This window comes from Alosa sapidissima, chromosome 20 (genome assembly GCF_018492685.1).
Source record: "Alosa sapidissima isolate fAloSap1 chromosome 20, fAloSap1.pri, whole genome shotgun sequence".
Classification (NCBI taxonomy): Eukaryota; Metazoa; Chordata; class Actinopteri; order Clupeiformes; family Clupeidae; genus Alosa; species Alosa sapidissima.
The window spans coordinates 1,530,837-1,649,008 of NC_055976.1; the positions used below are offsets into that span (position 1 = coordinate 1,530,837).

The 118,172-nt window shown below is 40.2% G+C and overlaps 3 protein-coding genes and 2 long non-coding RNA genes across 7 annotated transcripts; 3 read left to right on the forward strand and 2 right to left on the reverse strand.

Moving 5' to 3' along the window:
* Positions 1 to 4,577: 4,577 nt before the first annotated feature.
* On the forward strand, positions 4,578 to 59,527 carry nme5 (NME/NM23 family member 5). Its single transcript, XM_042073564.1, has 6 exons — positions 4,578 to 4,717; positions 28,806 to 28,969; positions 37,216 to 37,421; positions 41,090 to 41,190; positions 59,177 to 59,295; positions 59,370 to 59,527. The coding sequence occupies exons 1-6, from the start codon at positions 4,702 to 4,704 to the stop codon at positions 59,442 to 59,444; spliced, it is 681 nt and encodes a 226-aa protein (XP_041929498.1). The 5' UTR covers positions 4,578 to 4,701; the 3' UTR covers positions 59,445 to 59,527.
* LOC121693866 lies at positions 50,833 to 53,501 on the reverse strand. Its single transcript, XR_006025604.1, has 4 exons — positions 53,481 to 53,501; positions 53,314 to 53,397; positions 53,147 to 53,230; positions 50,833 to 51,140 (listed from the first exon to the last, which is right to left on the reverse strand). It is a non-coding gene; the product is annotated as an uncharacterized LOC121693866 (long non-coding RNA).
* A 7,508-nt stretch (positions 59,528 to 67,035) lies between the features above and the next one.
* Positions 67,036 to 75,619, reverse strand: rack1 (receptor for activated C kinase 1). The gene is made up of 8 exons (XM_042073553.1): positions 75,405 to 75,619; positions 73,278 to 73,449; positions 72,941 to 73,088; positions 72,545 to 72,640; positions 70,288 to 70,398; positions 69,965 to 70,105; positions 67,843 to 67,953; positions 67,036 to 67,144 (listed from the first exon to the last, which is right to left on the reverse strand). The coding sequence occupies exons 1-8, from the start codon at positions 75,511 to 75,513 to the stop codon at positions 67,079 to 67,081; spliced, it is 954 nt and encodes a 317-aa protein (XP_041929487.1). The 5' UTR covers positions 75,514 to 75,619; the 3' UTR covers positions 67,036 to 67,078.
* On the forward strand, positions 67,719 to 87,109 carry LOC121693868. The gene is made up of 3 exons (XR_006025606.1): positions 67,719 to 67,802; positions 72,838 to 72,842; positions 87,098 to 87,109. It is a non-coding gene; the product is annotated as an uncharacterized LOC121693868 (long non-coding RNA).
* A 10,452-nt stretch (positions 87,110 to 97,561) lies between these two features.
* hnrnpaba (heterogeneous nuclear ribonucleoprotein A/Ba) lies at positions 97,562 to 109,197 on the forward strand. 3 transcript variants are annotated; one of them, XM_042073548.1, is made up of 9 exons: positions 97,562 to 97,738; positions 98,209 to 98,461; positions 98,948 to 99,116; positions 99,258 to 99,416; positions 100,195 to 100,350; positions 100,447 to 100,534; positions 103,596 to 103,757; positions 103,865 to 103,944; positions 108,867 to 109,197. In XM_042073548.1, exons 2-8 carry the CDS (start codon positions 98,232 to 98,234, stop codon positions 103,933 to 103,935), a joined length of 1,035 nt encoding a protein of 344 aa, XP_041929482.1. In that variant the 5' UTR covers positions 97,562 to 97,738; positions 98,209 to 98,231; the 3' UTR covers positions 103,936 to 103,944; positions 108,867 to 109,197. The 3 variants fall into 3 exon arrangements, with proteins under 3 accessions (XP_041929482.1, XP_041929483.1, XP_041929485.1); XM_042073549.1 differs by having other exon boundaries at positions 103,865 to 103,943; positions 108,863 to 109,197; XM_042073551.1 differs by lacking the exon at positions 97,562 to 97,738 and adding an exon at positions 97,850 to 97,987.
* Positions 109,198 to 118,172: the final 8,975 nt, after the last annotated feature.

Genomic DNA, 118,172 nt, shown 5'->3' on the forward strand with positions numbered 1-118,172 from the left:
AGACATAATTTCACTGCATTTCTTACTTCCAGTAACTATATGCATGTGGCAATAAACTTCCTTGTATCTTGTACCTTGTGTGATAGTGTCACCTTGTGGTCATTTTCACGACTTTCATCCCGGGCAGAGATTTTGGCACACATCCTTCTTCAATGGGGTCATATTAGTCTATAACAGTTGACAATTCTTCATATTCTGAAATGAGGTGCATACAAATCTTATCCAGGAGGACCTCTACTGCACGGATCTGGTTCACAATCAGAAAACGTCTCTGAGCTAGAAACGGAGGCAGGCTCTGGTTCAGAGGTTTCCCTCCTCCGGCCTGTACTACGAAGAGGGGTTACTGGCTTATCTGGGTAACTTCGAGAGTAACTTGATCACGTGTGGCATAACTTCCCGATTAACCCGTACTACGAAAGGTGGATATGTTTTAACCTAGGTATGCTGCCATGGCAATTTACGCTGCATCTCAAACCTGCTCCGAGCAGGTTATGTTCTTGGTTAACCCGAGGTTTCCGTTAACCACACCCTTTATAAGTACCACCCCGCCACTAACAATTCGAGACAATGTCGGCGTACCTGGATGATCCATACGACATCGGAGCGCAAATCGTGAAGTGCTCTCTTCGAGGGGTTTTAGATACCGTCATATATATATATATATATATATATATATATATATATATATATATATGAAGATCATGGGTGTGTTCGAAACGGGTAAAGTTGCTACCTTTTAAGATATCTAACTGGGGAGCAAGGCAGCAAGTGCGGTTCGAAACCGAAAAAACAAATTCTGCTGCCTTTTAAGATATCTTAGAATTCCCAAATAACGGTCATTTTTGAAGGCAGCATCGATGCACACTTCATGCTGCCTCCTACCCATAATCCCTTGCGGCAACGTCTGAAACAGCTGTGAAAGGTAAACAAACATGGCGGATGACATCGGTAATGGCTGCTGAATCTGTTTAAAATGTCATTTGTGTGATCTTATTTTGCTTAGATTTGCAGATTACAGATTAGAAATAAACAATTTACTATCTGATTATGCCATTGTTGTAACCATTAATAGCGTCTGGTCTGATATATCTGCCGGCCGTAAAACTAATTTATACCGTTAGCCTGCTAGCTTACGTAAGCTAATTTAGTTTAACGTCAGGCCTTTGCTAACGTCATACCGTAGTCAGAGAGGGTTCAAGCGGAGCGAGAGGCGCAAACGTTCGACAATTTCCGCGTTCGATTATTGTAAGGGGGAGGGGGGGAAATCCCCCTTTATGCAGACCAGAGTAAGCCCTTGCTGCACTAATGTCAATGGAGACTTGTGGAATTTTACCAATAAATTGGTCATTTTGTCTTTCTGGATTTGTTGAGGGTTTTTTGTAAAATTGTGTCATAATCTGTAAGTGTTTGGGATCATTTCAAGCCTAATAGTGTAATTTTTTAGTGTTCGGATTTGTAATAAAATAACTTAATATTAGACCATGCTGCTGCCAGTTACTGTCCGGTTGTTAGCATGCTAGCTAGCCTCTTAGCTAAAGGTAACATTTTAAACGGAGAAGTGTAATTTCTTTGAAATGACAACTAGCTGAATAACACTACTGACATTAGTTAAAGTGGATAGTCTATACTCAAGCGAATTTGCAACAGTATATTAAGTTTAAGCGAAGTCCATCAACTACTAGTCACTTGTTAGCGCATAGCTGTATTGCCATAGCTACTACCATCCACTTGTATAGCATTTTAAGCTAGCGTTAGCTAGCTAGCTAGCTCGGTTCACATGACTAATTAAATTATTCATATCATTTCCTTAAGAATGATTCATTGGTATCATACATGATTATGGACAATAATACTGTGAACACAATTATGTTTATCTGTTGTTATTGCTTAATAAGAGAGAAAGTTTATTTAGTGACGTAGGGTGACACTCCCACTTATGCAGACCGGAACTGTCCGTTTTGCTCCCATAGTAACGAATTACGTTGCTCTATCTTGCTAGTAATCAAAGATCTTTGCCGTAGTGTTAACCAAAGATTCTAGAGTGCTACGCTCATTTTTAAAAGATGCATTTAATTCATGTCTAGTGAGACAGCTCTCTATGTAGGGAGGGAGGCAGTAGGCAGTTGTCTCCCGTTTGGAACACACCCCATAGATTGTCAGCCGAGGGAATTCGTTATCTTTGTCAGATGATCTAGGCAGAAGTCTCTAATGTCACCCGTCATAGCAATGCCCTACGTGGACATTCATGTATTCCATCTAATCGGTGATGCTGAACATCTGAGCAAGAATACTGTAGCCTATGTCCGTGCTTTACAGTAGTGTTCAAAGACACCTTTTTCTTGTTAGCTGTAAAACAGAGGCCAAGTGAAGGCGATAAGCATACTAGGCCTACATGTTTTCATAATTAAGAAATATTAATGCAAGTTATGACTATATAAACCACTATTCTGAATACTGTGTTTGTGTTTCATTTTCACCTGCTGCCATGTGCGTTTGGCAATGGTTAGGCATGTAGCCTACTAAATCAGTAAATGGGGGCTACTTAAACATTCAATTAGGCCTATCCTATTACTGTAATCTATATGCCCACTTCTGAATTGTGTTGCATCTGTAGGCCTTTCTATGAACTCAAAATAGGCAATTTAATTATTTCAACTCATTTCATACATTCCGCAAGCCATTAATCCTAACACATATTTGAAGAACATGTGGAAATAAAACTTTACTTTTAGGCATTTAGGCTACCCGATCTGCAATACGTTGCCAACATCCTTGCCTTGCTTTGTTCACTGCCGACGTATTTGATTTTTGTCGTAGAGTGGTTTTTAATTCCTCATAACTCAGCCTCATAACTTGTCATAATAATTGTGCATTCCTCATCCGTAAAATAAGGTGATCGCGTCATCACTGAAAGTGGTGACTTGCCCTGCAACCCGCCCCTTTTATGTGAACGCGCACAAACTCCAATTAGGTTAACCCTGGCTCAACAAATCAACTTCATAATCAGCGTCGTAGTACCGATTAACACCACTTAAGATAACCAGGTTTTGTCAACCCCGGTTTAACAAAGTAACCCTGGGTTACATCTGGGTAGGTTAAAGGCCGTGTTGCAGGGTTCATTTTCCAACGAATTTGCACAATTTGCTTGTTGATAATAAACATTTAAACTGTTATCCATTGTATTTGATGTTGTTGGGTATCACAAAACGGAATATAATACGAAAAAGCAGGTAACATTTCACAGCATTTGAAGTGATTCTCCTTTCCCCCACAATGCATTGCATTACGTCACCTTGGGGAGACTACAGACCAAAGCCCACCTTGAGACCCTTGAGAATAACGAGAGAGGAGTAAAGAGAGACGAGTAAGGTATTGTTCAGCAGTAGATAGCGCAGATTATAGATAAATATATAGGCTATAGATAGCCTAGATATGTATATAGACAGATAGATAGCTAGATAGATCATGTCATTATGCTGGTCACAGGGGAGCTCCTCGACCAGCGGCCAAAATGCACTCGCTTCCCTAGTTACTGCAGCTCTCCACCACAGTTTCCATCGGGACGGCACAGCCCACACAAGCACCTGCAAAACTGCGACTTGCCCATATTATCTCCCTCTTTGGTAAGCCGTACCCTGACGATGTCAATGGCAATCAATCACGAGCAGTAGTTATCGAAAATATTCATGCTGAAGACACGACCAGCCTAATTGGCGGCGGCTAGAAGCTAAGTAACTGGGGTGGCTCACAGGTGGGACTAAAAAGTTAGCCCAGCTAGCTATCATGATGCTTCATATTCTGATCTTCTGACTAAGTTTGCCCAGTAGCCTACTTATCTGAACTAACGACATGATCACTATCACTAGATATAAAGAAAATGTTGACTTTCACTCGGTGCTGTTCACTGACAGTAAAAAAAAAAGTGTCGTAATGTTATAAGCATAATACATTGAACTGAATAGGTGCATTATAGCCTCATAACGAGGCCTCTCAAATTCAGAAAATTGCATTAAACTAAAATCGGAAGACATTGTTATCTTTGTTAGACCATAGGGTCGTTGTCATATAAATGCTGTAACGAAATTCGAAGTGTAAATATACAAACTTTATGTTGAAAGTGTAACCGCGACCGTTTCCCATAGGAATGAATGTAAAACATATACCCTCCAAAACGAGACCTCCCGAAATTCTGAAAAAATACTAAATTGATATCAGGCACCGTTATTACCATTGGTAGATCATAGGGTAGCTGTGATATAAATGCTGTGACGAAATTCGAAGTGTAAATATACAAACTTTATGTTGAAAGTGTAACCGCGATGTCCATTGAAATGCATTGAAATGAATGAAGCACAGATCAAGTAGTCCCCAAAGTGACGTCATCACCGAATTGCGTACAAAAAACCCGCTAATGCTAAAAACAACAAAAACTGGCATTTAACACCATTTGGAGACATTTTTAAAATGATATACATATATTGAGTGCTTTATGTACCCATTAATCAACAGTGGTGTTTAACCTGCAACACAGGCTTTAAGCTCCCTTCGTAGTACAGGCAAAGATTCTAGGTCCCAGGATGGTGTTGCTGAGATACTGTAAACAAACATTCTGTTTATAGTATCTAAGCAACGCCAACCGAGGACAGGCCAGAAGATAAATATCCTACGAGACAGTTGAACTGTTCTACGATCTTTGGCCACATGAAGGACGACGCAGGTTAGTGGGCTAACTGCCAGTTAACGTTACTGCCAGCCATAGCTTTGGTGAACATAAACTAGCTAACAAGCTCATTAGACTTTATTTAACAACTAGGCTAACTTCTAGACGGCCAAGGCTAGATCCTCACCTATTTTCGCCAATAACCTTATGCATGTGCCACTTACAATTCATTTATCTACGTTACTAGGATAGCGGATTCCGATAAAAAACAAAAACATTAAATTATCGTCGTATCGAAAATGACAATGTACAGTGAGTCGAGGTGCTGTAAACCGTGTTGTAATAGCCTACTGCATGGAGCACGGAACAAAGGCTCAAAACGCATGGATCAATTTGATATTTTGGTCATAACGTTATCGACTTAATAAAACCAGATATAGTTGATCAAACAGTGATATTTGAAGTTGCTGTGTTAACTTTAATTGGGTGTGATCGTGGCACAAACATTATAGACCTAATCCATAACTCGCCATCAGAAGTCGCATGCGCGACACAATCAGTTCATTTTGCTGACGGGTGTTAGGCCTACAACTAATGGCCTCCTTATACCAAACAACTTTGACAAGATTTGGGAAAGATTCTTGAAAGATTGTAGCTTTACTCAAAAGACTACAATCATTCATGAGTGTTTCCCAAATCTTGTCAAAGTTGTTTGGTGTAAGGAGGCCATAACCTGCACAGGTCATGTTTTTATTTTCATTTAATTGCATTTGCTGTGACTATATCAAATGGCACTCATGTTAACTTGAACTTGGTTTAGTGGGTTTATAGCTGGGTCAAAGACAAAACTGGGTTTTCAAGCCTCCAAAAAATAAAAGTATTCAAGAACTCAGAACCTTTTGTTCTTTCTGGACATTATAGTGTATATTATGTAATTCAAATATTTTCGGAACAAAAAATAGTAGAAAACATACATTTTTACTCTGATTTCTAGGAAACAACCCCTAAAACGTCATTCAGTGTAATACATTTTAAAATACAAAAAAACCTTGGCAGGCATAAGAAGATTTAGAGAAGGTGTTTGATTTATTAAAGCACTATATGTAAGGACTGCATTGCCATTCCAAAATACTAATTAGTTGTAATTTGAAACCTTTACATTCTGCAAATATTATTTCCACCACCAGGTTTTACCCATTTGTCAGGAATAAGTTTTTGCACCAAAGTGAATTCTGTTTAAAAACCAATATTATTTAGTTTAATTGCATATTTTGAATATATGTGGTAATAAACAAAAGTTATTATTTGCGTTTTATTTATTTTTTAGATAAATATATGCATTACACTGAATGACCAAGTTATTACTCTGAATGACGTCTTATCAAAAAGGTATAATGCAATGCCACTATAAGCACAACTATTGTTGTATTGTTGTAATATCATTAGACAAAACTAGACACAATCCTAAGTAAATGATGCAGCAGAAGATATTGTCAAAGAATAATCATTTTTTATTGAACATTTAAAACTTAACAAATAAAGGAACATTTAAAATGAGATGAACATCAAATAAACATTCTTTAATTATTCCAAAAACTTCTCCCAGTCTCCATGGCTAAGCTTGGACTGCCTCATTGTAAGGGGCTCTGGCTCAGACACAACAGCCTTGATGTCCTCTTTGAAATAGAACACTTTGTCTGCTATGTCTGCTATGTCTGACCAGACAAATGCGTTTTTACCAGCAGCACTCTGGTGCATGCAGTTGACTTCTACCTCCTCTGCAACTACCTGCTAGCCTGAAGGACCAGGCCCAATCTGAAAGATTAAGGGTCTGGCCACGAATAACGTAATGGCCCAAGCACGCATTTGAAAATCTCACTGCACACAATTGGATAACACTATACGATCAATGTTAACTGACTCATTCCGGACTTCGACCGCAATTGGATAGCACTATGTCCGTCAGCGGTTTAGCTCGCCTCTGGCCCGCCTATATCAGATACACAGATATGATTGGTCCCCCGCGATGCAAGGGGCAAAAGTTACGTGCATCATTACTCGTTGCCAGAGTCTCTCGCTGAGCAAATGTAGAGGTCCTCTGGCTTCTGTATGTCGCCTCCCTTCTTCACATGCTTGGAAGGCATCTAGAAAAATCAATAAAAAGTGATTTTAAAGTTTAAAAACATTTAATTATTAATCATTATTAAAATGAAAATTACAGATACTATTAGGGTAATATGTTACATTAACTTAATCATAAAATGTGCATTATAATAATAATAGCAATAATAATGATAATCATATATTTTATTACAAATATGATTATTAATGCATTACTACTGTATTAATACATTATTATTACTGTCTCACTACATTATTATTACTCATTATATTAATGCCACTTCTTTACACTGAATGACATATCCATTACACTGAATGATATAGCCATTACACTGAATGACATTTTAATGATTAATCATATTTTACAGGCAAACAGTTAGCCACCTATATCAAACAATGGCCTTGATCTACAAAGTTTATAACAGTTATTTACTAAATACACTTGTTTAGATGAATATCTAACAATAAAAGTGTTTCCTGGCATTACACTGAATGACATGTGGATTTGTATATCAAGTTACCACAACATAAAAAGGTGAAAATATAAAATATATAAGTCAAGTCAAGTCAAGTCAGTTTTATTTGTATAGCGCATTTAACGTGCACAGAGTGCCACCCAAAGCGCTCCACATTAAGACATTGTCATTGACACATACAAAATCATAGACTAACAAAGACAATAGCGGACGGAGCGGCGTAGTCGCCAGCGTACCCGTGACACCAAGACATAGAACTACATTTAAGAAATAACAAACGCAAAAGATGCCGGACAGAGCGGCGTAGTCGCCAGCGTACCCGTGACACCAAGACATACAAGACAAACAACAAACAAATTAATAAATAAAATAAATACAAATTAAAAATAAAATTAGTCCAATTTCCAACCGGCTGAAAATGTCCAAGGGCAATGATGACTCGCGTGAAACTGCGCACAATTGTGTCTCCACAACCGATGCATGCAACGCCAACAAAGTTCTTTACACTGGCAGTCTGGAAGCATAACAGTCCGAAGTCATGGGCGATCTTGTATATCAGCAACTCGGTGGACGTTTAACAGCGACCGTTTGTTGGTCCGTAATGCAGAGTTCTTCAACGTTAACGTTAACGTAGTCTGCTCAATCCAGACTCCAGGCAGTTGGCATGGCAGCTCACTGGTCAGAAACAGCTCACCGGCCTCAGCAGATATTTCTCAGAGTAGCTCCAGCTGTTGTCCCGAGAAATCCCCTCGACCAGACAGTGAAGTGCAGCACCGGCTCACGGATGGGAAGGATGTAAGAGGCCCAGGGCAAAAGCTAGCCATAGCAAGCTCCCAATGGACAGACGTTAACAACATCAGCCGACTTGAAAGCAGTAAAAAGGACTAAGAGAATAACACGAAAACTATCAAAAATAACGTAAATAAAGAGAGCTAAACTCACCTTACTGTGTCACCTCAGGGGTCTCCAGGGGTCCTTTGATGATGTCACAGATTGTCACATGACAATCAGTTTCTGATATGATTTTAATATGGCTTTTTGATGTCATTACACTGAATGACCACTAATGAACTGACTATTTGGGACAAAAGTCCCCTATTGATTTCAATATCAAAACATAACAATAACTCACTGTCCTTTTAGTATCTCAATTCCAACACTCATAAAAATGTGCCAAGGTAATTTAGTTGTTGTTGTATTGTATAGTAATTCCAGAAAGGAGGTTTAACAAACACTGAGATAAAACTTAACCTCTGGGTTGTCTGAACCTGTGGCGAATAAACCCGAGCTGTCGGTTCCAAAACACCGGTTACCAGTTAGTTCAATCAACCCTGTGTTAGATAACCTAGAGTTGTGCGCGTTCACGGCGAACTTATAAAGGCATCATCTATTGAGAGTTGAAACAATGAGTGAAACCGGCGAAACGAAGAGCACCGTATTTTTCAGAGGCGGAGTCGAGGCTTACGAGGAGAGAACTGTAACAAAAAAAAGAGCAATACTTAAGCGCCTGCGTCCGAGACCTTGCTTGGCAGAGAATAGCCTAACTGACCGTGTAAATGCGTACGTTTAGGATAGCCTATTTAATGTCAAAAGCACAATTAAATAATTCACTGGACATCACGTATTGTATTGACTGCTTTGAATGATGCTTTCTTAAACTAGCCTACCTTGTCACAGATTGAGTGGGCCATAGAATTCTTTGAGAATCCCAAATGTAATTTTGTATTTTAACACGGGTTCTGCAGCTGTGGGCCAAGTTAAACTTTTGCGCTCCATCATCGGAAGGGTGAATGTCGGAAGGCATGGGTAGCCTATTGGACATTTCAGTGCACATTTGGAAAATTTAATAAGTGATGCTGACCTGCCAGTTGGTGAAACTACACATTAATGATCCTCGTGGGTTTGTGTCCAGGAAAACGAATGAAGTTGCGCAGGGACTGCTTTAGCGCAAGGCAAACTTTACGCACCGACAGCTTGCCGATATGCTCTGCGTCTCCAACACTACAAAAACTCCCAGTCGGAGAGCGTGTGTAGTAGCCTATTAAAAAAATATTTTGTCCCAAATGCCATCAGCATTCTTAACCAAACTTAGTGACAACATACATACCCGGCTGAGCTGTACAGCTATATTTAAACTTATTTATCAATTTTCTATAGGCTATGTTTCCCCTTTTTTGTACTGTACTTGTTTTAATTATATCTTTAATGTGTCTGAGATGTTGTTTGTCCATCTGTCTGGTGAGCCAAACACAAATGTCCACTATGGTGTAGGCTAGGCTAGCTAGCCTACATTAAAGATTTATTATGACCGCCGCTAGCGAAGCTAGCGAAGCGGTCATATAGGCATTGTCAAAGTTTTTTTTTTTTTTTTCGTCATCTACTTCCTGAATTTTTGGTCAACGATACCCAGGACACCGAACCACCGGGGCACATGAAATTTGGTGGGTATGTAGCCCCACTAGACTTTTACGGAAAAATGTCGTTTTGTCCCCGGAGGCCACTCCCCCCCCCCCCCCCCCCGTGCTGGGCCCCCCCGAACCGCAAAAAAAGCAGTTTTTCCTAAATAACTACCTGAACCGTGGCACTGAGGATGAAGAATCTTTTATGGTATGTTGGTCTCAAGGGCCCACATCAATCTGGCCCATAATCACTCATTTGTGATTTGCACCCCCCCTCCGGTAAAAAATGAAAATGCAATATTATTCTGCTTTAATCGCCCCTATCTTCAGTTAAGATGTTCAGAACCGCACCAAATTTTATGTGTATGATTGACCTGGCATTCTCTGGGGGTATCCTACTATCGGTATTAGAACGGCCGATACATAATTACAAATTCAGTAGGATTAAAAGAAAGCCAAAATAAATATTCATCATAATCATCATGGCTGCATTTCCAGTATTGGTGATAAGTAGTCGTTTGTCCACTAGATGGCGCATCGTTGCAGTGAGACATAATTTTGTTGGAAGTTAAAAGTGGGTTGGAAAAACAATGGACGCTTTCTACAAGGACTGTGGTTTACCGCAGAAAACGTCTAATAAGGATAGGATGATGTTCACATGAAATGTAATTCCCATTTCTTCTTGAAGCCAAAATAAATCTGAGGATGTTTATCGGACATGCTTGGTTTTTACTGCAGGTACGTTAATCTTATAATATCAATAAGGACCTAGGTAATGTTACCGTTAGCGTTGGTTGAGTGATGGAGGCCAATTTGATTGATTGCATTTGTAGAAAACTATAAATGCGGTTATACCAAGCAAATTGATAGCAGCACTGTAATTGTATCTTTCGACTGTCATTTGTTGCACGTGCTACAAAAATCATTCTGTGCAATGGAAGATTTACCAACGTTACACCGGTCTGATACAGTTTTGCCTATAAATGCGTGAGACTGAGACGCCTGTTTATTTTGTTTTAAGTGCGTGCAGGGTGTGAGAGGGGAATCGATGTGCTTTGATTCCAGCTTGGTAGTTGTAGTCTGTGAAATTAAAAAGCATGTGTGTGTGAAGTATCCAAACAATGACACCTTCATTTCATTCTGGCTGCTTTAGCAACACACCTTAAGCTACTGTGTAGTGGGTCCCATTTAGAAGTGGCTACTTCATTCGCGCTTTCCTTGACTCATGCAGCTGCGTGAATTTTATTACAACTTTTCGCCACGATACGGCAGTTTAAGTCCGCTTGATACTGTAAGGCGTAAGCCATTGGTTTACAAAGGAGATTTTATTTGTGTCACCAGCATAGCCTATTGACAATTTATGTTGTAAATAGGCCTACCTTATAAGCCTACCTGTAGCTTAGGGAAGCTAACAGCTTTCTATTAGGATCTAGTTTGTTAGTTACAGTTTTGTCATAACTCCCTGATGCATTTTTGCATTTAGAATAGCGTGGAAAATTAAACAATATCGGGTGCCTATGGACTAGGCTGGGTGAACCCAGCCTGATCTGCCCGCTATTTATTTTTTGATTTCTTAAAAAATTGAGCTTGGTCTGGTGAAAGCCAGACTAGCCATGGACCTCAGTTACACAATGCAAGGGAACAATCAGCCTATATTTGCACGAACAATAACGGACAACAGCTGTTCAACTTTGGCCCGTTAAAATGTGTATGAACAGTCTAGGGACGCATTTCATCAAGGCCCATTTGGACATGTCAGTTATTTGCACCACTGGTTAGATGTAAAACAGCATTTCGTTTCAGACTACTGTTACTTAATTTGTGCATTGACAATAAAGTATTACATTTGAACTAACACAACATTCACAAAAAATCCATCCATCCAAAAATGACCTTTGTTTTTGATAGCTGTTGAAAACGGCATGGAACTGACAGAGATGTTTTTGTTTATAAATAAATAAATAAATAAATAAATAACATTATGCTGATACCTTTTGCTTTTCCCAAATACAATGTAGCCTACAGGTGTAAGTGACCTTTCATCAATCCAGTCGCAATGGATGAACTGTGATGAACTGCCCTACTTGTGATTGTTTAGAGATTTTAAAGGTTTTATAACAATGCTACATCTTCTTTGGCTATTCTACAATCTATTCACCTTTTCAGCACCAGTAGGCTATTTTCTGTGCAGCCGCAAACAATGCCAAACAAGCATACACAAAAGTTGTTGCTTCTTTTTTCAATCTGACCTTCGTCAAAATGAAACGCCATTGTGTGACAAGTGTAAAAATAGTGGCCTGATTGAACATGCACTGAAATAACCGAACGTAATTGAACATAACCTGAACAAAACCTACCCCCTACCAGGTTAAGTTCAGAGCCTATGTTACCATAGTTACTTACATAGCCTGATCATTTTTGAGCTTTCTGGAACTGAAATCCCAGGTTTACCGTTTACTCTGGGTTTACATACCCAGTTCAGTTCAGAGCCTATGTTACCATAGTTACTTACATAGCCTGATCATATTTGAGCGTTCTGGAACTGAAATCCCAGGTTTACCGCTAACTCTGTGTTAACATACCCAGTTAAGCCAGTAAACCTGCTTTCTGGAATACCCCTCTGTTCATGGGATGAGGGTTTGATTGAGTGAGTGAGTGAGTGAGTAATTGAATAAGGGACACCTGGACAGTCGTTTTAAGAGTTGAGTGCTGCTTTGTCAAGGAGGCTGGACAGACGGGGTGTTTTTGTGGAGTGGTGGATATTGTTGACGCTTGTAGGCTATGGTAAATGAAAGTTGGGGCTTTTTGTGATAAAGTCTTGGGTATGCTATTCACCTAGATTCTGATTCTGAAGGAGAATATCTGCCTTTTGGAGATTATGATCGATCATCTATTGACAGTGATAGTCACGGTGCATCTGTGAATGGGGTGCGTCTTTGCGTGTATACGACGGTGTCCACTAAGCATAGGCCCTACCATGCTTATTTCGACCCTTTGCCCAACATAGCTGGAGGTGGCAGTGGTAATCGTGATGATGGTGTCCATAATGGACGTGGTACAGACAGCAGGGGTAGTAAAAATAGGGCTCTGAAGAACAAAGTCACCCACCAGATGACCAGGCTACTATAATAACGGTTTGTGGTTATAGGCTTGTAATAGTTTACTATTGTTGGTTTACATCTTAGGCCTACTGTTTTCCTGTTAATTTGTTAAACCTGCTCAAATATGTTCAACATCCAGTATTTACTGAAAGGTGCATAATTAGAGGTGCTTGCCATCCAGTGGCAAATTAGATACATTTACCCCCTTACAAAGACCACTTTCAAGCCTTTTGAAATTTTGATATCAAAATCCAATGGTGTTGTTTTCTTAACCCTGGTGCCTAAAGTTTGCCATGCAGGTTTAAATAAGTTATGAGAAGAACATATTTTTATTTGTAGTGAAACACACACATACCTGTTTTTATGATTTTTGTTTTTTAGAATTTGTATTTATTTTATCATTTAATTATAAGCTAAGGTTGTTAGCTACGTATAGCGTAGCGATAGAGTATTAGGGCCACACATGAAGAAAAACATATTTTTACCATGACGAGATTAAACTCGACATGTCGACTTTAACTCATTGAATGCCAAGCTGTTTTCGGAAGCTTTGTCCTAGAGTGCCAGCAATCTAGACCATTGTTGATGATTTTTGTACAGCCACAGCATATTCTGTGTTATAGCTATGAACACATACAATGGCTCGTTTGAAAGGTGAGACTTTAAGCTCTCAGTGGGTGCAAACCGTGTATTTCTACACGCCTCTGTTCCTGAGAAATCCCAAGCTAAACATTGGCTAGTTTTCATCAAAATCCCTGTTTTTTTCTAGAAATGGAGATATAACGTCTTTCATGAAATATGAAGTGTTGCCTGTAAAGTTTCCGGGAAGTGACCTAGCGAGACCTGGCGAGACTGCCACCTAGTGATAGACCCACGAAAATGGCCTGGTTTTGAGCTGACGTGCATGCGTCACTGATTCGGCCCAAAACGGCAACCATCAAAAGCCGAGTTATGATAAAACGTCCAGATAAAATGTCCAGATTGTGCGTTTTCATGAGTTTTCGATCATCATATATTTCATTTCCATTCATCACAGAGTTCCCAAAATCACATATAAGGTGTGTTAGAGTGTCTAGTTTCGTAATAAAAAAATAAATAAAAAAAAAGCTAAAAACGTAATATTACGTTTTTGCCACTCAACGCATGGGAAGGAAAAACGTAATATTACGTTTTTGGCACTCAATGAGTTAAAGTCGCCATGTCGACATTAAACTCGACATTTCAAAAATAAAGTTGAAATATCATGTCGACTTTAATCTCGACGTGTCAACATTAAACGCAACATTTTGAGAATAAAGTTTGGAGAGAGAACGACCTGGGACAATTGAAAAGTGATTAGACCTACATCATGTGGACAAAACATAGAATTTAACCTCCGTTGCTCAGCCAAATACTTTCCTGTTAGGTCCTTTTATCACGGAGTTACAGGCGATAAATGCAATGGTCAAAAGTAAACGTCATTAGCGGTTTATTTATTTATTTATTGTAGGCCTATTATTAAAGAGTGTTTTTCCTCTAAAGCTTCAACTTCATGCAATGGTTAACAGAGAACAATATCAACATTTTAGAGTGGCCAGCCAGAGTCCAGACCTCAATCAGTCAAAAAAGTGAGCACAAGGCCAAAGTGATGCAAATAATCGTTCCTGCCTCAAAACCCAGATTGCTGCTAAAAAGGTGTGGTCTTTATTGTGGAGACACGGAGAGGCTTGGTAGGTGTTATAAGAACTATTTTGAAAGCTTTGATGGCAAATAAAGATGTTTCTATTGATTATTTAAAAAGGGCATGAATAATTTTGGATATGCCATTGTTTATAAAAATGTTAAAAAAGATAAAAATGATTTATTTTTTTGATTCCATGTTTCTACCACATTGTCTTACAACCTTTTGGCATACGTGTGGCAGTGTAATTTTCAGTCAGAACAAACATATTGCCCAGATAGCAAACATACACTGGGACGGAACTGAGCCACACCTACCACAACGTCCGGCACGGATCTGCATAATGGACCTGATCCGGCGTACAAACGCACATCGGTCCAAAATTGGTCTGGATCCGTTTGACGGATCTGGTACCAATAAGGGCTAAGACTGGCCCAGTTCCGTATGGTAGTCTGTGTTACTGACGTGTTCCAGATCTGTTTATCATATGCAATACGGGTCCGCTTATTGTGTGTGGTACAGACCCGTTTATCAGACATCAGCCGGCTTTATTTGACATGTGAAATGTGATTGGTAATTAGGGCTAATTATCCTGAAAAATCTGTTTGCTACACATTTGCTAACAGGTTCGTTATAGGTTCACCCAGGCTAAAGTTCGTAACGTTTTCCCAACAGCTCAACTGATAAACATAAGCTAGGCTACAAACACAAGGGGGGTAAAAAAACTTTACACATAAGTGTCTTATTATTTTTTTTATTCAACAACCTGTCTGTAGAAGTGCCATCCCAGACAAAGTTTAAGTCGTGTTAATTCCACTGTTCCCATCGATATTCAGGCTGTCTTCCTCAGTCATCTCCATGGTCAATCTGAAACAACACAAAATAAACATTAGCCATTTATTCCTTTTTGCAAATAGCCTAAGTCACAATTACACTCGTTTTTTATCATCAGTGATCCTGTTAGCGTTATCACTGTTTTTTCCAAAATAGTTATTGTGATGGCTGTTTTGTTTAAGTTAAGCTAGTTGTTGTTGCTGGAAAATAATAGTAAAGTTATCAACTCGGTTGCTTGTTGTTGTCTCTGAATAAACCAACAGAGATAAAAAGCAGATACTACCTTGAAAAGTTGGGCTGTCCTAGTCAACCCCAGGCCAAAGATTGTTAAGGCGGAGCAAGATACTTCGTCGTAGTTCATGTCTATGGGCGCGAAATGGGGATCGAATCCTGTCTGCATAAAGAGGCGTGTCGATGACGTATTGACGAGCGTACGTTGCAACCGGCCAACAGCAGCCAAAGATTGTTAAGGCGGAGCAAGATGTTTCATCAGGAGCCACTTCCGCGAACCCGGATCGCACGAGGGGGGGTCAAAATCCCCCTTTATGCAGAGCAGAGGCAGCGACTGACAGCTGCTGCTGTTGGCCGGTTGCAATGTACGCTCGTCAATACGTCATCGACACGCCTCTTTATGCAGACAGGATTCGATCCCCATTTCGCGCCCATAGACATGAACTACGACGAAGTATCTTGCTCCGCCTTAACAATCTTTGCAGCAGCTGCATAAATAACCGGCGCACACCTGATATAAGGTTGATTTTCTCCAGACTGGAATGCTCAAAAATGCTAAAAATGTACCTGAAATGTTCAGAAGGGTTTGAGGATCATGAAAACGTGCCCGAAATTCACATTCTCTATACTCTATAGAACCAAGACCTTAGCATATGTGGTGAAATTCTGAGCTATGCCCATAGACTTCAATGGAGCAGTCGCTGCCTCTGCTCTGCATAAAGGGGGATTTTGACCCCCCCTCGTGCGATCCGGGTTCCCGGAAGTGGCTCCTGATGAAACATCTTGCTCCGCCTTAACAATCTTTGCCCAGGCTGGCAAATCATGTCAAAAGATTGATAGTGAGCAAACCAAAGATCCTTGATTAACATTACTGCTTGGACTTCTGCATGCGTGGCAAGAATATGGGGTTGTTTCATAGCACTGTTAGATCTGACACAAACAACAATTGACTACTTTTACCACTGCTAGGTAATAATAAAAATAATGAAACGAACATATGATCAATATTGAGCCAACTATATCTTCTTTTCCAGCCTTACTGTAGAAATGAAGTGGCCATGGGAACATAGTGCACCCCCATGGTTTCTAAATTTGTGCCATTCCAAAATACCTTTCTTTAGCAGCCAGTTGACAATGAAGTAGGGAAAGGACAGTCAATTTAGCAGAATCAGCACCTTAATTAATATCATTACCACCTGGGTCTGCTGTGAAAAAACGGTCCTTCGGCTCATATCCGTATCACAGGTTTGGGCCAAATCAGTGTTTTGTATTTTAAACGCATCTCCTGACTTCCAGTTGAGTTGCGGAAATTGGACCTGGGACAAATCTGTAAACCGGTGATAAAACAGCATTGCTAGCAGAGCTGAAACCTGTATCAGGAGTAGACCTGGCCCACAGTCAGATACCGTATGTCCGCTTACAGGCGGATCTAAAGGCTTTTATGTGGATCCGGCCCAAAGGAAATTGCTATCTGGGTTGTTCTTAAATGTGTATAAGTTACGTAAGGGATAATGGACGACACGGTGGTCTGTTCACAGAAGTTAATGCACGGTCGAGGTTGTAAACCGGCCCCGACGCGAAGCGTGTGTTCATTTCCTGTTACAATTTAAACATTTTAATCGACAAAACTGTCTTGTTTGTAGAACTACTTTCTTCCGACACATATCGACTAATTTCTCAACTTGCAGGACAAACTGCCGTTACTAGTTCTAAATGAATGGTTGCTACGGCCAAAGGCCAGTCGTTAGTTCTAAATTGATGGTTGCTACGGCCAAAGGCCAGTCGTTAGTTCTATCTCTCCCGTTGTCAAGCAGGCATATGCCAAGATTCTAAAAGGAAAAGGCTACACTGTCAATGTCAAAATAGCTCATTTAACTCTGTTGCAATGGGACAGTTGTTTATGATACACCACCTTGCCCACCAAAATACTAAAAACAGACATGCACTATAGGCTACAATACTATTCGTTTTTATTGTTTAAGATTGAACTGCACGTTCCCGTTGATGGTGAAATTGGACATCGAGAAAGGCAACTCAATGGACTGTGCTGGCTTAGAAGTCACGTCCACACTCCTTTGGCTTCGGTCGTCATTGGTTGGTCCTGCTGCGGGGCAGCTCCCAGACAGAATCGTGCTCCAGCGTTTTCTGTCAGCTGTGTATGGTGCCCAGTAACTCTTTAGGCTGGTCTCACACCTATGTCCAGTGACTGACATTATCTGTCTGCTCTCCAGGCCAGCCTCAGACAGCATCTGGACTGCGGTGCTCCGCACTGAATGGTTTGTGTAGCGCCCTGACAGCCCTAATGCCTCACTCATGCGTGGAAGTAGGAGGCCGAGGTAATTTGCTCCCATTGGCTCACGGGAGTACCAGACCTCTCTTCTGTTTAAAATGTCCTGCGCACAACGCAGGGGGTGCAGGTAGAATGCCTTGGAGTCAGGTGGGCATTTAGACAGATATTTTTTGAAGCTGGCAACTGGACAAAGTGGGTTACCTGGCTGCGCAAACATGAAGCCCCTGAACATCTGCTTTTGTGGGTCCGGCGCTGTCTGTGGTTTTTAGTCTCAGCATTGTGAGACAGGCACACATATTCGACCCCGTCCTCATCTTTTTTTATATGAAATGAATCAGGATGAAGGTCTCGATTACCCTCCCTTCCTCTCCTCGCCAAGTTCAACTGGATGTCGAACCAGACTTTTCGGACTAGTCCGGCTGCTGTGTAATAGTGGGCAATAGGTAGTCTGAAGTGCGGATGACATGCAAATCGGCCTCAGTGATGGGGGGGTGATGCTCACTTGCATCTTTGCCAGCCTTGCGATAGTTTTTCACGACTGATTTAAAAACGTCATTGGCAGATTTAAATTCTTTATCGGTGACAATGTTCATGTTGATCAAATGTCGCTTAAGACCATTCCAAACGGGCCAAAAAGCTCGAAATCGAGTATTATTTTCCCGCAGCTGTTCTTACGGTTGCATAAAATGCCCTTAGGTGTTCGTTAACAGCACCTGCCTCCAGTCTTTCGAAATCACTCCGCGTTAGGCCTATGTTTCTTTCGTTAAGCCAATCGCCCAAAACACTTACTGCCCAAGCAGTGCTCCTCTTCGTGTTTTCTTCATGTTTCTTGCTTTCAGTTTCGTCCAACTCATCAGTAGTGATAGTGATAGTCTAGTGCCTCTTGTTCGCAATAACAGCTGGTGATGTAGGCCAACTTTTCCTTTTCAATGGTTTTTCTATGTGCCATCCCAATTCTGCCTTGGCCCAGTTGTCGAAACTGCCATAGTCTCCGTAAACATTAAAAGTTATTGAAGACAAATCGCACATTGTAGCAGTTCGTCGGTGCTTGTTGGTTTAGGCTGATACAATGTTTCAAATTAACGGTAACTTTCACTGCATTCGATCGAACTCTGCGAATTAATACAAGTGTGATACGGCCAAAAAATGGATCTACTTCATAGGTGTGCAGATAACATATAGTTAATGGTCGTTCTAAATTACGTAGGACAATGGGAAATTCAACCAAGCAGTGGAATAATTATACTTACTTATACTGGATCTCAATGATCAGAATCAGTTTGAGTTTTCAACGATTGCACAGATTGTCCCATCAAACATTTCAAAGTCTTTTCCGTAATGTCTGATTGTACTTGGGTCTGAAGACAATGGAAATCGCCAGGTTACTTAAGAAACAAGCAGACGGTGAACGTAGTTCAAGGTATCCAGGTGTATAAGCCACGGAATAATACACAAGTTTCCCAGCTTGTCCGACGTTTCGTGAACAATTTTTCAACTTAATGTACAGTAGCCTAGTTGCAGCTTTTCGGTGGCCGCTTCTGAGAACGGATAACTCCGGACAACGCGCGTCTTAGAATATAGAGTAGTTTATTTATTCACATTTTACTCAAAATGCAAACAAAAGCCTCTATCGCATTCACACGGTTGAAAAATTGTTTGCGACTTTCGCTCTACCTGGCCAAAGGTGTCCTAGCCCTATAGACCTGTCTGGAATAAGTCCCGCCTCCGAAACATCCGTGTCCACCCAACTTCCGGTCGTCAAATGTCTATGGGAAATAACATGGCGTTTCAAAATATCGTACACTGTCAAACTCTGTAGGTGGCAAAGTAGAAAAAGCTGGTGGGCCGATTGGCCTACATACTTCTGCCATCTAGTTTCCACTAGATTTTTTGATTGTCGGTGCCATTAAAGTAGCCTAGTAAACGATTATTAATGCTAACCGGGAGCTAGTTTCGATGTACGCGGGCGGAGGAGAGCGTTAGATCTCGCTCACAACCAGTCACAACCTAACGTGATGGTCATTTCCATGCGTGATTTCAGTGGTCTATAAAAGTAAATCGTTTGCAAGGTTCAGCCTCTTTTCAACACGACTTAACTTTGGTTTGACTGTGCTGAGAGTTTGTTGGCTGTTATTGAGATATTGTTGAGATATTCGATTGCTTGTAGCTCATAGACACTAAAGACATGACGAAACAAGATTTTTATTTAATGATAAGCAGACTAGGAATCAGAGGCAGAGTCGTATTGAGTCGATAGCTTTATTTTGCATGACCTTGATCAGAACAGTAACATTTTCAGAATGTATTAACGACCTATCAAACATGACGATTTCACACAGGGTTAGTGCCACCTCCCTAGACAGGCTCTGGTGCCACAAACTCCATTTCGGTGAAGACAAACTATGAAATATTGCCGCTGCTATGCAACCTTGACCCGGGGAATCGCGGCGTCCGAAGCGTGCGTTAGCTTAGTGCTTCTTACTGATATATTTCTACTTTACGGCACCGACAATAAAAAAATCCAGTGGAAACTAGATGGCAGAAATAGAAAACCTTTTTTTTCTATTTCGCCACCTACAGATGTTTGACAGGTATTATATTTTTTGAAACGCCATGTTATTTCTTATAGACCATAGACTGTATAGAACTGGACAGTGTGCCGTCTGTTAAGAGTGATGCGAGCGTTAGTCCAGAGCCCCCTGGTGGCTGGCTGCAGTAACTCCGCCCATCCCCTTGTATTTCAATGGCCAAGTAGCCAACTTTCCATGTCACTTTTCTCATCTAAAACTATTTTTTATCAACAACTTTTTATTCGAAAAAATAGTTTTCAAGATGCTTCAATACACACAATTTTTCTTTTCTCGCTGAAATTATTTTTTTTAATGTTATATTAACAAATCTAAAAAGGGCGTGTTTACACCTATGATTGACAGCTGGCTGGCTGCAGACACGACGCTTTGTCCATTATGTTTTACCGTCTAGGCTGCAGACACTACCACGTCATCGCTCACTTATTTTAACGACACCTGATTTCGACACATAATCTAACCTAAATAAGTGTTGCTGTTATTATCATTAGGCTATATCTTATCACAGTATGACTAAATACATATTGATAGTCATACATTGTGTAGTTGTTTGTAAGAGACATCGTTGTTAGTTGTGACAGATTCTTTGTGAAAAAAGATATGTGCTGTTCTTTCGTAGATGCTAAGTATATTAGCTCATAGCATGCTAAATCATGCTAGCATTAGCCAGTTGATAGGTAAAGTAAAAGGGCTCTGCTATATTGATCCGAAGTGACATTAGCCATAGTCACCATCATTTACAGTCCTACTTGTTTCAAATGGTTTAACGTAACCAGTGATTGCCGTCATCATCGTTGCAACTTCATTTGAATACACTTAAGTCACTGGAGAAGGCGATGTTAAGTTTCATTAACGTTAACTCTTGCTTAGTTTTGCGAATGGCAATAAACGCCACCTAGCCTGCTAGGTCGACAACCTCGGTATGCCCATTTATGAATCAGCCCGACAAATAACGTTACTTGTGTTTTAGTGAACACATTATTGGACCATAGCTTAACGTGAGGAGGGATTCAAAGTTACAAATGGCCAATTTGCTTAGTATGCTCAGAACAGCGGTATCTGAAAATGCACTAAGATATCGTTGTTACCTGCGATTGCACTGCTGGAGAAGCATTTTGCATTGGTATGGTTTGATCAGGTCTTGCCAGTGATGTGTAAATCCTCCCGTAGATTTATTTCAAAATAATACGTCTAAATTAAAAACTGTGACAACTCATTGATAGGCTCTCTCAATATGTCTGTAATCGTATGCCTCTACCACAGGCTTGCTAGTCTTTCACCAGAGAGGGTGCTCCATTATAAATCAAAAATGTAATATTGCAGCCTTCATGTCAGCTGTAAAAATATGAGAACATGGACCTACTACATCAGGATACTTTGTAAACATTTTACACATAATCAGGAAGCTACTTTGCTGTTTAGTGTGTGATGTGTTTAAAGGGGTACTACGTTTAAAGAAACATTTTTATTCTTTGTTTAAAGTGCATAAGAAAATACCACATTATGATGATGATGATTATGGTTACCCTTAACAAATACAAAACAATATAATACTTAAAACAGGGATCAATCAATAGCCTAATGAAATAAACAATGAAAATGAGGGGGGAAAGCAATAATTAATAATAATGCCCATTCAACCAATAATATAATAACAATAACATGGTAAGACTACATTAAGGAGAATATCAATAATAAACAATGTCAAATTAATCAACAGCCTATAATGAAAATAAAACAGTACTACTGCATACAAACCATAATGTATAAGAAGTGCTTAAAAGACCAAAAACTAACACAAGAACGAAGAGCACTGGGCAACTCATTCCACCATCATGGAACCACTGAGTCTTGAATTTGACCTACAGTAGTGTTTAAGACTCGTCGACACAACAGACGCTCATCAGAAGACCGCAGTGGGCGGTTGGGGATGTATATCTTGATCATTGAATTTAAATAACAAGGAGCAGATCCAGTCAGTGTCCTATAGGCCAAAGTGAGACATTTAAATTTAATTATGTCTACTGTAGGGAGCCAATGGAGAGTAACTAGGAGAGGAGTTACGATGTGTCCTTTTTGGCTGATTGAAGACCAGTCATGTTGCAGCATTCTGAATGATATATCACACAAAAAAAAAAAAAAAACATTCAATATTGATTTAGTATCAACCAATAATTATTCTTGTAACGTCTACATATTTGTGTAGGCTACAGCTAAATACTAAGCAATAGCCTCTGACTTAAATACCAAGGCAGTTAAATGACCGTGATATGGTATAGTCTACGTGATACACAGGACTACACAGTAAACCCATTTAAAAAGCATCATCATCTCAGTATACCCATTTAAAATAGGCAAGGATACGTATTTAATAACATTTGGGGTTGCTCACAGTATACCCACCACTACAACTAACTAACTAGACTACACCACTGGTTAAATGGCGCATTGCAATTTACAATTTGTGTGAGTTCAGGGGCATACAGAAAGTTGAAGTTTGGGTGACATCAATAAAGAAAATAGAAACAAAGGGATGTGTACAGCCTCAAGTATGAATGAGGTCACATTAACAGAAGGTTCAGAGCAGCGGCAGACCTTTCTTGGTGCCACGCAAGTTATTAAAAGTCATGTGTTTTCAGAACGTAGTGGTGCTGTGCCATGTCCCATGTATAAGGGGCTTCAGGTTGATCCAGTGACGGTGGCTGATGATGTCAGGGAGATGGATGTCAGGGGACTTGGAGAAAGGGGGAGGACATGCCACCTCAGACCACCCCAGCCAAACCACTTCACGTAGGCATTCCCTTGCTTGCAGACTAATGTAGACCATGGAGACCACCTTGCCGCCACCTCCAGTACATTCAGCCATCACCCATATCTTACCTGCAAAAAGGAAAGTTACAATAAAGTTAGTCAGACAATTTTACAACATTACAAAGCATCTAATCAGGCACTCAACACCACTAGTAATACCAATTAATTAAATATATTATATGTGTGTACCCCAAATGTGTGTATATATATATGTGTGCAATAAACTTCACAGCCTACCTAATGTTAACTACACATTCAAATATGCGGTGTGAATGTTATTAACTTGCGTCAGCTTGAAAAATAACGTTATCAGTATGACTGATCATGGACGTTAGGTCTTTCTCAAATGTTCACTGATATCCCTGGGAAGTGACGTAGTGGTTCTTGGCGTAGTGTTTAATGCAGGCGTTTCATTTATCGATCATTCACTTATGCGGTCTACAACTACCGACCTACCGATCTATTTTTTACAGTCTATGCTACCGACCTACCATCACAGAAGTAGCTCTAAAAGAGGTGTCTGTCGTTAACGTTAGAAAAAATGCAACACTGGCAAACTGGCTAGTAGTTACATTAACATGACTGGACCTGGCATGGACCTGGTTGATTAGGTCCATGCTTCGCATTACGTTAACGTTAACTTGCGTTGCTTTATCACATCATACCGTTGCTTTATCACATCATATACTGTACTGTCTAGTGTTATTAATCCCCATGTACAGTCAATGGTTACTCCATGTTGAGATGGCATACATTGAGATATTTGAAAACAGCAACAACTAATAAAACCAAGTATATCATGCATCGACTGTTACGGGAGCTGTGTGCTAATCTTCACTTCAACGACTAACTTATAGCCTCCCGTTAACGGTAACGTTAATGTAGCTGCTAACGTTAGCATGTAATTCGCTGTCCGTATTTCTGTTGTTAGCTCATTAGTATTCACCATACTAAATTGTCACAGTCTATAAATCAACATAATAAGCTCTCTTAGACGTATTTAAGAACACCAATAGACAAAAACAACTTTTCAGTTGATACGCAACACTTACCAGACAAGAACAAACCGATTGTTGTTTGTACTGTTTAGCTAACTCACAGCCGCAAAATTCATCCAGCCAGCTAGCCTTCGGCGCCAAGTCGACCTGTGTTGTGGAAAGGAGAAGGGGGCGGGTTTCACTTGACAAGGGGCGTGTTTAACTCGCTGAGTGGGCGTGCCTGACCGCGACTCCTCTTCACTGCGCATGCTTCAACTTTTGCTGTGCAGCCGCACTTCAAATTGGCTCCAAATTTTCCAAGATGGCGTCGCCTCGGCGGCTTCAATTCAAGAGGGCAGGCGAACGTTCGGAGAGCGTAGACACTATGGCGGATCTGAGGCTAAATAGTGGACCAGTTCACCTAGCCATCCCCATTGAAGCCCATTTAATTTTGGCGCCACTTTGACATCAAATAACGTTACAGCTGAAGCGTTTTAAGCCTTTATATGAACTTTTTCTATTTCCGGAGTAATACAACATTGTGTGATTAACATCATAACCTCATAACTTACTTACAGACTGAGTAATAAACTTTTTTCCGAAATCAATGCTAAAGTGACATAATAAGCATACAGCTAGAGCGGGTGAAAGCGTCGCACAGGAGCAAAATAACCGTATTCTCTGGATAAGAACGAATGCATCGGAGCACAACATTTCAGCGAAGTTTTGATGGATTGACAGTAGCCTAGGCTATGAATGTGCCGAGTGCTGTTTATATTAAATCACATTTATCTACGAACAACTAGGACATTTAGAACAGTAATGTAGACATGGTGGTAACGAAGTAAGTGGCTACATATCTAATCTCTTGGTGCAGCTATCACAAGAGTTACACAAGTCAGACTACGTGCCTATGTTACATTTACGTCCCCTGAGCCTGCGCAGAAAGCCTCGTCGACCGACAGGAAACGGTTGAAATTTGCTTCACCCGCCTCGATTGACGTCTACGTGATGACTCTGTCCATATCTTTTACTGTCTATGCTTCAATTCCATAGAACACTGCAGAATGCAGCCACACCAAAGATCCTTGATTACTAGCAAGATAGAGCAACGTAATTCGTTACTATGGGAGCAAAACGGGACAGTTCTCTGGTCTGCATAAGTGGGAGTGTCACCTTACGTCACTAAATAAACTTTCTCTCTTAATAAGCAATAAGAACAGATAAACATAATTGTGTTCACAGTATTATTGTCTATAATCATGTATGTAGCTATGGCAATACAGCTATGCACTAACAAGTGACTAGTAGTTGAAGGACTTCGCTTAAACTTAATATACTGTTGCAAATTCACTTGAGTATAAACTATCCACTTTAACTAATGTCAGTAATGTTATTCAGCTAGTTGTCATTTCAAAAGAAATTACACTTCTCCGTTTAAAATGTTACCTTAGCTAAGAGGCTAGCTAGCATGCTAACAACCGGACAGTAACTGGCAGCAGCATGGTCTGATATTAAGTTATTTTATTACAAATCCGAACGCTAAGAAATTACACTTTTAGGCTTGAAATGATCCCAAACACTTACAGATTATGTCAAAATTTTCCAAAAAACCCTCAACAAATCCAGAAAGACATAATGACCAATTTATTGATAAAATTCCACAAGTCTCCATTGACATTAGTGCAGCGAGGGTTTACTCTGGTCTGCATAAAGGGGGATTTTCCCCCCGCCCGCTTGCAATAATCGAACGCGGAAATTGTCGAACGTTTGCGCCTCTCGCTCCGCTTTAACCCTCTCTGGCCACACTGTCCGGTTTTATACAGTCTATGTTATAGAGCTGGTAAGTCCCGCCCTTTCCGCTGGACCTCTAGATTGAAAAATCGTCAATGCAAGTGAATGTGAGAAAATAATTATTTTCTGGTCCCGTTTGATTTGTGCCATGAATGTGAACATATGTTGTCTGTGAATTTTTAATATAAAATTTCGTGTAAAGAATGCTACAATTGAGCGGGTAGAAGTTTGATGCGGTTAAACTTTGTGTGAGAGCACTTTGTGGACTACAACTTTCCGCTAGACGACAGATCACTAGTTTCCCATAACAACCATCAGTTGGTCGAGATGTAGAGGGTTATTAAGATCGACTTTGAACACAGTGAACCATACAACTTTACAATCACACTGTATCGTAGTGTTAATGTGTTGAGTGAAGCTAGACATGTTTCAAATATTTTTGTTACCATGTGTGTTTATTCCTGCCGTTACAAAAACTAGCATCTCAGTTAATGTTAGCGATTAGAGCTAGCTCACGTCACAGGCAACATGTAGTCTTTCTCGTTATGTCTTTTCCACAACTGATAGCCGAAGAATCATATAATATACTGTCAAACTCTTAACATGAAAAATTATATTAAAAATTCACAGACGACATATGTTCACATTCATGGCACAAATCAAACGGGACCAGAAAATAATTATTTTCTCACATTCACTTGCATTGACGATTTTTCAATCTAGAGGTCCAGCGGAAAGGGCGGGACTTACCAGCTCTATAGACATTCAACGCCCGGAAGTTGGGTGGACACGGCAGTTTCGGAGGCGGGACTTATTCCGGACAGGTCTATAGCTATCCGTCAATCAGACGGCCAAATGTCACTTTCAGTTTTAACACTTACGTACATTTAAACCATATTCATCATAATTATAAACCATATTTCATGAACATAAATATTATCCGGTAACACTTTACTTGACGGGTGAGTTCATAACACATTCATAGCAGCTGTCATAAACTGTATACAGCATTCATGATTGTTTCATGAGACATGACTCAACATTCATACCAAACCTTTCATGAATGTGGAAGACAGAACAACGACAACTTGTCAAAATAAAAGTCCAACAATTGCAATGCAGCACTGCCGTTTTTGTTCCAAACCTCTTGATCCTGATCACGTCACATCTGAGTCAATAGGCTACTCCAGTGCCAAAAAGACAGAACATGGTCAAGCAAATAATTTTTGTTTCATAAAAATGTATTTGTTTTATGATATAACCTTTGCAGATGATTTCTCATCTTTTACTACTGGGAGTGTCCAACCATTCCAGGTTACACCAATACGGGTCAGCTGAATGTGCTGTAGGCTAGTTTACCTCCCAGTGTTAAACTCAGTGATTACGAATACTTCACAACTTGTATAGTAAAGTGACATTCGATGTAGACTTCATAAGATATTCATGAAATATTTACAAAGGCTGGAGAGGTTAAATTAATGGTATCCAGGTTACACAAATACGGGTCAGCTGAATGTGGGCTAGTTTACAAAAACGGCAATGCTGCTTTGCGATTGTTGGACTTTTATTTTGAGAAGTTGTTGTCGTTCTGTCTTCCACATTCATGAAAGGTTTGGTATGAATGTTGAGTCATGTCTCATGAAACAGTCATGAATGCTTTATGTGCAGTTTATGACAGCTGCTATGAATGTGTTATGAACTCACCTGTCAAGTAAAGTGTTACCTATTATTCTAATCTCATTGGCATTGTATCAGTATTAATAATTCAAATGATTTTTCCAACACCATCCGTTACATTGGTAAACATGAGCAGGCTATGAGAGCAGACTTGATGGCTGAGCAACTCCTATGTAATATCATTGGCTTCTGGAAGGAGGTGAGAGCTCTGAACAGGGCCAATACTTTACATCCAAGCAGGCTGGGCAGGATTTATACAATGATGGACAGATGGGCAACGGTGCCTATTCATTCGCGTGACCTGAATGCGCTTCGGTTGATTTTGTTTACAGCAAAAAGCTTGTCACTAGACGTTTATGTCGCTATCGTGGCTGTTGTACAAGATAGCCTAGTCGACTGACAGCCCAATAACTTTAAAAAACGAACAGAAAACAGCATTTGTCAAGAAGAAGGATACTGGCAATTAGGATTCACGGTAGGCTATTTTGTTGGTCTGATCCAGTTGTGTGAATTGTGTGCAGAGCCATTTTTCCCCTGTATCGGTTATATCAGGGTACGGTAGAACAAAAGGGGACAAAGATCTTATATCTATCAGGACAAGTTATGAGTGTCTTAAAACAAAATATCTGAATCACTACCTTACAGATCAGTTATCTGATGATGATACAGGCAGCGTCACATATTAGGTCAAGCTAACATGCTGGTACGAAAATTCTACATGAGGACGGATGACGTCAAAATCAGCCTATTTAAAGCATATTGCACTCCTTTGCATGCTGCTCTCTTATGGATTAAGTGCAAGCATGCAGAAGCTTAAGGTTGTATAATGACTGTATGAGGATACTGCTCAAGAAACCCAGGTGCTCTAGTAGTGACTTGTAATGCAGGGGTCAGCACATTCAAGGCATTATAGAGGAGTCTGACCTACAAATTCATTTGTCACCTGAACGTCTCCCAAAACAACATTGTCATGCTGCTGGCAAATCCTAGGATAAGTGCCATATGATACCAGTCATCACTGTGGAAACACTGGTATAATTGTCTTTTATAGAAATGCAGTGTTTTTGTTACTTTTTTCTTTTCACCACAGCTATATTTCAGATCTCTTCAGAAACACTATTATTGTTGCATAGTTTGAAGTTGGCCAGTCATTCTAAATAACCATTTTTACCTTTCTTTAAAACAGTTCAAATACAACAGGAACAAATAATGGACAGTGGACTATTGCCACCAATGCCAAATAGCTGTGTTTATGTTGAGAGGACTTTTGCAATGATAAAACCAGATGCTGTTCACAAATTTCCTGAAATAGAGGACATCATTCTTCAAGCTGGATTCTGTATATTGCAAGTAGGTCAGCTTTAAAAACTTTGTTTGATTGTGAATGTTTGAGTTTGTTTGTTTCTGCTGTCTTTTTGTGTCTGCTGTCCAGTGTGATGTGGTGTATGTCTTGTATCTTTGGGTAACTAAATATCATTATTTGTAAAATAATGAAATATATTACTACACAACATAATGCAACCTGCCTAACTGGCGGGGAGCTATTGTGCTTTTTCCCCATATGAATGACATTCACTTGATTGTGTTTTAAGCCCCCAACTTCGTCTTCCAGGCAGCGCTGCCATCGTTGACTTAAAGGCACTTAACCCTAACCTTAACCCATGCCTAGCCCTAATGCCTTCCAGGGAGCGCTGCCTTGAAGACAACATTGGGGGCTTAAAACACCAAGAAAAGGCTCGGTCCTGGTATATCAGGTTATACTTGCTTGTGTGTGTATCTTAAAGGAACAGGCCTTTTGCTGTAGAGATAATGACTCCCTATCCATCCAGGTGATATTTCTTGTAGTGTTTCATGGTGTGGTACCTCTCATTGCAAGGCACAACACGAAGACCCAACCCACACTGCCTACACATGTATTTAGTTTGACGGTGGCCTTTAGGGCGGGTCCGATCAGAACAAACTACACTATCTGGGTAACCATCAGCCTGCCAGATAAAGTGGCGCTCAGTGAGTGTCTGTGGCAAGTTTCCCAGTGAGGACGACTTTCGGCCTTTGTTGCTCTCTTTCCTGGAGAAGCCTTCCAGTAAAGCAGTGATTACATCCTGCATGAAGACTTTCAGGGGCTTGTGAGGAGCAGCAGTGCAGCGGCAGTAAATGATGTGGGCATTCACCATGCTTACACTGAGAATGGCATTGAAAATCCTGTTGTACCATTTCCTTGACCTATGGGGAAAGAGGTAGGTCTTCATTCTCTGGTCTGCTGTGTCGACACCCCCCATGAAAGAATTGTAGTCATCAACACAAACAGGCCTATTTATCTCCCTATAGCCACTATCAGTGTGTTTGGTCCTGATGCGCTTTCTGACACGTGTTGCAATGCAGTGTAGAGAGCATTGTGAGGCGCTTTGTATCATGCCATGCACAAGCTAGCATTTTCCCATTCCTCATGAAGACTGGGTCATCTCCCTTGCTCAACGGTAACTGTTCACGGGTGAGGCCCTTTGGCATCCCATTCCTCTTACTGCTGACAGTCCCACATAAACCCAAATCATTGCTTGCCAGCTCATCTGCTATGGCTGGCGAGGTGTAATAGCTGTCCATGTACACCTCATGCCCTTTCCCTGTGTATGGGGCCATCAGCTCACGGACAACAAGGTGTGTGGCACCAAAATCAGTGTTTGCATTAGGCCTACTTTGTCCAGTGTACATGGACCACTGTAGCACATAGCCTGACTTGGCTTCACTCAGAACAAATACTTTGTAGCTATATTTGTCTGATTTGTTGGGGTTATACATTTTTAGGGTTGATTTCCCTTTGAATACAATGGTCATTTCATCCGGTGACGGCTGCTTAGATGGACCATACACTGCTGAAAACCGGGGATGACCAAATTGATGATTGGGCGGATTTTGAATAGCCTGACTGACTGACTCAACACTCATTATTGGCGAAATGAAGGAAAGACAAAATCATCTCGAATCTATCCCTGGACATCACCTTGCCAAATCCAGGTGTTGCTGTTGGCCAATATTCGGCCCAATAATCCTCCAACTCTGACTTCTCTACCAGACCCATACTCAAATGCAGAGAAAAGAAGGCTTTCATTTCACTGACAGTTACGTCAGACCATTGATGAAATCTGGAGTGTGGCTGGAGTTGATGGGAGACTAAAAACTGATGGGCGTAGCGATTTGTCGCTACGGGATAGAAAATCTAGAGGCGAATTGGCATTGGAGAGTTCTCTTTCCCCCAGATATCCAGTTGGCTGATCAAAGGGCATGATCCAACTTTGGTACTCCCCCTCATTGGCAGTCAAAGCTGGCATTCCCATCATTTTGCGATAGACTATGCATAGCATAATGGCTCCTCTGCCCCATGTCACACCGCCTCTGCTCCTGCTGCGAACAGCACGGCCAGATCTGCCTCGCGCGTGGAGAGAATTTGCACAGCCCGGACTACTGTCATTCTCATTGCAACTCGAAAACTCGACCGTTGCGCCCAGAGGGTTAATTATATCTTACTACAAGGCCAGCTCGATCCAAACACTCATCCATGGCTGAATGACGGCTTTCTACAATGACAAAATCAACAGCGCTACAGACACTCTCAACCTTCAAATCTTCAAATCCTCAACCACCTCCTCCCCCATCCAGCCTGACTGCGGATACCCTTGCCTCATTTTTTACAAACAAAGTGGCGGCAATCAGCAGTCAATTCTCTACATGCCCACAAGACGCGACAGACTCAGATACTGCACTCCTACAACCTCTGGCGGCTGCTGGAACATCTTTTTCAGCATTCGCGCCTCTCTCCAAGAGTGAGGTATCTAGACTCCTGACATGTAGCCGTCCTACCACATGCTTGTTGGACCCTATACCTATGAGCCTACTTCTTTTATCTACAATCATAATCAAACAAAATTATTTTGTATTTTCATTTATTTATTTTTATTTTTTGTCATTTATGTCATTATTTATGTTTTTATTACTGTTTATTTTATTTCTGAGCACCTTGGGTCAATAACATTGCGTTTAAGTGTGCTATATAAATAAATATGACTTGACTTGACTTGACTTCAGTCCATCAGCCCAACCATCACACCAGCTATCACACATGTGATCAATGTGCTCCGGCACATTTCCAACAGCGTTCAAAACGACCCGGTTAACACCGTTACTTAAGAAAACTTCTCTCAACCCTGCTCAAGTCAAGAACTACCGCCCTGTCTCACTCCTACCTTTCCTATGCAAAGGTATCAAACAAGCAGTCTCCAAATAGGTCTCTGAATTCCTTTCACAGAACAACCTTCTGGATCCAAATCAGTCTGGGTTCATTCTGCTTGACTTATCGGCTGCCTTTGACACGGTTAATCACCACATCCTTCTCTCTATACTCTCCAACATGAGAATCTCCGGCTCTGCTCTCTCCTGGTTTGAATCCTACCTGGGCCAGGGCCAATACTTTACATCCAAGCAGGCCGGGCAGGATGACTGCACTACTTACCAGTGTTCTTAACAAACACACCTGTGCTGCATGCTGAAAGCTGCAGAGGTAATTTTTTGCATTCTTCAGCATTTTCTTTTGCTACAAGCCATGGTAAGAGTACATGTGTTGGCATTGGTGGCACTCTTAAGTGTCTAGCTGCCAGGGCTAGCCTCCAGAATCCAGAGGATGGCCAGAAACTCTCAGATAGTCATCTCTTCAACTGGTGTGAACTGTTGCGTTTTGTGTCCACTCTGGTGTCTACGGGGCTCCCGTAACACAGTAGAGATCGCTACTCCTGTAGGTGTGGGTGTGTTCGTCTTCGGACTGTGAGGATTTCACAGGGTAAAAGAGGAAGTACTGTATCTTTCAGTGTGTGTGTCTGATGCGAGGGCCCCTTTTCGATGGGTTTAGGCTGTACAAGAGGATTGACTTGATGGAGAGGCTCTCCCTATCTGAATCAAAATCCCTAATTTGGGGTTTAGGGGCTAAGGAAAATAGACCACTTCAGAGTCTCTCTCTATCTCTTAGTCGCTATTCCCTGTTCCCTTCGACTCGTACTTCAAAATGTGCTTAACTTCACTAAAAGAGGAAGAAATTCAGAGCTGTATTTGCCATAGTTGTTTGTCATCAAAATCTGAGAGAGGGTAAAAACTCACTACAGACATTCGTCTGTCTGTCTAGATCGGAGGGAAGATCAACTACCCTATTCTTTTGGGAGCTTTGTCAAATTGAAATTAAGGCTCTTTTTAAATGACAGTTCTTGTAACATATAAGAACTTCAATTGACCACAACGGATCTATAACAATTTAGATTCTATCTATAAATACACTTGTATTTATCAGACAGATTTCCGTATCCTCGCTTGAGTGTGTGATGTGCATTTAGACCACGACGGGTCCTAGACTTTAGCTTCACAAACAATTTGTCGCGCCAAATAAATTTGCTAACAAAGCCTTTTTGTTTTTTTGTCTGCCCTGGAGCATAGGACTTTCCTTCCCGAATGCCTGGCTGAGTTCGCTACTCCTGTGTATGTCAGTGCAGTATGTTTTTTGCCCATATACAGTGTCTTAGAAAGTAGCCCTCAAACGGACGCCCTACTTACCCGGAGAAAAGTCAAGTCTTTGGAGCAGGAGGCCCTGTTGCAAGGCATCCGGGTTCTCAGCAACACAGGAGAGGCAGAAAAATACAAAAAAAAACGCTAGACGGTCTTTTTACAAACTCCTAATCAAAGGTTAGGATTTTAACTTTTATTAAATACCAACAAAAAATACAAGGAATGAAAACTGTCTAAGTCTAAAGGCTAAATGCTCGGTCCAAAGAAAAATGAAAAGGAAAAAAGAAGAACAAAGAGCCAAAGAACCTGAACAAGGGGCCGTTCTCTTTTTACATTACATTACATTTAGCAGACACTTCTTGACCAAAGTGACTTACATATGTCAGCTATATTACAAGGGATCACATTGTCCCCGGAGCAACTTGGGGTTAAGTGCCTTGCTCAAGGGCACAACGGTGGAAGCCGGGAATTGAACCGACATCTTTCAGGCTACTGCACGCTAGCCCAGCTCCTTAACCACTACACTACCACCGCCCCGTTTAAATGGTTTTTATACCCCTCTCGGTCAGGCAGAACAAGTTTGTATTATGTCTTGCCATGAAATATTGGTTCTGCTTTTTTTTTTTTTTTTTTTGCTTAGTCAGCTTCTTGTTTTGCTGACAAACAGTTTCTTACAGCTGGTACATTATGTTCTTAGATTCTGTCTTTACATTTTGTTCAAAGCACATCTCATTTGGCATAACACACTTTAATTCTAACACAACCTTTTTATATCTAAGCAAACACATTTTATGTTTCAAGTAAATATTCCTTAAGTCTGAGCAAAATACTTTAAGTTTCATAAGCAAACTTTCTTTTATGTTTAAGAAAAACAAACTCTAAATTTAAGCAATATTATAACAGGTTATTCTAGCAAAAACAATTTATGCTTTTAATTAAGAAAACACACCTCAATTCTAAGTTTTTAAACATTATAAGTTTATCTTAATTCACACTGGTTGTCTATCATTACCTTGCAGCATTTGCACATTTTTATTTGTTTTAGAGCAAGCTGGATTTAAGCAGTTATATGACTAAAAATCTTTTAATCTTAAATCTTTTAATAGTAAATTATTATTCTGATTATTAATTATCACATCTTCATACAGAAGTCACGCTACAGAACATATAGTGTAAAGAATATGTTAAGTTCTTCTTCATCCCAAAGGAGTTAATGCCTTATGAAAGGAGCAAATTGCTATGCTGTGTTTCACCTGAGGGGGCGCTAAAATCTATTGTTTATTGTAAATGTTTATTTTGGTGTTCCCAAAACACCTGTAACTACATGCATTTATTCTGTGAATGGGACTTGGTATAATATTGGTACATTAAATATCCATATATTTAGCTATTTCCACATAGATTTGTATAGTCCTACTAGCTACCCCACATACCATTTCAGTTGCTTGGAAATGACACAAAAATACAAACACGCCTTGTTTTATCCTTATTATTATCATGGTCATTTGATGTGGAGACTTCAAATTGTGGGAAATTAATAAACCAATGTATTTGAAGAGGAAATATTGACTGATACCAAAATGAAAAAAACAAAACTGTTTTTTAATACCCTCAATATCACACTTAATGCATATTTTTCCGAAATCTAGGTCCCTTTCGAAACTCAGGAGACATTTAGTACAGACGTTAAATTGTTTACACATGCTTTTTATGAGTTGGTCTTCCACCCTAAAAAATTTGAGGAGGCTAGGGGAAATATTTGTCAAGATATTAATGCCCAAACATGCCCATGTTTTTGATGCTGTAATGAGAGAATGAAAGAATTTCAAGGTCTGAAAAAGATATGAAGAAATAAGATTTGCACAGAAATATTTCACAGGCCTTGGTTTTAGGACCCATTGATGATATAGACAAGGTTTGAACAAAATTTGAGACAGTGCAGCAACAACCTTATCTGATTTGACATGGAATGACCCAGTTGGAATGGCTGAACAGTTTAGTTGAGTAGTTTAAATGGTTAAATTATTTAATAGTGAATTATTGTAGTGACTTTTATTTTGAAACAGTTGTGGCCAGAGGAAGCAGTGGAACAGGATCTGAAGTCTTTAGAGAATGAGATAGTATGCTTAAGGGCCTGTGGCCGGTTGCACAAAGCACCTTAAGTTTTTTCCCTTAAGTATGACCCTTAAGACTTAATTTCTCCTCAGGTAAGGGATTTACTTAAGGGTGTTGCACAGAATACCTTAAAATGTTTCCTTAGTTAAGGAGAAACGTCAAGGGATTTACTGCACTGAAAGGGATTTTCCGGCATGAAAATTCTATAGTTTCCACGGAGATTGTTCAACAGCTGTAGCCTAGCTAACTACCTTTGCCGCGATGCCGTTAGTTAACCCACCGAACACAGTGCTTATATCTTATCATTCATCTTACATCAAAACATGTTATATACATGAACTGAACAATACTAGTTGGCAAGTTAGAAATGATCCTGACTGTCATCAGTGCACCAACGTTTTGCCTAGCGAACCGAACCGAAGCTCATAGGCTAACAAGACATCCACATGAATTGTTAACGTTAGCCTACGTAAACCAAACAATAACAATACGGCATGTTTCTGATAGGCCTATCTATTTGACAGAGGAAGCATATTTTTATATTGTTTTGAATGGTCAAAAGTAGTTAATAAACTTCATTTATCAGCATCAATTCAGTTAATAATATGGTTAAGGTAGAGTCAGATGTCCCCTAGGATTTTCCCCTTAGTTAGACTACTAAGGTCTTTTGTGCAACAGTTTAAGGGATTTCTTACAAGATAAGGACAAACCCTTAAATACTAAAGGAAAATGTTAAGGAACCTTAAGGAGAAAACTTAAGGGTGTTTGTGCAACCGTTTTTATTTTAAGGGGCCCTTAAATCAGATTTTAAGGGAAAAAATTAACATAAGGTGCTTTGTGCAACTGGCCACTGTGTCCACCAATCACGTTTTTTTTGCAGCCTCAACCTCATTTTCAGAGCGCTTCGGTCAAGTGTTTATTGTTGCTATTTTACCAAAACCGTCTTTTTAGAATGTTGCCTAATGGTAACTAACTAGCCTACTAGCTAACTGAAATGGCAGTAATTGTTCAGGACTCAGCTCATTAACCCTTAAAGGTGTAGGTTTTTGAACGTTCTAAGTTCCGCAACAATTGAAGGTTCTAAAATTCTATGTTGAATTCAATGAACCCAGATATTCTTTAGAACGTTCATTTCTCAACATTCCTCCTTTAAGGGTCCTTTAAGGGTTAAATATGACCTTGACCGATAAAAGGAGTTAATTTTGCATTACAATAGAATGTCATCCCTCTAGACTTTGTAATTTGCGTTCGGTTTGCAGCAGTGGTTTAATATTTAGTCACATTGGACTTGGCTGATTGAGTGTTCCTCTGCCATTGTTGACAGTGTAGGTCCCGCCCCTTCCTAGATTTGAATTGGCTAGCAAGAGAGAAGTGACATTGAAGAGCCCAGTGCAGATTTCAACTTTCAGCACTCTGTGGAAAAACGGTCAGCGCCGAGGGCGTTTAGCGCTGTGAACGCTGAACTTCATAGGATTTGTATTGAAAATAGCTGCCGTCGGCGTAAAAAACGTGATTGGTGGACACAGCCCCTAAAGCCTGAGAAACTGACAGTTGGCCCAGGATTCTAATTGCTTAATGGCCCTATTGTGACGTCATCAGCCCAATGTTAAGTCTATAGGTAAATGTTGAATAGTTTTTAATTAATAGTTTAAAAAGTATGAAAGTTACAAAGATGAAAAATACAAAGCCCGCATGTCCTAAGTAAGACCTACGCAACGCAGTTTGAATGAAGTTTTCTACATTAAGTGGTTGAAGCTGCATTAACTGCATTAGAAGAAGAAGAATAACAAGACATTGGAAGAACAGTACAGTGCACTTTCATGCACTGTAATTAGTATCATTTACTAAGTGTACCATCATGTACTATGCCCTGTTGTGTGTCTTCTGCTATACCTGTCTTCATACAATGTGTCTATTATATCTCTCTTTATGTGTGACAGAAACGGCAGCTACAACTGAGTCCAGAACAATGCAGTGACTTTTATGCTGAACAATATGGAAAGCTGTTTTTCCCAAGTCTGACAGCATTCATGAGTTCTGGACCAATCATTGCCCTTGTACTGGCCAGAGACCAGGCCATTGCAGTCTGGAAGGTGCTGATGGGCCCAGTGAACAGCATAAAAGCAAGAGAGACACACCCTGATTGGTAAGTGTCACTACATATTCATTTTGTGTTTTAATGTAATTTACTGTAAGGGATTGGGTTGGCCAAGAAGATGATTGTAAGATCAATCCAATCCAATTCCAAAAACTCTTGATGAGATTGCAATTCATTCATATTTGCAATTGTGCACTTGTTTAAATATCACCTTTAGAGATGCACTTTTGCAAAGCAATGTGTGATTGTTGCAGCAGAAGATATTTTTGTTTACTAAGGGGGCTCAAATTCTCCCATTCACAAGTCCATTTTTACTCGCTTCCAGTGTGGATTCCATATTTGGAAAAGATTTTTGAAAGACTAAAGTCTCAGACCCTCTCACATCTAAAGACAAGTCATAGAGTTTTTAAGTCACAGACTAGTCACAATGAATTTGCAACAACTAGGGATCTTGCAGGGTCACTATTTACAAGACTGCAACTGGATTCTTTTAAATTATTTCCCATCGTGCACTAGATATCAACAGGAACTCAAACCAGAGGTGTCATGCCCATTGAAGTGCCCCCTTGAATTTTCCCTCCCTGATCATTTTTGTAATTACAACTTTGTTCCTATTATGCTCCATAATAAGCCAGAGCCTATAATGACTCAAATGTATTCTTCTGGATAGGTAATAAATCGTACCAAAATAGCTGAAGACCAGTCAGCATCAGCCCTCTTCCTAAAATTGGTGTCTGTGTATGTTCCCATAGCAACTCACATGCACATTGAGCTCGCAATGTTTTGCTTTGTTGAACTGTTACAGGTAACATTAGGCTACAATTTGAACAGTTGAACTGTTACAGTTACTGTTTGAGCAGTTAGTCAATGGTGTTGTAGTGGTAAGTAGGCTAAGCAATAAATCAGTATTGAATTAGTTATCGGATGATATTAAAAAGTAGTGGAATTATTTGTGGTTAACCTGGAAATTTTGACTTGGTGATCAGAAAGTTATAGATTTGATGTTGGCTGCGAATTCAGAGCATTAAGTTCTGCTGTGTCAGTGTAACGTTAGCTAGCCTAGTCTAACTCTAAACAAATATTTGGCTATAACTACTGCCATACAATTTTGCAGCAGCCTAACTACAAAATCCAACCTAATAACGTTACCAAGGCATCATATAGATTTTTCTCCATTTCTTGTTCTCTTCATGTATCAGGCAGCTAATCCAAATGTAGTGGGGAAAAAAAGCTACAGCTACAGTAAAATAGTTTTATATACATAGGGTCGCATAGAGGGATGCCTCTATATAATAATAATAATAATAATAATAATAATAATAATAACCAAATTTGACTGTAATATTAATTTGTAACATTCTATGTGTAACCTACATGTGGTTAGACTAGGCCTACTGTCAACATCAAACGCAATATGCTGTTTCTCCTTGTAGTGGCCCTCAACTTTAATATAGCACTCAGAAGTACTAGCTAAAAAAGCGTGTTATCAGTGGCAGATTGCACGTAAGAGTTGTTTACATAAGAAACAAAAAGAATTTGCCCCAAAAAACGTAACTTGATGGCGCGTAAATGACAGACCTAAGATAAGAGCAGAATGTGCATAGGGTGAAAGGTCCTTAGTTGTGCATTTTTTAATTTATTTATCCAAAACGGACAATTTTTCCTGAAGTGATTACAGCTATGGAATCTAAATGAACTTGGCCACAGAATGCATGCGTATTGCACACTGTTAATGGAACTAGAGCTTATTATTGCACTGTTGCACTGTTGGACTAATGTTGGACTACTTTTTGCACCTTCACCGTGACACTCACTCTCTTGAGCACCTTACCATGCACACATAACTAAAGGACTACTGTTGGACTACTTTTTGCACCTTCACCATGACACTCACTCTCTTGAGCACCTCACCATGCACAAAGAACTACAGGCCCGGTCACTGCAAGCGTCTCATGCTTGATCACCCTCAAGCACACTGGACTTTTTACATTTAATTTATATAGTATATTTAGTATTTAGTTTTGTTAGTTTTTCTTATCTCCTACTGTCTCTATTGTACAGTGGAGTTTGGTTATATGTTTATACTTATATTTACCATTTCTGCTGTAAGTGCATGTTGTGTGTGATGTCTGTATGCTATGAGACCCCCTGAATTTCCCCTTGGGGATCAATAAAGTATCTATCTATCTATCTATCTATCTATCTATCTATCTATCTATCTATCTATCTCTATCTATCTATCTAATTCAGCAACTAGAGGTGAATGTGTTTTCATATGTAAATATTCCAAACTGTTCCATTAACAATCCAGTTCTGCATCTATGTTGTTAAGATGGACGAACAAGTTTTCTAAAAATGTAAAGAAATTGCAGTATATGTAATCACTGTAGACTACAACTCTAACATTACATTACAAGAAGAAGGTCAATCAAGGCTGATGCTAATTAAGGGTATGTTCAGACTAAGCGTCTCATTCTGACAAAAGAAGTTGTGCAGACCGCTTTTTCAGTTTGAAAAAGAAATCTGCCATCGCTTTTGTTCCCAAAAGCAGCTGGACGCGTCTTCTTGCGATAGACAAAGTGACTAACGTTACGTGTGGATACAAAATGTGATTGGTCAACTGTAAAAAAACAGCGTGACGTACAGTATGGCGTTTCTCCACTAAGAAGTTGAATATTTCTCAACTTCTGAGCTGCAGAAAGAGACGGCTGCGGTTGCGTTTTAAAAGAAGCCGAGGACTTTTTTGAAAACATGGTCTACTCCATAGGATTATAATGTAAGACGGAAGCTGGCAGCTGCGAAAAAGACGCTTAGTCTGAACGTACCCTAAGTCCCTTTTCTGTTGTAATGTTATATGTTAATGTTATAGCCAACAAAGATCTTGAGTTGAGGGTTAGTGAAGATGACATCAGCATTAAGCCTACAAACCCCACAAGCCATTAAAGCAAAGCCCCAAGGTTCGGATATCAGTCTGCTAATTGGCTGGTACTATACAATAATGTATCCTTAAGCCCCAGATACACCAACCCGATTATTGGCCGTCGGACGTGGTCAGACAGTCGGGCGAGGTCGGTGACTCGAATCGGTTGACTAAACATTTTCTCAGATTAGTAGGCCTATGACCATTAGCCCTACATTCAGCGATGTAAGTTATGAACCCATTTTGATAAACTATCCTAACATATTTTAGCTTTTAAATAAATAAATTTATTTAAAATGAAATTATTTATTCTGTGTCCGAAAGAGTGTTGGCATCACACACAAGCAATGACAATAAAATAGTACACAATTTATATTTATATGTTCTTATTGCTTAACCAGAGAAGTCCGAAACTAGTGCCATTTCGTTCCATTGGCGAATCCTTACCAAGATTAATCTTGGTACTAGACAATCTTTCCGGCTCTGAATCTTTTAGCGCCGCCTGCTGTTACGGAAATGTATTACGTGTCACGCACGCGCAGAACATACACTCGGCGTCACTTCGGTGTGTTCCGAGGTACTTTTTTGACCGACTCGCGGAGACTGGAGCTGACTGATAAGTCCGACTGCTTTTCTGCCGATGGTCAGTCGTCGGGTTGGTGTGTCCTGGCCTTTAAATGAAGGATTATTTCATTGGAAGAACTGTGTTGGAGGGACAAAAAAAAGAAATCCTAAAGACAATATATTTATTTGTTAACTTAATATTTACTAATTAGTTTATAACTCCTCATTACAGCTTGAGAGTCAGATATGGGACCTCTGACCTTCGGAATGCTGTGCATGGCAGTGACAGTTTTTCTGCTGCAGAACGAGAGATAAAATTCATGTTCCCAGATTGTGAGTATGTTAACAAATGCATTCTTATTTTTTATTTGGTGTTTGCCGATACAGGTTAGTATACAGGTCATCTTTCAGTAAAAACAACACATTTTTTCTCGAGTTTTTCCTCGGCCCTTTTTCCTCAAGGTTTGCTCTTCAGATTCCTTGCTAGAATGTGTGTTGGAACATATTAATATATTAACACATGCTGAAAATTTGCCAATGAGCCTTTCGGTCCAACTTCATAGTTTCTTTGATGTCATTTTAAAAATCTTTGGTATGTGTGTGTGTGTGAGGGACCGCACAGTAGAAGCAGGGGTACAGGTGTACTGTATGGGTCTAAAAAGAGATGGGTTTATTTCCCTAAATGATTTCCTATATTAATACTTTTAAAAAGTTCTTGGCCCAAAATAAGGTTAACCCAACATAACTGTGAAACTTTCAAAGTCAAATCTCCAACACCAACTCCTCAACTGAGACAAAGAGAAAACTTGAAGGCATCCAAAGCAAGTTTTTACCTTAATATAACAGATTTGAAGTAATTTTGGTGGTAAACCAACTCATAATAGTTAGGAATAGCACGCCTTCTCAGCTGTGCCCTACCCGTACCATGTAGATGGTACCAGTCTTGCAACTTCGTTCTCACCTAACCTGGAGAATCAGATTGCTTTGCGGTAATGGTGCAATGATTGACCATGATGGAAATAAGTGCTTGCACTTTGTCATGTTTTTTTTTCTATCCCTTGAATATGTCTTTATTCCAAATAAATCAAATCAAATCTACAATAGTCACTATTTGTATGAAATATTACCTTGTCAGTCTTGTCCATGGAGAAGGATGCAAGCCATGAGTGGTATTGACGAAAATTGTGTGAAATACAAATACTGTACTATAGAGGGAGCCTAGTAGCAATAAATAAATAAATATAACCGCAAGCCGTAATTATTGGCGTCCAAGCAAAATTAGAAGTGCCCCTTAGCAGGTTTAAGGTCACCGAGGAAATGGGACAAAGTATGAGGACACATTTTTATATGTGAATTGGGCCATGGAGACGTTGACGTGGCAGTTTTAGCACCCGTATGTGCGGAGCTGTTAGTCACGGGTAAATGGAGCTCAGCTAAGATGCCCCCCTCCCCCCCTTAATTAAAAATAAAAGAATTATGGATTTTGTCGGAAGAAATTGACAGATTGAGTGTTACAAATATGAAATAAGCTGTGAGCTTTACCCCATCTGCTGGACTGAGGTGTAATGGCAAGTGTACCCTGTAGCCTCGTTCTGGCACAATACAGATTTTTTTTTATAATTAATTGAAAATTAAAGCTTAATCATAGGCCATATCTCACCTGTGAACTAAACTATTAGACTTATCTTTCATGTCATTAAATTGTAATTGACAGACATGATGTAAGCTAACTACATCATAGAGGAGCTATCCCCAGATATAAATGGTTGCGTAGCCCAGGTGCGGCACGGGGGACGTGGGGGATATGTCCCCCGCAGTGCTGAAGAGACGGCCGTCGTCTCCCTCACTTTTGATAAGGAAAAAAAGCCTTAGGTACGCTAATAACATAGGTTTATGCCAGCTATGTAAAACTCCCCATTAACAGCATCACATCACTAACCACAGCCATCTAAGTCTCTTCACTATCTCTATTCACTCTGTTGGATATCTGAAGCCAGTTTGTCTACTACTGTAACAACTATCATAAAATAATCCAGGCTACTTGCATAGCGTAAATCCTCAAATTATGGCTAGGGCAGGGCTGTACAGTGCGACATATATATATATATTATATATATATATATATATATATATATATATATATATATATATATATATATATATGCACCACTGGTTAGATGTAAAACGGTATTTCACTCGTGCAATGACAATAAGGTTGAATGTAGGCCTACTCTAATCTAAAAACGTAGAAATATGAACTAAACGTGAATTAAATCTTAGTGAAATAAAATCTTCAGCATATCTTCTATTTATTCAAAAATAAATGAACTGACTTCTAATGCACATGAAAAATTAACAAAAAATCCATGGCATGACCTGTCTTCCTGATACCCGTTTAAAAGTCGAACTGCATGAAACTGTCAGGGATTGTTTTTTTGTTTTTACAAAAACACAACAACCAAATAACATATGCTGATAGCTTTTGTTAATCTCAAACACAATGTAGCCAGGTGAGATGTTTGCAACTATATGACCTTTTATCAATCCAGTTGCAGTAGGCCTAGATCCCAACCACATTTGATGAACTGTGATGAACTGCCCTAATTCTGGTTCCGGCGCCGACGAGAGTGGCAGCACGTCAAGTAGCTCTGTGTCTTTGTGTTTTTTTCTAAGTTTTTGCTTACTTTTTACTTCAACTTTTTGGATTTTTACACACATTTTTTTGGAGTGTTTTTATTCTATCCTATGGATAGGGACATATTACAACGCTCCAGCGGCAGCAAACATGTGTACACAAGGAATCAGCTGATCGCACTACGACGGAATGCTGGCTGTGTTCGCGACAACATCCCAGAGGAACTGTGATGCTTTCGGGGTTGCAGAGGGGGAGTAAAAGTGAAAATGAGGCGTCGGGAGAAGAAATGGAGATACAAGCCCTCAGTTCCATCGATTGTGATGGGAAACGTGAACTCGCTGGCTAACAAGACTGGCTGCCCTGGTAAGAAACCAGAGATTATACAGAGAATGTAGTTTGCTATGCTTTACGGAGACGTGGCTAACAAGCCATATCCCCACTTCTAACGTTGAGCTGCCCGGCTTCAGTGTAGCTCGTTTGGACAGAGACTGTAAACTTTCTGGCAAAAAGAAGGGTGGTGGACTGGTGCTGTACATAAACAATAGGTGGTGCAACCCCGGACATGTTACAGTCAAGGAAACTGTATGCTGCAAGAATGTGGAGTTATTAGCGGTTAGTTTCCGTCCGTACTACATGCTGAGGGAGTTCTCGCACGCAATTGCTGTCTGTGTTTACGTTCCACCTCGAGCTCTCCCGGATACAGCATGTGACGTCATCCACTCCATAATCGCAAGGCTTCAAACCCAACACAGTGATGCCTTTTTTGTGATCTCTGGCGACTTCAATCACATAACACTGGATTCCACACTCAGTGTGTTACAGAATGGAGAGGACTTAGAGGAGGTCACACAGTGCACAACTGACTACCTGAATTTCTGTATGGACATTGTTGTTCCCACCAGAACTGTACACTGCTTTCCCAATAACAAGCCTTGGATAACCAGCAATGTCAAGACCCTTCTTAATAGGAAAAAGATGGCGTACAGAGAGGGGGACATGGCAGAGCTGAGGCGCGTGCAAGGGGAACTCAAAGTCAAGCTGCAGGAGGCTAAGGAGGACTACAGAAGGAAGGTGGAACAGAAGTTGCAGGAAAACAACATGAAGGAGGCATGGAAATTATAACTGGCCTGAAGAAGGGCAGCAGCTCTGTGGAGGGGGACCTGGACAGAGCAAACCAGTTGAACCACTTCTACAACAGGTTTGACTGCCCTGTTCCAGCTTCAATGGGAGTGGTCTGTCCACCACCCCCTGCAGACTCAGGCACTGCTCTTGTTTGCGTGCCTGCCCTATCCCCACCTCCCAGCCTCCCAGTCTCTCCAGCTCTGCACCCTGGTGACACCCAACGACCTAAACCATCACCACCTCACGCCCTGCCCCCGCCTGACGCCTCCTTGCCTGTGTCTGCTGAGGCGTCCACGACTCTGACAGCATTGACAGGGACATCAAGGAGGTGGTCATCCCCAAGCCCCCACCCCCACACCCCCTCAATACCAGTGCAACACTCAAATCAACACTCACCAAATCAACAAACAGCTCCTGCTGCAGGCTACATCCACCCCCCCCCCCCCCCCCCCCCGCTTAAAAGGTCAACAAGGGTGACATGCAGGGAGAATTTTGCTATGGTCTGAAATGGCCAGAAATGCCAGATTAGCAACAGCCCCCACTGGCCCTGATGACTGGACTACTGGGCGAGGAAGATTGTGTGGATTGGAGTGTATGCCTGCCGTCTTCCAGGAAGACCGTCTGAAAGTTGGAGACAACGACTGAGGTGAAAGGGACTCTGGTTGTTCAGTTCGTGGAGCTTCGTTCCCTTGACCCACCCACTGACCAAAGTCACCCTCATCACTGCTAGGTCCTGGTTCTGCTGGTGGAACTTTGTCCCGCTGCACCACCCACTGGCCAACATCCTCCTTGTCACTGCTACAGTACTGGTTTGGTGGCTCACTTCCCTCTAAGGGACCTTCCTGCGGAGGACCAGCTGGGCTGTAATGCAGGCTGTTGATTGCATGCTCAGGGACCACCCGCAACTCGGCTCTATGGATGTTTTTTGTTAGCCCTTGGTCTTCCACGGGACAGATGGTGTATACCCTGCCGGTATCGTCCAGACACTTCACGACCCTGTATCTGGTGTCGTCCCAGACATCCTGGATTTTGTTTCGTACATTTGGCTTGCATCTATCTCTAAAACAAATGGTTTGGTAAAGTCAGCATAAGCTAGTACTGGTGTAGTCACCAATTTGTCCTTTAATGAGCAGAATGCTTGTTCACAGGCCTCATCCCACTTTTCTCCCAACATGGTGGTACCTGGTCTCTTCTTTCTGCCTTGGAGTAGAGCTACCAACTTGTGAAATGGGGCCGCATGCTTTGCAAACTGATCAACAAATCTCCGATAGTAGAAGGCAAAGCCGAGGAAAGATCTAAGTTCTTTCACCGTTACCGGGCGCTTCCACTCAGAAACGGCACGGATTTTCTCAGGGTCCGTTGCCACCCCCAGGGGCGAAATAACATGGCCGAGGTAGCGGACCTCAGTCTGGAAGAAGTGACATTTGTCCAACCTAAGCTTCAAGTTATGCTGTTGAAGTCTTCCCAAAACCATCTCCAACCGTTGCAGGTGTGAAGAGAAAGAAGGAGAGAAAATCACTATGTTGTCCAAGTACAACAAGAGGGACTGGTAACGCTCATCTCCAAAGATGCGCTCCATCAACCGCTGGAATGAACTTGGTGCGTTACAAAGACCGATAGGCATACGGTTGAACTCAAATAAACCGACTGGAGTGCAGAATGCTGTCTTTTGTTTATCTTTTTCTGCCATTGGAACTTGGTTATATCCACTGGTTAGATCAAGAGTAGAAAAGAGCTTAGCACCAGCTAATGCATCCAAGGATTCTTCTATCCCCGGTAATGGATAGGCGTCTTTCCTGGTCTTTGCGTTTAGTTGACGGTAGTCTACACATAGCCGAATAGTCCCATCCTTCTTCTGCACTACTACAATTGGGGCAGAGTAGGGACTGCAGCTCACCCGCACAATCTCTCTATCCAGCAAATCCTGAATATGGGCTTTGACCTGTTCATACTGGGATGGCGGAAGGCGACGGTAAGGTTGACGGACTGGCGTGTCATCGATCAGTGGAATCTCCTGTTCTATTAAATCTGTGCGCCCAACATCCACCTCCCCCTGGCTAAAAACTGTGCTGTAGCACTGCAGAAGTGCTTTACCATGTGTTTACTGATCAGGGGCCAATGTCGGCCAGGACAAGCTAGACAGGTCCAAGGTGTTATGTTCTAGACTCAGTGACTGTACTACTGCCACACGTTCACTATCTGCCCTTGATCAGGAGAAAGAAAAGCTCTTGAGAGTAAAATGCCAGGAGGGAGTTCATTGTCCAAGGGATCAAATAAAACTGACTGAGCTTTTAGTGTTAATTTTGTCACCTATTTTTAATTTAGTCTTAGTCTTGTGATGAAATGTCCTTTTTAGTCTTTGTTATATTTAGTCATTCAAATATCATTTTTGTTAGTCAAGTTTTAGTCGACTAAAAGTCTTGTCATTTTAGTCTAGTTTTAGTCAAAAGAAAACTAAAGGTATCTTAGTCAGTTTTAGTCAACACATTTTAGTCTTTTTTTTTATAACAAATTATTTCTGATTTCTGAAAGGGAAACACTGGTGGTCCGCAAGCTATCCCAAGTGGTCCACGAGCAGACGTGGTAAAATATAATATAGATGAGTTGTTTGCAATATTGAACCAACTTGTATGTAAAAAATATGCCAGATTAAATCATACATTATGAATCCACACAATAAGCAAAGACAATAAGCAAGGTGGTTCAGTGAGTAGGCCTATAGTGTAGACTAATTATAGGCTACTGTTGAAGTAGGTCTAATCTTTTTTTTTTTTTATCTAGGGTTAGTTAAGTGATCCTGAAACTGAAAAAGTTTGAGAAACACTGTCGTAGACCAAAGTATTAATGTTTTACTCCGCCTCGCTAGATGGCGATATGCGCCCAAACACAACACATTCCCCAAACAGACTCTCCATCTTAGCCATGGCTAACTTGCTAGCGAACTTTCCATAGGCCTTTTCACACAGAGATCCCGCTAAATTTGCGGGAAGAGGGGACGTCTTTTTGCCGTCTTTTTGTGTCTGAAAGCGAGGTGAAAATGCTTTGCCAGGAGGAGAAAATTGAGGAGCCAGGAGGCAGGATCAGCTATAGTAAATTAAATTGTGACGTGCAACAGGGGGCGTGTAGAGTGATAGTCGTAGCAGGCCTTATGTGCGTGGGCCTTTAGATACAGCAGGTGTGTGATTTCAAAAACCATGGCGGGAGAACCGACTGCACACAATAGAATGTTAAATTCTTGCAATAGATGTCTTCAGACAATAAAACGTAATTTGGAAGGGAAATTGAAGATAAGAGTTGCCCCTTGCGTTGGCCGTACAATGTAGCCTACTGTGCGTACAATTTATTCATGAAATAATTCAATGTTACAACAATTAAAATAGCTTGTGTACTGTCTTAATTGAAACATGCTTCGCCTAGGCAAAGAGAATGGACATCTCAACATAAGGATACATTAGAGGATGATGATTAGTGTAAACTTTGTCACATGACGAAATAAGCAGTTCTTTAAAAACGCAACGTTCCATTCAGTCATAAATCATTCAAGCGTAGGCCAGGCCTAGTGCTCGTCATGAAAAGAAAACAGCAGCTTAATATTTTCCAGGTGTTTAACAGTAGGCCTAAGTGCACTGTTAGCAGTTATGCCGAAGGCAGTGAGATTATTAGGCATTGCATCCTGTCACTCAACATCGCAGTTCGGGTTGATAAGATTCAGTTAATGCGAGTATGGATCGTCTCAAAGTTTGGGACAACCAAACAGCAGTGTAGGCAAAGCAAATCCTAATTGTTAGGTTACCATAGCTGTCTTTTCTCTAGGCCTGGGCCTATCGGAAATCGCGACATAAGCACATTGGTTTCTGTTTTATTTTCTTTCTTGTTCGCGTGTTGGGTAGTGAAGCGATAATGCATTTAAAGCAGTAGGCTACATCATGTGAGCCAGAGCCGATATGGCCAGAACTGCTGCTCTGTAAAGGTATTTCTGTCCCACCCAAATTTGCTGAACTACTTGCGAAGTAGCCTATTCATCACAGACATCACATGTAGCCTATCACACGAAAGAGCTTTTTCTCAGCCTTTAAACAATGTTAGTGGTTAGTTGTTGTGGTAAACGGTTCGCGAGAAAAGTAACTTTAATTTAATCATATTTTTTGCGCCCGTCTCCCTACCCATTCATCTTGGTGGAATACTTCGCGAACTTTCCCTCAACACATGACAAACCATATATCAGAATAAACAGCAGACCTTACCGAACATAAAGGTGTAGCCTAAAGCATTCCCCTGCACAGTTAGCCATTCCAGAGTAATCCGGTTTTAAATTTGCAGCAATGTCTTTATGCATATCTCCAACTTTGCGGTTCCTAATGTGTTTAAATTGTTCAATAAGTCTACATGATTTTATAACAGGCCAAATACAAAATAAATGTTACAAATATCGCCTAGATATCTGTAAGCATTACAATCAGAGGATATACATATAGGGCAGACAGATGCTCATGAGTTCATGCAATTGTTTTATCGCTGGATTTTAGGATGGCCTATTATGGATTGCATTCCAAGCTACAGTCAACTCTAGCAGGCATTGAATGACTGGAGACTTTGTGAATTTATAGATTGACATAATGTGCTGTCTCTGCTATTGCTGCTTTTGATCAGTTAGATTTATTTGCAATATCCTGTGGTGGGCTGGACATAGCATTGAAATGCCCGCCCAGATTCCCCTTTCCGCCTTGACCCATTCACACTGGTGGCGGAACGAAAAAACTCGGCAAAATGTCTAGGGGGCTTGGTAGTAAATTTGGCGAGACACTTTGTCCCGCCATTCCGCCTCGGTCTATGTGAAAGGGACAGTCGTTCCGCGATTCTGGTACATAAAATCGCGGCAATTTTGCCAGTGTGAAAGGGCCTCATATTAGCTTACTTGCTAGCAAACTTTGCATTATCAGTCTAACTAGTTAAATAGTTGACATTACATGATGAACATTACACGACATTCTGGGGGATGTTAATTTGTATGAGAGAAGCTTCAACTTCTGGGTATGTAGCATTGTGGCATAAAGCTTAGGTTGCTAACTCTGGCAGAAATCTCCAGTGTTCTTGTTCCATGTAGTTTCGTGTTGCAGTCACAGGGTTGCAGCAACAGCACGTAGACTAGCCTACAGGAAAGCTGTTGTGTATGAACTCATTCGGAATATTTTGAAAACGTAACAGCTAGATATTCTGTCTTCTCATTTTGTAGACGAAAATGAAGAGATTTTATCTTAGTTTTTATTTCATGCAAAACATTTTAGTCTCGTCTTTTTTCGTCAACAATAATGCATCTTAAGATAGTCTTAGTCAGTGTTTCAGGACATTACTGCCGTCTCGTCATCGTCTCGTCTTAGTCATGAAAAAAAGGTTGTTGACGAACATATTTCCTCTCGTCTCGTCTGACGAAATTAACACTACTGAGGGTGCTGAATGTTGATTGCTAGTGGTTTTCACCAACTTAACCTGAGCCTGCTGGGATACACACAGATTTACGTCCCGCTACTCTCACCCTCCCCAGACAACCGGTAGGCGGCAAACAATCAAGCTGATGACATTCTGTGAATGCTTGCTTCCAGGCCTCCCTTGCCAATTTGACAAGAGGGGCTTGAAACAAAGAAGATCCATGTTGCTGAAATAACTCATTGTAACAATGACTAATGACATTCATGCCTAACAACCCCGGTACTTTGGACTTTTGTGCCCTAGTGTGAAGGTCACTAGAGTCTCGAACCACTAAGACCCCCATTTTTGGGAGCTTTCTACCTAAGACATGAATATTGACCTCAAAATAACCTAAGTACGGAACTTCTAAGCCATTTGCTGCTCTGTGTTGAAGCCAGCGACAATGTTGGAGCTGATCTGATAGAGAATGAAAATTTCTGTAGAAAAAGTCTTCTGTTACTGTAGTCACCATTGACCCTGTGTCTAATAAACATGGAACAGAAACTCCTTGCATTACAACATCCACTACCGGACACTTTCCCATGAGTTTAGACATACATTCAGATGTTGCTATTGAGCCCACATTACCCGCACCTGATGTTTGGCTCTCTACATCAGAGGGCATTAGTTTACCTGTGGCACAGCAATATCAGCGACCAAGCCCACCTCTGGTGTATGATGTTCTGTTCTCCTAGACGCACCGTCTACCCCTCTCCCCGCCCGACAGAACCTTGCTATATGACCAGCTTGATTACAACGGTTACAAATAGGTTTCCCAGCAGCATCATAACGGTACGTTCTAGCTGGTCTACTCATGGCTGGTGTAGTAGTTGGTGATTGGGTGGTAGTCAAAGCAAAATGTTTCAATAAAAGATCTAATTGAGCTTGTTGTTTCCGAAAACTTTCTTTCAATTCTAACAAATCATCAGTAGGCTTGGTTACAACAGTTTGGCTGTCTACATTACACTCACCCACCACTTCAATCTGGGTATCACAGGAATAAGCACGGGTCCTTGGATTACCAATATGATCACCTTCTTCCACCCATCGGATGGCTTCACTGCGAACAGTTAGAAAAGACACATCAGGATTCTGCCGTAAAGATCGTTTCAACTCTCTGCGGAGCATACCATCCCGAACGTGTTCAATAAATTGATCACGCACTAGATTGTCAGCGTTAGGAATTGCAGTAGGACTTCTTCATTTAATAACTTCCATTAGCGACAGTAAAGAATGTGAATCCTCAGGCAAAGACTCTCCTTCCAACTGTCTGTGTTGAAAAAACTGTTTTTGTACGCCAATATATGATTGAGAACATCCATAGATTTCACTTAAGATGGTTAGAATTCTGTCAGGGTTGTTCTTATCAGCTGCCGGCCGGAATTTTATTTCTGTTTTAGCTTCACCGTCTAAATGGTCATATATAAACAAAGCTTGCTCAGCAGGGGACATGTGACGGCTCTCTAGGGACCTGTGCATCTCTTCCACCCAGTCTTCCACCGTTAACCCATCAGAGGATTTGCCAGAAAATCTTGAGCATTTTCTCTCTCTTGGTACATACACAAATCGCTCTGAGACAGTAGGAGTGTCAGTACTATTACGACTAGATTGTGGTGTGGAATTAGTGCTAGCCCTTAACCGTTCATTGTCAGTCTGTAGCTGTTGTACCCGTTCTGTCAAGGCCCTAAGCTGTTCTTCCATATCACCAGGTGAACGGGACATAGCACTATGCTGTACCAACACAAAAAGAAACAAAATCACAAACAAAAATAAGCCTTAATTGTAAGTCTAATCAAGATCCTGCTTGTTAAAATCTTCGTCTTGATTCCAGTCAATCTTCAGACAATAGCTACTGTTTTGATTCTAAAAAAAATCACTGAGTGCCACAACAACCTGAAGCCAATAATGAGTGCCCCTTTCCTTGTATTCAGTACTCAAGAGAAAAAGATTGCCGACTACGCCATATGTGACCTACAGCTAAGAATTACCAAAGCATGCAGGAAACGAGTTGAGACTGATACAAAAATTATTTATTTTCCAAATGTTCAAGTTTGTCACAAGCAGTCTCTAGAACGAGACTAATAAAAACATTCAAAATGTATTAGTTCAATATCCTAAAAGTTCTGTATACATATCTCAAGTCTTTAAAAAGAAATGATGACAGTTTGGTAGGGCACTCAACATAGGCTTCAAGTTTACAAAGAGCCTTCACAAAATCAACCAGGACGGGGTCTCCTCACAATAAATAGTGCCACACAGGACACAAAAGAAAACAAAAGAAAGGGAAATGTATGATTTACAGCACAGCAGAAAATGGCCTGAGCCAAGGTAAGGTGCACTACAAGCTGAGCAAACAAAGGTGACCACAGCAAACACTTAGGAGTGAGGAGCCCTGTTTAAGATTATTACCTTCTGGGGATTAATGTAGTACTTAAAGCTTAGGTCTGAGGGCATCACAGATACTTTAAGAGTCTGCTAAATGCTCACAGTATAAGTGTACTAAGTACAGAGTTATAGCAAATCTAATTCAACCTATACAACCCGAGTCATAGACCCCTATGGCTCAGGAGTACCAGTTTCCAGTATGGATGCGCTAAGTCAATGGGTAAACCCGTTAGTAAATCTATGAACTAATACAGCCAGAAGCATAGACACTATGCCCCTGAGTAACAGTCTCCCGTATGGAAATACTGTGTGTATGTACTAAGTCAGGAAATAGCCGTCAGTAACTCTATGAACTAATACAGCCGGGAAGCATAGACCCCTATGTCTCCAGAGTAACAGTCTCCCGTATGGAAATACTTATGGTAGTATGGTAGGCTACTTATCTATGATTTCAATGTTTAATTTCAATGTACAGCGCAATCCTTTGCAACGGGCCAAACATAGGCCTTCAAACACCAGTATGGACAAAATCAGTGTGGCACAGAACGAAAATAAACCAAGACAAAACAGTGGCTATTATCAGTACCAACACAGTCGTTCCTAAAACAGACACAACCATAGTTAGTAAACTACAAACCATGCACTATGAATGCAGTAGGTGTAAACTTCAAATGTTTGTACCTGCTCCGTCATGGCAACACTGTTGACATAAACTCCCGAACACCTGCGTAAAGCAGTCCAACCTCCGTGTGGATGCAGCTCGCACTGTAACAGTTGTTAAAAAGTAGCAGTTGTTACGACTGAACTGATGTTAGTTAGTGCACTTAGAACAAAACGGGAGGTCATACCTAATAATGGACACAGCAAGGGTACGGAACCTCCAGTGTTCGTTTGGCATATCCCTTGTCCATCAAAGTTACTATGCACCCAGTCTAAAAGCATTCGTTAGGTTAAAGACATTTGACTACCACAGCTACAATACATTTCTAGGTCTGCTCAAACATAAATAGCATACCTGTGTGAAAGCTCTAAACCAGTGTTTCTCAAAGTGTGGTCCGGGGACCACTGGTGGTCCGCAAGCTATCCCAAGTGGTCCGCGAGCAGACGTTGTAAAAAATAATATAGATGAGTTGTTTGCAATATTGAACCAACTTGTATTTAAATCCAAACAGTTCTGCAACACTGCCTATGTAAGCTATGCCAATTTAAATCATATGAATCCTCTGACACAATAAGCAAGGTGCAAAGACAATAAGCAAGGTGGTTCAGTGAGTAGGCCTATTGTGTCTATTAGCTAGGTGGTCCGTGAGGTTTTTTCTAATGGTTAAGTGGTCCTTGGTCTGTAAAAGTTTGAGAAACACTGCTCTAAACCACCACAGTAGTCGTCCTAAACGAGATGCTTTGCTTTGTTGCTGAACTGAGGACAAGTATTCTACCAGCGACGACTCGGTAAAAGCACAGGTGTTGCCTTATGTTAGTGAATGACAAACGAGATCAAACGATACTTTGCCACAGACACAAGACTTTATCTATCCCGTCAATCACTCTGTCAAAGTAAAAGCCCCCCTCCCCAAATCAACAAACAGCTCCTGCTGCAGGCTACATATGTATGTACTCTTTTGATCCCATGAGGGAAATTTGGTCTCTGCGTTTATCCCAATCTGTGAACTAGTGAAACACAAACAGCACACAGTGAGGTGAAGCACACACTAACCCGGAGCAGTGAGCTACCTGCTACAGCGGCGCTCGGGGAGCAGTGAGGGGTTAGGTGCTTTGCTTAAGGGCACTTCAGCCGTGGATGGCATGGGAGAGAAGTGCTCAACCACTTCCCCCGCCCACATTTTTCTACTGGGTCGGAAATCGAACCGGCAACCCTTCGGTTACAAGTCTGAAGCCCTTACCAGTAGGCCACGGCTGCCCCTCCCCCATCCAGCAAAATGAATTCCATTAACTTTGCGGTTATGCCTTTACTCTTTTCCTTGCTTAAAAAAGCTAACAGAGGTTGCTGACTTGTGGATGTCCCAGTGCTAGTTTGAGCTTGATGTTTACCTTAGCCATGATGGCCTTTGCTAGCTTTGTCAAACTTTGCATGTCCTAAAACAACCCTTAACGTTCGTTTTTTAAAAACTGTGCAACTCACCGAGTGGTTAGTGGTGTTCGTTGATTATTAAAATCAAATATATCGGCGCAATGTATGATTTCCAGCCATCTTATTTGCTATTGTGGAACTATTTTTTCAGACACCTCACACCGCATATAAGCTTCCGCTCAATATTTGAACCTGAAGCATAGACGGTGGCGCAGTAATATCAACGTGCAATGAGTCTTCCAACAGAAATCAATGGGATTTTACAAAAAGCCAAATAAAACACGACAGAAACTGTATTTCGCTACGCTACTTGTTTTGGAACATCAACGAACACCACTAACCACTCGGTGAGTTGCACAGTTTTGAAAACGAACGTTAAGGGTTGTTTTAGGACATGTTTGAGTATGCCTGTTGGCAGCCACTCTGAGTAGTCAAAGGCATAGTTCGAATTACAGGGGGTAATGGGGGGTACTATACCCCCCAGTGAAGACCCAGTACCCCCCAAAGAGACAGGAATATCAGTTTTGGGGGGGTCAGATATTTTTTCTGATATTGTGAAAAAATATCATTACAGTTGGCTACAATACAAGTGAACTCATATTTTCACTGTAGGAACATTTTAATGTAAAGCGATTTCGGACACCCCTATTATGGACCGTACCATTTTTAACCACCGTGGCGCTAGAAGCAACGGAGATAGAGAACGAACAACTTCAACTTCTCAAGCAAATGTCAACGTTGAATGACAAAACGCTAGGTAGATTCCTCCAGTAGGCTAAATTCGGTTTGCTGCTGACGTGCATGTGTGAATGTAAGTTGCTAGCAGACGTCTAGCTTGTTGAAAATGCTATTTTACAGCCTTCACGTGTTTTTGATCTTTCATAGCTCATGTCACGTCTTCATACATTTAATTACCGGCGGCTACTTACCTGCTACTTACCCACTGAGGCTAGTAAAGTGGACCTTAGTTAGTTACCAAGGTTAGTCAGCAAGATAATTATAGTGGATGGAATCCACTATCTTGAAATCTTGGCTTCTTCTTCTTCTTATAACCTTTTCTTTTTACCTTTTCAAGAATGAATGCGACTCTAACCGCTTAACATACAAACATGTTGAAATAACCGTTGTGTAGGTCTGGAGTTGGACAAGAGAGGTATTTTTTCAGATCTTCTTAAACGTTAATACTTTTTGAGAAATATGGGATTAAAAATGTCAAAAAGCTCATTTTTTCCCCATGGACTTGTATGGCTGTGATGTCATAATGGCCTAAAGCCAGCTGCACTTGTTAAGCTCCCAGAGAAGTTCCCGGGCTAATCAGAACACTGGCACAGGTGTCACCTGTGAATTCAACTGTCTCAGCTTCTAATGCATACAATCTGGTGCTCCCTAAAACTACAGATCCTGTTTAAGTGTTTCCCGTCTGTCAAAATAAGTCACAGCCATATCTCATGCTTTGCGCATTATATCTCCAGAACGAGAACCAGAATTTGGTACAAGTGTTTGTATGGACTCAAAGATGAAGTGAGTTGATGTTGGAGGTCAAAGGTCAAATCCATGAATACTCTGAGCGTGATATCTCAAAAATGCCTTGACATACATGCCTGAAATTTGGTATGAGTGTTTGTATGGACTCAAAGATGAAGTGAATGTTGGAGGTCAAATGTCAATGTGAAAAACACCTTGAGTGTTATATCTCAAGAACGCCTTGACACACTCAAAGATGTGAAGAAGAAAGAAGAAGAAAGTGATTCAATTTTTTTTTCCAGGAATCTCCCTACCAACATTAAGGGAGCAGCTTTCCATCCACTATTGTAATTCCTCTGGCATTACATTTTCTAGTTCTCTATTTAAATAATTTATTATTATTATTTTACATTGTGGTGAGGTAAAATCGATTGTCATTTCCAAGGAGATGAACTCCAGTCCATAGCCTAGGTGTCCATTCTAATTTTATCTTTAATACATTATTGTGCCCTTTTGAAATTAGTTTGGCACAGATCCTGTGTTGTTTTTAGATAATAATAATAATAATAATAATAATAATAAGCTTTATTTGTATAGCACCTTTCATACACAGAATGCAGCTCAAAGTGCTTTACATTTGAAGCATGTAACACAATAATAGTCAGTCAGTCATTATCAATCACTTTTCTTTGCTGTTTATGATCTACTCAGCAACATATCAAAAATATAGAAAATGACATGTCATAAAACTGGCAGCCTTAACCCTCTTACCCCCCACATGCACGCCATATGGCAACTGTGGCAAGGAAAAACTCCCATATTCCAGGAAGAAACCTTGAGCAGAACCTGACTTAATAGGGGGAGCCCATCTGCTTCTGGCTGGCTGCGCCCTCCAATAGTAGCAGATGTAGAATAATCTGAAAATGTAGTCTACAGGATAAGATGAGTTAACTAAAAGCTTTCCTGTACAGGTATGTTTTCAGATCTTTTTTAAAAATATTTACTGAACTCGCCTGCTTGATGTACAGAGGCAGGGTGTTCCATAGTTTGGGGGCATAATGGATAAACGCAGCTTCTCCACTTTGCTTGTGGAGCACTTTGGGTATGATTAAAAGATTTGAATTGGATGATCTAAGTTTCCTTTGTGGTTGATAAGATATTAAAAGCTCAGAGATATATGAAGGTGCTATGCCATTCAGAGCTTTGTAAGTAATTAACATAACCTTAAAATCAATTCTATAGGAAATAGGGAGCCAGTGCAGTTCAGCCAACACAGGGGTGATGTGTTCTCTCTTCTTAGTCTTAGTTAAAAGTCTAGCCGCAGAGTTCTGTATGAGTGCCAATTTCTTTAGATGTTTTTTGGGAAGACCAGTGAAAAGTGCATTGCAGTAGTCTAACCTGCTAGTGATAAAGGCGTGAATTAGTTTTTCTGCATCTTGTTGAGTTAAAAAGGGCCGCACTTTGGCAATGTTTCTCAAGTGGAAATAGGCCTGTCTGAGTAACTTTACTGATATGGGGCTTAAAACTTAACTCTGCATCTAGGATGACACCTCTGCACAAGAGGGTCTGATGTAGCTAAGCCTATATAACATCAGTGAAACCTGTGGAAACATAAAAAGAGCCAAGTAACCTAGGCTAAATAGTACATGCATTTAATTTGTTTTTAATTGGTTAGTAGGCCTATTGTTTTTAGATTCTATTATTTCATATTTTTTGTTCAATAAATGTAGTTTCATCTGAGAACCCTGATACTAGGCTATCTTAATGAAACTACTGTAGGATTTGATTTTATTCACAGAGACACTATGAAGAAAAGGAAAAGTGTATGTGTGCATGTGTATGTGACTCATTTGTACAGTAGGATACTGTAGTGTTAATGATACCCAGCTTGTTCTGGTTATCAGATTCTTGTAGGTTACCGCTCTGTTAGTATGCTCCTTAATCACATAAATATTGCTCAGGTTTCACATATCTCTAAGCAATTGTGATGATTTGACACTGACTACCATAGACTATAATAGAAAATTGGTTTCTGTTTATACAGTATTGAGAGGGTTGGGTCTTACCTCCAGGTCTTATGAAATCTAAAAATGAACCAAATCAATATTTCATGAAATAGGCAATAGGCTTCTTGTAAAGGTATTACTTTTACTATTAGAATGGTATTTCAGTGCACTTAACTTCTAACTTTTGAGAGCAAAACAGTTCTCTTTTGGATATATAATAACAATGAGATATATTCTGTATAGCTTACTGATTATCAGTTTGTCGCATGTTTAGACCTTGTATGTGTGTTGCACAACACATGTTGCACCTGGCGATCACGATGGGGATTGATACTGTATGGTAGTGGACCATGATGGCCATAGAAGAACTGAAGGAGCAGTACCCCCCAATTATGGTGGGGTAAAACGAGTCAGAAAAGTCGAGACAGGACCTGTCGTCAAAATTTCGGTGTCCATCACTCTAGTTCATCCAAAACAAACCAGAAAAAGGACTCAAACTGCTAAATACCGGAATTTTCCTTTAACTAAAACTGTGAGACTGAAAGACACAGGCACTCAATTAGACCTACAGACCACAAATGTAATTACATTAAAGTGTAATAGTTTGTAAAGTGTGAAGTATATATTTTGGCCTTTTTTGCCTTTACTATGACAGGACAGTGGTGAGGCAGACAGGAAGCAGGCGGGAAGGGAGAGATGTTGTGGGATCACAGCCGTTGCTTAGTTTAACTAAAACCTCCTGTAATATTTATCACGGTGGGAAAGTGTACATTTAGCGAGCTCCGAGACTACGTTAGGATTCCGTCTGTGTCGCCTACAGTTCCACACACAGTGGGTTTGGATCAACCTCCACCTTGAAAGCGGAGGTCCTGTGGGTGTTGAATACCGTGACCAAACACCACTCGTACAACGGGAACGAAGATATAGCCAAACTTTTCCAAACAATGTTCCCAAAAAAATAATAACATTGACATAGACATTGACATTTTTTGTAATTAATGATGGTCATAAAAAGGTCTTAAAAAGTCTTCAATTTTACTGACTGAACCCTGAACATATTCCGATCAGGGAGTATCTTTAGTAAGGATTAGGGAGTATCTTTAGTAAAGTAACTTTAGACTGAAGTAACTTTTATTATGCCCTCTGTCACAGCTGTAATTGAGCCTATTCCAATGGGTGTGGCAGGTGAAGACTACCTCAACAGATATGTAAATTCAGCTCTTCTTAAAGGCCTAACGGAACTATGCAAGAGAAAACCAGCAGACCCCTTTGTGAGTATAATACATTTCCAGTCCTGACTTATTTTGCATTTTTGTTACCTAATTGTGCTGTCTCTTCTTTTAAGACATGGCTTGCTGACTGGTTGATGAGCAACAACCCTAACAAACCCCAAATAAGCGTTGGTGGAACCCTGGTGTGATCTCTGATTATATCAACTTACCTGTGACTGTATTGGTTTGTCTGTGTTATGTAAAATAAATAAAGACTGGATGAATGAATGAATGAATGAATGCAGTCTCCCTATTGTACCTGAGTCCACACATGGCTTTCAGAGGGCATAGTGAGACATATGGACAAACATTGGGGATAGAAAGGGATGGGTAAAACCTAATTAAATTAAAAACAGCACACAATTAAGACAATAACCATGTGAACTCGATTTGAAATCTAGTTTAACATTTCTTTCCTCAAGCCATCCGTATCTTGAACACACACAAGACTAAATAAACTGCACTGTTTTTACACACTTGCACATGGACTGTACACACACTGCACTTTATACTCTGTCTATTTATTAAAAAATATTTCTTGATCTTTCTTTCTTCACATTTGCACAGAAAAAGCTGAACACCAAACGAAATGTCAGTACATGCTTTACGTTAGTATTTCTATGTATGTAACAAAACCTCCTTTTATTATTTCCTTGTAAGGAGAGACAGATAGGAGAAATGAGACGTCCTGCTCACTCACGCATCATTTTTAAGACGTCAATTACTGATGATGCTGCGCATCACCTCTTAGGCTAGAATAAACAGAAACGCAAATTGCAAAGAATATGAACTTATACCAAAGCCTAAAAATATTATATGAACAAGGACTCTTCCCACTTATTGACCCTGATAATGAGGTGATGTTTGTACCGAAGATAATAGCCTAGTATCCACTTGAAGGCAGAGGACAAAAGTGTGAAGAGCCAAACATCTGCATTTCCGATTTCTTCATCTCCGCTAGAGTTTAACAGGTTTGATAATTCAACATCCCCATGTTAATTTCCCATAGGAAAAATCTCATACCAGACCTCCTTATATGGGCAAAGATTTTTTTTGTTAGTGAACTTCATAGGACTACTGGGGCCTCATTTATAAAAGTGTTGCGTAGAAACCATCCTTCATTTGATCTTAGATCATTTCTGAAATGATCGTACGTGTGATTCAGAGAAAACGAACGTACGCACAAAAAAACGTGCGTACGCCACCCTTCCAGATGTGCCCATTATAAATCACAAATGAACGTCAACTTGTGCGCAGCAGGATGGTTTTAGGTCTCCGCCTTGTAAACACCCCCTCATAAATATCATTAGCATATGTTTTAATGAAATCAATGGCCTAAAAGCTGTAGCCTATGTAAAATTATATATTTTTTTATTTTACAGTAAAATTGTATATATTTTTTAAAAAACATTAGTATAGGCCTAGCCTATGCCATCTGATGTTAACTAGCCTATATGCGTCAGTTCGAATAGCTTAACTAATTATGTTTTTTTTTTCAGCAAAGCTTTCTAGAAAGAGATTGTATGCATCCATGTCCATTGTCCTCGGCTCGCTTTCATTCCTTTTGCTTGCAGTAATGTGAATAATCAACATTTAGTATGTTTAGGCCTACTTTGTAGAAAAAAAAAATTGGGTAGGCCTACCTTATGAAGGAAAGACCTCTAGGCCTACAGCATAATCCTATACGTTATGGTACAGTAGGCTAGGCCTACTGTACGTTTCCAATATGATCCAGGGTAATATGCCGATTTAGCCTACAAAACAGAGGACTAAATTATAAGCGTGATATGTCATGGCTTAACGTTTCTTATAGACTATGTTTTTGCTGAAAAAGTAGCCTAGTTCGCCAGTCATTATTAATTAATTCTGCATATCTTTGCTATCGTTTTCTTTCAATAATGTCAAATGGCTTAAACATTGTCCTTTATTGTTTGGTTTATGCCTACCTTTATATTTTAGCCTACATTATCCAATTCACGTATTGTCATCTAATCTTGGGCACTGCGGCTGCCAGTCAAAAAAAGCAAACAGGTGCGCGCTCTGCACCTCTTTACGCAACTCCGACGCAACACTAAATATGAAGATGCCCTGCTTTCAGAGGATAACTTCCTGTCCCTTGGTTGTGTAGGCTATATATGATATAAAATATCTATAGCCTACATTGTATAGGTTACATTCAAATATTACCTTTCTGTTACGGAGCTGGGAATAGGCCTATGAGCGCAAATTAGGATGTAGTGGAGGCTAAACGCGAGTAAACGCAGTTTATCCACCTCTGCCATTTCAGAAATAGAGTTTAGGCCTACCCACCTCTTAGTTTATCCACCTCTCAAAAGAGTTTATTCACTTTTAACATTCAAAACGGTATTATCCAATACTATCCTATATTCCCAATACTGTACATTAACCTCCACCATTATCAAACATGTTCTGAATGCCTTTTTTAAAAATCCGATACCGCATGGCGCAGTCCACCTCACCGAGATTGCAGAATTCATAGTTCACCCACCTCTTATTTTACCACTACATCCCTGGCACAAATGTAGCCTACTTTTCCTCTCCTAAACGAGGGCAATTGGACATTTTATGGTCAATATTAGATTGGTGAGAACACCAAATATACTAAATCACCTGTAAGAATGTTTCAATCATTCTATCGTAGGTCTTGGTGTTTTTTAGATATTATGAAATAAGTAAGCTATACGTTTTTTCACTTTCTTAAGTGGGCTATAGTTCTCATTAGCAGTTTTATGCCAAACCATGAAACATTTAGCTGCGTCCAAAAACGTCTTTAAAAATCTTCTGATATTGATCATGCATATGGCAAAGAAAGACATGAGATCGTTGGTCTTGGAATTTTGAAAATGCATCGCACTTAAACCTCAGACTACTTGCAGTACCCCGGCATTACCACAAGGAAATGGTCGTACGTCAAGTTTGAAACTGACGTGGAGATAAGCACTTTTCCACGTCAAAGACGTTTTTTATAAATCTGAGCGTTGGCATGGATTTGAGCGTACGCACAGTCTAAGATCAAATCTGTGCGTAAGAACGCTTTATAAATGAGGCCCCAGTACTGAAATTGTGGGGTGTTTTCAGTTCTCTGGTGGCACCAACCAGGACCGAGGTGAAGTTAGTTTGATATTCGATATTCGACAGATATTCAATTTTTTTTTAATGCGGCCGGTTTCACCCCGTGTTTGCAGACAATGTACAAACAGATGACCTGTCTACTTGCTCCCAGCCGACCTACTTAGGAACCGTCTATAAAGTACCTTCTGAATTACTTTCATAGTCTTTTTTACCAATAGCTTTGACATCATCTGACCTAGTGACTACAAACCAATGCAGAATAGTTATCCTATATGGGACTCATCAGACACACCTCTTTTTATGGTGACTGTGCACGCTGTATTTTATATGAATTTGTAAAATACCAGTACATTATTTCATATAAGAAACAGACTCCTTTTTTCAATACCTCCCAAGCCATATGACCTAGTGACTCCAAACCAATGCAGAATAGTTATCCTATATAGGACTCATCAGACACACCTCTTTTTATAGCGACTGTATGCGCGCTGTATTTTATATGAATATTTTAAAGAAAATACATTTTTCCCATAAGGAATGGTCTCCTTTTTTTCAATACCTCCCAAGTCATGTGACCTAGTGACTCCAAACCAATGCAGAATAGTTATCCTATATGGGACTCAAGACACACCTCTTTTTATAGTCACTGTATTTTATATGAATATTTTAAAGAAAATACATTATTTCCTATAAGGAATGGTCCCCTTTTTTTCAATAGCTCCCAAGTCATGTGACCTAGGGACTCCAAACCAATGCAGAATAGTTATCCTATATGGGACACATCAGACACACCTCTTTTTATAGTGACTGTATGCACGCTGTATTTTATATGTATTTTTTAAAGAAAATGCATTATTTCATATAAGAAACAGACTTTTTCAATACCTCCCAAGCCATATGACCTAGTGACTCACTGTGGAGTAGTGGAGTCACTAGGTCACATGACTTGGGAGGTATTGAAAAAAAGAGGACCATTCATATAGGAAATAATGTATTTGTTTTTACAAAATATTCATATAAAATACAGTGTGCATACAGTGGCTATAAGAGGAGGTGTGTCTGATGAGTCAGTGGTACAGTAGGCTAGGCCTACTGTACGTTTCCAATATGATCCAGGGTAATATGCCGATTTAGCCTACAAAACAGAGGACTAAATTATAAGCGTGATATGTCATGGCTTAACGTTTCTTATAGACTATGTTTTTGCTGAAAAAGTAGCCTAGTTCGCCAGTCATTATTAATTAATTCTGCATATCTTTGCTATCGTTTTCTTTCAATAATGTCAAATGGCTTAAACATTGTCCTTTATTGTTTGGTTTATGCCTACCTTTATATTTTAGCCTACATTATCCAATTCACGTATTGTCATCTAATCTTGGGCACTGCGGCTGCCAGTCAAAAAAAGCAAACAGGTGCGCGCTCTGCACCTCTTTACGCAACTCCGACGCAACACTAAATATGAAGATGCCCTGCTTTCAGAGGATAACTTCCTGTCCCTTGGTTGTGTAGGCTATATATGATATAAAATATCTATAGCCTACATTGTATAGGTTACATTCAAATATTACCTTTCTGTTACGGAGCTGGGAATAGGCCTATGAGCGCAAATTAGGATGTAGTGGAGGCTAAACGCGAGTAAACGCAGTTTATCCACCTCTGCCATTTCAGAAATAGAGTTTAGGCCTACCCACCTCTTAGTTTATCCACCTCTCAAAAGAGTTTATTCACTTTTAACATTCAAAACGGTATTATCCAATACTATCCTATATTCCCAATACTGTACATTAACCTCCACCATTATCAAACATGTTCTGAATGCCTTTTTTAAAAATCCGATACCGCATGGCGCAGTCCACCTCACCGAGATTGCAGAATTCATAGTTCACCCACCTCTTATTTTACCACTACATCCCTGGCACAAATGTAGCCTACTTTTCCTCTCCTAAACGAGGGCAATTGGACATTTTATGGTCAATATTAGATTGGTGAGAACACCAAATATACTAAATCACCTGTAAGAATGTTTCAATCATTCTATCGTAGGTCTTGGTGTTTTTTAGATATTATGAAATAAGTAAGCTATACGTTTTTTCACTTTCTTAAGTGGGCTATAGTTCTCATTAGCAGTTTTATGCCAAACCATGAAACATTTAGCTGCGTCCAAAAACGTCTTTAAAAATCTTCTGATATTGATCATGCATATGGCAAAGAAAGACATGAGATCGTTGGTCTTGGAATTTTGAAAATGCATCGCACTTAAACCTCAGACTACTTGCAGTACCCCGGCATTACCACAAGGAAATGGTCGTACGTCAAGTTTGAAACTGACGTGGAGATAAGCACTTTTCCACGTCAAAGACGTTTTTTATAAATCTGAGCGTTGGCATGGATTTGAGCGTACGCACAGTCTAAGATCAAATCTGTGCGTAAGAACGCTTTATAAATGAGGCCCCAGTACTGAAATTGTGGGGTGTTTTCAGTTCTCTGGTGGCACCAACCAGGACCGAGGTGAAGTTAGTTTGATATTCGATATTCGACAGATATTCAATTTTTTTTTAATGCGGCCGGTTTCACCCCGTGTTTGCAGACAATGTACAAACAGATGACCTGTCTACTTGCTCCCAGCCGACCTACTTAGGAACCGTCTATAAAGTACCTTCTGAATTACTTTCATAGTCTTTTTTACCAATAGCTTTGACATCATCTGACCTAGTGACTACAAACCAATGCAGAATAGTTATCCTATATGGGACTCATCAGACACACCTCTTTTTATGGTGACTGTGCACGCTGTATTTTATATGAATTTGTAAAATACCAGTACATTATTTCATATAAGAAACAGACTCCTTTTTTCAATACCTCCCAAGCCATATGACCTAGTGACTCCAAACCAATGCAGAATAGTTATCCTATATAGGACTCATCAGACACACCTCTTTTTATAGCGACTGTATGCGCGCTGTATTTTATATGAATATTTTAAAGAAAATACATTTTTCCCATAAGGAATGGTCTCCTTTTTTTCAATACCTCCCAAGTCATGTGACCTAGTGACTCCAAACCAATGCAGAATAGTTATCCTATATGGGACTCAAGACACACCTCTTTTTATAGTCACTGTATTTTATATGAATATTTTAAAGAAAATACATTATTTCCTATAAGGAATGGTCCCCTTTTTTTCAATAGCTCCCAAGTCATGTGACCTAGGGACTCCAAACCAATGCAGAATAGTTATCCTATATGGGACACATCAGACACACCTCTTTTTATAGTGACTGTATGCACGCTGTATTTTATATGTATTTTTTAAAGAAAATGCATTATTTCATATAAGAAACAGACTTTTTCAATACCTCCCAAGCCATATGACCTAGTGACTCACTGTGGAGTAGTGGAGTCACTAGGTCACATGACTTGGGAGGTATTGAAAAAAAGAGGACCATTCATATAGGAAATAATGTATTTGTTTTTACAAAATATTCATATAAAATACAGTGTGCATACAGTGGCTATAAGAGGAGGTGTGTCTGATGAGTCCCATATAGGATAACTATTCTGCATTGGTTTGGAGTCACTAGGTCACATGATTGGGAGGTATTAAAAAAAGTGGACCATTCATATAGGAAATAATGTAGTCATCTTGAATTGTGAGAACGAAGGAAGCTTATGGACTATGCTTAAATTACAGATTTATTTTAAATCTGCAACATAAAATGTATGATTCAATATGGAGATCAACGATATCATACTAATATGCAACTTTATCGCACTTAAAATTCACTCCACTCATGGGAACAAAAAACACAATATTGCATTTTTGGCACTCTGTGTTGAGTCTTTGGGACTCAATAGGACTCCATGTAAAACTAGTCCAGTTTTCTCCTTTAAAGCTGCAGTTGGCAAAAAAATTTTGATCATATTCACTGAAACCGACACTCTGCTCCGACGGAACATAAAGCCGGCTTTAGAAAAAAAAAACCAACACTTCTACCTCCACCTAGAGCCTGTTATTTGTTTTGCAAAAATCCACAGCTCCCGGTTCTTCTGGTCCAATCAGAGCAGGGCTGTGAGATCTGACGGTCAATCACAGTCTGGTGCGGATTGACTATTATTTTGTGTTTATTTAACCCTGTTAAGAATAAACAGGTCAGCTTCTCATTACCAACCACTGTGGATTATTCAAACTAACCTAATTAAGTTGGCTAGTTGTTCTTAAGAGTAGAACCCTTTTCAACATGAGTATAACAAAGTATATATGAGTATAAAGTAAATATATGAGTATAAAGTAAATATCTTTAATCTTTAATACATGCTTGGATCGGCCGATGCCAAAAGCTACAATATCGGTATCGGAAGTGCAAAAAGCTGGATCGGGACATCCCTAACCAAGACCAAATAATCTTCAAAATGAGCTCGGCATCGACCGTTTGGCACGGTGCACAAATCTTGACAATTGGGACAGAAATAATTGCATGCCATGAAGTACTGTGCAATTGGTGGAAATGGGCCAGAAGTGTGCATGTGACTAACGCAGACAGGGACCATTGCATTGACAGATCACTGGTGGGGGGCACAACCATTGGTTGAAAACATGATGGGCCATCACTGTCCTTGCAATAAGACACTCAATGACAATAGTAGTTACTCTTCAAAACTTTTTAATTGAAGACTGATCAGGCAACCTTTATCGTGTTCCAATGGTGACTTGCCACACTCTGATCAGGTTGTCCGTGTAGCCAGCAAACAGGGTCTGTTGGACAGGAATTAAGTGTCAACACACCATATACAGAATTTGTTTATGAAGAGATTAACACTTGGAACCTAATGTATGAGGCATGTACAGGCATACGACTCAGCAATCTCTATTACCATTTTGACTATTCCATAAAATGTTAATGTCTTTGCATCAAAGGCACTGATCAAATGGCTAGAAAGAAATCAAGAGGCTCCCAGTCATGACTTGGAGGACTCCTGATCCATCCATGTTCAATTTTTACCAGTGGCGGTCGGACCATCAATGCCTTTAAATGTGCATTTTGCAGTGGAAAAAAAAGTCTGCTTGTAGCCAATCAAATAAAAAAATAATTACTTATGGTTGCTAGGGTACTGAAAAAGCATGGCATACTGTCCATTACAGAAAATCACTGACTTGATGAACCAGTTTTGAAATTCTAACCAAACCAAATTAAAGCCTATTCAATCTCCAGTTTTCGAAAGAAGCCTTGCCATTCATCCATATCATCCTTCATACATGAGGCCCTAAAGTTGTCAATAAACCCATGTTGTCCTCCTCATATTTGCAGGACTATCAGCACCATAAGTCAGAAAACTTTGTGATTAAATATAATCATCGGAGGTTTCCAGTGCAAACAATGCACTGGAGCCATGATTATGGGTCACAGATAGATGTATATCTAATATTCTGGTGCTCTAAGAAAAATGGTATACCTGTCCATCTGCAGACCAGGCCAGGGATGTGCATTGTGGGGGTTCAGCCTTGCTGTTGGTGCTGATGACTTCTTGTCTCAGCTCATCAACAATGATCTTGCCCTCAAGATCCTGTTGTAACACAAATGAAAGTTTAAGGTATTTTAGTTTTTCCAAAGCAGTGTTAAAATTTACAAGTCGATACAAATCCATACCAATATTAAAAATACCAACATATTCCAGGTGAAGAGCCATGGGTTTTCATTGATGACTAACTAAAGCAAATTGATTTAAAAATAAACCCACTGAAAGTCCAATTCCATGTATTTTGCTGTGGTAGCAAGAATAGAGCTTAAATGCGGAAATCAGGGCTGGACATCTTACAATTACCTAAACCTGCAAATGGTCCCAGCAAGTTAGACGAGGTATTTTCCAAGAGGTGCATATTTTCTTAAAAATCATAGCTTTAACATATCAATTTAAAAAAGATCTTGTGGTAAAAATATTCTTTGTAACACATCTTCTGATATACATTTGAAACAAAAAACAAAAAAAAAAAAAAAAAAAACCCTCATGTGTCATCATTTTAAGAGTAAAGTTAACTCATTAAATGTCATTGAACACAGTTGACAACAGTCAACTCAGTCATTAATCTATGCAGAATTAACACAAAATTAACAATAACAGTCGACATTTCCCATCATTTTGTGGCTTAGCTCCACATCCTAACCTCAAACTAGTTACATGATATGTATAAAAACAGAATTTCATGGATTTTAATCATATGATTGTTTCACCCCAATAGAGTAGTAGACAAATAATTAATCTACTGATACTTAGTGCATCCTCAACATTTTGTTCAAAATGGCTGCCTTTCCGAAGTTTCCTGTCAGAGGAATTGACATCTGTAGGCGTCATGCTTCATATTCAAAGTCTTTGTGGATTTTAAGCAGTTTTATAACAGAGTTGACAAGAAATTTGACAGACAAATTTTTATTTATTTATTACTTAAAATCTCGGTAACACTTGACACACATTCACCATTAATTAGCTGCTTACCATCATGTATATTAGTAGCATACTAGCCATTTGTTAGTCATTATAAGTCACTAATTAATACCTTATTCTGCAAGACCTTATTCTACCCTTAATTAAGAATTTCCCCTATGCAAGCTCCTAATTACCCCTTATTCATAGTAAGTTGTTGCATATGAACTATGACGTAAATATGCATGGCTCAGCATGGGGCTTGTAAAGTGGTACCACAAGAACAGTTATTCACCCCTAATAATACTTATCAAAGATGGTCTATTCATATGGAACTAGACACAAAACCACAAGCGCTAATAGTGTACAAATAACTCCTAATTAAGTCTTTGTAATGCAGAATACTGTGTTCCCTATTCTAAAGTTGGGTCTTTGTTCACATTTAATTCACAATTACAAATGGCCAGTATGCTACCAATATACATGTTAATAAGCAATTAATTAATGGTGAATATGTGTGTCTTAATATAAAGTGTTACCAAAATCTCACATAATACAGAAAAGACATTGTATGGAACTGATGTTAGTAAATTAATCTCCAAAAAATTGATCGTTAGACTTAACATTATGTTTAGTCAAGTTGAATGCATGAATCTGCAGAGACAGTCTGGGTGTAGAAGTCATTTAGTTAATATTTTATGGATAAATTGGGTCTAAAATAAATATAAAGCATTGTTATTGGTTAAAAGTTGTTTTATTAGCATAACTGTTAAAAATTGATTCCATAAAGATTTACTTTTTGATAACCAAATCTTTCATGGAGACGCGAAACATATCCCGAATTATAGAATGACCCACATATGGACTTTGCAAACTCAGGGGAATATGGTGAATAAGTATATGTTCCTTTAAATAACGTGCATGACACTTTCTAAATGTCAGTTTACATTAAGCAACAGGATAGAATACCTCTAAATACAAGCAAGACAGCTAATTGCTACATTTGTTGACGGCCCATTTAGTTAAAAACACAGATGCAATAAGGAGCGTCCACGTCCTGCAGGGACCAGTCGCAAATGGCAATAACTGGATCTGCTTGAACATTTCAAACCATTTCACCAAAAACAGTAGTTAGGAGCAAAACTAATTTTCTTACCCAAATCTTGATGCTGGGGCCTGTGGCAGCACAGAGCCAATAGCGATTAGGGCTGAAGCAAAGAGCATTAATGACATCACCACTATCAAGGGTGTAGAGGTGCTTGCCCTCATTCAGGTCCCACAGCATGGCCTGACCATCCTGTAAACAAACAAGATCAGCTAGTCAGTGAGCACCATTACATTACCCACTCCAAGAACACCAATATAAAACCCAAGTTCAGAAACAGCCTCTTTATCATCACAGTGATACAGGTGGTATTAAATGTTTACATCATATTGAGAGATCAAATGGTGAGGGATTTGCATACGGTCAGAAGTTACCTTTCCACCTGAAGCACAAAGAGAGCCATCAGGTGACACAGTGACTGTATTCAGGTACCCAGTATGGCCAATGTGGTTGGTCTTCAGCTTGCAGTTAGCCAGATTCCATACCTGTAACAATAGCATTGAAGCATTCATGTAATTATATCCAGTATCTGAATAATCTCTATGGCTGCAGGATTATGGCCAAAATTATTATGATATGATCAATATTGATCATGTTTAATAATTGATTTTAGTGACAAACATAATGGTCCCACTATTTGGCTCACCACAATAACTCAATTTGTTGTTTTTTTTATTATTCTACAGAGCCCAAGATAGGACCCAATTGTAAATGCACTTACTGTAGCACCCCCACAATCTTGGTGAGAATTACAATTCTGCAAGATCCCTGCATGTCCAGGTCCCCACTTGGTGACACCAAGTACTTATAGGTTTGAGTATTCAAAAAAGTGCCCATATAGAAGATACCTCAGTGACTATATCAAAATGGTGTTTCCCATTTCCCAGTGGGGATCAATAAAGCATCTATCAATACATTGAATGCATGTTTAACAATGCCTTTACAGACCACTAGGGGGCTGAGGACCACTGACTGAAGGAACTTGTTCTAAAGGATCAGGCTGCCAGGACACAAGTAAACAGATCACTGACTTCAAAGGTGACAGGAGACCATTCGTCTTATTCACCCGGTGGCCAGAACGAGGCTAAAGCATACACTTGCCATTACACCTCAGTTCAGCAGATGGTGGTGGTAATGCACTCTGTTTGCAAATTGCCAAAAAAAAAAAAAAAAAAAAAAAAAAAAAAAAAAAAAAAAAATTCACTGAACAGTCAAGTGAAGTGAACCCTTTTTCAGCAAGCTTTTTTTGGCAGTTTGCAAACAGAGTGCATTACCACCATCATCTGCTGGACTGAGGAGTAATGTCAAGTGCACCCTTTTAGCCTTGTTCTGGACGCCAGGTGAAAGGTGAATAGGAAAGAGGGTTTAAAAAAAAGTTCTTCAAGGTGAACCAAGACAAGGATTTTTCAACATCTGTAAGCACATTGCATTGCTACACCAAACAAAAGTTATTTGCTTTTTGTTTATGTGCGTTACCTCTCTGAACCCTTGCCAGGTATGTACCAACTGTAGAAAGAGAAACTCTAGAAAAGTAAGTCCCACCAGGCCGTAGTGATTTTTAGTGATTTTTTTAACAGCTAAGAGGGTTTTGGGCAAGACAACACCCCCCTTAGCCTTTTTAAAATTGCTAATTTACAACCTCTTGGGGCTTACTGCCTGATTAAATGATACACCAGATATGAGAACAGTAATTTATTAGTGGCGTATGCCCCTCATAACATACTGGGAGGTGCTAAGATTCACCGATAGATATCGGTAACCGATCTGAACGTTACAGATGCAAGTGTGTCGATATGCGAACCCCTACATCAGTTTAAATGTTCAATGAACCGGTCAATGCCCCGATTTTAAAATGACAAATCGGTTGTGTCATTACTTGTGTGACGTTAACGTGTGTTGCACTATCCTGAATGAAGTCATTTATTCAGTCGCTAACAGTCAACAGCGAACAGTTTTTTAAGCTGCAGCAAACACGCCTTGTCTGTTTTAACTTTGCTCAGCCTCCTTCGGCATTCTCTTTTCCATGGGAGCCACCCCATCGCTCAGGTGAATATCTTAAAAAGTTAACTGGGGAGGGTATAGGATATTGCCTACCGGTCATTGTTGATGTAACAATATTGCTTCTCACGCGTGTTAGTAGCCTCCTTATTTATGAAAGGTAATCCAGGCACTTTTCCCCCTGCCACTCTCAACTTAAGGCTAAAGCTACACCTCAGTTTTAAACTATCAGTCTTTCAATTCAGTCAATCAAGGAGAAATTATAAACCCAGTGACATGCAATTTTAATTTCACACCATAAAGTAACAAAAATAACAACTTCCCAGTAGTATAGCCTAGCCATTTCATTATTTTTTAACAAATGTTACTCCATTTCATTATTAAATTAAACAAAATGTTAACTCGACTGTATAGCATTTTGAGGCCCCATTACATCATATCCTATCGAATCGCAAAGAATCGTTCTGTATTAACACGTATCGTTTCTGAATCGTAACAGCTTATACAATCATATCGAATGAAGATGCACACCCCTATTACATACTGCAAGCCATAACAAACCAATCACACCACTAATACATGTGACAGGGTTGGATGTAGTCAGTGTACTATTCAACATTCAGCATTACTCACCTTGACCATTTTGTCCCAGCCACAAGACACAATGATGGGGTTACTGCTATTGGGGGAGAAGCGCACACACGAGACCCACTCTGTGTGGCTCTCATCCTACAGGATTTCAGAAAGGGAAAAAAAAAAAAAGCATTTCAAGCAACACCTCATCTGAAATTAGTCTAAAGCAGAACACTACCTACAAAAATTCTCAATAAATCAATATAGTTGCTGACAATTCATAACAGTAATGTTGCTCATTTATGTCAATCAACTTTTTCCATAGCGTGGGCATTTTAAAGTTGTCCTTTCAGGACATGTCATTTCTGTAATAGACATTTTAATTAAGGAGTGCCTTGGCTATCAAAATTCTCTCTTTACACTGCCTCTTACACTTTTTCCACAGCTCAGACCAACCTGAATGGTGTACTTGCACACACCCAGTGTGTTCCAGAGCTTAATGGTCTTGTCCCGGGATCCAGACACAATCTGACGGTTGTCCGCAGAGAAGGCAACACTCAACACATCCTTGGTATGTCCCACAAAGCGACGGGTTGTGGTGCCACTGGAGATGGGTGAAGCAGACACAGCAGGTACAAACAGTATCTTAACCAATTGTTTCACAATTGTCACCACTAGAATATTCAATTTAAATTGTATTAAACAAAAACTAGTAGAGCAACCTTTCATGAGACATCACTTCATATAGAAACTAGTGCTGCAAAGTTTCACATGCTGTACTCTCATCACTTACGTAGTAAGGTCCCACAGGCGGAGGGTACCATCCCAGGAGCCAGACAGGGCAAACTGGCCATCAGAAGAGATGACCACATCACTCACAAAGTGAGAGTGTCCCTTGAGAGCACGTTGGGGGATTCCGTAGTTTGTCTCATCACGTGTCAATTTCCACATGATAATAGACTTGTCTGTAAAGACAGATCGTCAAAATTAGGACCAGTACTGGCAACTTGACAGTTCAAAGTCTAACATGGCTATGGATTACCAAAGACCCACCCCACAATTAACTAATTTCCTGACTGACTCAACCTGGTTACAAATAAATGTTTATTACAGAAATTCAACACTTCAGAAGTAATCATTCCCAAACAGTAACTCAATTCTGTGTGGCTGAGACCAATATTTCATCCCAACCAGGCAGATTCAGGAATGACTGAAAGCTCAATGGCAGGCCATTTGAAGCAAAGGGAGAGACCAGCCACATGGCACAGCCTTGAACCCATGTCTCTGAAGCTATAAAGCTGCACTGAGGCTAAACCTCCGTTTGCATCTAAATGACCAGGTCAAAACAGAAAAATCACCGCTTGCAACGTTTTTGTTGTCGTCTAAACACCACCTGAGAGCCAGACCAGGTAACTTGCTCTTTCCATCCACTACACATTGTTCCCATGACTGCCAACTAATTTACCCTCACTATTCGATGGAAAAGCTTCACCCATACAAAAAAGCTGGCATTCCTAAAGATGAAACTGCCTATCCAAGGTGACAAAAAAAAAAAAAAAACATTACCGATATAAAGCACTGCATTATCTGGACCATATGCCACATGACTTTTGTAAACTGGTCATTCTCTTATGGCTCAGTGACCTCTTTAGAGTGCAAGACGATACATTATTGCCTTAGCACTTATAATCCTTCAACAGGAGCCAATTTTCTGAATGTGATGCCTTGAATAAAAACACAGAATTGCTGCTCAGTCAATAATGAAGTAAGCAATCTCCAATTATGTTTTGATTGTACACCATGGCAGTCTCACCTTTCAGAAATGGTATGACACTTGGCTAAGGACTTGGAAATACTAGAAAACCCTGACTAGATGGTTGAGAGGAGGGCCCCTATATTTCAAGACAGCCTACTTTCCTTAAGCTTAAATAATGTGAATATCCCCAAGATACTATAACTGTATGCAAGACTGCTACAGGCACTAGCCTTTACAAGCAAGACTTAGGGTGCAAAGAGAACACCACACTACGGTAGGCTACAAACAAAACCAATGACAGGTTAGGGCTGTCAGTTACTCCGTTCTGTCAAAAAGCAAAGAAATCAGATAGCAACACCACATGTTACAACTCTGCATACAAACCACGATGGAACATAAACATACAACATATCACAAGCTGCTCCCGTGTGCATTGCAACAACCACTAGACAAACATTGCTAAGCATGGTTAGCCACTAACATTACGCCAATTCAGCACCTTAACTGTTCACTTGGCGCTCCTACTTCAGATTAACGTTAACGCTTGCAGCAAAATATGGTTAAAAACATGTTTAAAGGTTGTTTCGCCATTACACATTGGTTAAACAAACGTTTTTCTAACGTTGACGTTAACTTTTACGCGCAAGCTTTAGTCTCCATACGTGTGTCACTATGTTCTAACTTAAGTTCAGTGGTAAGGTTAGCGTTCGCGTTAAGCCTGCTATATCCTATTCTGTTCATCTCAGTTAACATTGGGTTATTTAGACGTTCATAGAGAAAATTAAGCGTTGGTATCTTTGCACATTATTATGTAGCTTAAGAAAACATGCTGGAAACATAATTTAAACAGCAAAAAAAAGAAACCGGCTTCGCCCATGTCCGTGGCGCTGACGCTTTGAGTCGTCTACCAAGCTAATTACGTTTGCTAGTCATGGTTGCTAATAATGACGTCCACCACAATGATAGGACGGACGATGGGTTTTCGATTTAAATGCTTAAACGTATTTGACTTAATACGGGACACACCATTTTTAACATGTAAAGGAATCATTAAGAGGAAAAAGACAAACACCATCCCAGCCAAGGCTGAGAAAAACTGTATTTTCCCCCAAACTAAACCTAGCAGGAACCTACCGCGCATGACCCACACCGCGAAAAACTTACCTCGAGATGCAGACAGAATCATATCTGGAAACTGAGGAGTTGTGGCGATTTGAGTGACCCATCCACTATGCCCCTTCAGGGTACCTCGAACAGTCATCTGCTCGGTCATTTTGGCGAGTATAAAAGTGCCTCTTAGAAGAAGATGGAAACAGATTTTCTTGGAGGGCCAAAACCTCCCTGCTCCTCTCACTATCAGGCACGAGTAAAAGGAAGTTTAAACTCGGAAGCACACCATTTCACTGGGGCAGCACTTCTTCTGAGATATTCGGGCCTACACGAACTGTATATGAGTGATAGCGCCCTCTTTATGATCGGAGTTGGCAAAGACTCCCACGGTTAACTTATTTCCTTTACAGTGTATCTCACACGTAGTAATGTTTAGCATTGTAGGCCTAACATTTAAATTGATACCACAGAAAAAAATAGTAACTTTGTGAATTTTCACTCATTGTTTGCATGAGTAAATACATACAGAGTAAACGGTTATATTGTCAACATGGCTTTTTGTTCTGGCAGGTGATACAGGAGCCTGCGCACAAGCAAGCTCAGGTAGTAGGCTACAGCTTCTTTCCAGAGGCTAATTCTGCTGAACAAAACTAGCCTACACCTCCTGTCTAGCATTTGCACTTAAACTGGATTACTTAATTGCTTACCTGGTCCTGGTTACTCTTTACTTCTGCACTGTTTACCTGCTTACACTGACTGCACTGCACTGATTACCTGTTTACATTTACTCCTGCACTGTTTCATATAGATAGATAGATAGATAGATACTTTATTGATCCCCAGGGGAAATTCAAGGTATATATACCCTTAAATATACCCTTGCACTGCTAACACCCAAAACGACACATTATATTTATTTTTATATTTATTATATTTAGTTTTATATTTATATAAATAGTATATAGTATATATATACTATTTATATAGAACGTCTATTTATACTCTCTGTTCATAACCCTCTATACTCCTTAATCTGTCACTGTAGACATGTCACCTGGAAAACCTATTTATCCAACTATACACTCTGCTAAATGACAATAAAGTTGAATCTAATCTAATCCAATAAATGGACTTGTCATTTTGATGGCACTGACATGTTGATTAGCCTACAAATTAAAATAAAGCATTTTGAGCCAGTTGCCTACTTGTGCATGACATCCTGTGTGTGGTCATCATTTTTTGGGGGAAATATGCTAGATACATTTAAAATTGTTAAAAATTGAAAATAATTTGACAAATTATTTTCAAACATAATTTTCATCAAACCCTAATCTTAAAGTTTTGGATTTATTCAATTTTGAGAGAGAATTAACTGAATTTGGGTAAAAATGTCAATACGGTGTAACCACAAAAACATGAACCAAATAAGCACTTGCTGAAAAGATTCTCTCCAAAATCTCTTCTAAAATAATCTGGCATGATCTTGCACAAGAACTTTTATATATTTAATACAAGTAATGAAACCCCATTGTTCTGAATATTTTAATTAATATGGGGAATCATGTCTGTCACATCAACCACTTGAAATGTCAAGTGGTGTAACCAACATTTAAGGAGCCATTTTGTAAAAGGATCATGTGACAGGAAATTATGTCACAGAGAAGAACCCTTGAAGATCCCTGCTATGAGTCAAGGTTAGTAACTCTCTTAAAAAAGTAGCATAAAAGTGTTTTATGCCATGGTCAGGCAAGCTTAGGTTACATGTCAAATGGTATGACCTCCTGAAAATATTGATAAATCATAATTATCATAAAATATTGAATTTAATGTAAAAACTGTGTTTGAATATTCACATAAAGGTCAAGTGTGTACATAATTGTCCATAATAATGCCTGCAAATGTTGCTTTTAAATAGAAATGTCAAATGGTGTAACTGGTTGACTCCTTTCTGTTTGAGACCAGTTTGATCAGATTCAGGGCCAAGTGTATGTAATTTTAGGTGCCAATTATATTTGTATTGTTTTATACGTTAAATAGTGACTAACTGTTTAGCATGAACAGTAGCTTTAAAATGGTTTAATTAGATTGTAATTCAAGCGATTTTTGACATTTCATGTATACATGTACATACATGTATTTAAATTTAAACTTCTCATAATTCATTTTAATATGTTTATTTATGTAATATGTTAATATGTTTAATTTATGATGTATGTAAATTGTATGTTTAAATTATAAATAAATAATATAAATACATGTATTATAAATAAAGTATACTTTTTGTCCCCCAATAGATGCCACTTACAAGCAAGGAAAACGTGTCTCGCCACAGAGCGCATGTGAACGCAGATCCTGCTGTTGGTTGGTTGTTAAGAAAATTATCATACACACTCTTTCACGGTTATTGTCTCTCACACACACAAATTGGGCCCTATTGTAGCGATCTGAAATGCATGGTCACTAGCAGATAGCGTTAATACATTCAGGGGTTTGTCCAGTCCACATTCGGGGTGGTTTTGTTATCAAACGGCTCTTATATTTCTTAAGGCGGCTCTTATGTTTCTTAATCAGTAATTCCCTTTAACAGCAAGCAGCGCGCATAAGGAATCTGCTTGAACGCAAGACCGTATGGAACAGGTATCCCACTAAACTATGCTTTACTAAAACCTAGCAGAGTATAGGCTACACGCATCTGCACTCGTCTATTATTTGAACTCATAAAGTAAAATAACTTCACCATGGCCATAATCAACGACAAAACAGTTATACACAGTTAATTACTTTCACTATTGATTGACAATGGGTTACAATAGAAAATATACTGTAGCCTGAAAAAAGCAACACTTACCCCAATAATGTTCAAATGACTGAATAAAAAACCACAAGGAGCAGTTGCTGCTTGCTTACATCTCGTGTCTTCAGCTGTGCTTCATATGCGCCTTTCGCTATAGACCAGGTTTTTCTTGGCCAGTAGCGTAATGCTTTTTAGATGGTGTAAGATAGTGATTTTTAGATCATGTGCCAGACCACACCTTATGTGGATAATTGGCACACCCCTGGGCGCATTGTTTAATAAAAGTGAAGTGTAAGATAAGAAAAAGCTTTGCGTCGGGATAATAATACGCTTTTGCCGGGTTTTGCAAAAATAGGGCCCTTTATCTCACTCTCTTTGAAAACGATGGATATAGACTGAAATCGTATGAGAACTGAACTGAAGTTAAATGGAACACAAGTTAATCCTGTTTCTTCATTGATGTTATGAAATTATTTTTGATATGGAGTATGATGAATGACATGAATATATATTAAAATATCCAATTCAGTTTACTTTGATGCCTATTTTCTGTGTCAATTTCTTGTCCTATGCTATAGACGTGTTATGGTCAGTTGGTGTAACCGATTTATGTCAATTGGTGTAACCAGTATTTTGTCTAAAAGACTAATATTGTACAAAAAAGTTAATATGGATAATGATTTAATACCCTACTACACTGTAATAATAGCTTTGACCATTTTTATGGTCAAAGAATAGACATAAAACAAGATGTTTACAGCATATGGTCTTGCTCAGTATAATGAAAACCCCATATAATTTAAATTTAGAAATAAATGTAAAAAAAAACATATTCTCATAGGATGTTACTAAATAAACTACTAATTTCATGAAAGCATTTGCATGAACTCTAGGAGGTGTGAAATATTAGATATGTTTCAGTTTATGTAGTTACACCATTTGACAATTTACAGACTGTCAGTTCTATCTTTTGCTAATAAAATAGTATAAACGTCATATTAAATAATATGAATACAACAGAAATACAAAGTATACACTTTAACAAACCTCATGCATGTTTTGTTTTAAAGTTTTAAACATATTTTTGAATTGATCATCTTACCAACCCTTATATGTCACTGACCCTTGTACAAATTGTTTTGAGAAATGCATGACTGCCTTACATAAAGGTATAAGGTTGATATAGTAAGCTACCAAACGTCAAAAGATCCTTAAAGTGCGAGTTTGACATTGTATTTTGCCGACAGTGCATGCGCACTGTGGCCAGAGCTAAGTCAGATGTACAAAGTGGGCAGAGTCAGGCCAAAGTTAATTAATAACTGTACCCAAGGGTGATGTGGCCACTGAAAATGTGCGAGGTCCCCTCCTCAGTGGCAGATAAGATGGACAGGTTAGCAAACGGGTTCATCAAGAAGTGGCTGGGACTGCCAAGATGCCTGTCAGATGTGGGGCTATTCGGGAGGAACATTCTCCAACTGCCATTGCAGTCCGTCAGCCAGGGATACAGGCAGGAAAAGGCTCGAATGGTGCTTGAGCTGAGGGAATCCACTGACCAGCTAGTGAGAGCAGCTGGCGCCCAGGGAGGAAGTGGAAAGCCCAGGAGGAGGTTGACATGGCCATCAGCAGGTTAAAACACCAGGAGGTCACTGGAAGAGTCCAGGAGGGTCGAGCAGGGTTGGGGAGGGGCGAGACCCCCCTCTTCTGGTCCAAGTCCTCCAAGGAACAGAGAAGAGCCATGGTGGTGGCAGAAGTGGCAAGGACGGAACAAGACCGTCTACGTGTCAAAGCGGTGTCTCAAAGCCGGCAGGGAGGCTGGATGTCTTGGGAAGGCGTCACAGGCAGGCCCATGTCATGGGCAGATCTGTGGAAGACCCCCCAAGCCAGACTCAGCTTCTTAATCAAGTCCACCTATGACACTCTGCCTTGCCCCCGAAACCTCAACCTATGGTTTGGCGCGGAAGAAAGCTGTCCCCTGTGCAACACCATCAACGCAAGCCTCCAGCACATCCTCTCTGGATGCAAGACGGCACTGTCACAAGGCCGCTACAGGTGGCGGCATGACCTGGTGCTGAAAAAGCTGGCAGAGGTGGCAGAGGCAGGCAGACAACAGGCCAACAGCCAACCTCCTGCCCCAGTGAGACGGCACATCTCCTTTACTAGAGCTGGGGAAGATCCCAAACCCACCCACCAGACAGCAACACCAAGACTCCTCTCACCCGGTGGCGAGTGGACCATGAGGGTTGACCTGGGGAGACAGCTCCATTTTCCAAGGGAGATAGTGGAAACATCGCTCTGGCCAGATCTGATCTTGTGGTCAGTTCCAGACAAGACCATCCTGATGGTGGAACTTACTGTCCCATGGGAACAAGGCATGGAGGCTGCCAATGAACGCAAACGTTCCAAGTATGCAGACCTGGCAGCAGAGTGTCAGGAGGCTGGCTGGAAAGCCATTACACGCCCTGTTGAGGTGGGGTGTAGGGGCTTTGTGGGCGCCTCAACAGTTCGCCTGCTGCGAGACATTGGCTGCACAGGAGCAGGGAGCCGGAAAGCCATCAAGGAACTGGCGGAGGAGGCAGAGAGGGGCAGCTTCTGGCTGTGGCTGAGGAGGAGAGATAGAGGGTGGGGGCAGAACACCTAGGGCATCAGCAGGGGGTGGCAGGTAGAGATACCAGCCATCGCTCCGCCACCAAGAGATGTACTGGGGTTAAAGGAGCGAAACATCAGTGACTGGTGGTCCCCAGCTGATGACCCGTTCCTGCCCATAGGTGTATAGGGGAACACACTTGCATAGAGTGCACTGGTGGAGGTGCGTCAGGCAGCAATGCCCAGCAGGTATACCAACAGCCTGTATCTTCAAAAAAGATAAAAGATCAGAATCAGAATTTAAAGGTGCTCTAAGCGATGCTGGGTAACATCACTTCTGTTGACTTTCAAACAAAACAGAGAGCTAGCTCGCTACTTCCTCCCCCTCCCTCCCGTGCTGCTCCCGTGCAATTGAAACTCTCCTAAACACGCATCTCATCTGTGATTTGCTGGAACAGTTTATGTTTTTATGGGCTAGGTTTGCCCAGGTTGTTTTTGTTGCCGTTTTTAGAGCCTGGGCTGTCCACAGAGGTTGGTTAGGTAATGAGCACCTTAGAGCACCTTTAACTCTGGTTGCATGCAGTGGTTAAAGTAGGATTTGGCAGGTGGGGGAACCCTGATATCAGTGTCGGTGCACGGGGGGAAAATGACTCACCGTTGACAACATATTGAGTATTGTGGTGTAGCAATACTTTTTTGACAAGAATTGCTAGTATCTTGGTCACCTATGTCAGTGAAAATAGCACCCATATTGATTGGACCATGGGTGTCACTGTAGAACTAAGGTTGTAGTCAGGGGCCAATTCCGTTAAGACTTTTGCGGACATGTTTTGGTCCATGCTGTCACCCTATTTTTTTTAGGTAGAAGACACCCATAGGTAAGATATTAGGGTGGTTGTCAAGCTGATTTGGTTTCCTACTCAACATGACATGCCAACAATAAATGTTGAATATCTCCACAATCACGAGGACCATATAAAAAAGGTATCAAATGAAAGCAGGGCTGTCTGTAGAAGTATCAGAATGGACATTTATTGTACAGTCTAAGAGACAACATAACTAGAACATGAAAAAAACAATCTCCGCCTAAAGAGAACCAGTTTTCAAAGGATATCAGCTTGGAAACATAACATAGTATCCCCAAACCTCTTTCAATCAGTACCCCTATCTATGGGAAGGAGTCAAGCCAAGTTTAAAGCTTGTAGGGAGAGACAGTAACCTGACAATAGCCAGATGAATGTCGTTCAGCTTAGCTCCGCCTAGCTTCACTCACATCCATCTGGGACCTCTTCCATTGAGAGTGATTTCTGCAACCGACTTTATGGTTCAGCCAATCAGGACGCAGGGCGGGAGTTTCATAGATGTGACATAGCGTAGAAGCGACTGTGAGACTGTTATCAGCGTCACGGGTTGGCTTCGATGTGAGTGGTTGAAGTAGCACGTCAATAGATGACGGACAAGTGGCTTCTTCAATCATATGCAAGCATTTTTTGATTAGGCCCAGCCTTCTGAAGCAACACTTCAATGGATCGGTTCCAGATGGATAAGTGGAGCTAGGCGGAGCAAAATTCATCTGGCTATTGTCAGGTTAGAGAGACAGTGCAATGCTGCACAAGTTAAAATTCTTTAATGTCAAGGCAGAAATGTAGAACTGTAGATGTTGGTATATGGTGCTATTTGACTTCATTAATGTACCAGGTTGTAACACAAATTATACTTAATTGACATAATCAATATAGTTATTAATTCCATCCTAACATAACTGCTCTCTCACTTCTTTAGGGTTGGGGTAAGTAACTAGTTATTAGTAATAACTATATAATAGTCGTATGGCAAAGGTATGTTTTTCCCCATTCAAGCAGTGACACTCAGGTAGGCAGCCAATAGAAGGCACCCAGGGACCATGTCCATGTGCTTAGTCTGAGTCCTGGTCAGGGACACAAAAGAAGAGTTTACTGTTTTGATAATGCATACTTTCCCAATACAAAACATGCATGCATGCATCCAAGGGCAAAATATGAATCTAATCTACAAAACAGGAAAAACAATATCATGGCAAATAATCTGAAACAATAACTGTCTGTTTAATTGATGTGAGTACCTGAGTATTCTTGCACCAAGCTGCACAGGCACATCCACATTCCCCACTACAAAATATTCCACTTTTTCGACATCGACACTGCCTGGTACGGCACTGATTTCCACTTTCCTTGCATCCACATATTGTCAGCTCCAAGCACCTGGCCTGTACCTGGCCTGTTCTTTGGTTAAAATCTGGGGGACAAGCATTCCATCCTTCATGTGCCAACTACAACTGGTTGGTGAGGGCAACTGTGGATGGGTCACTAGTGACTGTTTCCAAACCTTGTTAGATAGTGGGCCCTCATGAGGTGCAGAGACAAGGCATGCTGACTTGGTGGTAAAGTATCCACATTGGCTTTCACTTTCCGAAACAGGACACAGCGAACATCATGAAGTGCTGGTTGTTTTTGGGTCATACAGTTTGCAGACTGTTCTGCTGAGGATAGAATGTCTGGACTTGGTACTTCATCCTCACTAAAGTTGTGGAGAAGTCACAAAAAAAAAATTCAGCTTGACAACCACCCTAATATCTTACCTAGGTGTCTTCTACCTAAAAAAATAGGGTGACAGCTTCTACCAAAACATGTCCTGTCCTAAAAGTCTTAACGGAAGCCCTTTTTTAGAATTGGCCCCCTGACTACAGGGACAAAGGCTTGGCCCTCGACGAAATGCTATGAATTTTAATACACTTCCACATAAACAATAAATGTGTCATAATTCACCATTCATTGCTTGAAATGTTTCACAGGTCATGCATGGTAATGATGATATTCACATGCCCATAATGCATATTCGCCATAGCGCCACCAACTGGCAACAGAAAGAATGGCAATTACACTGATGTCACATGATCAATTTTAACATACTCATCCTAGACCAGGGGTGGGCAAACTGCGGCCCGCGGGCCGGATCCGGCCCGCCAAGCACTTTCATCCGGCCCGCCGAGCATTTCATTTGGTTATCAGGCTGCTCGCTATTTTTTTTCCTGCGATAGTTGGTTAGCTTTACTGCAAACTGCTTTTCACTCTCCTTAGAGAACGTTTACAATGTCAATGTCAAAACATCATGTTAAATAGAGATAACATCATGTTAAACTAAGTTAACTCTTAGTTATCTCCTTTGCAGCAGATCTAACGTGAACATTATGCAATCCATTTAATTGGGAACGTGTCTGCACTCACGAGAGGGAGAGAGAGCTGCAGGTTCTGGCTTGTCATTGTTGATAAGTGATATGTCCTTCTTATAAGAAACTTTTAAAAGGAAATCTTGAAGGCAACAGTAGTTCCCACTACTGACCATTTAAAAACTGTGAGAGGGCCCAGCCGTAGGTACAGCACTAGCCATAGCGGAGCAGGCAGAAGATCATTGAGAAATAAACGTGAATTAAAGCGACTGTCTTAAAGCGACAGTGCACAATTTATACATTTGTTAAACAGCATAAAATTAGCAGTATTTGTAATCAATTCACATTTTAAAACAAATACTTTTCATACTAAATTATAGGCTATAAAAAATGTATTTTTTTTATGTGTGTGTCGTGGGGGGGTTGTTGTGCGATTTTCAAAACCCAATGTGGCCCTTGAGCCAAAAAGTTTGCCCGCCCCTGTCCTAGACGGTTTGTCAGATTCATGTGAAATTTGACAAACATAATGCCAAGATAGATAGATAGATAGATAGATACTTTATTGATCCCCAGGGGAAATTCAAGATGTTGCTGATGTTAAATTGTTAAGGGATTTTTTGATATGTTGTAATTTATGTTATGATTTTAATATCTCGCCACATAAACAGGAAATGTGTCATAAAGTCACAGTGCATGAATGAATGGTCTGAAACGTCTCAGGTTAATATTATGATTATGATGATATCCAGACATCCAATGGGCCTGCCTGGCATAGCGCTACCACCTGGCTAAGCAGGATATGTGCCAGAAATGGGCAATGCTTTGACTGATTGATCTGAAATTTGACAAATATTAGATATCATTATGAAGATATTCATATGTCGTATTAACATGCTTGGCATAGCGCCACCAATTGGCAAGAGAAGGAATATGTTTTTTTCCCCCACTTCTGTTGGATATCGCAATCAGATTCATCAGATTAATCAGATTAGCTATACATGACATCTAAACACCCAATATGCCTGTCTGGCGCCGCAGCTGGCCAAAGTCAGAATAGTTTTTGGAATTTATTAAAGATGCCCTGCCACACATATATCATTACTTTGTGGTAATGTCTGAAGTTCTACCATGGACTCTATAAAAAATGTGGAATGTTTTTGTGGAAAACATGCCTTGGTTACTTTGTTTCAAGCCATTCTAGCGTGGCATTGAAAGCCTGCAGGAAGACTCAGCTCGATTTGCGCCAGTTCTCATTAATATTCAACGAGCTTAGCTGCTTGACTCTGATTGGCTAACAGCTAGTAGGTTTCGTCCATAACATGACAGCCATTATCAACTCATTTTAGCTTCATGGCATGAACTTTGCTTGGCTAGCGAGTGCTAGCATTGTCCAAATGGGCATAAATAAAACCTGCTAGGCTAGCGAGTGCATTAAACCTGTATAACATAACAGGTTTTAGAATACTCTAAAAGCAACATGGGATGTTGATATGAAGCCATGAATGAATCATCATGCCTATGATCCAAACATAGACTACATCAGCGGTCCCCAACCACCAGTACCGGGCCGCAGGACATTCCTAACCGGGCCGTAGCCTACGACATGAGTTTAAAAAAAATGCATGCGAACTAAACTAAATTTAATTCGCAATAATGTAACGTTTTTACATGGCATAGGTCTATATGCAGTTGTTTGATTGCACGCATGTTTGCATTTCACAAGGTCTATTTTCTTACGTCTGTCTGTCCCGCCTTTAACACTTATACATATTGCCTTCAGCGCTGCGCAGCCTCAGGTCAGCTCACTTCACTTGATCAGTTCTTGGCGAACGGTAGTGTCACACGAAGTTAGCTAAACTGCTAGAATGAGCAACAAAAAACAAGCATCTTTAGCAGGTCACTGGTCAGAGTGTTTGAGTTGCGAGAGCCGCTGCAGAGATTTCTTACAGAAAAAAAGTCACCGTTAGCTGCACATTTTAGTGATGAGGACTGGGTGTCAAAACTCGCTTACCTGTGTGACATATTCGGGTTGCTTAATGACCTCAACCTGTCACTCCAGGGGAGAATGACGACTGTCTTTAAACTGGCAGATAAAGTCGCTGCATTTAAAGCAAGCTTGATTTGTGGGGACGACGAGTGGACCGGGGTGTATTTGATATGTTCCAAACAGTAGTGGGGGTTTTGGGAGAGACTGAGGCAGGGCCCTTTCTCTCGCAGCTGGTGCGCGATCACCTTGTTGCGCTTTCAAATGAGTTTGAGCGTTACTTCCCATCCTCCAAAGATCCACGGCAAACCAATGAGTGGGTCCGCAACCCATTTGTCAATATCCCGAATAGTCCTAACTTGTCAGCGCAGGAAGAAGAGCAGTTGATCGAAATTGCAAATGACGGTGGTCTTAAGAGTGTGTATAAGGAAACCTCTCTGGCGGGTTTTTGGATCAAAACCAAAGCAGAATATCCCGAGATAGCCGTAAAAGCACTGAAAACATTTCCCACCACGTATCTATGCGAGGCCGGGTTTTCGGCAATGACTGCAACTAAGACCAAATTGCGCAATCGACTGGACATTTCAAACACACTGAGGGTGTCACTGTCTTCCATCACCCCCAGATGGAAGCTTCTTGTTGCAGGGAAACAAGCAGGGCTCACACTGATTATATTCGTAATGCACGTTTAGTTCCCATGTTTTGTTCCCATATTTTGTTAAGCATGTTCACACTTTAGCTTCAAGTTGTTCAATATTCATAGTTCATATTGTTCAATTTTCACTTCTTCAAGTTCACGTTTTTCACAAGAGATCGTTACCTTCACTGTTCATACATAACTGGAGCTAGTTCTTTTCAAGTAATAGATAGATAGATACTTTATTGATCCCCAGGGGAAATTCAAGACTCAAATTCAAGATTCAAAATTAAGTAATGCATGCACAACACATATGGAACATGGAACCCCTGACCCCCCCCCCCCCCGGTCTGTGAAAAAAAATAGGAATCAAACCGGTCCATGGTACATAAAAGGTTGGGGACCCCTGGACTACATGATCAAATTGCCTAGTTAGGCCAACTTAAATTGTCTGGGATAAACCAAATCAACTCTCCACTTTGCAGTTAATATTTATGCAACGTTAGAACATGTTGGCTTAACAAGTTAACAGTCCAGAACACAGAGAAAATTGCAACAGAAAGTTGCCTTTATAATCAACTACTATTTGTTCCAACAGAATTTAAACAAAGCATTTATCAAATTGAAAAAAAAAAAATATTACATAAGAAGTCAAATAAAATACTGTTACTGTAATAACTGTACCACATTATCCCAAGCTTCAAAGAGCTCCCCATATCTGTGACAGGCAGACGTGACACCGCTAAATTCTCAGCTTGTTTATACCCCACACTGAACGCGTAAGAACGCTAGGCCCATCACTCTGGAACGGCTGCCTTGTCTCGCAATAAACAGCGGTGGAAATCCCGACACTTTTTCAACTGCATGAAACCTAACAGTGAACCATCAAATATCTCCCAGATTTCAGTGCCCATCAGTCCCAACATTTAGCAATATAATCAAACAGTCCAAAAGTAAATTAAATCCCAAACCAAACCTAAAATTGTATGCTTTTGATAGCCTACCGTTATGCCGCTCCAAACGAAACGCATGTCTAAATGCAGCTTAGAAATTAAAAAAAGCCTGCCTCGAATATCAGCCTGCCTCAAATGAAGATGCTGTGCTTTGCAAAAGACCCCAGCCATAATTTGAGGATTTACGCTAAGCAAGTAGCCTGGATTATTTTATGATGGTTGTTAGTAGACAAACTGGCTTCAGATATCCAACAGAGTGAATATGAGATTGTGCAGTCTTACAGTAGATGGCTGTGGTTGCTGTGATGTGATGCTGTTAATGGGGAGTTTTACATATAGTTAGCGCAAACCCTATAGGTTATTATTTATTTCGCTTTTTTATTTTATTAGGCTTTTTTTCCTTATCAAAAGCCGTCTCTTCAGCACTACGGGAGACATATCCCTCACGTCCCCCGTGCCTCCTGCGTGCCTGGTAGCCACCTCACCAGCCAATCAGAAAAGAGTATCTCTTCTCTCCGGGTGATAATGAAGAATAAACGCGTCATGTCATCTTTGGCCAGGTGCGAGGCCCCATCAGACGTGAGGCCCTGGGCGACCGCCCCATTCGCTCTTGCGACGGCCCTGTGTCTACAATCCTGTGTTTCGCCACTGATGGACCCGTATTAGTTTGCTTACCAGGCAAAGGCAAGTCAAGTCAAGTCAAGTTTATTTATATAGCGCATTTCATACACAGGGGTCATTCAATGTGCTTTACATAAACAAAACCAAACAATAATAACAAATAAAAGCATAGAAGGGCAATATAGTCAAATAATAGTTCAAAAGGTAAAGATCATAATAAAAAGAAAACATAAAACACAAGGTAAAAACATTTAAACATAAAGAATAATTAGTAAGCAAAAACAAAAACAAATGCAAAAGTAGTAAAAAAGTAATAAAAGACAAGGTAGAATAATTATCAAAGCAGATTCAGAATGTGTAATGTAAAGAATTTGTTGTTCGGCGCAGTTAGCAGAAAGCATTTGAGAACAGTTTGGTCTTAAGTCTAGATTTAAAACTGGCTACAGTTGGGGCCTTTTTGATGTCATCCGAAAGTTGGTTCCTGAGCCACATAGCAGCTAAAAGCTGCTTCACCATGTTTAGTTCTAACAGTAGGTTTTACTAACAGGTTTTTCACCTGGGACCTGAGAGGACGAGAAGGTGTGTACTGCTGAAGCATGTCTGATAGGTATTTAGGTCCTGCTCCATTTACTGATTTATAAACAAGCAATAGTGATTTAAAGTCAATTCTGTGACTTACTGGAAGCCAGTGCAGGGACTTAAGAATTTGAGTAATGTGGTCAGTTCTTTTAGTTTTTGTTAGAATCCTGCTGCATTTTGTGTCACCTGAAGCTGTTTAATAGTATTTTTAGGAAGGCCTGTGAACAGTCCATTGCAGTAATCAACCCTGCTGGAAATAAATACCTGAATGAGTTTTTCTAAGTCTAAGTTTGACATCAGCCAGAGTGGTGGTGAACAGATCTCTGGAAGATGCCAATCTGGCTGTTCACTTCACTCTGCAACACCTGGAATCGAGCAACACCTATGCACATATCTTGTTCCTCGACTTCATCTTCAATCCTCTCATACTATTCTCCAGGCTTCAAGGCATATTAAACTCTGTGCCATTGGATATTGGACTTTCTGAGCAACAGAAGTCAAGCAGTCAAGGTTAATGATGCTACATATACCCTCTGACTCTCAACACTGGTGCTGCACAAGGCTGTGTGCTATCTCCATCTATACCATTACGGCATTAAAGACACGCACCATGACTTATAATGCTGGGCTTATTTCAGGGGATATGACGGATTACAAAGCAGCATCTTATAGTTTACGTAGAGCTATTAAAGATGCTAAGCGGCGCTATAGAGACAGAGTTGAAGCTGATTTCTTGGAGGGTGATCCAGCACGAGTGTGGAAAGGACTCCGAACCATCACTGGCTTTGAAAGAAAGTCCCCTCCTATGATGAATGTGAGTAAAGCCCTCCCTGATGAACTTAATACTTTTTATGCTCACTTTGACATGAAAAACACAGACTATATTGGACTAGCTGCAGCATGTGAAGCAAATGAGGATGCACCTTTCTGTGTCTCTGAGGTCGATGTGAGCAATGCCTTTAGGAGGGTAAATTGTAGAAAAGCTACTGGACCGGATGGAATTTCTAACAGGGTTTTGAAATCCTGCGCTGCTCAGTTAGCTCCTGTGTTCACTTATATCTTTAACACATCATTGGCTCAAGAGACAGTTCCTACTTGCCTCAAGCAGTCTGTTATTGTTCCAGTACCGAAAAACAAAAGTCCATCATGTCTGAATGACTACCGCCCAGTAGCCCTGACGTCTACAGTGATGAAGTGTTTTGAGAAGCTTGTGAAAAACATTATCTGCTCATCCCTCCCTGCCTCCTTCGACCCCCTCCAATTTGCTTACAGAGCCAACAGGTCTACAGAGGATGCCATCTCAAACCTCATGCACACCACCTTAACTCACCTGGAGGAGGGGAATGGGAATTATGTGAGGATGCTGTTCATTGACTTTAGTTCAGCATTCAACACGATAGTACCTCTCACCTTGGTCACAAAGATGAAGGCCTTAGGACTGAACACCACCCTGTGTCACTGGATATTTGACTTCCTCACCAACCGTTCACAAGTGGTTAGAGTGGGGGGTCTGACATCTGACTCATTAACCATCAGCACTGGTGCTCCCCAAGGCTGTGTTTTGAGTCCACTGCTGTACAACATCTACACACATGACTGCAAAGCCAACAGTAGTCATACCTCCATCATCAAGTTTGCAGATGACACAGTGATCTTGGGCCTGATTAGTAACAACAATGAACAGTTCTACTTGGATCAGGTTGATGAGGTGGCACAGTGGTGTCAATCTAACAGCTTGACACTGAATATCAATAAAACCAAGGAAATGGTAGTGGATTACAGAAGGCAGCAGCAGAACTACAGTTACACCCCACTAATGATCAGCGGGCAACCTGTAGAGAGAGTCACAAGTTTTAAATACCTTGGTGTCCACATTACTGAAGACTTAACATGGACTGTTAACACTCAATATGTTCTGAAGAAGTCCAGACAACGACTCTACTTCCTTCGTCAGCTAAGGAAATTCAAAGTTTCTACATCCATCATGAAGGCCTTCTACACTTCAGCGGTTGAGAGTGTTCTAACTGGTAGCATCATCACCTGGTATGGGAACTCCACAGTTAGAGATTGTAGTACTCTGCAGAGAGTAGTGCGCTCAGCTGAACGTACTATAAGAACTCAACTCCCTGCTCTACAAGATATCTATTCCAGAAGAGTACTCCTAAGAGCCCAAAAGATTCTGAAGGACTCTTCTCATCCTAACAATGGATTATTCCTACCGCTGAAATCAAGAAGACGCCTATGTAGTCACAAAGCCAGAACTGAGAGACTCAGGAGAAGTTTTTATCCCCAGGCCATCCGAACTCTGAACTCACACTATACTGACTTTGCACACATTCACTCCTCAGCACTCTCAAACATTTCCCAACTCTGAACTCACACTATACTGACTTTGCACTCATTCACTCCTCAGCACTCATGACACCCCCCCCACACACACACACACACACACACACACCTACAAGACTTTTAGCACTTTTATATCCCTCTCCCTATGCTACAGACCTTTTATTTATTTTCTTATTTCATCACACGTCAAAACACACACACACACACACACACACATATCTGACTTTCTCCAACTTTTGCACACTTTTTATTTATTATTTTTGATTTCTCCTCCATCTACCCATGTCCTTGATTGCCTAGCCTTTCTGCCCCTTCTCCAACACACATCCCCAACATACTTACAGCACACTGCCCCCCCCCCCCAATACACAGGACATTGTCTCATGAGGAAGCTTCTCCAATACACATATTGCACACTGCCCTCTCCCCACATACACAGCACACTATCCCATCTCCCCTGTCATCCCCCCAACACACACACCAAGACCCCTGGCAGTTGGGTTAGCCCCTTGAGCTGAGCTGGATCTGCCCAAGGTTTCTTGAGTTTTTCCTTGCCCCTGTTGCTCTTGGGTGCTCCTTGTTGGTGCCCCCCACCCAATCCCAATCCTCCCCCACCTTTTTTATGCAGCCCTTGCCACTTAATCTACTAAACCCCTCTTCTACTGCACTTTTTACCCCCCCCCCCCTTTAATGCACAAATAGGCTGACACCAGACATAATTTCACTGCATTTCTTACTTGCAGTAACTATATGCATGTGACAATAAACTTCCTTGTATCCTTGTATCCTTGTATCCAATGATTTGATAGCTCACCACCTCTCAGTCAAAATGTTCAAATATGCAGATGACACCACCATCATTGGCCTCATAAGTGATAATGATGAGTCTCAATACTGCAAAGAGGTAAACTGGGCAGTAGACTGGTGCGGCAACAACAAGCTCCATCTCAACGCTTTAAAGACTAAGGAAATAGTTGTGGATTTGAGGAGGAGGCTTAACATCATTGCCCCAGTTATTATATGTGACCAGCCAATAACCTTGACAGACTCCTTTAAATTTCTTGGCTCATACATCAGCAAGAACTTGAATTGGGAAATTAACACCACTCACATTATCAAGAACATTCAACAAAGACTATACTTCCTTAGGCAACTTAAGAGGTTTCATCTGAGCAAACATCTGTTGGTGCATTTCTACAAAGCTATCATAGAGAGCATTGATCATCACATCACCTATCACTGTCTGGTATGGGAGTTCTGACTGTTGCACCAAAAGGAAAGAGAGAGTTGTCACCAAAGCCTCTGACATAATTGGGTGTGAAAGTAATTGTGGTGAATAATTACTTAATATTAACTTAGACTGGCAAACTTCAGGAACACTCAGGAATCAGGTTTATTCTGTTACAAGCAGAGAGGGTAAAAAAATTGTCTATGGTCTATGTAGGCCTAGGCCATGGCACAGAGGCCATGGCCTCTGCTGGATCAACCTCTCTCTCTCTTCTTAGTCTGACAAACATTGCAAGTTAGTCACTTTTGTATGGGTTAAACAAAGGAAGAATTGGAGGCAAAACAAGCCCACATGGTTGGTTCTCCAGTTGGCATCAGACACACCTACTCACACACCTACTTCACACCTATCTGAAGAACATGAGGAGAGATATCTTATATATCAGAAATATCACTTATATAATGTTCCAAACATTCTCACAATCAAATCATTACAATCCTTGTACTGAGACTATTACAATGATACCAAACATGAATATTTTTACATTTCATGACACATGGATACATTATAGCAAGGTAACATCCTTTGTCTTGTGGAACTGATAGCCCTTGGAACCAGTACATTAGCATTTCATTGGGGGAGGGGAGGGTGTCTTTTGTTTAATGCCAAGAGGGGCCACATGGCTAACTAAACCCTAAAATAATTGCTATCAGGTGTGACCTCCCTACAGTTCACGCTCTGTACTCTGAACACACCTTAAACAGCCTATCCCCTCTGGACGACGTTACAGATCCATAAGGACTGAAACCACACATTTCAAAAACAGCTTCTACCCTTAAGCTATAAGACTCTTTTGTATTTATTTATTTGTTTATTTTTTTTTAATTATTATTTTTTCTTCACTGGATTGAGCTATATCCTGTAGCAAAAATACCATCAACATTGTTGTGTGGCAATGAAAAGTATCTATCTATCTATGGTTTATCAAGTGACAAACACGCTGTGAGATAGGCCTACATTAACTCAATGTGGCAAGCTGTTAAATCAATAGTTAAGCTTGCTTCAGTTACAGTTAGCATACAGCCAAGATATGCCTAATGCAGAAGCTAGCCTATTAAGTAGAGATAAGATCAGGCCCAAATAATCAAACCCGATCCTATCCAAGTTGTGTCCGAGCCTGGCCTGGCCTGACACATTAACTGTAATTATGAGCTCGAGCCCGATTTAAAGGGACACTTCACCCATTTGCATTAAGCTTTGTATCGTTAGAAACACAGTCATGTTTTTGAATGGTCGTGCATCATTCCCTCATTTTCCCCTGAGACGGGAGATTTCAGTGTTGCAGTTCCTGCTTTCAATGATGTAAAAATCATCATTTTGCATCATTGAATGCAGGAAGTCCCATATCTTTGTCAAGGGGGTGAGACTACAAACACTCTTTCTTCATTTTTCCAGGGGATGGGACCCACTCACGCTACAGACCTATTACAGATCAGTGGGTGGGACTTCACTTTCAGAAACTAAAAGATATAACCGCCATCTTTTTTTTAAGCTAAGCTAACACAGGCTAGGCTCCTGGTCTGCGAAGAAAGCTGATTACGTAAGGGATAATGTATAGAACGCCGGTCATTATTGGGAAAATAAGTCCCGAAAATAAGACCTGAACAGTTTCGTTTAGTGCTGAAAATGCGACTGCATTTGACAGAGGACAGATGTAGGTTGCTAGTGACAAAATAATAGCTGTCAGTGTTGTACAATGTCCCCCGTGCCTGTTTTTTTTTTGTTTCATGAAAAAAACCCTGTTCGAATTCTGCTTCAATAACTCCTGAACTGTTTCGTTCAGAGCTGAAAATGTGACTATTTGACAGAGGACAGATGTAGGTTGCTAGTGACAAAATATTAGCTGTCAGTGTTGTACGATGTCTTTGTAAATGACGTTTAATTACAAACGGTTTCTTTCGTTTCGTTCCCAGGGCTGCACGAGTGTTCGCACCTTGCAGGCGGCTCACACACGCACACACAAAGGGCAAAGGGGAGGGGTGATGGAGCGGGGAAGAGCCCAGGCACAAACAGCACATTAGTTAAATGTCGGATATGCTAGCCTATTCTGTCAATTCGCGGGACATCTGGCATAGAAATGTGTAAAATGCGTGATTTTCGTGCAAACAAGTAGCATAATGTGCTGGTAACGTTTGCAAAATAGCAATTTTTGAAAATTTCCATATGAAGAACAGGACCTTCGATATATGGCCACAAGATTGAGTGTAACATAAAACAATGATGGTTTTAATTTTTAAATCATTATTAATGCCAAAATGTTACATTAATGATTGCTTATATCAGAGCTCGTCTGTATCTAGGCCTCGGCTACTTTCTGGGGGAGTGACTTGGTAGGGCAGCGAAGAGCAGTGAAAGGCAGGGAATTATGGGAGTTGTTGGCTTTCATCCACATGAGCCAAAAACACATTTTTGGCTTTTTCTTGGTCAAGAAGGCACTGAGTTCAATTATTACTCCACATTTCTACTACATAAATGACCCAATGTAAATACACATTCATCTTCCCAGCGGTGAAACGCTCCTTTAAACCCAACAATTTTTTAATACGTGGGCCGTTATAACTGATGGTCTCAACTACAGTTCCGAGTTGTTTGAACTACAGAAATCTTTTTTGGGGGGGGCTTTTTTATGCCTTTTTTAATGAGATAGGATAGTGGAGAATGACAAGAAGTGAGTGTGAGAGAGAGTCAGGGTGGGATCCGTAAAGAACCACGGGACGGGAATTGAACCCGGGTCGCCGGGGTACGGTACAGGTGCCCCAGTCAGTCGCGCCACGGCCGGGGCCGAACTACAAAAATCTGTTTAGAATTATCTTAATGAATAATGAAACAAGGACGAAGCTAGTGAACTGCGTTGCTTGTTTATTCAGAAAGGAATGGATCACAAATGGATCCGAATGAAGAAACGTAAGCCACTTACAACGTAAAATGGCCTTATGTCCCTGCAGCAAAACTCAACACATTTCTCTGTAAGGGCTTGCCTCGCCCTCAGGGGTAGGCCTTTGCTTGGAGAAGTAACAAAAGAAGGTTGACTATCATCCTTTCTGCCATGGCAAGCCTGCTTCATGTGTCTGTTCATCGTCGAAGTCCCTGTTTTTTTTTTGCTGTCATAGGCGAGCAGCATGCCGCACTTACTGTAATGCACTCAACAAAGTCAACACATATGTTGTCACTGCCCACAACTTATTTAAAATGGTTCCATACCTCCGACTTTCCTCCAAACTTGCTCAAAGTTAATTCTTCTGTTTTTCTTTTTTTCTTTACATCTTTAAGCTCCATGTTGCACTTAATTAGCTACAGCACAGCAGGCTGGGTGTGATGCGTGCGAGTGGAGGAGACACTGCACAAGACGTGTTGCATTTTGTAACTTTGTGGCTTGACTTGTGCAACTTTGTACACAATTGTTACTTAGGCTTACTTTGCTATATATATATTTCTCATTATAGCATAGCTTTCTCCCCACCCAATTAGGCTAATAAAGTAATGATTAAAAAAAAACACAAATGCTTGATCAAGGGCCCAGCCCGGCCCGAGGATAGTTGCGGGAAATATCGGGTCAAGTTCGGTATCGGGCATAGAATCTAAACTCTACTATTAGGCTATGTTAGTTGCTTTCTTTCCAGCTCTTTATACTGCAATAAACACCTAGGTTCACACTCATGCATGAGTACATCTTTGCACTGAGCAGCCTGCACACAACAGTTTGATAGTTAAAGGAACCATATGTAAGATTGTGGCCAAAGCTGGTACTGCAATCACTTCCAAATTATTGTAGAGCGGTATATCCCCTCCCCCTCAACCCTGACTCAAGGTTGCAAATCCAGATGCCGAAACACTACTGACTTTGTGATTAGTAGATAGGTAGAGGGTGGCGCATCAGGCCAAAACACAACATGACATGACAAAACACAACATCAACATCAGTTGAGGGCTGCAACTTCACTTTTTAAATGACAATATCTTGACCGGACTACTGTTATCAGTGATATAAGTATTTGAAATGAACATGATTTCTTAATGTCTAGTGACATATCAGGGCCATTTTATGATTAATTGAAATACATTTCTTACATACGGTTCCTTTAAATGAATTAAACGGTTCGGCTACTTTGGTTCGGCTATTTTTGATACAAAATAATGCATCTTTTACTGTAAACTGTGTGTAAGTTCCACTTGATCTCAGATTCAATGTCTGTCAGTACAGAGTTCACCTTTTATTTCGGAACATCTCTAGGACAGGAATATTCAAAGTGAGATCTCTGTTTTGTAGATATGAAATTCATCCTAGACATAGGCCTAGGTAGATTGCCCTAATGTGGGACATTTTTTGCTTTTCGGACTGCTGTAGTATAGGATGTGAAGGCAACACATTATATCCACCAATTTTGATCACAGGATCCTACAGCTTTGTCTTAGTTGACATTCATTAGTTTGGGAAAGAGCCACACTCACTGGAGATTAGGTGTCCCACATTAGGCAGTGTACCATAATTGAGCTCAATTTAACATCAATAAGGTGATGGACCATTTTCTCATATTTCTTCATTTAAAGGAGAAATCCAGCGTTTTCAGTTTCTCGTACCGACAGTACTCAGTGGCCTCGAGTAAAGGAGATCTATGTGAAAACTCGCCGGATTTCTCCTTTAATCTCTAAATCCTTTTATGGTCTCAACCCAAGTGTCATTTCAGTTCAACTTTTTTCTTCTCAATATATATATTTTCCCTTCTTTCAAGTTTTTCAAGAAAATAAAATAAATACAACAAATCTTCTTCTGGGAGGAGTATGCCCAGATTATGTGAATTTAAGTTTAACTTTTTGCATCGATAGGCCTAAGACTGAAAATCCATATGACAATGAATTAGTCGGATATGGCAAATGCATTTAAATGCTTGACGCTATTTGTTATTTAGCCTAGTTAGTATTTATGATAGGCTTAGGTGGGGAATGGCAGCCAGTGTTTTTCAAGTGATTTTTAGTGTGTTTTTGTTTTGGTGCTTTTAGTGTACTATTTTGCGTAGTGTTCAGAATCTCTGAGTGAGGAAATGGTCAGGAATAGTGTCATATTGGTGGTGTAGTTTGGGCGGTGGGGGTTGGCACCAAAAGTAATCCAGCGCAGTTAAGGCCGGTTCGCTGCTCTGGTAGCAGTTTTTAACGCGTTTGGAGGCGGGCATTTTGGACTTGCACAAGAGCTGTTGCTGACATTTTAAAACAACGAATCACAGCTTCCCTTACTAAAAGGTCTGCTTTTCCGGTGGTTCAAGACCAACCATGCGCTTTGTCAGGATATGAGAGCTCATAATAGATCACTCTTTTTTTATCTGGTGTGTGATTGTGGCATTCATAGAATATCCGTCCTAAGAAGATTTACGGCGAACTTTGTCGTCTGATTAGTTAAAAGGTGAGTTTTTTCTTTCCACCATAATAGTCTAACAGTCCGTCTTATTTCTCAACAACCGTGGCCTTATTACGTAAGAGGAGACCTAGCTAAGTTAGCAATAGCTATTTGAGATGCAGTGGAGCAGCATAGCCAGAATAGATGGATGATTACGTTTCAGTGTCGTTTGGATTTTTTCTTTGAAACACTGTAGGACCTAGCCACATTTGATGCTGGAGTGAGCTAAATTATACAAAAATAAACCAAAGGAAGGTAGGCCTAAATACGGCGTTTACTGTGGATAATTGAAAATTGTAACTCATGAACCATGTATTTGCACGTTACATTCGCAATGCTACAGTAAGATTGGCTATAGCTACGGGGAAAATAAAGCCTGACTGCACTTTGCCGCGAAGCATCTAACCATGATTACGTAAGTCGCATCGTTTCTCTATGCGTTCTTTAGTTTGAACTATCGCCATTGTTTTTCGCAGATAATAGAGAACCCAACCCTGACATGTCGGACACGGAGCAGCAGTTTATGGAAACTTCAGAAAACGGACATGAAGAAGAGGAGGACTTGAATGGAGCTGAGCCCACCGAAGAGCCCGAGGAGAATGTAGCACAGAACGAGGAGGCAGAAGTAAACGCGGACGAAGTTGGTGAAGAAGCTGCCGAAGCAGATTCGCAAAATGGTGTGCCAGATGGCGGACAGATTAACGCCAGCAAAGGGGAAGAAGACGCTGGGTACTGTTTTTCTTTTCCTTTTCCACATTTTGTTGGTGGTGTTGTTGGTCTTTGTTTGGTTAGCTCTTTGTTGGCGCCATGTGGCCTATCAAGGGGGATGGGCCCATTGTCGTGACGGTTCTGTGAGCTACAGTGTAGCCTACCCTACCAGGTGGTTATGGTTCTCAACTGGTCAGGCGCAGGCCTTGGGCCCCATCCTCATTAAGTTGCGACCCAAATTTTACAGAATTCATACCACAACATAAACATGTATAAACGTACCCTTGCTGGTAGGACATAGTCTGGCATCCTAACGAATCCTTAAGTAAAATAACGATCAAGAACTACACGCACAATCAGTATATAGTAGCGTATAGGCTAATTTCTGATCTTCTGTAATGCCTCTAATATCCTAACCTCTAGTGTTCACTAGTAGGCTACATTGACCTACAATATTTTTTGGCGTTTGCATTGCATTGATGTGGTGTGTGTCTGTACTTCCTGTAGGAAAATGTTTGTGGGAGGATTGAGCTGGGATACTAGTAAGAAGGATCTAAAAGATTATTTCTCCAAGTTTGGTGAAGTTACAGACTGTACCATTAAAATGGATCAACATACTGGAAGATCAAGAGGATTTGGCTTTATCCTGTTCAAAGAGGCTTCAAGTGTGGACAAAGTGATTATTATTATTATTATTATTATTATTATTATTATTATTACTGTAAGTAATAATTAGTGGTGTTATTGCACAATTTATATTTTGTAAATGTGTTTTCAATCTGAATGGTTACAAATCCCTTGCGTTACTTGTCCTCAGGTGCTGGAGCAAAAAGAACACAGACTTGATGGGCGGCAGATCGACCCAAAGAAGGCAATGGCAATGAAAAAGGAACCACAAAAGAAAATTTTTGTAGGCGGCCTTAACCCAGAAACTACTGAGGAGAAGATCCGGGAATATTTTGAACCTTTTGGAGAGGTATGTTTGAGTTTTGAGTTGCTGTGTTCGGTAATATGAACAAGGAATATATTTCAGATGGTTACCATGTGTGAGAACGGCAGATACTGATCTTGGGCCTAGAAAGGGTCTGACAACAGCCCCGTTTACATGTTTAATCCGATTACAAACGGAGTAATGGCTCAATCGGAATAAAATGCCTCACGTAAACACGTCAGCCGATCGAGTAGACCGATTGAATTAAATTCGTTTAGTGAGAACGGAAGCATAACCGCACATGGTATTGCTAATTAACCTGCTCTGAAAGGAGTCTAAACAGTCTATAAATTGGGGTTGTGAATTGAAACATTCCAACACTCAGATATAATGTGCCCGTAAAGGGGAACACATCAACTTTAATGAAACATTGGGAACACACTGGAAAAAAGCAAAGGAATGTATCAGTTTGTACTAGTCTGTGGCAAGCCATTTTAACATTTAGTACTGGAACAAGTTATGGCAAGCCCAATGTAAAAATTAAATTTCAGATACCTGCAATTAGAACTATGCTTAGAAACGATGCAGCTCAATACAGTTGAATTTTATGTTCAAATTCGTCTTACCAATAAAAAAAAAAAAGCTATTTTAATGTTATAGAGTAGACTATTGGTTTGGCCTTTTTTTTACAGTAAGGGTTCAGGCACCATTGCTGTTTTCAAAACATTGATGTAGCACTGGTATTGGATCAAACCCAAACAACCCCTAGCCCTTACTGCTGCTTGCAGCTATATTTCATACTGACTAATTCATATCTATGTAGATCGAAGCCATTGAGCTCCCTTTGGACCCAAAGTCAAACAAAAGGAGAGGGTTTGTCTTCATCACATTCAAAGAAGAGGACCCAGTCCAAAAGATCCTCGAGAAGAAATTTCACAACGTGAGTGGCTGTGACGCAACAAACGGAAAAGAAGGACTGGTATGTATGAATTAATGTTTTTGGTGTGATGTTTCACATTTTGCATGACTTACTGTGTTTTATGCTAAACTATTGTCTTATTAACTCTGTTTTTAGTGTGAGATAAAAATTGCCCAGCCCAAAGAAGTATACCAGCAACAGCAATTTGGGGGTCGATATGGTGGGAGAGGCAGAGGTCGTGGGAGTAAGTAAATATTTGTATCTCTTTAGTGCCCACGGAGACCTGTGTTTGAATCCGACCTGTGGTCATTTCCCGATTTTTATATATCTTTTATTTATTTATTTATTTTTTTTTTTTAATAAATCCGATCCCTCCCACTCACTTCCTGTGACTTCACGGTCCTATCTGAATGAATGAGGGGAAAAAACGATCGGTTTAATTGCCAGGTCTTGGCAGGTGTAATACCTTTCCTTGTTATTGGGCTGCTTCTTGCTAGTGTTAATCATTCAGACAGACCATGGAAACTATTTATTGTTTTAGTGTTTAGTTATTAGGAACATGAATTTGTCTGGGATTTCTCCTAGAAGATGATTGTGCAATATACACTAGGGGTGGAACGGTACATGTATTCATATTGAACCGAAACGGTACGGGCGTCACTGTTCGGTGCATGAATGTACACGGAGAACACACAGTATAAATAAATAAAACGTGTGCGCAAATTAATTAATGTAATGCGGAATTACTGTTAGATATGCAAGTTCTTTAGGGACACCTAATCTGTAGTCCCGCCTTAGCTCTGTGAAGCTCATTGGCGCTGAGGAGTTTTTTTTTTTTTGTCAGGTTGACGGTCGAGTCAGTCAGAAATAACAGCACTAACAGCTCCCACACACAGTTGCATGCATGCAGTGCTGGAGACGCATCCCGTTCACTTTACATGGGCTAGCGTCATCCGTTGCCGAACTGAATTGTGGGTCCGCTGCGTCGCGTTCCTCCCGTTGCGCGTGTTGAGGAGTTCCAAGTTTTGCTACACCGACGGACGGCACCAGCCAATCAAATTCCAGCTAATTTCATTTGAGGAGTTCATTTGATGAAGAATACGTGCAGTTTTAGCCATGTAGATCAACAAAAGGTGAAGCAAATAGGCATACTTTATCAGTATAGCAAAGGCTAATGTGAATAACTAAATAGTTGAATTAAATGCTCCTAAACTGGGCTGGTGCGTTTTGTCGAGTTCAGAGACAAAAGCAGTGTTTTACATGGTAATGCTGTCTTTTAAGAGACGTTCAGTGGCCTGATCAGTAGGCCTAGTCTGTGTCTACAGGGTTTAACATGTAATGTGAACACTGTTCACACAACTTTATTGGTTGGTTAAACACACTAGCACAATGCCACAATCTGTAAGTAGCCTAGGCTGCAGGTTGAAACATTTCAAGCCAATTTTACAAATTAAAGCCTAGTCTACCCTACCCAAGTTTATTTATTACCTGGTTTTGTCCAACAAATATTCAGACTTATTTTATTCAGACTTATTCTAATAGTCTACTATGAAGTGTCCATTAGGCCTATGAAATCTTCAGAAATGTCTGATAACTTCAGGCACTAAATAAATAAATAAAGAAAGAAAACTCATGTAGATTACTGAGGAGGAGAGGAGGGCCAGGCTGAAGCATGTTGCCAAACAGCGCAAGTGGGCCCCTTCACACTTAGGCCCAAGCCAAAAAGAACATTTTGTAGTTTGTTTTCTTTATAAATCTCTAGTTTTAGGCAACTTCATACTCCATGGAAGCTATGCACTATTGGCAACAATGTCACTCGCGCTTGTGTTGCTGTTGTGTTGTGTTATGATACGGCCATTTCCCTCTTTGCGTGCCCTTCTCACCTTTTTCACCCCTGACCCGTTTTCATTCCTGCATTTATCTTGGATGTCTTAAGTCTGCCTTTGTGAAATACCCCTCTGGCAGTAAGTGTTAAGTGTCAACACTAACCAGGTTAATAAACAAACCATGCTACGATGAGTAACGTGAAGGGTAAAGTCACGTGAATTCTAGTTTAGTCCGTTTATGAAACGAAAGGAGCAATTTAGTTTTTTTTTTTAAAGAAAGCAAAATAGTGCGCAATTCAGTTAGTAGATTATTACTGTATATACTGAAAAATATTGAGGCAAACTGTAGACCCTTCCATATACAACCAAACACGGATGTTGAAGGTCTCGCCAAGTGGATTTTTAAAAATCATTATTCTATGCAATTTGCACTTTCATAAATAAGATGCTGCAGGCCTATTTTCAGTTTTATAGCGGATTTTGTTTACAAGTTACAGATGAAGTCTGTAGATGATGTGGGGTACTTGTTTACTGTTTACATCTTTGCACACTTCAGGCTGTTGCTCTGCATTTATTGTTTTTTGCTTTTCTCTCCATTGTACCGAACTTGTACCGAACCGTGACTTCTGTGTACCGTTCCACCCCTAATGTACACCCATTATGCTGCTCAGTTCTATAGTTTGAACAGTTGAACTTTAAAAGGTATAATCGGAGATCCTGAAAAACGCACCCAGAACAAATCCCACCCTCGCCCTCTGACTACCCTCCATACACTCCTCTACACCACCAGAACTATGTTGTGATGTATAAGAGCATCCCCATTCCTAATGTAAGCCATTGCAGATGGCTTGCATTAACTTTAAATGTAAAAATTGCGTGACACACAATGTCAAACTTTCTTCTGCTTTTAAGTTTATCCAGTGTAGATGGCTTGCCATAACGTTAAATGTTAAAACTGCTTGTTATGGCCCTGCCAGGTCATATGCTGGTCATGGACAACGGCAATTGCAGCCTAATCTAACATCAAGGAATTCCGCTCTCAAGATTATCCAGTGTGCTCTCAAATGCTTCAATACATTTGATGTCTTCCCCCTGAGTTAGTCTTTAAACATGTTAGATGTTTCGAATCACAGTGGTAGTAGGCATTTTTTACTTGCAACTAAGTTATGTGCTCAATAACTAGCCAGCGACAGTTACAGTTAATGTCATTCAGGTTAATGTAGCTATATGGTCGAACAAGCAAGGAGAAATGTGCATTTCACTGAAGAAAGCTTATATATTGACACACTCTTGCATCTTGTCCTGTTTTATTCATGACATGGGAGCACAATAAAATGGCACCTTTTTATACCTTTTATACTATAACTCTAATAAACAGTCATACAGCATTGATCAAATGTGAGAATTAAAGTGCCCTGAGAATTTTGCAGGATGTTTATTTTTATTGATTATGCTGATGCTTATTCTGTCATTACTAAGGCCAAGGTCAGAACTGGAACCAAGGTTATAACAACAACTACTGGAATCAGGGCCAAGGATATGCCTATGGGGGACAGCAAGGCTATGGAGGATATGGCGGCTATGGCAACTATGGAGATTACTCAACAGGTTATTATGGATATGGGGGCAACTATGACTACAGTAAGCATTGACTTTATGAAGTTGTTCTCTTTCCAACTCATTAGGGTCTTTTAAGTACTTGACAAGTTCAGATATGCCTGCCTTGACCTCTTGTTTTTATCCATCAGACCAGGGCAATACAAACTACGGCAAAACTCCAAGACGTGGGGGCCATCAGAGTAGCTACAAGCCATATTAAAAAAAAAAGGTAATGTGGTTTGAAATGCATTGTATTTCCTGTGTGAAGTGTAATGATGATCACTCCATCATCCGAAACTTTTTAACATGGCCCTGTTGCTTGAGGTCAGAGTACTGTCGGTAGGGAAGTTAAAAAAAAAACTAAAATAAATAAAAATAGGTGCTACCTCAAGCTGAGCATACACCATTGGCGCCACCAGCCGTAATCCTGTACGCTCTGTGCGTACAATTTTTCAAGGCTTCATTCATGAAATCATTCAATATTACAACATTAAAAATAGCTTGTGTACTGTCTTAATTGAAACATGCTTTGCGCACAAATGGTGTGTAATTAGTGCCCTGGGCCACTGTGCGATTTGTGTGCCTGTGCTCATCATTCAGTCATTCACGCCATTCTAAAGTGAAAGTGTGTGCAAGCGCTGGTGTGTCTGAAATGTCAGCTGGAAAGATAGGGTAAAACATTGAGAATGAAATATTAAAAATGAGTAAAAAAAAAAAATAGCACAGCAATGTAGCAGCATGGTTTCTTCTAATGTTGTGAACGTTATCAATATTAGACTTGCAAGCCTTATGTTGCCGTTTTTGCATGAAGTTTGAACAATTTAACAATTTGGGGCAGCCGTGGCCTACTGGTGGCATTTTATAGCATTTTGATATGATACAGAATGATATTAATTAAATACAGTAATGCACAAAACACACTTTGACATAACGTTTTACATGAATGGATTCCTGAGAGTCTGACCTTTCAAATGATGTAGGGTCACTATGGTGCTTTGTGATATGGTGCATAAAATTGATGGGGGGGGGGGGGGGGCACTGTAACAAAGCCGGTGCAACATGATCAGGGTCCTTGCATGACACCACTATGCGCGTTCAACACGGTAATAAAAAAAATATTGTAACGAAGCAGTAAATCCTGTGTTTGTACAGCAGGCTTGTGCAAAGGTCTGAATTTTAGAATTGGCCTCAATTCAATTCATGAATTGAAATTTGAATTGAATTGGCTCCACCGCACAGGAATTTGAGTCACACAACAAAGAATGTGTTGAATCTCGCATGCATTCAATTTTAGGAACGTTAATTGTAATTACGTTGTAAATGTAATTGGTTACTGTTGTAAGTTGTGTGTTTGATGCAATCATATCTGACACATACTGTGAAGCTTCATTGTTAAACACTACCCTGAAATAATGTATATGAATTTCTTTGAATTTCCTTAATTTTAAATTCTACTTCCTTTAAAGCAACACCAAAGAACTTTTCCTCTGTCGCACGCACGCTATTTGTTTATCCAGCAACGGCTTTGCAAATAACGATGTCCATAGACAAGGTAGAATATGTTGCATGATTTTATGAAAGTATGATGTATTGCAACATCATACAAGTCAAATTTGTAGTTTCTTATGTCTCATTCCATCGAACTACAAACCCGCTACCCGATCTGGCAAACTTACATAGTGCGGTTATAGCCAATAGAGGGCCGCGAAGCGAATGCAGAAGTGCCGTTCACCCTGTTACGAGTTGATGAACCACGGAAACAATTTTGGAAACATTATTTTAAGGTACAAAAAACTCTTTGGTGTTGCTTTAATTCGAATTGTAATTCTAGATTCTGTTTTGGATCTCATCAAATATACATTCAAGAGTTTAATTGCAATTTAGGAGTCATTCTCAATTCAATTCTGAATTTTGCACAAGCCTGTTGTACAGGCAGTCATATCTGTTTCCCTCAGTCGCTTCCTGTAGCCTAAAGTCCATACCAAAGTCAAACTCATGCTTTTTCCCATTTTCACGCAGACCAAAATGTTTACTTAAAAAAATAATTGAGCTTTGCAATGGTTATATATTAAAGACTGTGACAACACTGAAACGGTCCAAATGACCGTTAGGTAGCACCATAGCTACCAGTGAGCCACCGTCTCCTCTGTAGCATAGGCAGGCACACCACTTCACTTTTGCCACTACCATTAAGAAACTGCCGTTATGCACTCATGCGTCCCTCATACGCTTATTTCAAGATAACTGCATAAACATGAACCTAGCGAGAGACTCTATGGCTTTGAAAGCAATACATTTGTAAGGCTTAGTCTGAACGATGAAATGGACAAAATCTGACCTAAAAATGTTTTTGCGTTTGACAATCCAATATGGTGGGGGGATCGATTACGTTGATGTCACAAGTTAGCATGTGTCGGCCTTAGCAAATCAGAAAGTATTAAGACACCACTACTAAGTTTTAATTCCAAACACATTAACAGTTACAAGCCAAATTACTTTTTTGCTAATTGCAGCGCCCCCAAGAATCCTCGCAATGGGGTCCTAAGTCCATGAACCTGATGCCTGAAAAAGTTGTTGAGATACGAGCTCACGCTCTGTTTGACTGCTTCACTGCCGATTTCGATTGGCTCGAGGGGCGAACGCTTTTGAATATGGCTACCAAAAAGCAATGCATTTTTGAGGTGTAGTCTTGAAGATCATGTTTGTGAAAGTTTGGTGACAATTGGACAACATTTGTGACCTGTAAAAATGTAGTTTAGCTTTCGATAGAATCCAACATGGTGGAAAATCCATAATGGCGGGAATTGACATCATAGAAACGGGTCAAAAAGCGTGTGTGTGTGTGTGTACGCACGTCCAACTTTGAACTGTTGGTGGCGCTAGAGCGCTCAAACTGGCAATATATAACTTTTTACAAGACGTTCCATGGGCTGCCATAGACTCCAATGGCAGAAGAAAGTTGCATAATAATATTAAGAAAACATAGAAACACATTGGGTACCTACGCAGCTTTGCTGCTTGGCCCCTAAATAGTATGCCTGCTTTAGCAAGCACATTAATTAGCATTTTAATACATGAATAATTTAAGTCAACAGAGAAGTCTGAATTCTGTTAATATTTTTGTAATTTTACAGTTTATATAAATGTTGTTATTAGGGTTGTCACGATTCTCCAAATATTGGATTTAATTTCCGTTTTTAAAATCACGATTCAATTTTCTATCTTTTTTCATTAAATTACTATTAAGGCATTTCTTATGCCTTATTTCTGTTTTGGGGGACATATCATTTTTATTTTGAAACCGTTCCTACCGCGATGATTTGATATCGAGAATGATTTGATAGTTTCAGCACAATTCAGAAAAACAAGGTTAGTGTTCATTGAATACTGCACTTCAATCAATGTGCATTTAATGCCGTAGACCAGGGGTTGGCAACCCGCGGGACTGACTTGATCAGTGTTAAGTCTGTAGGACATCCGTGCGTTAACCCTCTATACCCTGTAGCGGCCGTTCTATATTCTCCTGTAATGGCCACGGCCGCTGTAATTCTTAGACATCTGCTACAGAATAACCTTCATACATGAAATAATATAGTGGATATACATAAATACTAGACTTTTATTTTGATACACTTAAATGGCTAGGTCGCTATTGACATTTCTCCGATATTTTTGAGTTTAGCCTACACACGCTGTTGACTGACCGGCTGAGGAGTTGTGGTGCCTCTGGAATTATGGCTTCTAACAAGCGTCCGCGTCTGTTCTCATTAAATGAGAGTATTGATGTGCATCCACCATGTTTTGAAGTCAGTGACGGATCATATTGATGTGTGAGAATGACAAAATAAAAATATGAAAATTTAATGTTAGCATCCTCCCATTTGTCATGACTAACTTAGCTGCCCTACTGTAAGGAAGAGACTGTTTTTTTTTTTTTTTCCTTTTCAATCCAGACACGATCAAATAGTCTATACCAGATGCCGTATAGGACATTCAAGATTCACTCATAGCTTTCTATTGAGTAATGAAGATCCTCCATAATGCCTATTTTGCAAAATGCCCCTGTCAGTGAGACATATTTTAATCTGTTGCCCTGCCTTGAAAAAATTGTTGTCTTTTGGTTATCATCAAAATTCTATAGCTGATGCTTTTATTAAGGTCCCACCTTTGAAGGTTTTAGAATATCTTATTAGCATAGATTTTAAGAAACATATTTAAGTTTCTATAACACACAATGCTCTGGCCATTAAATAGCCTTAGCTGGGAAATGGTCTTAAATTAAACAAACAAACAAACAATTGATCAAGTTCAGATAAATGAGTGACTAGGCCTATGGCCCTCTATACATTTTACATGTAATGGATTCTTCCTTTTGTCCTTGCTACAACTTTCCGCCAACTTTCATGAAAATAGGGCTTGTAGTTTTGTGTGATCCTCAGGGAAACAAAGAAATCGCCATGCAACATTGACATTTTTGCTCAGTGTCCAAATGCAGTCATTACATGCCAACATGTCTAGAAGCAAGATCCGTATAATAACTATATTGTTATGATTGTTACTATTTTAATGTGGCGCATCAGTTTGAGCAAAGTAAAAGGGAATTGAAGTTGAAGTTAACATTAACTGGCATGAATGAACAAAAAAAATACGTCCATACCAGTGATTTCAGAGTAGCAGGATTTTTTTTTTTTTTTTGGCTGCAGATTCAAGTTAGAAGAGATAATGTTGATGTGCTGTAGTTCAACGTGTATGTGTTGCTATGCCTCTTGGTATGCATGCTGGATGTGACGTTGGGGGTGTGGCTACATTGTCTGTTCTACCTTTTGATTTTGAAGTTCAAGATTGAGATGTAATTTTTATTAATTTTCAATCTAAAACCGAAATCGTGACACCCCTAGTTACTATGCATCTAACCATTTGCTTTATGACCCGACAAATCTAGTAGCTTCTTACTACCTTGACATGTAGCCTACCTCAAATCATTTGATTATTTTTTGTTTGTTCCTCAGGACTGCATTTAGATAGCCTGCTCATCACTGCTTGCAGCTGTATTACAATAGTGTGTTCTGGTTCATATTCTGGTTCATGGTTTTGAAGCAGTGATGTTACCTGACGACTAATGACATTATTTATTTCTTATAACTTTCAAAGGTCTGAAGTAACTGCTGAACAGGAGCCAATGTTGTGCTCACAGAAGAGGAACACATTTTTTTGCATTCTCTTTGGCAGAATTTGGGCTCATTGGCTATATCTGGACTGAGGAATGGGGGAATTGAATGTCTTTTTTTCACAATTTAATTTTATCATATTCTTCCATGTCCACATTACATTTCCATGATGGAAGTGTTATTTTTACTGTACTTTTTGGTACCTTTTGATTGTAATGTATCGTATTTTACATGTCTGCTGGACTTAACAGAATTATGCTCAGAACAATTGGAGTGCTTTTGAAATAAATGTTTTTGAGTTTCTTTTCCCCTTTTCCCCGTTCTCCTGCTGTCTTCTTGAAGTGATATAATGTAGTTTAAAGGGGTGGTTCAGGATTTTGGACATAGGACCTCATTTCCAAGTTAGCAAGTGTGATATTTCAGTGGAGTCCGTTTTCAACACGTTTCATCCAGTCCTTCTAATTGCAGAGTTCGCAGGTGCTAGGCTAGCGCAAGTCATCGGTATGTGTTAGCCTGCCACTAAAAACAGTCTTACCCACTCAAAAGTACACCCAAGGCAAATTCCAGACAATCTATGTAAATGTCTGTGTTGATACTGTGTAGAATAGTGTAAGAAATACAACTACGGGACGGGAGGAAATGTGTTGAACAGTCTCCACTGATGAATATCACACTTGCTAACTTGGAAATGAGGTCCTATGTCTAAAATCCTGAACCACCCCTTTAGGTATGATTTGTAGGCATCTAGTTTTCACGTTGATTCATTTTGAGGAGGCAGACCAAGTACAGTGAAGAGGAACCATGCCTCTCATTCCCATCAACTGCCCATATTACAGCAGTTGAAAGAACAGAAAGCAGGTTAATCTGGGTGTAAAGTTCCTTAAACCTTGTGTGAAAATTTGCTAAATTTTACATGACCTATTGTAGGCCTACTGGAATCCCATCAGTAGTTAGATTGGTGTTTAGCAATGGTGCAAGCAAAACAAATAAAAAATGCAGTGCTGTTTTAGGTGGGTGGTAAAACGAGCACCCTTTTTAAGAACTGTCTAACCCTATCAACTTTTAATGCAATTTGTGAGTGCTTGTTTGGCAACATAAGAGAGCCTAAGACTTGACGGCAAATTTTGTACATCAAAGCATTGCTGAGATACGAGCCCACTTCCTGTATTGCAGCGCCCCCTATAGAAGCCAAATGATGCCAATTTCCTAGTGTGTCCTCACAATCAGGTAACAAGTCCCTATACGAGGACCGTTTCTCAAAGTCAAGGACGGGTCCTTCAAAGCCGCTCTTTCAAGGACGTTACGACATCGAATCTCGCCAAGCACTGTTCCAATGTCAAGGGTGCTATTTATTCTATCAAGTACTGAGTCCTTCGTTCTGAGATTTTCGAGGATGCATGCGTGTATCCTCTGCTTGGAACACCCACAATCTTGTGCGCACATGATTTTTAATAATGCACCTGCAGCTTCCTGCACACTTGCTAGTCTGTTCCATTGTGTGTTTTCCATATGCTAAGAAGAAACCTTGCCTCGTCTTTGGAGGATTTGACTCAGCAGGACTCGTTCTACCAAGTACGAATCCTTGACTTGAGAAAAGCCCCAAATTTGGACTTCATACATCAAAGCATTGCTGAGATATGAGCTCACTTCCTGTATTGTAGCGCCTCCTATATAGGCCAAATTATGATAATTTCCTACTGTGTCCTCACAATTAGATACAATTAGATTAGGATCACGTGCATGAATGCATGTCCAACATTGAACTGGTGGTGGCGCTAGAGCGTCCAATATATATGCATAACAGTGTCCTGACTAATGGTGTTGAGTTTTGTTATGTCAACTCAAAGCGTCACCGAGATGTTAGTCCACTTCCTGTTTGGTGGCTTCGTCGCCATATTTGATTGGCTGTCACGGGCAAACAAAGTTGAAATTGAAAAATCTGGCAAGTATCGTTTGTGCGGCTCGGTCTAAAGATCATATCCGCCAAGTTCCGTGAAAATCAGATGAAATTTACTTAAAGTTTTTATTGTCCCCTAAGGGCGATTTGGTTTGCAGCAAGACATCCATAGACAACATAGGACAAAAAGTACAACATGACAACATGAACACCCAATGGGTGAAGAAAAACATACAGTACATGCAGATAAGCAGTGCAGTGTGTATACAGGCAAAAAATAAATAAAATACTATAAGAACAGGAAACACTTTCTGCTCTCCATGGAGTACCTTCATACAGCAGGAAATCATACCTCACACTGTGCACCAAAAACACCATGATGTCAGCCCAGAGCTCCAAAATTCAATAGAGAAATGGCACTGGGAACAAATGAATGTCTATATCTATTGGTTTTAACTGCAGGGAATCTGAAGCGTGACTTAGAAGGTAGCAACTGAAACTCAGGGTGAAGAGGAGGACCATTTGCTGATAAAATAGATTCTGCCTTTTTTTGGACAAATCTACTGTACAGGTCTGATAGGCTGCTTTGCTTAGCACCTATGATTTTGCCACTGACCTTTACTATTTTGGCGAGTGAGGCTTTATCCTTTACATTCAGATTTCCATACCAGAATATTATAGAAAAAGATAAAACAGATTCAATGTATGATTTATAAAATATTCTCATGGTTTTATCCACACTGAATTTTGCCATTTTACGGAGGCAAAAGAGTCGCTGTTGGCCTTTCTTGCCTTTCTTTCTTAGCCTATCATCAATTATGCTTCCCAGGTATTTATATGAGCCCACTACCTCTACAGGTTGACCGTTTATAGCAGTGACCTGGGTAGGGGGAGGGTTGCGCCTAAAATCAATGACCATGTCCTTAGTTTTGGATACATTCAAGTGAAGGTAGGCACTATCACACCAGGCTATAAAATTGTTTTAAAACAGGACCATGCTCAGATTCTTTTCCATTTAAAAGACTGACAATAACAGAGTCATCTGCAAATTTTAAAATATGTCTGTTTGTATGCTGGCTGCGACAGTCATCAGTGTATAAAATGTATAAAAGATGGGACAGGACACAACCCTGTGGTGAACCTGTAGAGGACAGTATCTCTTCTGAAAGTACCGCATTCACCCTTACTCTCTGAGTTCTGTCTGTTAAAAAATCCAAAATCCAACCCACTAAACTGAAATCTAAATCAAAATTACTTAACAGCTTATCAACTAAAATGTGTGGTTGAATAGTGTTAAAGGCTGATGAAAAATCGACAAATAAAATTTTGGCATGAGTTTTGCTACCTTCAAGGTGCTTAAGTTTTTCGTTTTTCAAAACATTTCATCACCAATGAGGTCAAGGCAATTGATCTAAAATCATTTAAAACCTTAGGGTGACTGATTTTGGCCACAGGAACAATAGTCCAATTTTTCCAAATTTTGGGGACTCTGTTGGCTCAGGGAGAGCTTAAATATGTAATAAAATATTGGACCAAGTTGTTCAGCACACGAAGTGAGTAGGCGACGCCCTATGTTATCAGGCCCGGGGCTCTTCTTAACCTTTGAGTGTCTGAAGGTATCTACTACGGCATGCAAATCAAAGGGCGCTGGGGCACTGTCCATTAGGTAGTTTTTTTGCTCTAAAGTGGCATCCTTAAATGTGGGTGTGTCAAACCTCAGATAAAACTCATTCAACGTCTGTGCCAGCTTTCTATCACATGTGAACCCATCCAGCACCAATTTAGAATTTCTTATTTCCTTTGTTCTGATTATGGTTTTCATGCTATCCCAGGCAGAGCCTAAATTATTGTTCCCCATTTGGTCCTCTAGCTTTTCTTTATAGCTCCGCTTTGCTCTTGCGATTTCATGTTTAACTTCCTTTTTTAGTTTTTCAAGCTCTGGAAGGTTCCCAGCTCTAAATGCCTGTCTTTTCCTGTATAGGAGTGCCCTGAGTGCTTTCGTCACCCATGGTTTACTATTTGGGTACACCTTTACAGTTTTTTCAGGAATAACATTATCTTCACAAAAGGTGACATAACAACTGACAACATCTGTGAGAACGTCAATGTCCGGACAGGATTGCTTAAACATTTCCCAGTCTGTACACTCATAGCAGCCCTGCAGACTCAGTATGGATTCATCAGTCCTGACTTTAACCCGCTTGGTGACCGTTTTTCCCCTCGTGACAACCATGTCTCTGTGATCGCCAACAAGCAAGCGTCTCTGAATTCGTGTTGGAGTCTGACATTGGCTTGCAGCTCATATACCTTGTTTCGAAGAGACTGGGCATTCGAGGGAATTATGGAAGGCAAAGGGATACGGGAGAGGGGTTGTTTCCTTAGTCTTTGATGCAGGCCAGTCCGCTTTCCTCGCTTCCTGATCTTGCGGGGAAACGCGCCGGTAGAATCCCTTTTTCCAATTGTTTGATCGGCAAGACAGTTTAGATCGGGAACCACTAGATCCACACCACGAAGATCCTGAAAGTAACTCCATTGGAGAAGAAAGTCTGCTGTATGTTATACGCTCCGGTTTGATGAACCCGGTTAGCGCTTCCGTGAGATAAATCACTGTCCACAGAAGGAACAAGACGGTTATCTCCATGATTTGATGCTTTTCTGGTCAACTCAATAAAGTATATTAAAAGTCCAGCAGTAAGATGTTTTGTTGGCCATTTAAATACTGTGCGTAAAGACACAATCACAAAAACAAACAGAGTTTACGAACAGACGTGACTTGCTGCCGGTCGCTGCACGAGCATGCGCCCCCAGATGAAATTTGTGACCGCTGAAACTTCGTAGAGTTTGGACTAAATTCAATATGGCGGAGGTCCAATACGGCGGAAAGTGACGTAATAGGGGTCATTGCACTCAGGTCGGTCCAGGGATTTCAACGTTGCCTGATTTGTGAAAATCGGATGCACCGTTCAATGGTCACATGCGAATGTAAGTCCAGATTCGACCCATTGGTGGCGCTAGAGTGTTGGGCATAAAGTTCTGTAAATTGGTGAGTGATCATGGGACGGTCCTGAGTCAGTGTGCCGAATTTCATAACTTTCGACCCAGCGGTTACATTTTTGGCCAAATTTTGACCCGTTAGTGGCACTAGACGGCTGGGTTTAGAGATCCGCAAATGAGCGTGAGTGGTCAATGGAGTGTCCCGAAACGTTCTGCCAAATTTCAGCACTTTTTAGCCAGGTGTTCTCTGGGCTGCCATAAACTCCAATGTCAGAGGAATAATAATAATAGGTAAAGCTAGTAACTCAATGGGTGCCCTAGGCCCCCAATAATATAGCTACAAGCAGCAATGAGGGGGCCAAGCAGATAGGCTGGGGTTGCCGTGGCAACTCAATGCTGTTACATCAGACACATGGCCATAAGCTGTCAGAGTTAAGTTTCATGTCTAGCAACCAAAGATTGCCTGAGAAATAAGGTCACTTTCTGTTTGGCAGCATCACAGCGGATTTCGATTGGCTGTGTTGGGCGAACAATTCAATTTCAATTTATTGTGCTTATAGAGCACCAAAACATTACAAATTCATCATGGCGCTTTACAGAATGTAGGCATTTGTAGGCAATTGACACTTGTCAATATGGCTTCAAAAATCAAGACATATCTAAGGCTCAGTCTGAACAGTATTAAAAGACACTACTAGTAAGTTTTAATTCCAAACACGCGAACAGTTACAAGCCAAAATGCATTTCTGCTAATTGCAGCACACCCTAGAGTTCAAAGGTCACCAAATGTATTGAGTGCCCTCCTAATGGGGTCATGAGTCCATGTTTCAAAATTGGTTATCATACATGCAAGGGTTGCTGAGATATGAGCTCACTTCCTGTTTGGCGGCTTTACCGTCGGTTTCGATTGGCTGGTCGATCGGTTTTAGACATGGCTACAAAAAGCACAACTTTTGTTATGCATGGTCAGAAGATGGTCTGTGTCAGTTTTGGTGAAGATCAGATGAAATTTGTGACCTGTGAAAACTTTTTAGTGTTTTTAATTAAATCCAATATGGCGGCCGAATCAATGACGATGACAACACAAGTTGGCCTGGGTCGGCCTAAGGACCTCCAACAGTATTACCAGACACCACTAGTACATTTTAATTCCAAACACATCAACAGCTACAGGCCAAAATGCATTTTTGCTAATTGCAGCGCCCCCTAGAGGTCAAAGGTCACCAGATGTTTTGAGCATCCTCCTGATGGTGTCATGAGTCTATGTACTAAGTTTGGTTATGATATATGAAATGTTTGCTGAGATATGAGCTCAAATTCGATTGGCTGTTACGGGCAAACCGTTTTACATTTGAATACAACCTGTGTGAGGCACGATCAGAAGATCATGTGTATCAAGTTTGTTTGGTGACGATCGCACAAAATGTGTGACCTGTGAAAACTTTTTAGTGTTTTTGATAAAATCCAATATGGCGGAAAATCCATCATGGTGGAAAATGATATAGGGTGCATTGAATTTGGCTTGGTCCAAGGATTCCAACGATACCTCATTTTTGACAATCGGGTCAAAAGTTACGTGCGTGAACGCAAGTCCATCTTTGGCCTGTTGGTGGTGCTAGAGCGCTCGAAGTGCCAACATGAAACTTTGTGAAATTAGTCATGAGACTGTCCCCCATCAGTATGCCAAATTTCAGAATTTTTTACCAGACGGTTCTATGGGCTGCCATAGACTCCCATTACGGAGGAATAATGATAAGAATACATAGAAACACAATAGGTGCTCTGCTACTTGGCCCCTAATTAATAAATATAACCGCAAGCGGTGATTAACGGGGTCTAAGCAAAATGAACATGAGGTAGCATAGCTTTCTAGTTTACATAAGCTTTGATCGTTTGGGCCCAATTTTTCAAAAGAAATGTGATCGGATTTCGGTTACCGGATTTCAGCTATCGGATTGGATCAAATCTTGAAAATGGGTTGTTCAAACGGAAACAAGGATCCTGAAATTGGATTAGATCACATAATCTATTCTTGGTTTTAATCTGGATCAAACCTTTACTTTGTGATGTCAAAACTTTTGAGTTGGATTGGGATAAATCTGATCCATATTTATCCAGGATTACCCTGATCCCAACAGAAGGGTGGATTTCAGGCACAAAATTTTAAAGTAAAAGGAGACGAAGTATGATTGTTTGTATTTATTTATTTGTTGTGGATAAGATGAAGGGTCTGATAATGGAAGGGGCTGTTTGTATTGTTTTATTGTGGTGTTTTTGATCTCTTTAGATAACACAATCAAAGTACATCTGCCCACCTATTCTAACTGTTCCTTACATAGCCACTAGGCTAGATTGTGATATAGTACCATTTAGAAACAATCCAGATTTCGTAATCCTGAAAAGTTGTATCTGGATCAGGTTGATCCAATCCTCAATTGCTTTGAAAAAGAAACATGGATTACCTGATCCTGGATTGTAAAACATGGGATTTCCAAATCCGGATCATTCTGATCCAGATTAAACTTTTTTAAAGAACTGGGCCCAGTTTTTCAACAGTAATCTAGTGGGATTTCAGATAACGGATTGGATCAAATCTTGGAAATGGGTTTTTCAAAAGCAAAAGAGGGATTCCGAAATGACATGAAAAACTTTTAACTATATGATCTAAAAAAACACAAGATTATCCTGATCCCATCAGAAGGGTGGATTCAGTTGAGATTTTTTAAACTAATGATCACAAAATCAGTGTTTTGAGATGATACATATGTGTATTCATATTTTCGAACGATTGAAACCGTTTTTACCATCAGACAGTGACATTTTTTTTTGGTTAGCATAAAATCAACATAAGGAATGCAAAATGTTTCTGTTTATTTCTGTTTCTTCAAATTAAAACAAACAATGGCCATTTCTGGCAAGTGGTATTTTAGATGTAACTTCTTTGCTTTACCAGTAGGCTACACTGTTGGTTCCATTTAAAGCTCCGGTAAACGGGATTTGGTAATCCTGAAATTCGGCATTTGCATTACAGTGATCAAATTCGGCAGTGGCATAACAGTAAGATGGATCAGGTGATCCTGGATAGCAAAACATGGGATTTTCAAATCCGGATCATTTTGATCCAGATGAATGTGTGTGAAAAACTGGGCCCATGATTTTTAGACCATTTCTGTGCAATGGTGGATAAATGAAACATTTGCAGACAAGATGAATAATGTAAGAAATATTAATGTGACATCAGAGTTTAATATGAGGGAAGAAAACAAAGTTTCCCTTAATAACATGTACTACAGTGGTTGCTTTAGCATTCAGACTTTGGTAAACTGATGATGTGTTTTACAATACTAAGAATTTCCCAAATGTGAAGTGCAGAGCAATGCCAGAATATCATGGTCAGTAGCATGGAGGATGTTCATGATTTGGCTGGGGTTTGTACCCATAACCTATAAGGTTCAAAAGCTCAAGGCATTATTGCACTTAGCCACTGTCTTCCCTACCTTTTGCAATGTTACATTCACACAGTCAAAAAGTCTATTGATAATTTATCCTTTCTATAAGCACACATTTCATAATGAGATTAAGATATTTGTTGAAACAGTGCACCTGAACAATCTGAAAAGTCTAGAACATATATTTAGAAGATATATAAATATGACATATAATTATGAAGGAAAGATGTTCCCCTTAATGACATACTGTGTGTAAGCCTTGAGGTGAGTGGGCTGCAGAGCAATGGTAGAATTTCATGTTCAGCTTGATTACAAACTAACTTGTAACTTTGTTTTGAAAAGTGCTATATAAATAAAGATTATTATTATTATATTATTATTACAATGCTTTAACTAGGATTCCAACTCTCAACCTAAGAATCACCTGTACAAGGCATTATCCCATTGAGCCACAGACAATCCTAAACCTTGGAAATTCACGTTCACATGGTAAAAATGTGTATTGATAAGCACACAACATCTAGAAAACTCCAAGCCCAAATTTCACAATAGAATTTTCCTAAAAGGGTACATCTGAATAATCTTTGAAATTCTGAATTTTGAAACAAATGTAGTCAAGAATAATAATGAAAGAAATATAAATATGACAGAGTTAATTATGAAAGAAAAATGGTTAACAAAGAAGTTCCCCTTAAATCCATACCGTCTTGGCATTGAGATTCTTGGAAACTGATGAGCATGAATGTTGATTGCCTGATGTCATTCAGGTGCTGTTCAATGATGTGAATCTTAAATGAGCAATAGCAGGATGTCATGTGCAGCTAGATCATAATGCTCTAGCTGGGATTCAAACTCTCAAGGATCACCAGTACAAGGCATTATCCCACTGATCCACAATCCTAAATATTGGCAAGTCACATTCACATGGTGAAAATGTGTATTGCTAAAC

Bases quoted from the DNA above. Each gene is read 5' to 3' on its own strand.
- nme5 (XM_042073564.1), top strand. The intron at 37,422-41,089 runs GTAAGTGTCACT...TCCTCATTACAG, and splicing joins AGAGAGACACACCCTGATTG to CTTGAGAGTCAGATATGGGA. The intron at 59,296-59,369 runs GTGAGTATAATA...TCTTCTTTTAAG, and splicing joins GAAAACCAGCAGACCCCTTT to ACATGGCTTGCTGACTGGTT.
- rack1 (XM_042073553.1), bottom strand. From the start codon at position 75,513: ATGACCGAGCAGATGACTGTTCGAGGTACCCTGAAGGGGCATAGTGGA. The intron at 72,641-72,940 runs GTTGGTCTGAGC...GAAATCCTGTAG, and splicing joins TGTGCAAGTACACCATTCAG to GATGAGAGCCACACAGAGTG. The intron at 67,145-67,842 runs GTATACCATTTT...CCTGTCCAACAG, and splicing joins CCTGGTCTGCAGATGGACAG to ACCCTGTTTGCTGGCTACAC.
- hnrnpaba (XM_042073548.1), top strand. From the start codon at position 98,232: ATGTCGGACACGGAGCAGCAGTTTATGGAAACTTCAGAAAACGGACAT. The intron at 98,462-98,947 runs GTACTGTTTTTC...TACTTCCTGTAG, and splicing joins AAAGGGGAAGAAGACGCTGG to GAAAATGTTTGTGGGAGGAT. The intron at 100,351-100,446 runs GTATGTATGAAT...CTCTGTTTTTAG, and splicing joins CAAACGGAAAAGAAGGACTG to TGTGAGATAAAAATTGCCCA.